Source organism: Xenopus tropicalis, chromosome 2, assembly GCF_000004195.4.
Source record: "Xenopus tropicalis strain Nigerian chromosome 2, UCB_Xtro_10.0, whole genome shotgun sequence".
Classification (NCBI taxonomy): Eukaryota; Metazoa; Chordata; class Amphibia; order Anura; family Pipidae; genus Xenopus; species Xenopus tropicalis.
In genome coordinates this window covers 65090448-65214292 of record NC_030678.2, presented here as the reverse complement: position 1 = coordinate 65214292, position 123845 = coordinate 65090448, and the positions used below count along the sequence as shown (strand labels likewise).

At 40.9% G+C, this 123845-nt stretch overlaps 1 protein-coding gene across 2 annotated transcripts; it reads left to right on the top strand.

The window, feature by feature from the left end:
* Window positions 1-44836: 44836 nt before the first annotated feature.
* On the top strand, window positions 44837-109202 carry tbc1d22b (TBC1 domain family member 22B). Of its 2 annotated transcripts, none has more exons than XM_012963770.3 (13): window positions 44837-45101; window positions 45912-45968; window positions 46084-46388; window positions 73416-73595; window positions 73838-73908; window positions 73985-74113; window positions 81950-82015; window positions 82198-82312; window positions 82885-82991; window positions 84851-84926; window positions 101903-102030; window positions 103016-103107; window positions 106986-109202. In XM_012963770.3, exons 1-12 carry the CDS (start codon window positions 45049-45051, stop codon window positions 103064-103066), a joined length of 1338 nt encoding a protein of 445 aa, XP_012819224.1. In that variant the 5' UTR covers window positions 44837-45048; the 3' UTR covers window positions 103067-103107; window positions 106986-109202. The 2 variants fall into 2 exon arrangements, with proteins under 2 accessions (XP_012819224.1, XP_002936267.1); XM_002936221.5 differs by having other exon boundaries at window positions 103012-103107; window positions 106986-109196.
* The last annotated feature ends 14643 nt before the right edge of the window (window positions 109203-123845 follow it).

The window sequence follows — 123845 nt, the reverse complement described above, 5'->3', positions numbered from 1 at the left end:
CCTTACCAGGGACCTATAAAGAGGCAAAATTATGTTTTCATCACTTGAGTCAATGCCCTTTTTTATACAAGACAGCACTTTATTTGCTTTAGTAGCCACACTGCCTGGAATTAGACAACTTGTTATCTACAAAAACCCCTAGATCCTTCTCCATTAAGGAAACCCCCAACACACTACCATTCAGTAGATAGTTTGCGTTTATACTATTTCTACCAAAGTGCATAACTTTGCACTTATCAACATTGAACCTCATTTTCCAGTTTGCTGCCCAGTTTTCCAATTTTGTCAAATCGCTCTGCAAAGCGGCAGCATCCTTGCATGGAACTTATAGTTTTGCACAATTTTGTGTCATCAGCAAAAATAGAATCAGTACTGTCTATGCCCACCTCCAGGTCATTAATAAACAAGTTAAAAAGCAAAGGACCAAGGACTGACCCCTGCGGTACTCCACTTTCCAATTAGAAAATGTTCCATTTACCACCACTCTTTGTAATCTATTCTTCAGCCAGTTCTCTATCCAATTACAAATATTGTGTTCTAGGCCAATATTCCTCAATTCCTCAAACGCTTTAGCAAAGTCTAAGTAGATGACATCAACTGCCATTCCAGCATCGAGGTTCCTACTCGCCTCCTCATAAAAGGCGACTAAATTAGTCTGGCAAGATCTGTTACGCATAAAACCATGCTGGCACAAACTTATAGTATTGTGAACTGCAATGTATTCAAGTACCCTATCCCTTATTACCCCTTCCAAAAGTTTTCCTACTACTGATGTCAGACTAACAGGCCTATAGTTTTCAGGCTGAGAACGGGATCCCTTTTTAAATAACGGCACCACATTAGCAATCCGCCAGTCTCTCGGCACCATGCCAGACCTCAACGAATCCTGAAAAATTAAGTGAAAAGGCTTGGCAATCACAGCGCTCAGCTCATTTAATACCCTGGGATGAATCCCATCCGGTTCTGGACCTTTGTTTACCTTTACATGTTCAAGTCTCTTTTGAATTTCCTCCCGAGTGACCCATGCGTCAGTAGCTAAATTACTAGAACTGGGCATATTAAAAGGGAAGCCTTCATTAGTTGGCTCCTCAGATGTATAGACAGATGAAAAATAAGAGTTCAAAATTTCTGCTTTTTCCCCATTCTCATCAACCAACTTACCCCCCTGTGATAATAAGGTTCCCACCCCTTCTTGCTTCATTTTTTTACTATTCACATAATTTAAAAATAATTTTGGATTCTTTTTACTCCTAGCTGCAATATTCCATCTCTATTTTAGCTTGCCTGATAGCTTTTTTGCATGCTTTATTTGCTTCCTTGTACCTGATGAAAGTTTCTGCTGTCCCAGCTAACTTGAATGCTTTAAAAGCACGTTTTTTCTTACCAACCTCGACACTAACACTTTTATTCAGCCATAAAGGTTTTGCTTTGCGATGCCTCTCCTTGCTTACAAGGGGAATATACTGTTGTGTATACCTGCAAAGCAATGTTTTAAAGATGTTCCATTTTCCTTCTGTGTCTAACCCCATGAAAAGCCTTTCCCAATTGACACATTGCAGAGATGCCCTTATACTGGCAAAGTCTGCACGTCTAAAATCGAGCGTTTTAGTTACTCCCTTATAGAGCTGTCTCTGCAGCATTATCTCAAAGGAGACCATGTTGTGATCACTGTTCCCCAAATGCTCACCCACACAAATGTTAGAGATGAGTTCAGTATTATTAGATATTACCAGGTCCAAAATAGAGTCATTCCTAGTAGATTCTTGAACCGCCTGAAATAAAAAGTTGTCATTTAGCATATTTACAAACCTACTAGCTTTTTCTGACTTAGCCACCCCATTACTCCACTCAATGTCCGGATAATTAAAGTCCCCCATAATAAAAACTTGACCCAGTTGTTAAGCCTCCTCCATTTGCAACAATAGCTGGTTCTCATCCCCCTCTTCTATATGGGGTGGTTTATAGCATACACCAATGATCATTTCTTTGTGACCTTCAGCCCTACTGAAATTTCTACCCAAAGAGATTCAACATTTTCATTGGTAATGTCTTTATTACATGGCTTTAAATCTGACTTTACATAAAGACAAACCCCTCCACCCTTTTTAATCTCTCTGTCCCTCCTAAAAAGTGTATAACCATTTAAATTCACAGCCCAGTCGCATTTATCATCCCACCAGATCTCAGTGATACCAATTAAATCATAATTTTCAATACATGCAATAGCTTGCAGCTCCCCTAATTTACCCGACAAGCTTCACGCATTAGCCAGCATGCAGCGGTGATTACTACTTCTCCCTCTGATGTTTACATTAGCTAACGGAGAGTTAGAGCTAAGGCAAATATTAGCCTGTTTTCCTTGTAACGGAAGCTCCTTATCTGATAAACTATATGGCCCCCTCACTCCTCCCCCACAACCCTTTGCTAGTCCCCCTGCCCCGTCTACACTAGCTTTCCTATAGAACTCTAGCTCACCCACCCACCCACCCCTTGTCTAGTTTAAACACTCCTCCAACCTCTTAACCATTTTCTCCCCTAGCACAGCAGACCCCCTTCCATTGAGGTGCAATCCGTCATGGCTGTATAGATTGTACCCCAAAGAAAAGTCAGCCCAGTGCTCTAGGAACCCAAACCCTTCCTTCCTACAGCAAGACTTTAGCCACGCATTTATCTCCCTAAGCTCCCGCTGTCTCCCTAAACTTGCACGTGGCACCGGCAAAATTTCAGAAAAAATGACATTGGAGGACCTTTGCTTAATCTTAGAGCCTAGATCCCTGAACTCACTCTTTTTTTAGGTCCCCCACCTATCGTTCATTTTGTCGTTAGTACCGATGTTTGGCAATCACAAGGCTTAGCTCATTTAGTACCCATGGATGAACACCATCCAATCCCAAACCTTTGTTTACCTCTTTTTTAAATTTCCTCTTGAGTGACCCATGCATCAGTAGCTATATTACTAGAACTGGGTCTATTAAGGGTGAAGACACACAGAGCAATTAGTAGCAGCTACTTGTCATGGCTACTAAAATAGACAATGCTGATCATTTACTGATGATTCTCATTATTCTCAGTATTATCTATGGTAAGGTATTTTCTGGAGTTTAGCAGCCATGAAAAAGTTGCTGCTACTAGTAGCTCAGTGTGTCTTTATTCTAAAAAGAAAGCCTTCATTAGCTGGTTCCTCGGTTGTGTAGATGGATAATAAATAACAGTTCAGAATTTCTGCTTTTTCCCTGTTCTCATCAATAAACTGGCCCCCTGTGATATTAAGGCTCCCACTCATTCTTGCTTGATTTGTTTACTGGTTACATATTTAAAAAATAATTTTGGATTTGCACCAGTATTAAATACCATCTCTATTTTAGCTTACCTGATAGCTTTTTTGCATGGCTTCCTTGTTCCTGATAAAAGTTTCTTCTGTCCCAGCTAACTTGAATCCTTTAAAAGTACGTTTTTTCTTAACAACCTCGACACAAACGGTCAGATATTTTTTCCAAATCACATTTTTAAGATTTACTATGCTACAAAATGGCTAAAAATTAGAATCTGATAATTTGCCAGTTAAAACTTGTGGAGATCATGTAGAAATCAAATGGAAAATGTCCCTTCTCTTTCCTGGAAGATCTTTATTTGCTTCAAAACTTTAGACATTTTCCAATTTTTGACACTGGTTTTTGTGTGACACCTCGAAAGTAGCAGTTTTCATGTGACAAGTCAAAAAATTCTTAGTTTTCACAACTTTTCCAATTTTTTTTATTAATGTCAGACATTTGTGATGAGTTTATTCGAATTCTTAAAAAGATGATAAATTAGATAAGTTAGAATTTTAGTAAATCTGCCTCCACCACCCTTTTATCAAACCACAAAGGTTTTGCTTTGCGATGTCTATTCTTGCTTACAAGGAGAATATACTGACATGTATACTTGTTAAGTAACATTTTAAAGATATTCTATTAAACTTATGGGGGGCATTAACTAATATTCGTATATTTTTTTAATGATTTGTGTTTTTTTGTGCAAAAACATGATTGTTTTCGTGGAAAAAATTTGGTTTTTTTGCCATTTATTATGTGTCAAAACTGCAACAAATCCAAAACTAAAAATATGCTATCTAAAAGCTGTAGAGGTCAGGTAGAAGTCAATAGCAGTTGTCTTTTTTTTCTTCATGGTTTTGGAGTTTTTTGGGGGGCTTTGATGCTTTTAATTGTGCAACAAAATATTTTATTCCCACTTTTTGGGAAAGTTTGTTTTAATAAAACACTTGAAATTTGTGATTTTAGAGAAAATTCCTTTTTTTGTGGTTTCAAAAACCTCTAAACCATGAATATGAAATTGTTGATAAATGGGCCTCTATGTGTTTAAAGAAGAGCCTTTCTCTGTTGATATATTTCAGAGATGTCCTGTTACTGCAAAAGTTTGCACATCTAAAATTGTGTTTTATGTAGTCTCAGCAACATAATCTCAAAGGAAACCATTTTATGGTCCCAATTCCCTAAATATTCACCCACACAAATGCTAGAGATGAGTTCAGTATTATTAGTTATTACTAGGTTCAAAAGAGAATCATTCTTAGTAGGTTCTTGAACTACCTGAAATAAAAAGTTAAAATTTAGCCTATTTACAAACCTGCTAGTTTTTTCTAAAATTACCCCAGTCACTGTCTGGATAATTGAAGTTCCTCATTATAACAACTTGACCTAGTTGTGAAGCCTCCTCCATTTGTAATAGTAGTTGGGCTTTATTCTCCTCATCTATACAGGGGCTTTAAATCTGTCTTTACATAAAAAATTCCTCCACCCTTTTTAATCCCTCTGTCCCACCTGAAAAGGTGTAACCATTTAAATTCATTTCCCAGACACGTTTCATCCCACAAGGTTTCAGTGATACCAATTATATCATAATTTTCAGTTCATGCCATAAACACCAGCTCTCCTAATTTACCGGACGTGTTGTGTAGTGTAGATATATATAGATGTAGTATATTATTACAAATATACTGGAGATTCTAATATTTACCATAGCTTGGTAAAAAGAAACAACCACGGTTCTTTTCCAGAGCTTAAGCGATTTTTTTCAGATTGTCCAGCACAGAGACAGAGACAGCAAATAATACAGAATTCTTTCAAATGTGCCCACAGGATCTGTTCTATAGGGATTAGCCTTCAGGACTTCTCCATTAGGACTTCTCCCTAACCTAACATATAATCTTTGTGTGTGTGTCAATGTGTCTATATTTCTATGTGTATAAGACCTATATTTCTATGAGTATAAGACCTTCACAAGTTATACTCTTAGAATCTCACTGACCAAAGTAGGGATGTGTTCTGATTGGCTAACAAGATAATCAGGTATCATAATCTTATTGTGTTAGTCAGGTAGTTCCCATAAAGATGCTGTCTCACCATAAACAACTGTACAAACAGTTCTATTTAGAAATGCAAAAGATGGCTTCCTGTGATATCTTGGTGTTGATTACCCACCTATCACCATATAATACCAAGGTAACCACCACAAAAGCATTCACAACTTAAACAACCTAACATCTGACTGACTCACTGTTTAAAGGTCCCCATACACTGGCAGATGTCGCCAAGCGAGCGGATCTTTTCCCGATATCCCCCACCTATGAGTTGGCGATATCGGGAGAATCCAGGGTAATTCGATCGTTTGGCCCTAGGGCCAAACGTTCGAATTATAATGACTGGCATATGTAAAGTCGGTCCAGGGACCGCATCTACGAGCCAATGCGGTCCCCGATCCGACTAGATTTTCTAACCTGCCCGATCGAGATATGGCCGATTTGAAGCCAGATATCGGTCGGGCAGGCCAGTCGGAAGTGCCCATACACGGGCCTATTAGTTGAAAAATTGGTCCAAGGGACCAATATCGGCAGCTACTATTGGCCCGTGTATGGGAAGCCCGTTTTCTTTGTAACAGAGGGATCTCCTTAGCTGGTAAACTGTATTATCAGCCCCATCAGCCCATACCCCATAATCCCACTGCCAGGTCTACACTAACTTCTCCATAATACTCTAGCTCATTCACCCCTCTTGCCCAGTTTAACCGTTTAACTGCCAACAACGTGCATGGCACGTCATTGCAGAAAAAGGCTTTAACTGCTAACAACGTGTCTCGCACGTAGAGATGTAGCGAACCTCACAAAAAAAGTTCGCGAACCCGTTCGCGAACTTCTGCCAAAAAGTGCGAACTTTTGCGAACTTTGCGAACCCCATAGACTTCAATGGTAAGGCGAACTTTAAAACCTAGAAAAGCCATTTCTGGCCAGAAACCTGATTTTAAAGTTGTTTAAAGGGTGCCACGACCTGGACAGTGGCATGCAGGAGGGGGATCAAGGGCAAAAATTTATCTGAAAAATACGTTGTTGACACAGCGTTGCGTTGTGTGCTGTAAAGGGCAGAAATCACACTACATTTCTAAACTTGTGTAATAAACTGCTTTAAAACGTCCGGCGTCTACATGCCAATCAAGTCGTGTAAAGTTTACAGCCGGTTCAATGTGTGGTTGGTGCTTAGTGCACTACTATGAGCAGCACACCTGTCTCCAACACACACAGATGGAGCTGCAGTACACAATGAAAAGAAGAGTAACAGTAATCAGAAAATAAAAGCAGTCCTTACAAGGACTATTGGGTTACAGTAGATGAGATCAGCAGGACAGCTGCCCACAGCAGCTACATACAGAGCAGTAGAAAGTAGATTACTAGTCAGCAATGCTACCTAAACTGTCCCTCAAACCCCTGCACAGCTTCTCTCCCTATGCTAACTCATCAAGCACACACAGGCAGAATGTAAAATGGCTGCTGGGCTTCGGTTTATATATGGAAGGGAGTGGTACGGGGGTGGTCCAGGAGGGAGAGCTGCCTGATTGGCTGCCATGTATCTGCTGGCTCTGGGGTGAGAGGTCAGAATTTGGCTCCAGCTAAGGCGAACCCAAAATTGTGAACTTCGCTAAAAGTTCGCGAACTTGCGAACACCCGATTTTCGTGCGAATTATTTCTCCGGCGAACAGTTCGCTACATCTCTACTCGCACGTTGTTTGTCAGTTAAAGATTCTCTCTGCAGAAGCGGCATGTACCGCTTCTGCAGAGATTTTTTTAGTGATGACAGCCCCCTGGGCAACAAGCCAGGGGGACTGTCATTGCAGGACCTACCTACAAGCAGTAGACACGATCGCATCACGTCTGCTGCTTGTTCCTGCTTCCTCCCATCGCTGCTGCCCACTGAGTTGACTGCTGTATGAAGGACAGAGCAAAGCGATCCCTGCTTCAGGACAGGTAAGGTGTTTATTTTTTTGCACTCACACTTACACTCACTTACACACACTTACATACACTTATACACACATAGAGCAAAAAATTTAGCAGTTTTAGCTGTTTTTTTCACACTTATTTACACTCATATACACACTGTCACACTACTTTTACACATGTACACACTTGTATACACAAACACTTGTTTATTTTTTTCCATTTTACCACTTTGTTTCTTGTTTCTTTTCCCTAAAAACTGTTCATTTTGACAGCGTGACTATTGGATCTGATATTCTGACCACTAATTACACTGTTGTGTGACTTATTTTGTTGTTTCAACGATTTGCACAATTTTTGTGGTTTTATTGCATTTTTATCCCTGTATTAGTGTTCCTGATCTGTTTTTAGCATAGCTTCTCCATTTGTGTAACTTTGGTGTAGAAAAATAACTTTACCTATTGTGGGGGTTCACTCGCTGGTAGGCTGCAAATCAGGCAACTTCACACACCAAGACCGGTGTAAGGGCTTCCTGCCCGCGTTTATTTTTCAGCGGCTGCAGAAGTTTCCCCTCGCAGGGGGTATAAAACAACAGTTTGAACAGAAATATCAAGCCTCCTGGCTAACACAAAAATAAATGCTTCTCTTTCTCCTGAAGCTGAGCAAATCCAGCAGCGTGTCTCTCTCTTACACACACAGGCTCATCAGCTCCCCTGCACAGCTTCAGGTGTACTACAAATAGGCCTAGGGCCTCCTGAAAAACCTGGCCTATGGATTTGGGAATCCACCCACCCTGCTCTTGCGGATTCCCAGTAAGACCAGCCCCGGATCAACAATTTAAAAAAACTGCAGAGAAACAAAGTGTTTCTATGCCCCAAAACACTGCTGGTCTCACCTCAGTAAAAATGTCTGAGAATCCGTGGCCCAACATACATGTTGTCAATCACTTTTCCCCAGGAAACCGGGGACCTTTTTGTCACCATACCACATATCCCCCCCCTCTGCTCAAGCCCGTGGGGCTGAGCACAGCATGCCATCAACGAATATACCATGGAGAGAGCATCTGCATTACCTTGCAACTTTCCAGGTCTATGTTCCACTGAGAACTTAAAATTCTGAAGCAACAAGAACCACCTGGTGACCCTGGCATTCTTTTCCCTATTTTGGGCCATCCATTTAAGTGGGGCATGGTCGGTGATAAGTTTGAACTGCCTCCCTAAGAGATAATATCTCAGGCTCTCCAATGCCCACTTGATGGCCAGACACTCCCTCTCAACAATGGCATACCTGCATTCAGCGGGGGTTAGTTTCCTACTTAGGTATGCTACCGGGTGTTCTTCCCCATTCACCACTTGTGACAGAACAGCCCCTAACCCAACCTCAGAGGCATCAGTCTGTACAAGGAACTCTTTCTTGAAATTAGGAGCTATCAGCACAGGGTATCTGCACAAGGATGCCTTCAGGTTTAGAAAGGCTTCCTCTGCCTCTGGGGTCCATGTAACTGCTCCAGCTTTACTCCCTTTTGTGAGGTCAGTAAGTGGGGATGCTAGGGAGGCAAAATTGGGGACAAATCTCCTATAATACCCCACTATCCCAAGAAAAGCCCTCACTTGCTTCTTGGAATTGGGCCGGGGCCACTGCTGAATTCCCTCAATTTTGGACACCTGGGGCTTGACTACCCCTCTTCCAATAACATACCCCAAATAGCGGGCCTCTTCTAACCCCATGGCACACTTTTTGGGGTTTGCTGTCAGACCAGCCTTCCAGATAGAGTCAAGGACCGCTTGTACCCGAGGCAAATGACTTTCCCAGTCCGGGCTAAAGATAACCACATCGTCCAGGTAGGCTGAAGCATACCCTCTGTGTGGTTTGAGAATGCGATCCATCATTCTCTGAAACGTGGCTGGGGCCCCATGTAAGCCAAACGGTAAGCGTTTATATTGCCACTGCCCCTCAGGAGTGGAAAAGGCCGTCTTCTCTTTTGCCCCTTCGGTGAGGGGTACCTGCCAATACCCCTTGGTAAGATCTAGAGTGGTGATGTATCGGGCCTGTCCTAGCCTTTCAATCAACTCATCTACCCGGGGCATTGGATATGCATCAAACTTGCTGACCTCATTTAACTTTCTGAAGTAATTGCAAAATCGGATGCTACCATCCAGTTTTGGGACAAGGACAATGGGGCTGGACCAGTCACTATGGGACTCCTCAATTACATCCAGCTCCAACATCTTTTTAATCTCCTCTGCGACTGCCTGGCGTCGGGCCTCGGGTATCCTATAAGGTCTGACATTGACTTTAACCCCAGGTCCAGTTATAATGTCATGTTTTATTATCTCAGTAAGCCCAGGCTGGTCTGAGAATATTTGTCTATTCCTGATCAGGAATTCTCTCATTTCCTGCTTCTGACTGTTAGTGAGGGTCTCAGCCACTTTTACCTCAGGCACATGAGGGATTTCTACCTCTACAGCTATAGAATAGGCTGACAGGGCTTCCCTATCTTTCCAGGACTTAATTAAGTTCACATGATAGAGCTGCTCCTTCTTACGCCTGTCTGGTTGGGACACCTTATAATTAACTTCCCCTATGCGCTCTATAATCTCGTAAGGGCCCTGCCATTTGGCCAGGAACTTACTTTCTACTGTAGGAACCAAGACTAACACCCTGTCCCCAGGCTGGAAAGTTCGGACACGAGCCGATCTATTATATATCCGGCTTTGAGCTTCCTGGGCCTGAAGCATATGCTCTCTCACAAGGGGCATGACCATTGCAAGACGGTCTTGCATGTCTGCAACATGCTCTACCACACTTTTGTATGGGGTGGATTCAGATTCCCATGTCTCCTTTGCCACGTCCAACAGCCCTCGTGGGTGGCGCCCATATAACAACTCGAAGGGGGAAAACCCCGTAGAGGCCTGTGGGACTTCTCTAATGGCAAACATAAGATAGGGAAGTAAACAATCCCAATTCCTCCCATCTTTATCAACCACTTTTTTAACATCCCCTTGAGGGTCTTGTTGAACATTTCTACCAACCCGTCAGTTTGGGGATGATAAACAGATGTGCGTAACTGTTTGATTTGGAGAAACTTGCACAATTCCTTCATTACTCTAGACATGAAGGGAGTCCCCTGATCTGTAAGTATCTCTTTTGGAATTCCCGTACGGGTGAACATGTGGAACAGCTCTCGGGCAATGGTTTTTGAGGAGGTGTTCCTTAAGGGAACAGCCTCTGGATACCGAGTGGCATAGTCCATGACTACCAAAATGTACTGATGCCCCCTAGCAGATTTTATTAGTGGCCCTACCAAGTCCATTGCAATACGCTCAAATGGAATTTCAATTACTGGCAATGGGACTAACGGGCTGCGAAAATGGGGCATTGGAGCAGATTTCTGACACTCTGGGCAGGATTCACAATGGCTCTTTATATCTGCATGTACCCCCGGCCAAAAGAACCGCTGTAACACTCGGTCTTTGGTTTTCTCATATGCTAGGTGGCCACCTAGTGGATGAGAATGGGCCAGATTGAGAACCGTTCTCCTATATGGCTGGGGAACCACTAGCTGTTCCACAATCTCCCCTCGAATCTTATCCACATAGTAAAGCAAGTCATTTTGTACAACAAGGTGAGGAAATACACAATCTACACCAGGATTTTCTGTGTTCTCATTATTAATGGTGACATTTTCCCAAGCTTTAGTAAGGGTTGGGTCCCTTAGCTGGGCGGTTCCAAAGTTATCGCGGGAGACCTCTAGCTCAGGCATGCTAGGTTCCTCAACAGTCTCCGCAGTTGCTTCAGATTCGCCAACTAATACAGCTAAGGGAAACAACTCATTTTCTTCTGACCCCTCATCAGTACCATTTACAATAACATCAATAACAACACGAGTGGTCCCACTTTCTCTCCCCCAGACATTGTACTGTCATTAACAGTCCCTGTAGAAGGATCCAGTTCAATTGGGCGGAGTCTCCCCTCCCCATGCTCAGTCTCCGGAACCTGTTCCTGGCACAGTTCTCGAAATAAGGGGAAGTCTCTGCCCAAAATTACACTGTGCAGGAGTATGGGAGACACTGCCACTTCATGGCACACAGTCCCTGCGGGGGTCACAAAAGTCACTAGGGCCGTAGGGTATTTCTTACAGTCCCCATGTACACACACCACTCCCACTTGACGCTGGGTTAAAGGACAGTCTTTCAGGAGTTGTGTGTTTACCAGTGTGACTAAGCTACCTGTGTCTAACAGTGCATTCACAGTGCGCTTACCAATCTGGACGACACAAGTAGGTACCTCAGGATCCGCAACAAGACCTGGTCGAGCGAACAGAGACAACTTCCTCTCTGTTCCACACTCCATGGGTTCTGGATCAGCTGGGCAGTTGGGGGCAATATGTCCCCACTCTCGGCACCTCCAGCACTGGGGAGCTCTGCGGGTCTGGCGTGGGCTGTCTCCGCGAGATCTTCCTCTTGTTGACTCTGAACCTGGGTTCCCGGGGTCCTCTGTGCTGGGCTTCTCCACTGTAGCCGAATTCTTGGGTAGGACAACTGCAGACAGCCTCTTCGGGGTGGACACCGCCCGGGTAGTGAAGTCCTCAGCAGCGAGGTATCGCTCCACCAGTTCCACCAACTGGTCTGCTGTATTTGGGTCAGACTGGCTCACCCACCGCCGTAATTCTGTGGGAAGGGCTCTCTGGTATCGGTCCATTGTGACCCTTTCCACTACCTGAGGTCCGGAAAGCAAGTCTGGCTGCAGCCAACGTTTCACTAGGTTAACGAGATCATACATCTGGGAACGCGGTGACCCCTTAACCTTAAAGTCCCAACTGTGGACCCGCTGGGCCCTCACAGAGGTGGTTACCCCCAGTCTCCGCAGGATTTCAGCCTTCAGCTTGTCATAGTCCTTGGCGTCCTCGGAGGACAGATCATAAAAAGCTTTCTGGGCATCCCCCACTAGTAGTGGTGCAACAATCATCGCCCACTGCTCCTTCGACCAGGCTTGCTGCTCTGCTGTCCTCTCAAAAGTACAGAGGAAAGCCTCCACATCATCCTGCCCAGTCATTCTCTGCAGGAGGTTGCTGCCTGGGATGGAGCGATGCACTCCAGGGGCCACAGCAGCATCCCCAGAGACCTTGGCTGTCAGCTGTTTTACCAGCTCAATTTGCAACTGCCGGTCTTTCTCTGCAGCCTGTGCCAGTGCTGTAATCTGGGCTTCCAACAAACGATTTGCCTCCTGCTGGTTGACATTAGACTGCTGCTGTAGCACCAGGCTCTCCTGGTGGGCCCTTTGTAAGGTAGCCGTGGATTGCAGCAAAGCCTTGAGGACATCCTCCATATTATAGCTTTTATGTGCAGTGTCCCTTTAAATATCACTTATACGATATACAGTCCACACAATTCCCACAGGAGACTTACTGTGGTCAGGCGACTCCCGCGTGTGGCAATCGTTGCCCGCATCCGAAACACCAATTGTGGGGGTTCACTCGCTGGTAGGCTACAAATGAGGCAACTTCACACACCAAGACCGGTGTAAGGGCTTCCTGCTCGCGTTTATTTTTCAGTGGCTGCAGAAGTTTCCCCTCGCAGGGGGTATAAAACAACAGTTTGAACAGAAATATCAAGCCTCCTGGCTAACACAAAAATAAATGCTTCTCTTTCTCCTGAAGCTGAGCAAATCCAGCAGCGTGTCTCTCTCTCACACACACAGGCTCATCAGCTCCCCTGCACAGCTTCAGGTGTACTACAAATAGGCCTAGGGCCTCCTGAAAAACCTGGCCTATGGATTTGGGAATCCACCCACCCTGCTCTTGCGGATTCCCAGTAAGACCAGCCCCGGATCAACAATTTAAAAAAACTGCAGAGAAACAAAGTGTTTCTATGCCCCAAAACACTGCTGGTCTCACCTCAGTAAAAATGTCTGAGAATCCGTGGCCCAACATACATGTTGTCAATCACTTTTCCCCAGGAAACCGGGGACCTTTTTGTCACCATACCACACTATTTTGAATTCAACAGAATGTGTATTTTACAAAAATATATGGTTTTCTGGGGGTCTCTGTATAGTTAGGGGGTGTTAAGGCACATAATACACTGACAGGGGGTTCTGTACGCAAAAAAGAGTTGGCAGGCGAGAAATCCATATGCACTATTTTCATTTTGGGGTCTGTACATCCCACCGACTTTGGTATATCTATGCATATAGGGCATCAAACTGTTCAGTAGACCTTAGGTGTTCCTACTTGGGGTGATGTGCCTTTGTATGCAAGAAATGTGGCAAATTGTAACATTTTTAGGTGATTTTCTGAAATGTCATAAAAAACAATAAGTTTAGGAAAGCTTTGCAGATAGGTACTTTGGTGTAGAAAGGACTCTTTACCCATGTTGGATTTGTCAGAATGTGTACTTTCCAAAAATATATGGTTTTCTGGGGGTCTCTGTATAGTTAGGGGGTGTTATGGAATATAATACGCTGACAGGGGGCTCTGTATGCAAAAGCTGAGTTGGCAGGCGAGAATATGCGCTATTTACATTTTGGGGTCTGTACATACCACAGACTTTGGTATATCTATGCATATTGGGCATCAAACTGTTCAGTAGACCTTAGGTGTTCCTATTTGGGGTCATTTGCCTTTATCTGATCTTTATCAAGAAATTGTGAGAGATAAATGCGGCAAATTGCAACATTTTTATGCGATTTTCTGAAATGTCATAAAAATCTGCAAATTTAGGAAAGCTTTACAGCTTGGTACTTTGGAGTAAAAATAAATGTGTACCCATTATAGATTCGGGGAAATGTGTACTTTCCAAAAATATATGGCTTTCTGGGGTGAGTGTACTTTTTTGTAGTATTATCCCACATAAAGGATGTAAATGTGTTGATTGTGCAGGAGCTGAAATGATAGATCATATGGGGGTATGTTCCCATTGGGGCCCCTACATGCCACATATTGAGATAAACCTATACATATTTGGTATTAAACTGTTCAGTGGACCCCTGGCGTTCAAATTTAGGGTGTTTTATCTTGGTACCTAATGCTATGTGGGAGATAAGATGCTGCAAAATTGAAGCTTTGAGGGGATTTTTGGAAATGTCATCAAAATTGCTAACTTAAGAAAAGCTTTGCGGCTTGACACTTTATAGTAAAAAGACACGGGTACCCATTTTAGATTCGCGGGAATGTGTCCTTTCCAAAAATATATGACTTTCTGGGGTGAGCATACTTTTTACTAGCTTTATCCCACATACAGGTATAATGATGTAAATGTGTTGATTTTGCAGGAGCTGAAATGACAGAAATGATAGATCATATGGGGGTATGTTCACATTGGGGCCCCTACATGCCACATACTTAGGTAAACTGTTCAGTGGACCCCTGGAATTCATATTTAGGGTGTTTTATTTGGTTACTTTGTGACCTGTAGGAGATAAGATACTATAGACGGATGGATGCTTTGAAGCAATTTTTAAAAGATTTCACAAATTTTGATAAAAACCAATAAATTTTGGAAAGCACTGCGGCTTGATAGTTTGGAGTTGACAGACAGTTTTGCCTATTCTGAATTCCCAACAATCTGTTCTTTCCAAAAATGTACAATTTTCTGGGATAAACCTTCTGTTAGTGGAACTTTTTGGCCTTGAAATCTAAAGTATGCAGCTTTCTGAAGCAGTGTTTTGGAAATTTGGTAGTGTATTGCTGGGAGTTTTTGACCTATACAAGTGAGAAATTTTCATAAAACTATATATATATTTGGTATTGGCACGTTCAGGATACATGGGAATTTCCAAATCAGTTGTATTTTCGTGCATAAAATAATTTATGATTCTGGTATGTGTGTTTATATTATGGAAAATTTGATTTTTTTTTTTAGACATTTAGAAGCCTATATCTTGTTACAGAATTGGAATTACCATATTTTGAAAGCTTAGGTTGTCCTGAAAAAAACAATATATTGTTTTCCTGGGTAAACTAAAAGTCCCCCCGAGGAAAGGCCCCAAAAAGTGAAACAGTAAAAAGGTTTAACACTCCTCTAGCCTCTTAGCCATTCTTTGCCCTAGTTAACACAACAGACCACCTATCCATCACAGCTATATAGGTGCTCCAAGGAAAAGTCAGCCCAGTGCTCTAGGAACCCAAACCCTTCGTTCCTATACCAAGACTTACACTCAAAGAATATTGTCCTCAGGAAGAAATTGCACTACTTATGTACCCAAGGCTGTTGAGTACAACAACAAATTTATACAGTAAATAGTCATTACCATAATATTCCCAAAAATTGTTAATGCCCTGTACTCTCCTTTATGATGGAGGATCATTCTGGTAGCATTGTTTAATACAGAATATAAGGTAAAGGGATGGGAGTTAGTGAGGCCAGTTAGTAGCAAGTTGCAGTAGTTTAGTAGGGGTAGTGCCAAAGCATGCTAAGGCATGTATTCTACTGCTTACACTGGAAAGAAAGGGATGCATTTGGTCAACAATGAGTAGCAAAAAGTGACTACGTTGTCATGGGATTTCTTATTGTAGCCAACACAATAAAAGCATTCATATATTTTGTTTAGGTGTGGAACTGGAGGTGGTCCTTCTAAAAAGGATTTCTTCACATGAACATTGTAAGGTCAAAAATTACAGAATTACATTATTCTCCATTAAGTTGTATGTTTCTTGTCATGATAATTATCATTGAGAAGATTGACCCAGCTGGGGTTTTAACCCCCCTATGGCTGGGCATGGGAGTGTGGCATGAAGCTGGTGTCCTGGGTGTGGAGTCTGGTGGACTGTGTGGCAGTATTAGTGAAGTTATAGGGAACATTAGGCTCCCACACTTGATTGGTCCACACAGCCCACCTGACAGTCAGCAGACACAAGGTTATTTAAGGCGCTTACCCAGGCTAGCTGTGCGCCGGGTGTGGAAATCCTGGGGAGGCACCTCCATTGCCGTTTCAGCTAGTTTCCTGTCATGGAGAGGGGAGGAGTCCTCACTGCCCAGCCTGCTAAGGAAGATATTGAAGATACTGCGCCACCATGTGGCACCTGAGGAATTTACACGCATTTTATGTCTGGTCCCAGAGCAGCATTTGTTGGAAGACCAGTCAGAGGATGCGGCTAGTGCTGACGTAGATAGTGCTTCAAGCAGCATTCCCAGGCCACTTATAAAGCATCACCTTGTCGGGAAAGTGCCTGCAAAGAAGGGAGCTATAAAGCATAAGAAGTCAGGGATGCAGGGCCCTAGTAAATCTCTCAAATGGCCTGCAGTATCCCCACCTCAGCACACTGGGAACCTGGAGCAACCTGGTCCTTCAACTCTGCAAAGTGGTGAGTTACGTGCTGTATCTGCGCCACAACCTCCTATCTCACAGAGACAAAAGGACTTCCAGACTCCAAGCACCAGTGTAACTCAGACTCCCTCTACACTTCAGCAACTTGGTAATGTATCTCATTTAAATGACATTACTGTAATTAAGGAAGTGATGCAGTCACTGTCCACAGTTATTAACAAATTGCAAGATGGGTCTGGGGCTTCAGACAGAGTTATCCCTATTGGGGTTTCAGAAGCCAGTTTGATGGACGTAACTGTCTGTGACCCTACCCCACTAAGTCTCCACCTCTCTTCTTCCATTAAGGACAAGATTATGAGAGAGGAATACACTGACATATTGTCTTTGTTAACGTCTTATATTAATAAAAATGGAGAAAAAGGAAGATAGTGAGGAAACTAGAAGGCGGCCAGTAGCCAGAACATTTTCTAACTGGTTGCAGGCTTTTTGTATTTTTGCAAATGTGCTATGTTCAAAAAAGCCACATCTTTCACCTCAGTTGTTTAAACGACTGGATATTATACTGGAAGCATACTGTGCATATGGCGGTAACTCGTGGTTCATTTATGATAAACGTTTTCGTCAAAAAACTTGCAGTACATCCAGGGTTGACTTGGGGTCAGAAAGACGTGGACTTATGGATGGGAATGTTGGCACCAAAGCCGACATTTCCATCCACAACTCGCCCAACAACAACAAAACCCAATGTGTGTTGGGCTTACAATGAGACGACATGCAAGTGGCAAGCCGCGTGTCGGTACATGCACGAATGTGTGCACTGTGCGGGGAATCACCCAGCATTTTGCTGTGTTCGCAAATTTACAGGTAACAAACCCAACACAAAAGATCATCAAGGAAAAAGCGACGTCACCAGTGAACTTAGCAAAAATGTTGCCTTGGCTAAGCATATATCCCGACAAACTGAAGGGTGAACTGCTTAGATCCGATTTTCAATGTGGTTTTTGGATACCACAGGTAGGGAAAAAATTAGAAAAGAGTTTGAGCTTGGGAAAATTCTCGGTCAATTCACTGAGTTCCCCTTCCTGAATTTTAAAGTCTAACCATTGGGGGTGGTCCCTAAAAAAGACCCTGGGACATATAGACTCATACACCATTTGTCATTTCCCATGGAGGATTCAGTGAACGATGGTATAGATATCGAGTTGTGTACTGTATCCTATTCTTCTTTGGATGAGGCATTATCACTGCTGCGCAAATGTGGTAAGGGAGTTTTGATGTCAAAGTGTGATATACAATCTGCCTTTCGGTTACTTCCTATCAATCCTAAGTGTTTTCACCTACTGGGGTTCCACTTTGATGGACTGTTCTATTTCGACAGGTGCCTTCCCATAGGGTGCTCCCTTTCATGTTTTTATTTCGAAGCTTTCTCAACTTTTGTGGAATGGTCCCTTAAATGGGAAACTGGGTCAGAATATGTCATTCATTATGTGGATCATTTCTTGTTCTTGGGCCCCCATGGAACAGACACCTGTAGAAGTATGCTTAACACATTTGTATGGCTAGCACAGGAATTTGGTATTCCCCTTGCACCAGAAAAGAGTACCCTCTTTTTTATCCGACTACATCTATAGTTTTTCTAGGAATAGAAATAGATTCGATTAGGATGGAGTTTATACTCCCTGAGGATAAAGTTAACAAGCTAAAATTGCTGGTGGCTACCACTTTAACCTGCAGTAAATAAATGCAGTTGTAGAGTCTCATTGGCCACTTAAACTTTGCCACTAGGATCATGTCAATTGGTCGGGTCTTAACCAAGAGATTGTGTGCTTTGACAGCAGGCATTAAGAATCCTAACTGGCATATTCGTATTCCTTTGGAAGTTAAGAGCCATTTGTTAATATGGCAACAATTTCTAGAACACTTTAATGGAAAAACTTGCTGGCAAGAGGAATATGTGGACAATGAGACCCTGCAACTGTTCACGGATGCTGCATCTACAGTAGGATTTGGGGCATTTTTTCAAAACCAATGGTCCGTGGGCACCTGGCCAACAAAATGGACAGAGGCGGGGCTCACTAAAAATATGGTACTACTGGAATTTTTTCCAATTTTGGTTCCTATTAAAATTTGGGGGTTGGAATTATCAAATAAGAAAATTATAGTAAATTGTGATAATTTGGGTGTCGTGCAAGTTATTAATAACATGTCCTCTTCATCACCACCAGTACTAAACTTACTAAGACAATTTGTCCTTAGAGCTCTGTCTCACAACATTATGGTTAAGGCAAGGCATATTCCTAGTATATATAATAAAACTGCTGACGCTTTATCTAGCTTGCAGTTTTAGACTTTTTGGGAGCTACAAAGGAATGCATGCAAAGTGGGAATCACCTGTCCCAATTATCTGTGGGACTTAGTATTCCCAAGATAATGTCAGCATTACACGATTCAGTGGCCGTTAAAACCTGGAACGATTATTTATCATCCTGGACAGACTGGCAAAGCTTTAAAGGCTGCAATGTTTTTTCAGTGACCCTGTGTGACAGTGACTTACTGATACTGTTTGTTTTAGATTGTGCCCAGAAGGGGCAATCTATTAATAGTATTAAAAGGAAAGTGGCTGGGATTTCATTTTGGGCCAGATTGCTAAATATAATTAACTTCACCAAAGAACCACTTGTACAGCAGTTTCTTAAAGGCTTAGCACGCAATAAGGCCAAATCTGATACCGGAAAACCCATTACGGTCACGTTGCTTTGTAAACTGGTTAAAGTCCTGCCCCAAGTCTGTTTTGATGATTATGAAACCTGTTTATTTAGAACTGTAATAAAAAATACCTTACCGGCGCGACGGGCGTCCCCATCGGCGCCATCAGCGGGGACGCCCGCCACGCTGTCCTATCCCTTCGCCGGCTTCTTCTTAAGTGCACGCGCGCGCGCACTTCCGCATAGTAAAGGCGCATGCGCGCTGGCGTTATGACGTCAGCGCGCAATGGCGCGAAATTTAAAGGTATTTAAAGGGACATTGTTCACATTTTGATTGCCCGTGATAGGATTGATTCCTGGTGCCTTTTCTGAGCCTTGTGTGTTAGTTCCTGTATCCTGCTAGTGTTTTCCTGTGGTTTTGACCCGGCCTGTTCCCGACTATTCTGCTATCCGTATCCTGACCCCGGCTTGTACATTGACCTTGATTTCCGCCTGATCCTGCTGTTTGATTATTCGGTTTGACCTTTGCCTGTCTGACGTTCCTTGATTTCTGCCTGCCTCGACCCAGCCTGCCTGACTACGAACTTGCCTAATCCTTTTGTACCGTGATCTTCGGCCTAACTGACTTTAACTACAGTCGTGCCCCTTTGCTTGCCAGAACTCCTCGCCTTGTTCCCCTCGTTAAGTCCAGGTGGCATCTGAGTAGCTAAGGGCTCCTCCCGAAGCCGAGCCAAGACCAGGGAACTTGGCATCAGTTCTGGTTTAGGGTGCCGACCGTGACAAGAACATTATTTGTTATTGTTTATTTTGCAGTAATGCATATAAATTTACACCAGGTGGAATTTTGCGTAATGATATTGCTCTAATGGGGAACAGACTTCGTATCAATATTCATGTATCCAAAACAGATGCGGTGGGTAAAGGATGCATTATTTGGCTTGGCCATTTTGTTGATTCACTTTTGTGTCCTGTCAGGAATTTTCAAACATTTTGTGACATCCGGCCTGAGTCGGATGGGCCTTTATTCATGCACAGAAATGGAGAGTATCTCTCCAAATTTCAATTTAACAAAGTTTTCAGCATGTGTTTGAAAAAATTAGGCATTCCCGATAAAAACTACCGCTCCCATTCATTCAGAATTGGGGCGGCCACTCAGGCTGCTCTCTGGGGAGAAAATGAGAGAATGATTAAGAAAATTGGAAGATGGTCCTCCAACCGATACAAACTTTACATCAGACCATCATTGGTGTAACTTTATTGGGCTAATAGTAACTTGTTTCTTTCAGATCTTTTACAAATTTGGATAGTTGGCCACTCATACGTTAGGTGGGCGATGAGAAGAGCAGAACAGCACACATATGGATTGAATCTTAGCTTGCCTAAAGACAGATAAATTATCAGATGGAAGGGTACTGGAAGCCTTAAATGGTTTGATTTGTTAGCTTCTATATCCTTAATGGTTAAACAGTGGGGATACCCTGGGATGATTGTTATTCATCTAGGGGGTAATGACCTTGGTTTCTATAAGACTATAGATATAATTAGAGCTATTAAATATGACTTGTCACAGTTATGTTTGTTAATGCCGGACGTAGCATTGGTGTGGTCGGAGAATATACCTAGATTGTGCTGGCAAAATGGCCAGCTGAAGCCACTGGAAAAATGCAGACGTAAGCTCAACCACACCATTGATAAGTTCGCCAAACAGCGTCATATACAGGTTTACGGACACCATAAGTTGGAAGATGCAGGACAAGGGCTGTTTCGTGATGATGGGGTGCACTTGTCACCCATTGGCCTGGATATTTTTAATACAGGCTTGCAAAATGCCATTGAGAAAGCTCTTTTGGTGTGGGAAGGGCCAAGCCCAAGTTAAGGAGTTAACTTGGCTTGGCGTGGCGGTAGGTAAATGTTAGTTCTGGCTGTGGTCATGGCAGAACTTTTCAGCATGGCGGGCATTGAAAGTACAGTGCCTGGCTAAGAAGGTTTATTATAAAATATAATTTACATACGAGATGTTGATATCTGATTTTGGTTATTGAAACTTTGATTTATGAATATATAAACAGCTGCATCCTTTCTCCATGCATTTCCATAGTCTGGTGTCAGTTATTCTGTATGATTCATTTATTCTTCAGTAATTGTTTGGTGATAGGGTAGACAAGTAAGTATATGTATAAATCTGGTACTCTATAATACATGCCTACTACTCCCATGACTCAGCTGGGGTTTTAACCCCCCTATGGCTGGGCATGGGAGTGTGGCATGAAGCTGGTGTCCTGGGTGTGGGGTCTGGTGGGCTGTGTGGCAGTATTAGTGAAGTTATAGGGAACATTAAGCTCCCACATGATTGGTCCACACAGCCCACCTGACAGTCAGCAGACACGCTAATTAACACACGTGTGGTACTTGTCGCGTGCGCGCAAATTAACGCACGCTAATTGACGCACACGGTAGCACATAACTAGCGCCAATTTGCGCATTTGTGCTGGGGGGAGCACAGAAGGTGGTACTGCAAAATTGTAAGAGACAGAGAGAAAACGCGTTGGAGAGCAGTGTGGGAGGGAAAAAGGTGGCAAAAAAAAGGGAACACCTTCCAAGTGTTCCAGCTGCCTTGTCACCCGGCTCCGACAGTGACAGAGAGAGGTCTGACTTCCTTGGTACCCCTGATGTGTCTAATGTGGAGGGCACTGACAGGGATTATGGTGAGGAGAGTGAGGAGCTTCCACACCCCTCATCTGCAAAAAGGAGCAGGAGAGCAGGCTCCGTAATTTAAAATTCTCAGAGTTTAAGAATGGGGCATTGGTGGAGAGGCTCGTGCAAGTCTTCCATAAGATCATCGGCAAATATTCTGGGAAGACACAGATGGCTGTCAAAACCAAGGCCTGGAGGGACATTGCAGACCACATTAACAGCATTGGGGACTGTCTGCACAGTGTCCAACACTTCAAAAAGCACTACCAGGACATTAAGAGGGTAGTGAAGAAAAAGCTGGCAGAGGACTCCAGATACAGTAAATATCTTACATTCATCTTTCTATTTAACACTTGCTCATCTGCTTTTCTACTCAATCGGCTTTTCCTTTTGGCTTACTGACTTTCCTTCCTTTTTTGGCTTCTTTCCTACTTACTTTATTTGTATGTAATATATGTATGGCACGCCTATTATTATGTGCGCAACTTATGTCCTCAGAGCTGTGGAGTACAACAACAAATTAGGCCAGTAAATAGGGGGGTCATTTAAGAAATATTTCCCAAAATACTTAATGCCCTATACTCTCCTTTATCAAGGAGGATTATTGTTTAAGCATTGTTTAATACAGAGTATAAGGGAGAGCCCTGGGAGGCCACTTAGCAGCAACTTGCAGCATTTTAGTAGGGTTTGTGTCAGAGCATGCCTTAGTATTGTTACACTTGAAAGTAAAGGGAATTGATTGGGGCAACAATGAGTAACAAAAAGTGACTGCGTTGTTATGGCTTGTTTATTGGAGCCAACACAATAAAACCATTCCTATATTTTATTTAGATCTGGAACTGGAGGTGGCCCTGCTAAAAAATTGTATTTTACCAAATATGAGGAGCTGCTGCTGCCTTATCTACACACAGAGAGTGTGAGCGGTGTGTCCTGCACCTTCGATTCGGACAGGAATGTTGGCCAAGGTAGGTGTAATGACATTAATACAAGTGTATTTACTCTTGCAGAGAAGCTTAATATTAATGTAAAACAATGTTTTCTCCAACAGATTCATCCTTACCACCACCTGGCACGAGCAGACGCAAACAATTGTCATCTGCTCCCATTCCAGGTATTTTTGTTACCAAATTTGGTTGGACCTGTGTTTTGTGTTAGGCTTGTGCAGTGGCATAATAGTGAATTGTGTCCGTGTATGTTGCAGGTGTTTCAATTACAGAAGTGCAGTGTTTTGCTAATAAGATAGGTGTGTTATTGGACAAGTGTGTCTTGCTGGGTTAGGTGCAGTCAGTTCATCTTGTACTTTTGGACAGTCAATCTTTTCAACTTGATTTTACCTTTTTGCCTCATTTGGAATGAATCAATGTCCACAAATAGTTTTTGCAAAATAAACTTGGTCATGTTTTCCAAAAAATGAAAATCATTATTGTCCATGAAGTTTGTCTGGCATCATGAACATAACAACAAAAAATTAAACAAAGTCTTTTTCTTTTTTTCCAAGAGGTGGATGCTCCTCGTCTGTGCTCCACTCCCCACGGTGCAATCCTGAAATTGAAGGGGATACGTTTAGTGGGGAGGCAAGTGAGAGAGGGTCACACGTATGTGGCAGCGATGTGGCCTTGTTCTCAGATGAGGAGCCGGACAACATTCCCCAGCAGCAGCAGGTCCCAACCCAGGCCAGAAAAGATAATGTAGCCCCCCGGGAACCTGAGAAAGATAGGTTTCACAAATCCCCAATAAGGCATCATAAAGCCTTAATGAAAAAACCATTTCTTTTGGTGGATTCCCTGTAAATAAACCTTTTTTTTTGGATAAGTTGTTTGGTATTTCTTGTGTATGGGATTAAAGATCGTAGGTACTTACATGAAAAGTAATTGTTAACGATTTGTCCCCGGACTTCATCCCCTCTGGCATCCGCACCTCGGACAGGATCTTGTGGATGTATGGGGTCCTCAGCCACATCGCCTGGTAAGCCATGCCGGTTCGCCAGATTGTGTAGTACAGCACATGCAGCCACAATGTTGGAAACTTTAGTGGGGCTGTACATAAGTCTGCCACCTGATTTATCCAGGCAGTGGAACCGGCTTTTACAGGCCTGTGAAAGCGGCCTGTGAATGGATGTGATGAGTCACCTAGAGCATGGGTAGACAGCATCTCCTGAAATAAAAAAACATGTAATAAGATGCTGCAAACAAATAAGCTGTTTCCAGTCTCCCTCTGTCAAAACACAGCCCTTTTGCAACAGATGTGACAGTGTGAGACTGATAGGTGACACTACAAGTAGCTGCTTTGACTTTTCAAATTGCAAAACAAGCTTATGGCAGACAGGGCCTGGTTTTACAGTGGGAGACAGAAAGTAAATGTGGGCAAGTTGTGCTAGACGTGACGCAAATACTTACCTAACAGCCACCCGTGAGGCATTTGTCCTGTCTCGAAAGAATGGTAAAGTGTGGACTGCCTTAGGATGTAAGCATCGTGAGAGGAGCCGGGGAACCCAGACACGATGCTCAGGATGTTCATAAGGCCATCGCACACCACTTGCACGTTAAGGGAGTGGTAACCCTTCCTGTTGCAGAAAATGTGCTCCTGTCTTGGGGGGTTTAACGCCACATGGGTGCAATCAATTGCACCCAACACATTGGGGATTCCACTTGCCCCATAAAAATGCCTTTTCACAGCGTTCCACTCATTCTGGTGTTGGGGGAACGAGATGAAATTCCCGGACCTGGCCAAGGCACAGTGAAAAGGTAGGCTGTGACACCCCCTCGTAAACCCCCCCCAACCCTCTGGAAACTTCCAGTGGCCAAAGCATGCAGGGAGCACAGCAGTTTTACCATTCCAGGGATGGCACGGCTTCTGCAAGTCAGTGGCTGCAGGGAAGGCTCAAGCAGCTCATACAGGCTGGATATTGCCACCCTATTGAGCCTATATCGCCTGACCACTTCATCCTCGCTTAAGCCCTCTAAAGTGGCCCTTTTGCGAAAAAAGCGAGGCCGCATCACTCTGGAAGGCTGGGGGACTTGCTGTTCCTCCTCCATATCGAGCAAAAACACCATTGCAAAATCCATTTTTGTTTTTAACACTCAAAAATGAAAAATGTGCTCTGCACGCGATATGCGACTTAACACACGCGGTAATACTTTAGTGAATTGCATGGTTTTTTTGTGTCAATTTTAACGCAAAAAAAGCATGCAATAAAAATTAACGCACTTTAGTGAATCAGCCCTCTTGTTTTTATTCAACCAAAACTTGCCACCAAGTCAGGAATTCGAAAATAACTACCTGCTTTGGGGACACTGCAAGCAACATTCAAGGGGTTGGTGAGCAACATGTTGCTTACAAGCCACTGGTTGGGTATCACTGATCTAAAAGTTGGTGAGTTCGTGAAGAAGTCAATGGATGTTGTATTACCAAAATTGAAGCTATTTATCAATGTAAGTTTTTGAAACTTATGATGGTTAGAATGTGATTTTGCTGTGTTAAAGTTTTTTTCACATTTTTATATATTGCACTTTGTGATTTTTAATCTCAGAGGGGAAAAAATCCTTCCTGACTCCAAGATAGCAATCGGACCGGTCCCTGGATCAACTAAAGGCTGCATTTTCTCACTTGCTAAATAGTCATCAAACCCCTTCTTGAAGCTATTTAATGTATCTTTCAGTGCAACCACTTCAGTAAAAAAATCAGTCTCACAGCTCTCATTGTAAAAAAAAAAAAAAGCCCTTAACACGTTTATTGGCAGCTGTTTTGGTCAAAGCGGAACTTGTACACCAGAAACAAAAATTATTTTATGCATGAAAATACAACTGATTTGGAAATTCCCATGTCTCCTGAACATGCCAATACCAAATATATATAGTTTTATGGAGATTTCTCACTTGTATAGGTCAAAAACTCCCAGCAGTACACTATCAAATTTCTAAAGCAATGCTTCAGAAAGCTGCATACTTTAGATTTCAAGGCCAAAAATTTCACAGAAGGTTTATCCCAGAAAACATTTTTGGAAAGAACAGATTCTGGGGAATCAAGAATAGGTAGAACTATTTGTCTACTCAGTGGCGTAGCGTGGGCTTTCGTCGCCTGGGGCCGACCGGAAATTTGCCGCCCCTCTATTTCTGATGGTGGCAGGGCCGCCATCAGAAATCACGGGGCCCCTCCCATCAGTACAGGACACACAGACATAAAAAGTATTAGGGTCACCCTACCACAGTGCCCCCTAACACTATGCTGGCCAGGCACCCCTAACGCTATTCTGGCCACGGTCCCCCCATACAACTGCCCCATAGACAGTACCCCCATACACAGTGCCCCCAATTGCCCCATACACAGTGCCCCCCACACACATTGCCTCCAATTGCCCATAGAAAGTGCCCCAATTTCCCCATAGACAGTGCCTCCAATTGCCCCATACACAGTGTCCCCATAGACAGCCCCCCCTCCACACAGTGCCCCCAATTGCCCTTAGACAGTGCCCCCAATAGGAAGTGCCCCCATACACAGTGCCCCAATTTCCCCATACACAGTTCCCCCATAGACAGTACCCCCCAAAGACCTTGCCCCCCCACAGAAAGTACCCCCATACACAGTGCCCCAATTGCCCCATACACAGTTCCCCCAATAGAAAGTGCCCCCATAAACAGTGCCCCCAATTGCCCCATACAAAGTGCCCCCAATAGGAAGTGCCCCCATACACAGTGCCCCAATTGCCCCATACACAGTGTCCCCATAGACAATACCCCCCAAAGACCTTGCCCCCCAATAGAAAGTGCCCTCATACACAGAGCCCCAATTGCCCCATACACAGTGCCCCCAATAGGAAGTGCCCCCATACACAATACCCCACAAAGACCTGGCCCCCCCATGGAAAGTGCCCCAATTTCCCCATAGACAGTAGCCCCCACACAGTGCCCCCAATTTCCCCCATAGGACATACCCCCAACAGACCATCGGCGGCGGCTCCTTCTCTCTTACAGGCAACAGGCGCTTCTATAAGGTTGCGCCTCGTCGCTGACGTGTGACGTCATACGCACGGGCGCAACCTTATAAAAGCGCCTGTTGCCTGTAAGAGAGAAGGAGCCGCCGCCGATGGTCTGTTGGGGGTACGTTATATCATGGTGATTGCCGCCGCCCCTTCTGATACGCCGCCCGGGGCCATGGCCCCCTCGGCACCCCCCTCGCTACGCCACTGTGTCTACTCCAAACTACCAAGTTGCAATGCTTTCTTAAAGTTATTCGTTTTTATAAAAATTTTTGGAAAAATCGCTTAAAAGCTTCCAGTCTATAGTATCTTATCTCCTACAGGTCATAAAGTAACCAAATAAAACACCCTAAATTTGTACGCCAGGGGTCCACTAAACAGTTTGAGACCCAATATGTATAGGTTTACCTAAGTATATGGCATGTAGGGGCCCCAATGTGAACAAACCCCCATATGAACTATCATTGCTGTCATTTCAGATCCTGCAAAACACATTTACATAATTTTATGTGGAATAAAGATACAAAAAAGTACACTAACCCCAGAAAGCCATATATTTTTGGAAACATAGCTTTCCTAAATTTGGCGATTTTGATGACATTTCCAAAGATCCCCTCAAAGCTTCACTTTGCAGCATGTTATCTTCCACATAGCATTAGGTACCATGAAAAAACACCCTAAATTTGAACGCCAGGGGTTCACTGAACAGTTTGATACACTAAGGCGTATACATATATATATTTATCATGCTGTGTAAAAAGTGAAGTGAAACATTACCGGTGATGTTGCTCATAGCAGCCAATCAGATGATTTGCGTTGGTTTTCTAACTGTTGAAATCTAATTGCTGATTGTCATTTCAGCTTCTGCAAAATCAACACATTTACATCATTTTGTGTGGGATAAAGCTACAAAAAAGTACGCATTCCCCTGAATCTAAAATGAGTACCCATGTCTTTCTACTCCAAAGTACCAAGCAAAAAGCTTTCCTAAATTTTCCAATTTTGATGACATTTCTAAATATCACCTCAAATCTTCCACTTTGCAGCATCTTATCTCCCACATAGCATCAGGTACCAGGATAAAACACCCTGAATGCCAGGGGTCCACTGAACAGTTTGACACAAAATATATATAGGTTTACCTAAGTATGTCGCGTGTTGGGGGCCTCAATGTGAACATTCCCCCATATGATCTATCTGCAAAATCAACACATTTACATCATTTTATGTGGGATAAAACTACAACAATGTAAACTCACCACAGAAAGTACACATTCCTACAAATCTAACATGGGTAAAGAAGTCTTTCTACACCAAAGTACCAATCTGGAAAGCTTTCCTAAAGTTAGTGTTTTTTATGACTTTTCTGAAAAACGCCTAAAAATGTTGCAATTTGCCATATTTATCTTACAACACTTCTTACATATAATGACAAATCACCCTAAATATGAATGCCAGAGGTCTATTGAACAGTTTGATGTCCAATATGCAAAGATATATGGTGTACAGAGGCACCCCCTAACTATACAGAGACCTCCTGAAATCCAAATTTTTTTGGAAAGTACACATTCTGACAAATCCAATATGGGTAAAGAGTCCTTTCTACACCAAAGTACCAATCTTCAAAGCTTTCCTAAAGTTAGTAGTTTTTATGACATTTCAGAAAATCACCTAAAAATGTTTCAATTTGACGCTTTTATCTCACATAAAAGCATTTCTTGCATACAAAGGCAAATCACCCCAAATAGGAACACCAGAGGTCTGCTGAACAGTTTGATTCCCAATATGCATAGATATACCAAAGTCTGTGGTATGTACTGACCCCAAAATGAAAATAGCGCATAAGGATTTCTTGCCGGCCAACTCAGCTTTTGCACACAGAGCCCCTGACAGTGTATTATGTGCGGTAACACCCCCTAACTATACAGAGACTCCCAGAAAACCATATATTTTTTGTAAAGTACACATTCTGATGAATTCAAAGTAAGTAAAGTTATTTTCTACACCAAAGTACCACAAGGCAATGCTATGCTAAAAAAACAGATCAGGAACACTAATACACAGATAAAAATGCAATAATACCACAAAAATTATGCAAATCAACGAAACAACAAAATAAGTCACGCGACAGCGTAATTAGTGGTCAGAATATCTGATCCAATAGTCAAGCTGTCAAAATAAACACTTTTTAGGGAAAAACTAAAGACAAAGAGGTAAAAAAAAAAAAAAAAAGTCTTTGTGTATACATGTGTGTACACATCTAAAAGTTGTGAGACAGTGTACAAATGTATATATGAGTGTATATAATTGTGCTAAAGTGTGCAAAATTATGTGCTGTATGTGTGTGTAAATGCATGTAAATGTATGTAAGTGTTTGTAGTAGTGCAAATAAAAGGAACTTACCTGTCCTGGAGGTAGTAAAAGTCAATAGATGAATAGATGAGTCTCCTGGAGGGTCCGTGTGCAGATCTCATCAGGCAGCAGGAAGTGAGTGGACATCACTGGAGGGGGGAGGAAGCAGGGGGGAAGGAGCAGGAGAAAGCAGCAGATGCATCTGCTGCTTGGAGGTCAGTCCTGCAATGATCGCATCGCAGGACCGACATGGCTTGTTGCCCAGGGAGCTGTCATCGCTCAGAACTCTCTGCAAAGGCAGCACATGTCGCCTCTGCAGAGAGAAACCTTGATCTGCTAAACAGCGTATGGCAGATGTGGTTGGCAGATAACAAATATTTCTTTAATCGCATATGCCATTCGTCATTGGCAGCAGAAAGGTTAATGGATGCCCATGTGTTTGCTGGAAGAACTCACTGGTAAATAAAGTATTAGAGTTTATTATACAGTCCCCATATATCTTAGTTCTCTAATCACCGCAAGTTTTTCTCCAACATAAACAATCTTAACTTGGCCAGTCTTTCTTCATAACTGAGATTTTCTATATTCTATACTAATTTAGTAGTCCATCTTTGTGCTGTTTGAGCACTGGAGACCAAAACTGCATGGCTTTTTCTAGATGGGCCTTAACAGTGCTTTGTAAAGAGGAAGAATGTATTATATATATATTTGTTATTTATATACTTCTTATGTATGCTGTGTTGTACAGCAGTACAGCAGAACAATAAACTAGAAAGGGAAGTTTTAGAACAAACTTCACGTTGGTTTGAAAAATGTGAAATCACTAAATGAAATCTGATTGGCTGTTGTTGGCTCCATCCAGTTTATCTAACCTTGGACCAAAGTTTAGGGACCCTGGTTTTAATAGTGTCTGAATGGCAGTAATTTAAATTTCCCCACTGAAATTCAATGAGTGGGTGGCTCCACCCACTTTTTCTAACTTGGAACTGCTGTTACCTAGTGACTAACTCTGCAAAGTTTAGGGACCCTAGGATTAATAAAGAATGGCAGCAGCTTAAGTTTAAATCAGTAAATGTCAATAGCTGAATTGTGACTGGTGGTTGGTGGGTGTGCCCATTTTTTCTAACCTTGAGTCGAAGTCACCCAGTGACAAACTGTGGGTACCCTGGCATGAATAGTGTGAGAATGACAGCATTTTAAATTCAAACCAATAAAATTAAATGGATGAAATTGGATTGGCTGTTAGTGGTCCAACCCACTTTTCCTATTTTTGAACTGCAGTCCCCCAGTGACCAACTTTGTAAAGTTTGGAGACTCCTGGCATAAAAATTGTGGGACTGACAATATTTTACACTTCATCATTGAAAGTAAATAGGTGAAATGTGATTGGCTGATGGTGGCTCTGCCCATTTTTTCTAACGTTGAAAAGCAAATACCCAGTGACTAACTTTGGAAAGTTTAACAACCCTGGAATTAATACTTATATAATGGCATCAGTTTAAATATAAACCAATGAAATTTAATGGGTGGAAATGGATTGGCTGTTGGTGGCTCCACCCACTTTTTCTAGCCCTGAATACTTAGTCAGCCAGTGAACGACTGTGCAAAGTTTGGGAATCCAGACATAAAAAGTGTTAGGAAGGCAGCATTTTAAATTTAAAGCAAAAAAAAGTCTGATTGGCTATTGGTGGCTCCGCCCAATGTATTTAAGTTTGAATCGCAAATAACCAGTGACTAACTTTGCAAAGTTTAACAACATTAGAATTAATACTTAAATAATGGCATCAGTTTAAATATAAACCAATGAAATTTAATGGGTGGAAATGGATAGGCTGTTGGTGGCTCCAGCCACTTTTCCTAACCATTAACCTTTGTCCCCCAGTGACCAGCTGTAAAAAGTTTGGGGACACTGGCATTAAACGTGCAAATTAATTAAAGAAATGTGATTGGCTGTTGGTGGCTCCGCCCACTTTTTTCTAACCCTGAATACATAGTCAGCCAGTGACTGACTCTGCAAAGTTTGGGAACCATGTTATAAATAGTGTGAGAAAGGTAGAATTTTCAATTTAAACCAAAAAAAATTCAAAAGGTGAAGTCTGATTGGCTGTTGGTGGCTCCACCCACTTTTTCTAACTCTGAGCCAGTTACCTAGTATTAAAGAAGACATTTTATATAAAGTTCATATTCAGTTATAATATTCATCCTCCCTCAAAATGTGAAATGATGCAGAAAGAAAGAGGTTTGAAAGCATTTTACCTCCTAACAGGGCTGGTCCTAGGCCAATTGCACCTATTGCACCCAATCGGCCCCGCGCTCCATTGAAAAAGAGTAGCTTTAACTCCCCTCCTCTCCCTCCCTTCCACCCGCACGAACTTCTAGTTACATTTACCTCTTATCTTATCAACACGAGAGGAGAACTCCTTCATAGGGGGGCTGTGCTGCAATGCGATTGGACACAGGGCATGAACTTTGAGCCTCTGCGCTCACCGCGCTAAGGCAGACACGCATGCACAGCCCCCTGTGATGTTCTCCTCTCGTGTTGATGAGATAAGAGGTAAAAAAAATTTTTTTAAATAACTCAGCGGGAGATAAATGAGCCCTGGAGCTTAAATGTCTGTGGGTGGAAGGGAGGGGGGAGAAAAAGCTACTGTTTTTCAGTGCAGCGTGGGGCCCTTTATTTGGTATTTTCATCTGATGGATGGATCTATAAGTGGGTAAGGACAATGGCACACGTAGCACCATTTCCACTTTAAGGGCTCTGGCACACGGGGAGATTAGTCACCCGTGACAAATCTCCATGTTCGCGGGCGACTAATCTCCCCGAATTTCCATCCCACCGGCGAAAATGTAAGTCGCTGGTGGGATGGCACACGCTGCGCAGGCGATTTCGGCAAATCGCCGAAGTTGCCTCGCGAGGCATTTTCGATGATTTGCCGAAATCGCGCCGCCACGTCTGCTATCCCACCGGCGGCTTACATTTTCACCGGTGGGATGGCAACTGATGGCAACTCGGGGAGATTAGTCGCCCGCAAACTGGGAGATTTGTCACGGGCGACTAATCTCCCCGTGTGCCAGAGCCCTAACTGCAGGAAATTGGGGGAGTAGGAATTTTCCAGTGATTATGCTATATTGCTGCTTATAGTGCCTTGTATGAGCCATTTCCCATTCTCCTTGATTAAAAGCAGCACAATTCAGCAGGAACAGTCCTCTAAGTTTGCTCATTGCCTGTACAGAGAGATAACATAAAACTATGGCAGCATAGAGATTCCCTTGTACTAAGCACAATTCAGCAAGAACAGCCCCCTAAGTTTGCTCATAGCCTGTACAGAGAGATACCATAAAACTATGGCAGCATAGATATTCCCCTGTACTAAGCACAATTCAGCAGGAACAGCCCCCTAAGTTTGCTCATAGCCTGTACAGAGAGATACCATAAACTATGGCAGCATAGGGATTCCCCTGTACTAAGCACAATTCAGCAGGAACAGCCCCCTAAGTTTGCTCATATCCTGTACAGAGAGATACCATAAAACTATGGCAACATAGAGATTCCCCTGTACTAAGCACAATTCAGCAGGAACAGCCCCCTAAGTTTGCTCCATTTGACAGCCACATGAACGCTGCTTAGTGCTGCTCTGTTCTGCTATTGTTGGGTGAGTATGGGAATGGGAGTACACTGAAGGGCAAATTGCATTCTTTCCATGGGCATGGCAAAAAATAAATTTTTCCCCTATTAACATTTTTAAAATGTTTGGAGTTGTGCCTGTATTAAGCACAATTCAGCAGGAACAGCCTGAAAAACTATAAAACTATGGCAACATAGGGAATCCTCTGCGCTAAGCATAATTCACAATGTACTAAGGGGGCCCCGCAAAAATGGTTCCAATTGGGCCCTGCAGTTGGTAAGACCGGCCCTGCCTCCTAAAACTGCCATTATATGAGAGCTGCAGAGACAACCACTCAAGTCTGAAGCTAGAGCAAAATGAAACATGGGAGTGTCCTTCAGTCTCCCACAGGAACTGGTCATAGCACTGCCTGACAGGCTTTACTCAGCAGCAGCAGGGAAAACCCCTCCCTCCTTCTGTGTCTCTCTGCTTGTGCTGCTGCCAGGGAGGGGAGAGGAGCAAGTAGGGGAGGAATGACTGCCTGTGACATCCTTAAGCCCTGCCCTCCCTATGCATATTCACTTTACTTTAGGTAGGTATGAGAGCCGGCGGCCCTGAGCCATATGCTGAAGAGTCTAAACCGGAAGCTGGCATAAGGTCTGGGTAGAGCACAGTTTGCAAGCTGTTATGGACATATTTGAACCCAAAGGAATTAAAATAAAAGCACTTACTTCAATTTTACAGTTTTTACATGGTTTAGTGCACTGTAAAAATTTATGCTATATATCCCCTTTAATATTTTAAGAACGGCAGCAGTTTAAATTTAAAAGTATGAAATCTATAGATGAAATCTGATTGGCTGTTGTTGGCCAGACCACTTTTCTAAACTTGGAACGTAGTTACCCAGTGACAAACTATTCAAAGTTTGGGGACCCTGAGAATGGCAGCAGTTAAAATTTCCCCACTGAAAACAATGTTATTGGATTTTGGTTAGTTTTTCTAACTTTAAGTACGTGACTGTGCAAAGTTTGGGAACCCTGGCATCAAACCAATAAAATTCAATAGGTGAAATCTGATAGGCTGTTGGTGGCTCTGCCCACTTTTTCAAAACTGTAGTCCAATTGTGAAAAGTTTTGGGACCCTGGTGTTAATACTGTGAGTTGCAGCAGGTTGAATTTCCACATTGAAAGTCAATAGGTAAAATCTGATTGGCTTTTGGTGGCTCCACCCACTATTTTTAAAACTTAAATACGTAGTCAACCAGTAACTGTGCAAAGACCCTTGGCATCAAACCAATAAAATTCAATAGGTGAAATCTGATTGGCTTTTTGTGGCTCTGCCCACTTTTTCTAATCTTGCATACCAGTTACCTGGTTTGGGGACCCTGGCATTATTACTGTGAGAAAGGCAGCAGGTTAAATTTCCCCATTGAAATCTGATTGGCTTTTTACAGCTCCACCCACTTTTGTGATTCAAGTTTTGGTTAGGTTTTTCAACCCAACACAAGTACATTAGAGGCAATTATGGACAGATAGGGGGTGTTCTTTCTTCCCATAAAAACAATCACCACACCAGAGGCCACCCATTTAGATCAAAGGAATGAAACTTTCATTTGAAGCAGCGTAGGTGGTTTTTCAGTGAGGGCATTGAGGTTGTAAAATGCTCTGAGTGATGCTGTAATGTCAGATTCTGTTAATGCCCTTAAGAGTGGTTTGGATGATTTCTTGAACATATTCAAGGCTACTGGGATACTAAAATCTACAATTAGGGGTATATTTATTATGCTGTATAAAAAGTGGAGTGAAACATTACCAGTGATGTTGCTCATAGCAAGCAATCAGATGCTTTGCTTTGGTTTTCTAACTGTTGAAATCGAAATTGTTGATTGGTTGCCCTGGGCAACATCACCAGTATTGCTTCACACCACTTTTTACACAGCATGATAAATATACCCCTTAGTATCAATGTTGGTATACATAGTTTATACAGTGTGTGAATGTATAGGTATGTATGCTGGAGTTCATTTGGAGGGGTTGAACTTGATGGACGTTTTGCTGCATTTGCAAGGAAACATTTTCAATGTAATCTGTTACCTTTTGGAACCATCCTACTTCTAGCATGTGACCTGCTACAATGCATTGTGGGAGTCCAGACTCCATTTTGTAGGCCATGCTGTGGAAGCATGGTAACATTGCTGGTAAGCAAATGGACTTAAACGCCACCACTAAAGCTGCCAGCACCTTAAGTATATGATTTGTGCTAGCATTTTTGTGTTTATGTTGCAGCTGTTTAATCAATGCATTTTTTTCTGTGTGCACTCAGTGCAAACTGCAGGATACAATTCAATTATTCTAGATGGGTACCAGACAGGATTATTAACTAAACCAGAATATAAAGCTTTGAGCAATATACATTCTAGAACACCTACGTTCTATATGCTCCCCAGAAAGGAAACCTCCGGGCAGACCAATTGTATCCGGTAATGGTAACTTATGTGAACAGGCAAGCATATATATTGATAAAAAACTATGACCTTTTGTAATGAAATTACCTTCCTATGTACATGACACTAGCTATCTGTTATCCAAAATACATGAGGTTAATATATTACCAGGGACTATACTGGTATTGTGTGATGTGGAGTCCCTATTTATTTGCATTTCACATAAGTTTGGTCTCATGGCAATTAAATTCTTTTTGGAAACAGAGAGTGATTGGGATCCCCAATACATTGATTTCATGGTATCCCTAACTCAATTCTGTTTAACACAATTTTTTTATATTTAATAATAAGTTTTATTTACAACAAAGGGGGATGGCAATGGGCGCTGCGTTTGCTCCCACATACGCAAACCTATTCTTAGGGTGGTGGGAGGCAAATTGGGTCTTCAACGAAGAACTGGCTATTTATACAAAATAAGTAGTAGATTGGTTCCGTTACATAAGATTGAAACGCAACTGTTCCGATCACACCAACTTTGTGAAACAAGCTAAAGCACTGATGTCAAGGAGAGAGGGTACAGCGGAAGAATAATTAAAAAAGCGTATCATTGGGCATGTGGGCTTACACGTAGTAGCCTTTTAGTGACAGGTAAGAGACAAGAAAAATCGGCAGATAGTTGCGTACGATTTATCAATACCTATAATAATCAGTGGCCTGCTATTAGATCAATTTTGAACAAACACTGGCACATTCTGAACAATATGTGGGTGACTTCCCCAGCACACGCTGCAGAAGATCACCAAATCTAAGGGACAAACTTGTGTCCAGTCACTTCCAATCTTCACTAGAGTTATATAACAAAATTAGTGGGACTTATGCCTGCGGCAGATGCAAGGCTTGCAGATATATAAGGAATTTAAATTCGGTCACTGACAAATTCAATTTCAGACATGTCCTGAAAGATTATTTCAATTGCCGTACTGAGGGCATGATATATCTCATCACATGCCCATGTAATAAACAATATGTGGGCAAAACCACAAGGATGCTTAAAGATCGACTCCGTGAACATATTAGGAACATTAATCAATCTAAAACTGATGCTCTCATGGATAATAAAATGACCCCTATTGCTAAACATTTTTTGGAAGCCCATGAAGCTCAGGTCTAAAAATATCAGGTCTAACGTAAATTAATTTGGGACTACAAGGGGGCAATTTGGACAAAGCCCTAATTCAAAAGGAAAGTGAGTGGATATTTCTGTTAAACTCACTCTCCCCAAGGGGCCTCAATAAAAGTATAACTTTGAACGTATTTTTGGATTAACCACGTTTTATAAACAAACCACTAGATGTCCTTCAACATCCTAACTAATATACTTATTTTTAATAATATACTAATTAAATGTCCTTCAACACTTGAATCAATAAATATATATAATACTATGAGTCAATTTAGTAAAAATTCCTTTAATGGGTCATAAACAATAGTTTCCAGGTGAATTCCCCCAGTTTCCAGGTTTAGAATACTATTGGAATATACTTTATAATGCTGACCTCCTCCGTTCGTTTTGAGGCAGGATTTTTTCCTCAAGTGACGGCTAAAATGGCAGTATCCGAGTCCCTGGGTGACATCATGTGGGCGGAACCAGGGAGGTGAAGACTGGACCAATCAGAGCCGGTTAAGGATTTGAAAAGCCGGCACATAGAGGGGGCGCGCTAGTTCTTGAAAAAGCTCCATTGTGAGGAGTGAAACGCACGTCGGGCACTGTGATTAGGGGGAAGGTTGGGGTGTTGATGCGGGAGCTTTCTGTTTAAGGGGGTGGGATGATGTGGGTGCACGATTGATGTGCAATTTTAGGTGGGGGGGGGGTGGAACGCTCTGAGGATAAGGGAGGCTTGGCAATTACTCCGGGACACAAAATTGCATTGAAGGGTGGGGCGACTGAAACATGCAGGGGGGTTTGTGAATTTCCTCAGCAGCAAGATATGATGTGGTGTCTCTGTGTGAGGCAAGAGCTACTATAGATGTTACTAATTCCCTGAGATATTCTCCATGTTACTGTCTAGCTAGAGCCTGAAGTGGAGAAAACTAGATACATATTTTTTTTCCCAGAAACTTGCAACATTGTATTGTGTCAACCCTTTGACTAATCTGAGATTAGTAACTGTTGCTTCATGGTTATTACTTAGATCGTTTTTCCACCCCTTGCTATTTTTAACTGGGGCTCTTTTTCTTCTTCTTTTTTTCTATGAGCACTAAATTGGGTTTTATCCTAATGAAATAAAGGTTAAATTTTAATTTTCAATCCTCTATCATTCTCCAGTCAATTGACCTAATTAATTTAATTGGGTAAGTGCATGTAATTGAAGTCTACTGAGGAACACCTGTTTGAGTGTTTCCTAACCGTTTTGTTTTGTTGTATATTTACTTCATTTGCATGTTATCTGGAGGTCTCTATCTCCACTCTCATATCTCTTTAGTTAAACAGTGTTAACATCTATTAGTTAAATAGTGTTAACATCTATTTGAGCTTAATATTTAAGGGCTCTGGCACACGGGGAGATAAGTCGCCCGCGACAAATCTCCCTGTTCGCGGGCGACTAATCTCCCCGAGTTGCCATCACCTGCCATCCCACCGGCGAAAATGTAAGTCGCCGGTGGGATGGCACACGCGGCGGCGCGATTTCGGCAAATCGCCGGAAAAGCCTCGCAAAGTGTCTATGTACCATAAAATTCAGAGTCTTAGCAAATTTCGCAGCGGCGAAATTTACTTTCCTATGACACTTCTCAAGAGGCCGAAGGTATCCCTCTTTTAACCATAATAATCTCGGTATAACCTCAGACCAAACTAGGACACTATGCGGAAACATAAAATTAATATGTGCCTAATCCCGCCTCATTACCCTTATTAGATCAATAGTTCGGCACTTACCTATGTCATTACCACCCAGGTGGATAACAATAACCGCTGGGAAACCCCACCTTGTTTCAAGTAATAGGAACCAAATCCACCCACTTCAAACCCCGAATAGCCATCCAAACAATTTTAACATTATTCAAACCCAAGTTAACTGAGTAATTATGAGACTCTGCTCTGTTCGCCCAGTGAACAAATGAATGGCCAATCAACCAAATGAGTGGCGGAGAGACTGGAAAAGAAGATAAAATTATTACTAAAGCTGGCCTGACATAATGTTGAAAACACCTAGAGGTCCACCTGCCCAACTTTTGTTACAAACATCACTAAATCCTAGGATGGATGCTTGGGTAGCAGCACCAATACGAAAGGAAGGAGTTTTAAACTTAGATGACAAGCCTATAAAACAAATGCAATCATGCAGAAAACTGATATTTCGTAAGATAGGTGTCATCGGCATGGATAAACAGTGGACCCCAAACAGATGAACAAACAGCTAAGAAAACCTCAAAAGTATGGACCGGACAAATACTATCAATCTTGCTCTTACCTTACCAAATAATTGTGCCTTTTCCTAACTGGTCCATTTTTGACCTCCTAATCAAAACCTTGAGCTTTTCCTTAACAATCTTGACATCATCTAAGTAAAGGCCACCTGGCACCTTTTGACTGCAACAAACCACCTCACTGACCCTCAATGCTGCAAAAAAGGAAAAAACAAACACAGTTCTAAACAGCACTTGCTCATATAATTAATAACAAATTTGCGGCAACGCAGCAATTACCTACTTATTATCAAGAGAGTTATTGGCTTTCTGCCATCAGCAGGTCTTCTGACCCAGCCAATACCCTTTGCTTTACCAAAAAGGATTTTGTGACATCTTTCCTAATTAACAATTTAAGCCAAAACAAAATTCCTGACAACCATTTTTGTATTGCTCCAGCCAACTGCTGAGCTTGATCTTGTTCCAGCACATACCATATAATGATTTGTCCATCATCCAAGCCAAATTCCTGGTGAATGTAATCCCTGAATGCCATCCAATTGCTCAAACTTTGTATATATGACTGCCAAGTTTTTTCCGCCAACGAACAGCTAAACCATTGCTGAACTCTGGCAGCGCTAGGTTCCATAAATAACCAGGACCCCCTGGCCCCTGACAGTCCAGTTTGTTGTGCAATTCCCAGAGCCTGTGAAACTGGAAACACCAATGATTATTCAGAACTTCACTGAAACCCGCAGATGCTGCTGCATCTGTGTAGAGCTGCAGTGCTGTGCTATCCCTAAAATCACCGGCCATTAAAATCTGAGAGAAATTGGTCCCAAATCCTTAAATCATCTTTAACTTCAGCTGGCACCCTGATGTGCCAGTCAGGGTTAGAGACACCCAAAATGATAGAAACCAAAAGCCTCATGAAAACTCTACCAATTGGTATGACCTTTGTAGTGAAATTGAGGTGACCAATAAGAGATTGCAAATGTTTCATTTTAACCTTTTTGGCAGCAATAGTAGCTGAATTTAAACTCTTCAATTTTTGAGCTTATCTGCTGGCAACCTGAATTCTCTATGCACAGAATCACTTTCTATTCCAAGAAATTGTAAAACAGTAGTTGGCCTAACAGTTTTATTAGCCGGCAAGGGAATACCAAATTTGTGCGCTTACCACATATAATTTTGGAGAAGAAAATGACAACACTTGGAGTGGGCTGGGTCAACAAACAAAAAATCGTCTAAATAATGCACCACTGAAGTGCAACCTGTGTCGAATTCCACTGCCCATTGTAAAAAACTGGCAAATGCCTCAAAGTAAAAACACAAAAGTGAACATCCCATCGGGAGGCAATGGACAAAGTAAAAATGCCCATCAAAATGATACCCCAAAAGTTTGTGACATTCAGAGTCAATGGGCAGTAGCCTAAAGGCAGCCTCTATATCGCTCTTAACCATTAAAGCTCCCTAACCACAGCGTTGTACTATGGCAATGGCACTGTCAAAAGAAGCATAAGTACCCAAAAGCAACTTCTTTTTGAATTTTTTCAGCAACCAATTGTGGGTTCACCCTAATAGATTTCAAATTATCCAGAAAAGGATGAACTCCCGGCTGGTCCGCTGAAGGGATCCAAAAACCAGACTCAAATCCATTCTCTAATAAAATCGCCATCTGTCACTTTGGGTACAACCTTAGGTATGGAAGCATTGCGGTTAACCTCACCGATGTTATCTGCTCTATTACTGGGTTCCACTAGGGCTTTGGCTACTGTAGGAGGACCTTGCCCTGTGACCTAGGGATCAGCATGCCCATCCAAAGATCAATGTCCTTGGTCCCTCAAGGAATGGACCTCTGGATGGCCATCTTTTGACTGAAATGGTCATCATAAATAAACCAGCCAATACCACTATTAACTGTATAAGCTTCTAAAATAATCTCATTATGTTTGAACAACCCTGGGCCTAACTGTGGCTGATTACAATTTAAAATGTTGTAAAGCAAAAAGCCTGCAACCAATTAGAAAAGGTCCTAATGACAGGCCTCTTTCGAACAATTTCACTATCTGCTTTCTTTTCTGCCTTAGCCGAAAATTCCTTAGACGCTGGCAGCAAAGAAAGCAAATCAATATACTCAACCCTAGTAACCTTGTCCTTGATTGCCTAGGGGAGATGCAAACCTAGAGGTGTAGCATTGCATAATATGGAATCCCTAAATGCAAATTCAGATACCCCTGCACCTAATTGCTTTGACGCCGCGTCAGAGGTGACAGCAGAAGCTAAAGCATTTAAAACATCTACATTGTCATATTTACCTATGACTCTTATCTGTTCCGGCTCTGGTCCAGCTGGTTGTGGTTGACCCTTCAGCGGCAGATTCTTCTGAGGAGGAGGTGGTTGCCTGTGTGCAGGAGCCTGCTTACCTGAAGAGATGACGTTGGCAGCAGGGATAGGAGCAGCTACAGACCTGCTGGTACCTGTACTGCTGGTGGAAGCTGTGGCAGGGAGTGGAGTGTTACAGCTCATAGGTACATGAGACCCCACACTGCTACTTGCATCAGCTGCAGATGGGGTCCTATGCATGGGGGGGGACATGGCCAAATCCCTGCTGCCTCCTCTGGATCCGGACGCTAACTTCAAAGCTGGCAGCTTCCACTTCACCGTCTTCTTAGGTTGTGGCAGACACTGGGACCACAACGCCTGGATATCTTCATCGCCGGCCTCTGTCTGGATCCACCAGACGATCTCCTGAAGCTTGCCGCTCTCCATAGTCGCTTGGGCTCGGACACCTCACTGGCTCTTCACGAGGCTGTTCCACGCCGAATGCACGCCCACAGGAATTCCACCTTTTATCCTCCTAGTTTTTCCGGGCTTAGTCTGTTACTACCAGCTGACCCACATAACAACCAATCAATATACTACAAATAGCCCAGGTTCCAGGGGCCCCAGGTCCCCATAATGGTGTTTCAGATCTCAGCTTGTGTTGATTCTGTATTTCTCTCTTGATAACACTGCAGTAGTGATGCAGTCAGTAGTCTGGCTTAGTGTTCAAGTGTGGGCAACCCATGCAGGTTTGATGCAGGTAAAACTGGAAAAGTAAATTTTTTCTCTGCTCCTGAAGTTTATCTGTCTTGGAAACTAAGGTGCATGCAAATGTGTAAAGGCACTCACCGCCGCCACTGAGTCTCCATCCAGGCGCGCGGCGAGTGCAACTGAAACGCAGGTGTCATTTGCGTTCCAGCGTGCGCACGCGCAATGACACCACGGCTGACGTCATGACGCTCGTTACATAGGCGGGAGCTTTAAAAAGACTTTGGAAATAATCCACAGTGCTCTGTTATCGCTTCTAGTGTGCCCAGTGTTACTTCTTGTTGAAACTTCTGTTATTTGACCTTCTGCCTGAACTTCCCGCTTGTGAACCTTGCTGCCAGCCCTGACCCGGACCCGTTTTGACTACGCCTTTGCTTACTCCTCGGTACTTCGCTATTTGGCCTTCCAGCCTCTCTCCACTGCTGTGCTTCCTGTCTCACTCTCAGGTTAAGCCTCCAGCCTAGTGTGAGGTGCTTGTGAGTGGCAATCTCATCGGACTCACCTGGCTTGACACAAATGTATCGTACAAAGCAGAAAGACATGGGTAAAAGTTTGGTGCAAGTCCTATAGTGGAATTATTTTGCAGGTCAGGTAAGGAGAAAGTAGGTTTTATTGAGTATATATCGCTTTCTGTAAAGTATCTCATGTTCTGGCTCTGTCTCCCCCATTGATTGCTAGTTGTGTGTCAGTTCTGCTTCTAAACCTTCCCTATAAGTCTCTAAATATAAACATTTATTAACCATCATAAATATCTATAAAATGAGGCTGGCCAGCTATGTTAACACTCTCATATAACCCACAGAGTGGGTTTTTGGCATTTTAAAGTTAGCTTGGATGATCACATAAGTGACTTTGCATCTACATGTTTTAAAATAGATTTATATCAAGTGCTGACATTTAAAGGACATTTACCCCCTATTAAGTGTTATTTAGGAAAAAAAACTCTACTTGCTAAAAAAAAAGTTGCTGAGTGTTATAAAAAAAACCAATAAATTGGCTAATTTGAGGGCCCTCTGTCTGAAATGTGTAGCTATGTTTTTTTATGGGTACCTAGGTGGGATTGTTGGCCACAAATGTTCTAAACGCAATGTAATTTAATATTATTTATTTTACTTTTAAGAATGTAAAATTCCCACCTGGAATTCACTTCCTTTTGGTATTTACAGTTCAAATAAAAAGGGAAGACACAATACATATATATTTATAAATACTGATTTGGGGGAGCCTAAGGAAATTGTATGGCTAAGGTGCAGACTATGCAATGTGATTAATTCTGCTCTCAGTGAATTGTATTTGCAAATATGTATGTATTACCCCTGGTTATTTACTATGAGGCCACCCAAGTTTGGTGTATTAGATAATTAGGCTAATGACACACCATGTGTATGGTGTATATTTTTGGCAAGCATTGCCGGTGCAGGCACAGGTAGGAGCGTATGGCGCAAAATTTCGGCAAGCGTTTTTTAGCTTGCCAAAAATATACACCATACGCATGGTGTGGCATTAGCCTTAATGTTGGTGATATTGTTATTCTAGCCAAGCCTTACTAAAATATATAGCTCTGTATTTAGGATTAGTTTTTCCACAACTGTGTTTAAAACCCATGATGAAATGTTTTACACTGACACTATTTTATTTATTTCCTTCCCATAAAATATCTGTATTATTTTACCTGCTGCCTAAAATACCATTGGCAAGGGCTAAACCTTTCTAAGTACTTAATATGGGGATTGAACCAGAGGCCCCAAGCTTAACAAGACTGGGGCATAAGGATAGAACTTTTCTTACCAAAATAGGGGAGGACCAGCAATGTTTTAGGGGGCCCTGGGCCGGCTAGCAATGTTTTAGGGCAGGGGTGTCAAACTCAATCACATAAGGGGGCCAAAATCTAAAACAAAGGCTAAGTCTCGGGCCAAATTTTTTATTAATATACTTAGTAAGATAGATAGGAGTATATTTATCACAATGTGTAAAAAGTGGAGTAAGACATTACCGGTGATGTTGCTCCTAGCAGCCAATAGAAGCTTTGCTACTGTTGAAATCTGATTACTGATTGGATGCCTTGGGCAACATTACTGGAAATGCTTCACTACACTTTTTACACAGCATGATAAATATACCCCTTAGTTTTAGTTACTATGTGAGGAAAATGGAAATTGATCAGGCTGGATGGTCAGACACACTCACCAAGGGCCACATAAAACAGCCAGGTGGGCCGGATTTGGCCCCCGGGCCTTGTGTTTGACATATATGTTTTAGGGGGTCCCTGGCTACCAATGTTATAGGGGGCCCTGGCTACCAGTGTCTGTGTGTCCTTTCTACTGATGGGACTGCATACAGCTCTGGTGATTTTCTGAGTTTTGAATTGTTTTGAAATGGGTATTAGAGATGCTGAGGGTCAATATGTAGCATGGGATGCTTGTACTTCACTGAGTCTGTCATGATATACAGGTGGCACAGTGCGTAATTAAATCCTTAGGGCCACAATATGTCATAAAATGATTGGGGTCACAGTGTCTGTCTTCTGATGCACTTTGTGTATGTTATACTTTTCAGGTGTGGTTTTGTAAAATAGGCCTGTTTTGGAGTGTGGCCATAAAGTAAGCATGGGCTGAAAAATATGAAAAACATATTCTTGTCCCTCCTTCTACTTTTCAAATGTTGGGAGGTATGAAATATTGTATAAACACAAACAAATAGGAAAAGCTATTTTTTCCAGAAAATGTGGCAACTGTAACGATGCACCATATATGATTTCTCCAATTTAAAATAAAAAAAACTCAAAAAATCTGATCAACTTTGCACCAAGTTAACAGGTCTAAAATGATCTGCCATACAAAGTCCTCTCACCTCCTCTTTTTCTTACATAAACTACAAAACACAATTCTACTACATTAATACATACCGCCTGAATTAAAGTTACATAATAACCAAATCTAGAGAAAAAAAAAAACACTCTTCCGCTGCAACGGCAAAAAAAATGAATTCTACAACCTAGCGCAGAGAGTACTAAGATGGCGAAACCAAACACTTCCGGTTGATTTCCTATGAGCGCTCCATGCTAAAAACGTCACCTGAGCACCGTAGCCTCGTAGCATCGCTAACGTTCATTGGCTTCAATTGGATGATACTGTAAAATCCGCCAATTAGGAATCTCTACCCGCCCGGTTCCGTTATGGTGGAAGCGGATCCCCGGAGCGGGTGAGCACACCCTACAAAACGAAATACAGTGGACTTGCAGGATGTCAGAGAATAACCGACAGTTCTGGAAAAGGAGTACAAAGCTTCCGGGAAGGTAACAACTTAAGGCGATCATGAAAGGGAGTGTGCTTGAGGAGTTTCATAGAAAAACTTGGACAGCTTTGACTTGTAGGAAGAACGAAGAGACCAGAACATTTGAGTAGTGTGTGTTTGTGTATATGAGTTGATTTATTGAAAGTAGGAGTGGATTCGGAAAGATCAAGGAATGGGAAATTACAGTCTCCTTGTGAAAATGGCATTATGTTTAATTAAAAGATATACGTGCTAAGATGCGGGCTTGTCCAATTATTATTGGGGTTAATATGTACATGTGAGGGTTTGAGTTTATTTAATTTGACAGTAGTGACTAAGTATGCCTTTTAATGAGGCCCAGTTTACTGACAATGGATTGTTGCCGGAAACTTGAGGGAAGAACAAGGATTTCTTGATCAATGCTGGCACCTTAGGGACTGTGCACAATTCCGTTTGGTCTCATACTATTTGTCACAATGCATAATACCTTTTAGTGCATATATACAGTAAAGAGTCAAAATCGCCTTTGCAAACGTTGTATGTTTATATTGTTTAATTACACAATAATATACAACAACAATAGACATTTTTTATGTTTTGTGGGATAATGAAATCTTGACAGCCATTTATTCTATATTAAGATCATCATGTGTAATGTAATTTGCAGGAATTCAAGTAAAAATTGAGATCTTTGTTATGAAAAGGACAGAAAGCTATAAGTTGTAAGGAGCTGATATATAGGGATTTCTGGGGGTCTTTGTTTACTCATTGTTTTTATTCCGGTTTTATATGCAATGATCTTATTTTGTCAATACCTTTATCCTTTTCTCAGTATTCAACCAGTGTATGGGGCCCAGCACCCACCTTTAGACCCTCGTCTCAATAAAAGGTATACAATGTTTTGGCTAAATTTCTGTTCATATTTTTATAATGGATATTAATACCTTATCTATGCCAACAATTTAAACTTTTGTTTGTTACCCTTATTTACAATTTTTTGGCAGTTATATTTCTGATCGTTCAAGGCGACAACCACTTCATTTGAAAAGCAGAAAAGCATCTAGTTTTCATGAGTTTGCAAGAAATACTAGTGATGCCTGGGATATTGAGGATGATGATGATGCTGATGATGATGATGGAGGAGGAGATGTCCTGTATGCTTCACCCTATCAGACTCTTAACTCCAGGGTTGCTGAAGTGACAGCTGCACAAGTTATAGAGAGCCACCTCAAGCTACGGGAGGAGTCCCCTTGCCAACCTTCTGTTACAAAATCTGTCAGTGAAGATCATCTCCACAGGGTCACTGCAGGTGCGCTACTATAGTGTCAGGAGTATATTTTTTGGTTGCAAAGCATTTTTTACAGGTTCAATTTATTACATAGTGCTAAATTTTACCTTAACTCCAATACTTTTTATGATAATATAAAAACATATTGCTGAAGTTGAGATGGAGAGCCCTTACTAAGGGCTCTGGCACACAGGGAGATTAGTCGCTCGCGACAAATCTACCCGTTTGCGGGCGACTAATCTCCCCGCGTTGCCATTCCACGCGAGGCATTTTCGATGATTTGCCGAAATTGCGCTGCAGCGTCTGCCATCCCACCGACGACTTACATTGTCGCCGATGGGATAGCATGGGATGGCAGACGCGGCGGCACGATTTCGGCAAATCATCGAAAATGCCTCGCGAGGCAACTTCGGCGATTTGCCGAAATCGCCTGCGCAGCTTGTGCCATCCCACCGGCGACTTACATTGTCGTCGGTGGGATGGCAATTCGAGGAGATTAGTCACCCGCGAACAGGGAGATTTGTCGTGGGCGACTAATCTCCCCGTGTGCCAGAGCCCTTAACAGTTATTACATATAAGATGCATCAAGGAAGATTCATCTAAATGATTACCTAATCGGTCAGTGTCAAAGCAAACATTTTGTTTCTTTTGTATGTATATAAGCTGTATGTGTAAGGGTGAACTTTAATTTCCAGCAGATAATAAAATAAAATACCAGTGCTCAAAGTTCAAGGGAAAGAGAGAAAAAAGAAATATATACAGTTCAGTAATTATAATTGATATTTATACACCACCCAATAAGTACGCACATTAATTCAGGGGTCCTCAAACTTTTTAAACGGGGCCAGTTCAAGTTCCCTCAGACTGTTGGGGGGCCGGACTATAGTTTGGAAAAAAAATATCAACGAATTCCCATGCACACTGCACATATCTTATTTGTAGAGCAAAAAAGCAGGGAGAAACACTGATACGGCATACAGTGATGTCTGTGTTCTGCTGTGCCCCAGTGCAGGGGTAGAGCAGAACACAACATGGGTAACGGGTAACTATCCTATTTTCATTAAAAATACAAAATCTGTTGCAAATATCCTGTTAATGACTTTATACAGTCAGGGTAGGCAGTTCTTATTGCTTAGATCAGTATCACTTCATCTGCCACTCACAATACTAAAAATACATAATGGATAACTATGTGAAGTCATTTGAAACATCTCAGGGTAATTTTCATTTTGTTTTTCCCAACACTGCAACTTCATGAAAATTAATATTTCAGTACAGATTTACAGCAGATATAATGACATATTCTTAACTGCCAAAGTTATTGTTCTGCCATGAATTTCTCTCTGCAAGGCTGATGGCACACGGGATTACTGTAGCTGCTTGGTATATTAGCCAACGATTGCTTCAGTGAACAAGTCACAGCGTTGGCGTGTAACGCGGTGACTCGCTGGGGAAGAACACCAACACAGGTACTAATTAGGGAGGAAGTAGTGAAGACGGGGGGCCAGGTGAATGGACGGGGGGCCAGGTGAATGGCCGCGGAGGGCTGCATCCGGCCCGGGGGCTGTAGTTTGAGGACTGCTGCATTAATGGATGTGAATATGCTTTTTATGCCAATCTTACAAAATTTCCCAAAATATTCAGAGAGTTCAAGTTCAGTACCTACATGTAACTTGTAAAATATGTGTTAAAATGCATAGTTATAAAAACTGTAAAATAACCATTGAAGAAGCTCATAGTAATGACGTAGTGTTGACTTAGTAATAAAACCGTAACATCAGTTAAGTTGAAAAAAGACACACTTTCATCAACCTTAATGCCTATATATAACCTTCCTAACTGTTAGTTGATGCAGAGGAAGGCAAAAAACCCATATGAAGCCTCTCTAATTTGCCACAAAGGGGAAAAAAATTCTTTTGTGACTCCGCAATGGCAATAGTACCAGTTCCTGGATCAACTTGTAGTAAGAGCTATCGCCCATAACCCTGTATTTCCTCACTTGCTAAAAAGTCATCCAACCCTTTCTTAAAGTGGACCTGTCACCCAGACATAAAAAGATGTATAATAAAAGCCCTTTTCAAATTAAACATAAAACCCAAAGTCATTTTTTATTAACATATCTATACCCATTATATAAGCATTTAAAAGTCCCAGCTGTCATATATCATATATTTCCTAACCTGCCTCTATGCCTTAGGCATAGGGGTTGGGCGGACAATTACTTTCACTTTCAATTCAGAATTTCTTAGATGTCACTGCACTCCTCACATTCCCTCTCCCTCCTCACCATCTAATTGTGTAACCAGTGCATGGACATGGGTATCAGGTCCCCCCATACTGGCACAGAAAAAAGAATTTATCAGGATGCACAGCTTGCCTTAATAACAGTGTCCACAAAATGGAGCCTGCCTGTTTTCTGCAAATGAGAATTCCAGTGCTGAAGGAAATACGTTTAAAATAATTTATACAGTGTAATTGAAGTTTATTTTGCTTGAAAACACAATAGAAAACAATTTGTAATTATTTATTTGGATGACAGGTCCCCTTTAAAGCTATCTAATGTATCAGCCAGTATGACTGATTCAGAGAGGGAATTCTACAACTTCACAGCTCTCACAGTAAAAAATCCTTTCCAAATATTTAGATGTAACCTTCCTTCTTCTAACCAGAATGGGTGCCCTCGTGTCAGTTGGAAGGGCCTACTGGTAAATAAAGCATTAAAGAGATTATTATATGACCCCCTTATTTATTTATACTTAGTTTTCATATCTCCCCTTAAGCAACTCTCCTGTGTAAACTTGGCCAGTCTTTCTTCATAACTGAGACTTTCCATACCCTTTACCAGCTTAGTTGCCCTTCTGTGTACCCTCTCTAACTCAATAATTTCCCGTTTTAGCAGTGGAGACCAAAACTGATGGGACCTCACCAGCGCTCTGTAAAGTGGAAGAATTACCCCCTCCTCCTGTGAATCTATGCCCCTTTTAACCCTTTCACTGCCAGCCGTTTTGGTCAAAGTGGAACATGTATTTTGAACATTTTGCATTTTAGGGGCCTTTCCTTGGGGGGACTTTTAGTTTACCCAGGAAAACAATATATCATTTATTTTCAGGACAAACTAAGCTTTCAAAATAAGGTAGAATTTTTGTGTAATTCCAATTCTGTAACAAGATATAGGCTTCTAAATGTCTAAAAATGAAAAAAAAAAACACATTTTCCATAATATAAACACACATACTAGAAATAAAAATGAGTTTATGCACAAAAATACAACTGATTTGGAAATTCCCATGTCTCCTGAACGTGCCAATACCAAATATACACTGCTCAAAAAAATAAAGGGAATGCAAAAATAAGACATCCTAGATCTGAATGAATGAAATATTTTTATTAAATACTTTGTTCTTTACATAGTTGAATGTGCTGACAACAAAATAACATGAAAATTATCAATGGAAATCAAATTTATTAACCCATGGACATCTGGATCTGGAGTCACACTCAAAATTAAAGTGGAAAAAAACACTACAGGCTGATCCATCTTTCATGTAATGTCCTTAAAGTCAAAATGAGGCTCAGTAGTGTGTGTGGCCTCCACGTGCCTGTATGACCTCCCTACAATGCCTGGGCATGCTCCTGATGAGGTGGTGGATGGTCTCCTGAGGGATCTCCTCCTAGACCTGGACTAAAGCATCCACCAACTGCTGGACAGTCTGTGGTGCAACGTGACGTTAGTGGATGGAACGAGACATGATGTCCCAGATGTGCTCAATTGGATTCAGGTCGGGGGAACAGGCAGGCCAGTCCATAGCATCAATGCCTTTGTCTTGCAGGAACTGCTGTGACACACTCAAGCCACATGAGGTCTAGCATTGTCTTGCATTAGGAGGAACCCAGGGCCAACCGCACCAGCATATGGTCTCACAAGGGGTCTGAGGATCTAATGGCAGTCAGGCTACCCCTGGCGAGCACATGGAGGGCTGTGCGGCCCCCCAATGAAATGCCATGCCACACCATTACTGACCCACTGCCAAACCGGTCATGCTGGAGGATGTTGCAGGCAGCAGAACATTCTCCACAGCGTCTCCAGACTCTGTCATGTCTGTCACGTGCTCAGTGTGAACCTGCTTTTATCTGTGAATGGCAAATTCGCCACTGGCGCCCTGTGCTCATCTTGGAGTTCTCTGACAAATTTCAAACGTCCTGCACGGTGTTGGGCTGTAAGCATAACCCCCAACTGAGGACGTCTGGCCCTCATACCACTCTCATGGAGTCTGTTTCTGATCGTTTGATCAGACACATGCACATTTGTGGCCTGCTTAAGCCATTTTGCAGGGCTCTGGCAGTGCTCCACCTGTTCCTCCTTGCACAAAGGCGGAGGTAGCGGTCCTGCTGCTGGGTTGTTGCTCTCCTACGGCCTCCTCCACGTCTCCTGATGTACCGACCTGTCTCCCTGTAGTGCCTCCATGTTCTGGACACTACGCTGACAGACACAGCCTTCTTGCCACAGCTCGCATTGATGTGCCATCCTGGTTGAGCTGCACTACCTGAGCCATTTGTGTGGGTTGTAGACTCCATCTCATGCTACCAATAGAGTGAAAACATCGCCAGCATTAAAAAGTGACCAAAACAGCCAGAAAGCATAAAAACTGAGAAGTGGTCTGTAGTCACCACCTGCAGAACCACTCCTTTATTGGGGATGTCTTGTTAATTGCCTATAATTTCCATATGTTGTCTATTCCATTTGCAGGGTCGGACTGGGGGGTGCAGGGCCCACCGGCGCGCCCGCCCCAGGGGCCCTGCAGGTGCCCCAGCCAGCCGTGTCCCCTACCCCCCCAAGGGCCCCCCTAACCCCCCGCAGGGCCCCCATCGACGTCCTCCCCGAGCGCTAAATTGAATGCATCAGGGCAGGAACAGTCAGTTGGGGGAGCGCCAGCAAAAATGGTCGGACTGGGCCGCCGGGGCCCACTGGGATTTTTCCCGGTGTCCTGGCGGCCCAGTCCGACCCTGTCCATTTGCACAACAGCATGTGAAATTGATTGTCAATCAGTGTTGCTACCTAAGTGGACAGTTTAATTTCACAGAAGTGTGATTGACTTGCAGTTACATTGTGTTGTTTAAGTGTTATTTTATTTTTTTGAGCAGTGTATATAGTTTTATGGAGATTTCTCACTTGTATATGTCAACTCCCAGCAGTATGCTACTAAATTTCCAAAGCACTGCTTCAGAAAGCTGCATACTTTAGATTTCAAGGCTAAAAATTCCACTAACAGAAGGTTTATCCTAGAAAATTGTACATTTTAGGAAAGGACAGATTCTGGCACAACTGTCTACTCCAAACTATCAAGTTGCAATGCTTTCCTAAACTTATTGGTTTTTATCAAAATTTGTGAAATTTTTAAAAAATCGCTTCAAAGCTTCCAGTCTATAGTATCTTATCTCCTACAGGTCATAAAGTAACCAAATAAAACACCCTAAATATGAATGCCAGGGGTCCACTGAACAGTTTGATGCCCAATATGTATAGGTTTACCTAAGAAGTATGTGGCATGTAGGGGCCCCAGTGTGAACATACCCCCAAATGATCTATCATTTCTGTCATTTCAGCTCCTGCAAAATAAACACATTTACATCCTTTATGTGGGATAATGCTACAAAAAAAGTACACTCACCCCAGAAAGCCATATATTTTTGGAAAGTACACATTCCCCTAAATCTGTAATGGGTACAAATTCTTTTTACCCCAAAGTACCAAGCCGTCAAGCTTTCCGAAGTTTGCAGATTTTTATGACATTTCAGAAAATCGCATAAAAATGTTGCAATTTGCCACATTTATCTTTATCAATTTCTTGATAAAGATCAGATAAAGGCAAATTACCCCAAATAGGAACAACTAATGTCTACTGAACAGTTTAATGCCCAATATGCATAGATATGCCAAAGTCTGTGGTATATACTGACCCCAAAATGAAAATAGCACATATGGATTTCTCGCCTGCCAACTCAGCTTTTGCATACTGAGAAAACCATATAGTTTTGGAAAGTACACAAGTCCTCTACAAGGACTCCAAGGTCCTTCTCCATCATGGATTTGCCAAGTGAAGTCCCATTTAGGGTATAGGTCGTTTGCGTATTTTTACATCTCGGGTGCATGACTTTACACTTATCCACATTAAATCTCATCTGTCACTTAGCCACCCAGATTGCTAGTTTTTCAAGATCCTGCTGCAAGGATGCTACATCCTGGATATAATTTTTTTGGGCTGCAAAATTTTGTGTTATCTGCAAACACTGATACATTACTTATAATATCTGCCCCTAAGTCATAATAAACAAGTTAAACTAAAGTGGACCCAGTACAGAACCCTGAGAGAACCTTATCCCAAGTAGAGAATGTACTATTAACTAATTAACTGACTAGACTGAGCTGAGCCTACATTGCAGTTATTGGGTGGGTCTTGGCACTCTGGCTCCTCTACTGTATACACTGAAGACACATTTGCCTTTTCTGTATCTGTTATAATCATATTGTTAGCATAATTCAATGGGGTCACACTCTCAACCTGCATCTTTTTACAATTAATAAACTTGTTGGGGTTAATTTAAGCCTCTGCCGCAATGCCCTCTTCATTGTCTATCTGCCTTCCAGATTGCTGTTTTACAACACTTGTTATAGTGTTTACTTTTATTAAATGCAGCTTCTGTACCCTCTGACTTGTATTTCTTAAATGTTTTGCTTCCCCCCCCCCTATTAACTTCTTTACCTCTGAATTAAGCCGCATAGGGTGATTCTTTTACATTTACTTCCTAAGGTAAAAAATTGAGAAATGATTTAATATCATTTTAAATGACAACCATTTCTGTTCTGTGGTTTTAGCAGAAAACAATACCCCAATCTATGCTCTGAAGCACTTTCCTCTAAAGCTAAAATTTGCTTTTCTAAAATTAAGGGTCTTTGTTTTCCCAGTGTATGTTTGTATCAAATGAAATGTAACATTATGGCCACTATTACCCAGGGGTTCAACCACTTTCATATTTGCTATATGTTCTGGGTTGTTAGAGATCCGGTATAGCATGGTTTCTGGTTGGCTCCTCAACGACCTGTGACATAAAGTTGTCATGCAACAAGTTTATAAACTTGTTCCCATTTACTGTCCTGGCAGTACTATTAATCCAGTCAATATTAGGGTAATTAAATTCCCCATTATTATCACTTGCCCCAAACTAGCAGCCTTTTCTCTTTGCAACAGGAGCAGGGCCTCTTTCTCTACGCTTACATTAGGGGCTCTATAGCATACCCCTATCATTAATTTGGTGGACTCTTTACTTTAATCTGTGAGAAGTTCAACCCATAAGGCTTCAGCTCCCTGATTTACCATAATCACTTCCTCCTTTATATTTGCTTTTAATTCCTGCTTAATGAACAAATACACCCCTTCTCCTTTTCTGTTGACTCGTTCCTCTGAAACAAAGTATAGCTGTTATTAACTGCCCTCATTCAACCATATTTCAGTAACACCAATCACATCATATTTCCTCTCCAGCGCCAGCACCTCCAGCTCTCCCATTTCACCAGCCAAACATACATTTAATACTGATACCAGCATGAGAATTTTGCATATACAGCTTATTGGTCCTACATAATGATGTTTGTGAGTTTTTAATGCTTTTTATATCTCCGGGCTGATGCATGTTCAGTTGAGTATGCATGTTAACACAAAAAGCTCAACTTTAGCTCTCTCAGCTACTTTTTAGTGTAGCGTAAAGCTCCACCCCCTTTTTGTTTCCTGAGCTCTTCTACTCTCTCTGACTGTGAGACTGGTGAAAGGGGTGTCTGCTTTTTTAGAAAACAAAATGTCTCAATTTTATCATATGATTTGTTGTCTTTGTACAAATTACAATTAAGTATAGGTTTAAATGAATTGCAAATCATTCTATTCTGGTTTTTATTTATATTTTATATAGTGTCCCCCTTATTTTTATACATTGTCCCTTTTTTTTTTTTTTTTTTTTTTTTTTTAACATCCGTTTGTACATGGGTTCTTGGTGTTCCTTGAGAGGTACTTTCTCTATTTAGGTGTGATTATGTGACGTTAGACATTCAAAATCCTTATTGTTTAACAAAGATAATGTGTGGTTGGAAACCTTTTTTCTGTTGCTGACGTGTTGTGTTTAATACTGCATTAATTTATTTTAGGGACTTGTCTCATCCCATTTGTACTGTTAAAGGATAAGGAAAGTTACAATCACTGAAGGGTGCCAAAATGTTATTACAATGTGATTACAATCACTGGGGGGGGGTGATTGTACCTTTCCTTCTCCTTTAGGGCTGTGGCAGATGGGGAGACTAGACACCCGCGACAAATCTCCCTTGTCATGGGCGACTAATCTCCCTGAAATACCATCCCACCGGCGAAAAAATGTAAATCGCCGGTGGGATGGCATATGCGGCGCCGCAATTTCCCAGATATTGCAGAAGTTGCCTTATGAGAACAGTTCCGCGTTTTACCCGAAATCGCGGTGCCACGTATGCCATCCCACCGGCGATTTTCATTTTCCCCAGTGGGATGGCATTTCGACTAGTCTCCCCGTCTGCCACAGCCCTTGAGAATGCTTTTAACAAAAATGTTGTCTAGTGTGTGGCCGTACAGAATTTGGTCATAATATGTTGTTTCCTGTGAGATGTGCCTATAGTACAAACAAAAATGCTCACATTAAGTTTAGTTTGGTGCGAATCTAAAGTAACTACAGTAGAAGCACCACTTTACGTTTTTCATGGGATCAGAGAAATATGGTGTATAGTCCAGAAAAATGTAAATGTGTTAAAGTAAGCACTCATACGAGTCAGTTTTATGTTGAAATGCAATATTTATTGTGTGATTGACACTATGGTTAGCATCAGCAAGATCTCAGCAGTCAGATGCACAGCCTTTCAAAAGTAGGTGATTTGTGCATGGCTGTATGAAGTGCAGCCTAATTGGAATTCACTGTTTACAGAACCAGGGCAAAATATGCATCTGGTTAGTAGTTTAAACCTATTAATTAGACTGGCAAGGTTGGGAATGTTTCCTCTGGAGAAAGGGTGCTTTCTGGGGACATGATAGACTGTAGGGAATCTTGTTTTCCACATTAAAAAAAATAATGCACCAGAGGCCACCACCCCTCCAAGACTTGGGGAACTGAACTTTCATTTGAAGCAGAGTAAGTGGTTCTTAATGGTGAGGGCACTGAGTTTGTAGGATGCCCAACTGGGCGATGTTGTGATGGCACATGCTATTAATGCCTTTTAAAGGAGAAGGAAAGGTGAAAACTAAGTAAGCTTTATCAGAAAGGTATATGTAAATACATCCATAAGCACTCAAAGAAAAGCTACACTGAGTCCTCTATGAAAAGAAACATGGGATTTCTTGTCTCCTATTTTGTAAACATGTTCTTCGGTATCAGACTTCCTATCTCAGAAAAAACCTTTATTCCTGGGGCCCAGCACAGCTCTCTCCTCTCTCCCTTCTCCTGCTCCCCCCTCCCAGAGGAATTCACTCCTTCTCCCATCAAAATGTGTGATCTATGCTACCAGCTGCTAGAGTTGCAGCAGGAAGCTACAGGAGACCAAGCTCCCCAGAGTAACTTTGTAACTATTAATTACACTTAAAATTACATTCACAAAGGACAAACAGCCATTTTTGGGAAAATTAGGACACAATTTTTGAGTAAAATCTGAGGAAAAGCTCTTTGAAATGTATTCTAATTTCACAAAAAATAGTATATAATGCAGGAAAACGGCATCAGTGTATACACTTATGATTTTATTTTGCAGCTGTAAGCATGGCATGTATTGCATATTAAGGCTGTTTGTAGCAATAGCACATGAAGGGTTTTATGTTATGTGTTTGTAATTTGTATTCATAAGCATGGTATCAAGATAATTACTGTGCTTTGTAATCTCTGTATAATATGCTTAGTGTTGGGAACCTCCCCAGAGTGTAGTGCTTTGTCTTCTGTGTGAAATTGTCTCTCCTGTGGGTGAGTTTCTTGAAAAACCTTTTAATACAGAGGAATGGTAATTGCCACATGTAAAAGGCATTTTCCCAAGATTAAGTCTGATCCCTTCTACAGATCTAGTAGATTAATTGAAAGGGTCCTTTACTCATAAACTGGTTTTATGCACAGTGAAAGAAAATGTAAGTTTTAAATGGGAAAAATGCCCCCTTTTGACATAAGCTTATTCATCCATTTCTGTAAGTATTATAAATACCTAAACAATTTTTTACAATATGGAAACAACTATCCTAACTATCATACGATTATATATTTTATTGTAGGTGCAAAAATACAACTGATTTGCTCTCCCCATGTATGCTTTTATGAAGATTCCTCCATTGAAGTTCCAGCCATATACTATCAAATTATCAAAGCATCACTGCAGAAAATGGCAGATTGCAAATCTAAAAATTCCAGAACAGCAGGTTTTGTTCAGGAAACAATATAAACTCTTTCTACTACCAAAATTTACTGCATTTTTTTCTCCCACATATCTTGCATACTAAGATAAAAATATCATAAATATACATATTAGGGGATTTCTAAACAGATTGATGTCCAATGTACATTGGAAATCCAAAGTATGTGAAATTTTCCCCAATCACAGTTTATGGGTTGTTTTTTCCATAATTTCAACAGAATTTTGCCCATGGAGATTCCCAAAATGAGATTGTGTCACTTATGGCGCTCATTGTTTAAATTATGTTTGCATGTGATTCTTTTCAGAGTTTTGGGACCCATTCTAATTGCACAGTCACTAACTTTTCCAATTACAATGTTAAGTTAATGTGGCCACGAATTCTGATGGAATGCACCCTTTGGTACTTTGAGCTTAGTTTACATTGGTTTAGTCTGTTTCTTCTCAGACTCACTTTTGCCTGCCATATTGTCACTGATTTGAAGCTGATGTTATTCCAGTATTTAAAAAGGGTTAAAAGGAGAAGGAAAGTCATTTTGGCATTTTACTGCCAATAGATTCACCACATTAGTGCCACCTAGAATACTTTATTCAGAAGAAAGCTTTACTATACCTGAGTAAAGAGCCCTAGATAGCAGCGGCCTTTTAGCTCGGTCTTGGTAGCTTCCTGCTGCAATTATAGCCATTAGAAGCTCAGATCACACCTTCCTAAGGGTGGGATAAGTGAGTACTTATGCATTCTTATGGAAGGGGCGAGCAGAAGAGGGAGAGAACTGAGCAGACTTGTGCCTCAATCCTGAAGGAACCCTAAAAGAGTAGAACTCTGATACTAAAGAACATGTTCCCAAAAAAGGAGACAAGAAATCATGTGTTTCTTTTGATAGAGGACTCGGTGCAGCTTTTCTGTGAGTGCTTATGGCTGCATTTACACAGACCTTTCTGATAAAGCTTACTTAGTTTTTACCTTTCCTTCTTCTTTAAGATCTCAACCTGACTTGTACATTTGACATCTATAGTGGGAAGGTTATGTTTTTAAGAGATCATGTTCAAGACTATGTTCTGGAGAATGGCATTATAAGTAGGATAAATAAATTCAATCAAGTATACTTGCTTTATATTATGAAGTAAGTAGAAACTTGGACAGAGGTTTTGACGTAGATTAAATGTACTTGGGTATTGCCTCCTGTTTGATACCGTGTCACATAAATGATTGCTTTCTAAACTAAGGTCTTTTAGGTCTTGGTAATGCTGTTTGTAAATGTATAGAAACTGACTAAAGGATCTTGTACAGTGGGTGGCATATGCTTTACTTAGTTTACTTAGTAGGGTGCTGCAAGGTTTGTATAAAGTTTACTTAAGTTTAACAAAGAAGTAGGCTAGATATGCTGATTTACACACTTTACAAGCTCTGTTCTGCTGTCAGTTACCCAAGCTTAGGGGCTGACTCAATATACTGTATATATGGAATGTATATAAATGTCACAATACAAGGCTGATTATTTAGATTCTTATTAGATGACAGTTCAAAAACCAGTGCATTTTGCATATGTATACAGCTACTTATGTATGCAGCACTGTACAGTAGAACAGTAGACTAATACAACAGGGGGTTATTAAAATAATAGATGCAGGAAAAGGTGATGTACTGTGTTAGCCAGTCAAAAATGTTTATAGGGTAACCCTTTTGAAATAAAAAATAATAAAAGTGGTATAAAGGTGATACCTTTATTGGCTAAGATAACCATAGCAAGCTTTCAGAACATTTTAGTTTGAAAAAGGAACTAAAATGATCTGAAAGCTTGCTATGGTTATCTTAGTTAGCCAATAAAGGTATCGCCTTTATTCCACTTTTGTTATTTTTTATTTCAAAAGGGTTACCCTGTAAAATAATAGATAAATACAAAGTACAGGTATGGGATCCCTTATCCGGAAACCCATTATCCAGAAAGCTCTGAATTATGGAAAGGCCATCTCCCATAGACTCCATTATAAGCAATATAATATAATTTTTTTAAATGATTTCCTTTTTCTCTGTAATTATAAAACAGAACCTTGTACTTGGTCCTAACTAATATAAAATTAATCCTTATTGGAGGCAAAACAAGCCTATTGGGTTTATTCAATATTTAAATGATTTTTAGAAGATTTAAGTTATGGACATCAAAATTAAGGAAAGATTCCTTATCCGGAAAACCTCAGGTCCCGAGCATTCTGGATAACAGGTCCCATACCTGTATAACATATAAATACAAGGTACAGTTGCAATAAGTTAAGAATCAAAGAGTCAAGAGGATGGAGTTCCCTGCCCTGTAGAACTTACAATCTAAATGGGAGGGTAACTTACAGACACAAAAAGGAGGATATTAGCGCTCACTGTAGGATACAGTGGGTGACACTGCTATATAAGTGCTGGATCCCAGAACAGGTGCTGCACAAGTGCTCCACAAGGTAGTCTAAGTTTAGTTTTAAAAAGACTGAGGGAAGATTCTCTCCAGAGAAAATCAGGGAGGGCATTCCAAATGTAAGGAGCAGCAAGGGAGAAGGTGAGAGGAGGAGAAATCTGGTAGCAGTATTTAATACAGACTGTAGGGGGAATACATGGGAGTTGGGGAGGCCAGTTAGTAGCAGGTTACAGTAGTCTAGTCAGGATAGAATGGGAGCATGCATGAGCAGCCTAGCTGTTAAAGTCAAAGGGAGGGACAGATTTTGGCAATATTGCATAAGAAAAAGTGACAGGTTTTTTCTGGTGTAAATTATTTTCTGATAATTGTCTCTATGTGAGTTTTAGCAGAGGCAATTCTCAGTACTGTCTATGGCAGAGTATTTTCTGCAGTTTAGTAGTCTTGAAAAAGTAGCTGCTACTAGTAGCCCAATGTGTCTTCACCCTTAGAGATTTGAGTCTCGGTTTTAGCTGTTAATGAATGGGTCAAAAAATAAATTTGGATATCATCAGCATATAGATGCTATTTAAAGCCAAATGAGCAGATGAGCTCCCCCAAAGACCGTGTTTAGAGGGAGAATGGCTTTGTGGTTCCCCAACATTAAGTGGAACTGGAAATGAGGTTCTGTTAGCATAAAAGACATTGAAGGATCTGTTAGAAAGGTAAAAAGAGATCTAGGATGCAGTCTGATTACGGATACCAATCGAATGCAGAATTTGCAGCAGGAGTGACTGGTTGACTGTATCAAATGCAGCTGATAGATAAAGGATTAGTATAGAAAAGTGACCTTTGGCTTTGGCAACCTGAACATCATTTGTAACTCTGCACAACACCATCTCAGTAGAATGCACCGGCCGGAAACCAGATTGCAGTGCGTCCAACAGATTATGGGGGTTAAAGGGGAAGGAATTATGGTATATTTTGGCATTTTACTGCCAATAGATTATTGCCACCTAGAACAATATGTTTATTCTGCAGAAACCATTGCCATACCTGAATAAAGAGCTCTGGAAGCTTTCTCCGTTTGCTTAAGACAGCAGCTGCCATTTTAAATAGCTTTCTGTTTGCAGTCTAGCAGTTTATAACTCGGCTCACACATTCCTAAGGGGGGGGGGGCAGAGTTCTTAGCATTCTTATGGGAGGAGGGAGCAGGAACGAGAAGAGAACTGTGCAGACAGGAATTAAGGATTTTTCTGAGAGAGGAAGTCAGACACTCGAACAACATGTTTACAAAAAAGGAGACAAGAAATCCCATGTTTTTTTTTGATAGAGGACTTTCTGTGAGTGCTTATGGCTGCATTTACATAGACCTTTCTGATAAAGCTTACTTAGTTTTTACCTTTCCTTCTCCTTTAAGAAAGTAAGTGATACAGGAGAAGACAATACATTTTTAGATTTTTTAGGCAAGTGCTAGAAGCGAGACAGGGTGGGTCCAGCGTGGCCTTTTTAAGAATAGGCTTGACACAGGCCTGTTTGAAGAGAGAGCGGAAAATTCCAGAAGCCAGATAAGAATTGAAAATGTGAGTAGAGCTGGAGTAAGTTCAGCAGCACAGTGAGAAGAAGGCATAGGGGTCAAGAGAGCAATTTGTGAGCGGAGATGACGAGAAGCCAGGAGACTTCGGGACAATCACAGGATTGAAAGAGCTAAGACTTGCTGAAGGGGACTGAAGAAGGAGGAGCTGGTTTGTATTAGAGGTGGGAATCTGATTGTGGGTGGACTCCACTGTGTTTTTAAAGAAATTGGCAAGGTCCTGGGGAGAGTGCATAAAGTTAAGAAATTAATTGATGAGGGATGCAGAAGGGTATTGAATATAGAAAACAGCCCTCGTGGGTTGGATTTATTATTGTTTATAAGGGTATTGTAGTATTCCTTTTTAGCCTTTGACAATGAAGAGTTGAGGCATGCCAATAGGAATTTATAATTAATAAGGTCCACTTGTGTACGGGATTTCCTCCACATATACGTTCCACAGACCTTGCACAGGAGTGTAAGAATTTGGTTTGGTTTGCGAATTCAGCCAGGGGGTGTGGGTTTTGAGCCTGAGTACACTTAGGCTGGTGGGGTGCAAATGAGTCAATAGTGGATACTAGTATGTGGATGTACTCGCTAACCAGGGTATCAGGGTCAGACATCTCGTTAAAGGAGGACAGAATGGACCTCTAAGAGGAAGCTTAGGCTGGCAGGTCTACGTCACGTGTATTTCGAATTAGTACAGTGGGGGGAAGAAACAGGTCAGAAAGGAAGGTACCAGAGGAGGAGGCGGCTAATGGAGGCCTGTAAATGACAGCCACCCGTATGCAGAGAGTATGGTAAATTTGAAGGGCATGCACCTCAAAAGAGTTAAATGAAAAAGCTGGAGGAATAGCTGAGAGAACGTAGCCTCAGTGACAATATCACTCTGCAAAAACCAGGTTTCTGTTAGTGCGAGGAGATTAAATGATTTAAAGCTGAATAGATCATGGATGATTGTGGCTTTTTTTAGTTAAAGGAGAAGGAAAGGCTAAGTCACTTGGGGGTGCCAAAATGTTAGGCACCCCCAAGTGACTTAGAACGCCTACCTTGTACCCCGGGCTGGTGCCCCTGTACGGAGGGAACAGCACCAGCCCGGGGCACCTGTAGACACCGCTTCCTCCTTCCTTTGCGTGCTGCCGGCGAAATCCGCCGGCCGGCGCATGCGAGGAGGAAGGAGGAAGCGCCGGCAGCTACCCCGGGCTGGTGCTGTTCCCTCCGTACAGGGGCACCAGCCCGGGGTACAAGGTAGGCGTTCTAAGTCACTTGGGGGTGCCTAACATTTTGGCACCCCCAAGTGACTTAGCCTTTCCTTCTCCTTTAAGGAGCGGACATTAAGAAGGGCACAAGAAAGCGGAAGGCAGGAAGAAGGAAGAGTGGGGATAAGGTTAGAAACAGCAGAGAAACAAAAGGCTTTAAGCATCGGGGCAGAAGAACGAGAATTAATATAAATAGGTATGGAGCAGGCCCAGGGTTTGGAGAGACATCCCCTGCAGCCAGTAACAGTAGGAAAAAAAAATGAGGAGATATGGGAGAGGATTTAAAATGACTGTGCTTCTGTGTATGGGTAGTAACTGGGGGACAAAGGAGTTGCAGGTGGTTATAAAGTGTGAAAGAGCTGGGGTATGTAGATGGGAGCAGGGAGGAAAATATATGAATGGAACATTGACAGACAATAGGGCGGGTTAAAGGAACAGACTACCTTAGGGAGCACCATGCATATAATTGGTAGAAATGTAATTAGCTTTGCCATTACAGTTAGGTTGTAGTCCTATAACTTCAGAGAACGGCAGTAGCAGGTGGATAGGTTCATCAGACAAACATCAGTGAATCTTTAAGCAATTCATGCAGTCGATTCTTTTCAGTAGAAGAAAAATATCCTGTCTGTAGTGGCTTTCCTTTTTGAACTCCTTGTTAAAGATCACTTGTAAACGACTCATTTTGGAACGCATCACTCTTGCAAATGCTCTCCCCTAAGAATAGTTTATTAAATAGGTAGAGGAAAAGATGGGCAGTGCTGCACACAGGTCTGGGGAATCGCAACTAGTTCTAATTGTTCAAGCAACAGACTGATTGCCCACCTGTGACAGAGGAGGGAGACGAGCAAAAGTAAGGATGAACCCTTAGATAAAGTGACTTACTGAGTTTATTTATGGAGGAGTTTATGGGGGGGCGGGGGGTCATAAAATGTACAAAACTACAAGAGAGAGCTGAAATCTATATATATTGTGATTAGTACAAAACATTCTAAAAAACATATTGGAAGTGAATGCAATTGACAATAGCAAATTTACTAATAAAAGTGTAAAATGCAGACAGCAGGGCCCAGCAGTGATGGAAAATTTACCTGTAAAAAACATGATGAGAGATATCAGAAATCATGTTATTGAGAATGGCATTATGAGCAGTAATAAGCATGGCTTTATGAAGGACAGGTCATGTCAGACACATTTTATTGCCTTTTGTGATGTGGTTAGTAAGAAACTGGAAAGTGGGGGTGCAGTAAATGTGATCTATTTGGATTTTTCCAAAGAATTGGATACCATGCCCCACAAATGGCTGCTTTGTAAACTAAGGTCTGTTGGTCTGAAGTCGTTTGCACATTGATAGAAAACTGGCTACAGGATTGGGCACAGAGGGTGGTTGTTAATAGTACATTCTTTACTTAGAATAGTAGTGGGGGTCCCTCAGGGTTCTGTACTGGGTCCACTTTTGTTTAACTTGTTTATAAATGAGGGTATTATAAGTAATGTATCAGTGTTTGCAGATGACACAAAACTCTGCAGGCCAGTCAGTTCTATCCAGGATGTGGCATCCTTGCAGCAGGATCTTGACAAACTGGCAATATGGACGACTAAGTGGCAGATCAGATTTAATGTGGATAAATATAAGGTAATGCACCTGGGATGTAAAAATATGCAAGACACTTATACCCTTAATGGGAGTGCACTAGGCAAATCCATAATAGAAAATGACCTTGAAATCCTTGTAGATAATAGTAAACTTTGCTACAGCAAATAAGGTTTTGAGTTGTATTAAAAGGGGCATAGATTCACGGGAGGGTGTTATTCTTCCCCATTACAGAGCGCTGGTAATTCCCCATCTAGAATATGCTGTTCAGTTTTGGTCTCCAATGCTCAAACAGGACATTATTGAATTAGAGAGGGCCCAGAGAAGGGCAACTAAGCTGGTTAAGGGTATGGAAAGTCTCCGTTATGAAGAAAGACTGGCCAAGTTAGATTTGTTTACACTTGAGAAGAGGCACTTAAGAGGTGATATAACTATGTATAAATATATAAGGGGATCATATAATAACCTCTCTAATGCTTTATTTGCCAGTAGGTCCTTTCAACTGACACAAGGGCACCCACTCCATTTAGAAGAAATGAGGTTCTGTTTAAATATTCTGAAAGGGTTTTTACTGTGAAAGCTTTGAAGTTGTGGAATTCCCTCCCTGAACCAGTTGTACTGGCTAATACATTAGATAGCTTCAAGTAGGGGTTGGATGGCTTTTTAGCAAGTGAGGGCATCCAGGGTTATGGGAGATAGCTCTTAGTTGATCCAGGGATCGGTCCGATTGCCATCTTGGAGGGATTTTTTCCCCTATGCATCACTCTTGCAAATGCTCCCCCCTGGAAATGCTCTCCCCTAAGAATATATTGTTAAAAAGGGAGAGGAAAATCGTGGGCAGTGCTGCACACAGGTCTGGGGAATCCCAACACTAATGGGCTAACTCCCCCCCCCCCCCCCTGCTGTGAGGAAGTTACAGAAAATGACAGGACTTCCCCTTCCCCAAGCACCCATCTCTACTAGTCAGTAGAGTACAGTACCCTACGGTGGGAAGCCCCTGCCCACTGCTACGTTCCAGTCCAGGAAACGAAAATCTTTGTAAGTATGATATGATTTTCTGTTTTATTGTTCCTTCCACATGGCAGTGGGCACTAATGGGACTTAACAAGCTTACTAACACTGGGAGGGATGCAAAAACAATCATGTGTTAAAGTAGCCTTGGACAAGAAGAACGTCCAAAACAAGGCAAATCTGGAGCAAAAGTATCAAACTTGTAATGTTTAGAAAAGGTGCACATAAATGACCAGGTAGCTGCTGTACAGTTTTCTTCTGAAGAAACCTGGGTGCGGAAGACCCAGGACGCTGCCATCCCTTTAGTAGAATGTGCTTTAAACCCTAAACTAGTGGTGTTTGTAATGTAATTTGGATGCACTCATTGATCCACCTAGCAACGGTACTCTTGGAGGCTTTAGTTCTAGGATTGTTACCCTAAGGTAACTAATAGAGCGTCCCTTTTCCTGATGAGGCTCACTTTATTTAGCTAAGTGTTTAGGCACCTGACTAGTCAGGATATAGTGTATGAAGTTTCTCCTCTTGTTGATTCTTTGAATCCGTACAAAAAGATGGCAGAATGAGTTCTTGGGTCTGGTGAAATTTAGTTATATTTCGTTATCCTATCCTGGAAGAAAGAGATTTTGGATGGCTTGATTGAAAGAGAATGGTTTCTCTAACCCTTCTGGGTTTTGAGGCACACCAGTTTGCAGGAAGCTCTGCCCAAAGATTAGGGCATAATTTTTCAAGGCCTTGAAAAAATCGGAAGATTACCAGCCCACAAAACTTGTTGAGAATTAGAAAATAGCCATAACTTGACCCTTGAGGTTAGACAAACTACTGTTACAATCTACTCCCGCTTAAAGGAATTCAATCAGATAAATCAGAGAGGGATTAAAAGGGTCAACATTTTTAAGAGACCCCCAATGAGAAAAGGTTTCCAAGGTTTTGGAGTATTTAAGATGAGTGGGGTGTTTTTTAGAAGCCAAAAGTGTCAGGCATTATCTGATATTCCTTGGCAGCTCAGCCTGTTCCTTTCAACTTCCACAGTGTTAGAGCCAGTATCTGGATGACACGAGAAATCCCTGAGTGAGAAGATCTGCAAAGATCAGGCAGTAAAGTGGTTTGCCTGAAAGAGGAGGGGAAACCAGGGTCTTCTGGGCCACCATGGAACTATTAAGATTACACTTGCTCTGTCTTATCTGATTTTCCTAATGGCCTGGGAGATCATAGTCAGAGAAGGGAAGATTTAAATTTTACGGGAGTAAAACAGCACCAGTCCAGGGTACCTGCAGCGCTTCCTGCGCCGAACTTTAACAGAGAAGTCTGCTTTTCACTCTACTGCGCATGCGCCTGTCCTTAGTCGTTCCAAGAATGAAGCCGGAAGGAGGAAGCGCTACGCTCCAGGTACCCCGGGCTGGTGACTGGGGTACAAGGTAAGCAATTAAAGTCACTTGGGGGTGCCTAACATTTTGGCACCCCCAAGTGACTTTGCCTTTCCTTGCACTTTAAGTTATCCCCATCCCATGGCTGAGAAAGTCCTTCTGGAGCTGTCTTGAATGAATTCTGGACCACCTTACTGAGTCTGTTGTGGAATTAAGTTTCCCCAGAACTTGCTGACACACTTTCGCTGTAGTGATGGGATGGAGATAGAGACATTCCACTTGCTTCTAGATGTCCAGAATTTTTTCGGGGAGGCCATTTTATACCAATCTGTGCAGAGGCACCAGACAAGGATTTTCCCTTTTCCCCCACATTATTTAATTTTCCAGTTGATCCCCTACTAAGGATTTTACAAGGTACTGCTTTTGCACAAACATAAATCAGAATGACTGCATTTGTGGATTATCTACTCCTCAGTATATCAGACCTGTAACATTCCTTACTCCTACCAGCTATATTGATAGGAATAAGGCTCTTTGGAGACATATTGGGATTTGCTATTAATTTCACTGCCCTTCTCCTTAACAGCAACAAAACACCTGCCTTACTTGGGTACACAACCATATAAAGTATCTTGGAATAACTATCCCCTGCAATTATCATAAATTGATAAACTCAATATAAAACATTTAATAAAAAGTGTAATTAAAATGATCACATTTCCAAAACTTAAAGGGGAATTAAAGTTTAACTAAAGAAGTGGGGCAGAAATGCTATACATTATGTTTTGGGCTTCTTTACCAGCCTAAGGCAACTACAGCCCTTTAGCAGGGAAGGTGCCCCCAGTAGCTCCCCATCATCTTTTCTGCTGATTCACTGCACATACTCTGGCCTCTTTGAAATCTTTAAATACCCGCCACTCTGGTTGTTAAAAGGTTAATAGCAAGGCTGCAGCATCCCCTCAATCATTTCGGGTTTCTTCTCCTCCTCTCACCCACTCAGCCCCATAGGAACTGACTTTGGCTCTTGGATTACTGAGCATGCACTGTTTTTCTCAACTCAGGTTACCAAACATACCCTCCAGTCTAGCAGCCAATGAAGTGAGTTCCATAGAAACTCTGCTTAAAGAAAACATGTTTTTTTTTTTCTACTAACCTCCTCTCCTGAACTCAGGACGGTACTCAGTTCAAGCAGAACTTTTTTTCATAGTTAGTAAACCTGTGTGTAAAGCATGCATTCTTCACTGCATGAACTTTACAGCGCACATGTGCTGTGTGCAGATTTAAGATGTGTCAGAGGGAAAACGGCCACTGGGTGAAAGCTGCTATTTGTTTGAGGAAAATGTAATGGTGCTGGTGAACGGAGGGGATATATGCAATACAAATGGTGTGGTTAGGGCAGGGGAGATGTGCCCAACACGTACATGGTTGGAAAATGTAGGGTTTACATGTCCGTTAATGAAGTCAGTAGCTAATTGGGCAGTGGGGTTCCAGTAAATTTGATCTATTTGCATTTTCCCAAAGCCATATAAACAATTGCTTTTTTAACCTAAAGTCTTGGTAATGTCTAGGAAACTAGGCATTGTGTACAGAGGGTGGTTGTCAGTGGTCGTATAGATTCATGTGGAGTGTAGCCAATCCAATAAGATTCTTGTAAGTGCTACTGTGAAATGTAGGCCTCCATGCACCATCACTTACTGCAGCTTTAACATACAGATGCAGGGTTTTTTGCTGTTCCAGATCAAAGCCTAGAGAAGTGCCATGATTTCCTTAAAGGACAAGGAAAGGCTAAGTCACTTGGGTGTGCCAAAATGTTAGGCACCCCCAAGTGACTTAAATCGCTTACCTTGTATCCTGGTACCTGTAGCGCAGCTCTTCCTCTTTCCGCCTTTGCTTTTGGAAGGACTTATGACAGGCGCATGCGAAGACGGAAGGAGGAAGCACTACAGCTACCCCGGGCTGGTGCTGTTTTCTCCGTACAGGGGAATGAGAATTCTACTGACTGAAAACTTAATTAAAGATGCAAGAGAATTGACTAATGAGAATACTGATTTACTTGCACTATCAATTATCTCAGTTATATGTAATATTATCAGCTATATGTAACATATGCACGAATATACAACTGATTTGGAAAGTCCCATGTCTCCTGAACGTGCCAATACCAAATATATATAGTTTTATGGAGATTTCTCACTTGTATAGGTCAAAAACTCCCAGCAGTACACTACCAAATTTCCAAACCACTGCTCCAGAAAGCTGCATACTTTAGATTTCAAGGCCAAAAATTCCACTAACAGAAGGTTTATCCCAGAAAATTGTACATTTTTGGAAAGAACAGATTCTGGGGAATAACAGAATAGGCACAACTGTCTGTCTACTCCAAACTATCAAGTCGCAATGCTTTCCTAAAGTTATTGGTTTTTATCAAAATTTGTGATTTTTTGAAAAAATCGCTTCAAAACTTCCAGTCTATAGTATCTTATCTCCTACAGGTCATAAAGTAACCAAATAAAACACCCTAAATATGAATGCCAGGGGTGCACTGAACAGGTTAATGCCCAATATGTATAGGTTTACTTAAGTATGTGGCATGTAGGGGCTCCAATGTGAATATACCCCATATGTACTGTCATTTCTGTCATTTCAGCTCCTGCAAAATCAACACATTTACATCATTATATGTGGGATAAAGCTAGTAAAAAGTACGCTCACCCCAGAAAGTCATATATTTTTGGAAGGGTACCCATGTCTTTCTACTCCAAAGTACCAAGCCACACAGCTTTTCTAAAGTTAGCAATTTTGATGACATTGCCAAAAATCCCCTCAAAGCTTCCACTTTGCAGCATCTTATCTCCCACATAGCATTAGGTAACAAGATAAAACACCCTAAATATGAACGCCAGGGGTCCACTAAACAGTTTGATGCCCAATATGTATAGGTTTACCTAAGTATGTGGCATGTAGGGGCCCCAATGGGAACATACCCCCATATGATCTATCATTTCAGCTCCTGCGAAATCAACACATTTACATCCTTTATGTGGGATAATGCATAAAAATGTTGCAATTTGCCTCATTTATCTCTCACAATTTCTTGATAAAGATCAGATAAAGACAAATCACCCCAAATAGGAACACCTATGGTCTACTGAACAGTTTGATGCCCAATATGCATAGATATACCAAAGTCTGCGGTATGTACTGAACCCAAAATGAAAATAGCGCATAAGGATTTCTCGCCCGCCAGCTCAGCTTTTGCACACAGAGCCCCCTGTCAGTGTATTATGTGCCGAAACTTCCCCTAACTATACAGTGACAAAACCACAAAACCATATATTTTTGGAAAGTACACATTCTGACAAATCCAACAAGGGTAAAGAGTCCTTTCTACACCAAAGTACCAATCTGCAAAGCTTTCCTAAATTTATTGTTTTTTATGACATTTCAGAAAATCGCCTAAAAATGTTTCAATTTGCCACATTTATCTCACACAATTTCTTGCGTACAAAGGCAAGTCACCCCAAATAGGAACACCAGAGGCCTACTGAACAGTTTGATGCCCAATATGCATAGATATACCAAAGTGTGCGGTATGTACTGAACCCAAAACGAAAATAGCGCATATGGATTTCTCGCCTGCCAACTCAGCTTTTGCACACAGAGACCCCTGACAGCGTATTATGTGCAGTAACCCCCCCTAACTATACAGAGACCCCCAGAAAACCATATATTTTTGGAAAGTACACATTCTGATTAATTCAAAATAGGTGAAGTTATTTTTGTACACCAAAGTTACACCTGGCAAAGATACGCTAAAAACAGATTAGGAACACTTATACAGGGATAAAATGTGATAAAACCACAAAAATTGTGCAAATCAGTGAAACAACAAAATAAGTCACATGACAGTGTAATTAGTGGTCAGAATATCTGAACCAATAGTCACGCTGTCAAAATAAACAGTTTTTAGGCAAAAGAAACTAAAAACAAAGTGGTAAAATGAAAAAACCAAAAAAAAAACCAAAGTGTTTGTGTATAAATGTGTGTACATGTGTAAAAGTTGTGTGATAGTGTGTGTGTATATGAGTGTAAATAAGTGTATAAAAGTGTGAAAAATGAAAAAAAAAAACCTGCTAAAATTTGTGCTGTAAGTGTGTGTAAATGTATGTAAATGTGTGTAAATGTATGTAAGTGTGTGTGTAAGTGTGTAAATGCATAAATAAGAAAAACTCCTTACCTGTCCTGAAGACCCGATCGCCTCCTCCTCAGTGGGCCGGCGCTCCTGGGGGAAAAAGGAAGCAGGAAGCAGCAGACGCGATGCGATCGCGTCTGCTGCTTCCTGGAGGGTCCTGCGAGTGATCGTCTCGCAGGACCCTCATGACAGCTCCCCTGGCACATTGCCCAGGGGGATTGTCATTGTTAGAAGCTCTCTGCAGCGGCGGCACATGCCGCCGCTGCAGAGAGCAGCGGTTAAATGCCAACGACGTATGGGACACGTCGTTGGCATTTAAGCCCTTTTACTGCCACAACATATCCCATACATCGTTGGCAGTAAAAGAGTTAATAGAAACTAATTGTGTGTTGTGATCTGTCATAAAGCCTTCATGACACACAAAGCCATGCTGATTACTACTAATTATTTTTCAGAAATAATTGTGAATGTAATCCCTTAATTTTCAAAAAACTTGCCCACCACAGTTGTCAGACTTATGGACCTTGCCTTGCCATTGCCAGACTGAGATGCAATTCATATTTAAATACTGAAATTACATCCTCTAATCCATAGGTGACATACCAGGTGAAACTTGTAGAAAAAAAAATTGTAGAAAAATCTTAAATGTAACATAGTAACATAGTAAGTTGGGTTGAAAAAAGACATACGTTCATCAAGTTCAACCATAATGCCTATAAATAACCTGCCTAACTACTAGTTGATCCAGAGGAAGGCAAAAAACCCCATCTGAAGCCTCTCTAATTTGCCGCAGAGGGGAAAAAAATTCCTTCCTGACTCCAAGATGGCAATCGGACCAGTCCCTGGATCAACTAGTACTAAGAGCTATCTCCCATAACCCTGTATTCCCTCACTTGCTAAGAATCCATTCAGCCCCTTCTTAAAGTTATATAATGTATCAGCCAGCACGACTGATTCGGGGAGGGAATTCCACAACTTCACAGCTCTCACTGTAAAAAATCCTTTCCGAATATTTAAATGGAACCTCCCTTCTTCTAAACAGAGTGGGTGCCCTCGTGTCCGTTGGAAGGACCTACTGGTAAATAAAGCATTAGAAAGGTTATTATATGATCCCCTTATATATTTATACATAGTTATCATGTCACCTCTTAAGCGCCTCTTCTCCAGTGTAAACAGACCCAACTTGGCCAGTCTTTCCCCATAACTGAGACTTCCCATACCCTTTACCAGCTTAGTTGCCTTTCTCTGTACCCTCTCTAACTCAATAATGTCCCGTTTGAGCACTGGAGACCAAAACTGAACAGCTTATTCTAGATGGGGCCTTACCAGCGCTCTGTAAAGGGGAAGAATAACCCCCTCCTCCCGTGAATCTATACCCCTTTTAATACAGCTCAAAACCTTGTTTGCCCTTGCAGCTGCTGCCTGGCATTGCTTGCTACAGCCAAGTTTATTATCTACAAGGACTCCAAGGTCCTTCTCCATTATGGATTTGCCTAGTGTGGCCTGGCTTAAACTGTACTAAGCTCATTAAGTAATCAACGGTGTATTCCATTAGGAGGAAAAAGAGGACTACAAAAACCCTTGTACACATTAACATTAAATAAACATTTAAAGGGGACCTGTCACCCAGACATAAAAAGCAGTATAATAAGTCTGTTCAAATTAAATATACAGTCATGACCAAAACTGTTGGCACCCCAGAAAATTTTCCAGAAAATCAAGTATTTCTCACAGAAAAGTATTGCATTAACACATGTTTTGCTATACACATGTTTATTCCCTTTGTGTGTACTGGAACAGAACAAAAAAGGGAGGAAAAAAGCAAATTGGACATAATGTCACACAAAACTCCAAAAATGGGCTGGACAAAATTATTGGGACCTTTTCAAAATTGTGGATAAATAAGATTGTTTCAAACATGTGATGCTCCTTTAAACTCACCTGGGACAAGAAACAGGTGTGGGCCATATAAAAATCACACCTGAAAGCAGATAAAAGGAGAGAAGTTCACTTAGTCTTTGCATTGTGTGTCTGTGTGTGCAACACTAAGCATGGACAACAGAAAGCGGAGAAGAGAACTGAGGACTTGAGAACCAAAATTGTGGAAAAATATCAACAATCTCAAGGTTACAGGTCCATCTCCAGAGATCTAGATTTGCCTTTGTCCACAGTGCGCAACATTATCAAGAAGTTTGCAACCCATGGCTCTGTAGCAAATCTTCCTGGGCATGGACGGAAGAGAAAAATTGATGAAAGGTTGCAACACAGGATAGTCCGGATGGTGGATAAGCAGCCCCAAACAAGTTCCAAAGAAATTCAAGCTGTCCTGCAGGCTCAGGGAGCATCAGTGTCAGCGCCAACTATCCGTCGACATTTAAATGAAATGAAATGCTATGGCAGGAGATCTAGGAGGACCCCACTGCTGACACAGAGACATAAAAAAGCAAGACTACAGTTTGCCAAAATGTACTTGAGTAAGCCACAATCCTTCTGGGAAACTGCTTGTGGGCAGATGAGACCAAGATAGAGCTTTTTGGTAAAGCACATCATTCTACTGTTAATGGAAAACGGAATGAGGCCTACAAAGAAAAGAACACAGTACCTACAGTGAAATATGGTGGAGGTTCAATGATGTTTTGGGGTTTTTTTGCTGCCTCTGGCACTGGGCGCCTTTTTTGTTCTGTTCCAATACACACAAAGGGAATAAACATGTGTATAGCAAAACATGTGTTACTGCAATACTTTTCTGTGAGAAATACTTGATTTTCTGGAAAAATTTCTGGGGCGCCAACAATTTTGGCCATGACTGTAAAATTATAAAGGCATTTAAAAACCCAAGCTGTCAATCATATATTGAGGCATGGCCAGACAATTACATTCACTTTCCATTCAGCGCTTTGTAGACATCACTGCTCTCCTTACTTTCTCCCCTCCCTCCTCACTGTCTGATTGTGTAGCAAGTGCATTTGCATGGGCATCAGGTCCACCATTCTGGTACATAAATGAGATTTTGGCATGATGCAAAGCTTTCCTTGCTTCCTAACTAACTGAAGTAAACAAGGTTTAAATAATTTATATAGTGTAAGTCAAGTTTATAATGCTTGACTAATCCAATAGAAGAAAATTTGTACCGTTAAAGAACCATATCCTGTGTTGACAAATGACCTGTTTGAGGTGAACCATCTGTGCCCCCAACCAATAACAACTTTTTTTTCTTTGTTCTTCAGATGATTTACCACAGAAAAAATATTTACATAAGCAACAGTCGCTCCCGCTGCGTCCAATTATACCACTGGTGGCCAGGATCTCTGACCAAAATGCTTCAGGAGCACCACCAATGACCGTAAGGGAGAAGACCCGACTTGAAAAGTTCAGGCAACTCCTTTCTTGTCCCAACACTGATCTTGGTAAGACTGATGGTAAAATGTGGTTGTAAGACAGCATTAGTAGATAACATGACTTTTTGGAACCTCTAGGTGCAATCAGAATGCTACAGTATGCTATAATTAGCTGATTTGCAAAATGAAAGGTCTTTTTACTCAGTAGTGAAAAGTAGTATTATGTCACTGAAACTTAAATAACAAAACATATGCAGCAAAGCTGATAGGATCCTATGCTTCCAATAGTATAAGAAAATGTTACATTACAGATGAACTAAGGAAGTGCAGTTGGCCAGGTGTTCCACGTGAAGTACGTCCCACTACTTGGAGACTTCTCTCGGTAAGATACTGAGATTTGGAAGATATTCAAATTAATATATAAAAGCCGCCAATTCTAATCCCTCCTCTATCTTCAGGGCTACCTTCCAGCTAACAAAGAAAGACGCATGTTAACGCTTCAGCGTAAGCGCGAAGAATATTTTGGATTCATAGAACAGTATTATGACTCGCGTAATGAGGAACATCATCAGGATACATATCGGCAGGTACTTTTTTTTTTTTTTAAATAAACACAACAATAAGCCACTGTTGTTCTTAACCTAGGTTTTTTTTTTTTTTTTTTTTGCAACACTTGCAAGCTGAGTTTGCTTCCTAACAAGGCACCATATGTAAGGAGTTGGTATGTCCCCTGCCTCTTTCTTCTGGGCATTCTAGTTTCCTCCCTAAAACTATACAGGATGATTAATTTGCTCCTGATGAAATTTTATCCTTGTTTGCTTTGTGTGACTGTTATAGGAAGCTTAGATTTTAAGCTCCAGAGTCATTAAAGCCATTTGGCTTTAATGACTCTCTGTAAAGTAATGCCTGAAGTGTGTCACTTTGTAAGTCAAAGATAATAAAATCGTTTTAGGTGGTTATTATCCTTTTGCCATGTGAGATTATCATGAGAGAACAGAAATATCTTTTTAATTCTTGCTAGGAGCATGAATAATTTTGAAGTTTTTGTAGTCACCCGGCTATATTGGCATTGACAGGCCTCTTTGGAGCTCTTTTTTCTTTTAAAAAAATCTGTCATTAAAGGGCACCTGTCATATAAAACTTGTTTCTCCCACTGGAGGAGTGGGCTAATAGAGCCTACTCTTAGATAAGAGGAAAAAAAAATATTTTTTCAAGGAAATGTCCATAGTGAGTGCTATGCCTTTGGTAGGATGCTCATGGTGTGGGCAGACATGTTGGGGCACAACACTTGTGCATAATGAGCAAGTGCCTCTGCTCAATTATTATGCACATACTTGTAATGTAGGATTGTGGGGACTGATCTATGTCTTAAACACGTGCATATAATGGGGCTGGGGAATGTGTGCTCACCAGTAGCCCCCTTGGGGGCAGAGTGGTTACTCTCTTAGCCTGTGCCTTTGGTGGGGGTAAAATTTTTACATAGGTAGACCCTTTAGGTACTGATTGCCTGACCTTTTTATAGCTGCACATAATTCAAATCTGTCTCACCAAGGTATCTGCCTTTATAATTGTGATTTAGTTATGTAGTTTGTCATGCCAGTGCAGTATTGCCATGGCCTTGTAAGAGGTTAACACTAACAACATCTGGTCTCTGGCTCACAGAGACAATTCAAAGCCAGAACCTTTGGGAAATTGGCTTCTTTGATCTGAAGAGGTGGCAGTTATTAAAATAGATTAGGGTTATAGGAAAGGAACCATATCTCCTCTGCTACAGGGTTCGCTTCCCCATAAATCATGTTTGGTTATAAGGAGATCACAGGGTTTATAATGATACCTAACAGGGCCATCCTACACTCACCAGTTAGGAGGAATGATTTCTGGGGGACTGAAACATGAGACACCCCTCATGTTTGGTATCATTCTGATTGCCCATATAGGGCTCACAGTATGCCCATATTTTCATTATAATATTGGGTACTGGAAAGTATCAATATTACATTGCAGAAACTGGTCTTAAACTGACATCCACCTACACGGTTTGTAAAAATATATTTTCCTGGGGCATCCCTTGTCATGCATATGGTAATGAGGGAATGTCCCAGCAGAGGAAAAAAGGTCCAAAGATCCAGCATTCTATGTCATACAAAGAGGCTTCATATTCTTGAATTGTATGCCCAGTTTCAAACCCCTTGCCTCAGAGACATCAGAAAATTCCAGGGACAGTATTTAGGGTTTCTTGATATTTTAATCCTTTTTATTTTGTTTAATGTGTTGCATGTCTGTCTCTTCTTTGTAATATCTTTTTTTTTTTTGTATGTGCACTGTTAATTTTTGTAATACTAAATATAAAATTTGATACGCTGTGTCCTTTTGCTCTAAAATAACTCATTGCCTGTATGAAAGCTTGTGCTTAAGTGTATTAACTCTGTGTGTGTGGAAAGTGAAAGATTAGATTTTTATGTGCTAATTTAGTAGTCAACTGCTAGCGGAAGAGTGTTTGAATGTAATTTAACACTTTGGCTGCTGGAGTACTTGTTGAATTAGTAGAAACTAACCCAGACTAGAGTGAAAGAGAGTGTTTGATACATTGGTGTATGGTGAAATATTACCTGTTATAGGGAACAGGAAAATTATCCTATTTTGTTTCTACTGCCTATTAATGATAGATGGTGGCAGTGAGTGAATTTTCTTGGTATGTTTCGGGGGTATCTTATGTTAGTCAAAAGTGTTTAAGGTGACTGAATGTAACCCCTTGTGGCCACATCCCAGAGTCACTTTATCTCTCGTTACTTTACATTCTTTCTGTGCATTGTTTTTAGGCAACAATGTTAACTGAGAGATAGATGCCAGTGGTATTATTATTTTCTATTGAGAAATGTTATGTATACATTCTAAAGCTATATATATTAGTTTTTTCTTAAATTCTGAGAGGGAGGTTTCTCTGCACACCGCTGACTCTGTCATCATTCCTCACTGTCTATGAAAATAAACACAGAAAAATGTTGTGCTATGATAAAAGTTGCATGTTTTATTGGCTAAAGGGTTTATATTGGAAGCTTTTAAGACCACCTAGATCTCTTCCTAAAGCATTCTTTGAAATATAAAATGACAGTCTTGGCAATATAATAAAACATTAGTTATTGTATTTATTAATGTGACTTTGTCTTGAATGGAAAGTGATATGCTTGGTGAAAGGCAAACACAAGCATTTCAACAAAATAATCTTATCCCATCTCTGAAACAGTGGTGCCAGTATCATGCTTTGGGCCTGCTTCGATGCCTCTGGACCAGGACCACTTACTATCATAGAATTAAGTGTTTAGCAGGCGTTAAAAAGGCGTTTGGGGTTACTGTGCATGCTGGGAGTGCTGGGTGAAAGGAGAAAGTAAGTGCAATTAACTGACTGCTGTGTAATTTCTAAGTGCTACCTGGCTGACTGAGCCTACTAATTAAGGGAGAGGAGTAAATCTGGTAAATTCTCAACAGGGGCTTGGCTGTTTTGTTTGAACCTCTATAAGTTACAGACTGCACAGCGGGTGTTGCATGTGATCCAAGTGTTGCATGTGAATTAAGTGTTTAGCAGGCATTAAAAACAAAAAGGCTTTTAAATCTAAAAAGGCACTATACGAGGGATTGCACTCGGGAGACTGTAAGTACCCAGTGCCAATATGAGTTCCAGTTTGATTGCCAGTGTTACTCAGTGTGGATCTTGTCACATGTATGTGATCCTGGAGCAGCAGTTCCATGCAGCATTTACTTGTGAGAGATGCAGGTGGGTTTTCCTCTTGGAATCTGAGGTACAGAATGTAAGGGGGGAACTGGCAGCACTGAGGGCAGCTGCAAACATGGGGGAGAACAGGAGGCTCACTGAGCAACCACTGGCAGGGGCCGGTGTAGTGGGGGGTGGAGAAGGGACAGTGGAGGTTATTGAGGGAGACGAATTTGTGACAGTTAAGAGGGGCAGTAGGGGACGGAAGAGTAGGGGGGCTGGTTCACAGCTTGTACAAACCAACAGATTTGCCACTTTAGGTGAAGATGCTGGGGAAGACTGCTCTGAGCTAACAAGTATGGAGCAGGCTGACTCTCAGAGCACCCTGGGAGCCGGCACCTCTAATACAGGTGGGGGGAATAGTGCTAGGAAGGGAAGGCAGGCTAAAGTTGTAGGGGATTCAATTATTAGAAAGGTGGATAGGGTAATTTGTCGCAAAGACTCTACATGCCGAACTGTGTGTTGTTGGCTGGTGCTAGGGTTCGGCATGTGGGGGAACGAGTGGACAAATTGTTGGGAGGGGCTGGGGAAGACCCGACGGTCTTGGTACACATAGGTACCAATGACAAAGTTAGAGGGGGGGGGGAAGTCCTCAAGAACAATTTTAAAAAGCTAGGCGAGAAGTTGAGGGCGAGGACTTCCAAGGTAATTTTCTCAGAGATATTACCTGTGGGGGGGGAGGGTGCATCAGGTAATTCTGTGGTAGACAGGATAGATGAGGTAGTGGGCATAGTAAGGGAAAATGGGCGAGGAGACTTGCTTCAGGATACTGATAATGGCAGGGAGGACCATAAGTTGTTTATGCGTCATTCTCACGCTGGTACCAGTATTAAATGTATGTTTACCAATGCAAGGAGTCTGACTAGTAAAATGGGAGAGCTGGAGGTACTGGCGTTGGAGCGGAAATATGACGTGATTGGTGTTGCTGAAACGTGGTTGAACGAGTCGCATGACTGGGCTGTTAATATTGGGGGTTATACATTGTTTCAGAGGGACAGGGGCAATAGAAAAGGAGGAGGTCTGTTCGTTAAGCAGGAATTAAAAGCAAATATTAAAGAGGAAGTGATGGCGGTAACAGAGGGAGCTGAATCCTTATGGGTTGAGCTTCTCACAGATAGTAAAGAATCTACCAAATTAATTGTAGGGTATAGACCCCCTAATGTAAGTGAGGAGGAGGAGGAGGCTCAGCTCCTGTTGCAAATAGAAAAGGCTGCTAGTTTGGGGCAAGTGATAATAATGGGGGATTTTAATTATCCTGATATTGACTGGAGCAATAGTACTGACATCTGTGGTGGGCAAGTTATTTGAAGGCTTGTTAAGGGATCACATACAAAAGTATGTACTGGAGAGTGGCATTATGAGCAGTAATCAGCATGGCTTTATGAAGGACAGGTCATGTCAGACCAATTTAATTGCTTTTTATGATAAGGCAAGTAAGAAGCTGGACAGTGGGGATGCAGTAGATATAATCTATTTGGATTTTGCCAAAGCATTTGATACGGACTGCTTTCTAAACTAAGGTCTATTGGTCTTAGTGAAGTCGTTTGCACATGGATAGAAAACTGGCTACAGGATCGGGTACAGAGGGTGGTTGTTAATGGTACATTCTCTACTTGCAATAAGGTTCTCAGTGGGGTCCCTCAGGGTTCTGTACTGGGTCCACTTTAACTTGTTCATAAATGACTTAGGGGTGGGTATTACAAGCAATGTATCAGTGTTTGCAGATGACACAAGTAGGTCCTTCCAACGGACACAAGGGCACCCACTCCGTTTAGAAGAAGGGAGGTTCCATTTAAGTATTCGGATAGGTTTTCTTTACTGTGAGAGCTGTGAAGTTGTGGAATTCCCTCCCCGAATCGTGCTGGCTGATACATTATATATATTTAGCTTTAAGAAGGGGCTGGATGGATTCTTAACAAGTGAGGGAATACAGGGTTATGGGAGATAGCTCTTAGTACAAGTTGATCCAGGGACTGGTCTGATTGCCATCTTGGAGTCAGGAAGGAATTTTTTTTTTCCCTCTGCAGCAAATTAGAGAGGCTTCAGATGTGGTTTTTTGCCTTCCTCTGGATCAACTAGAAGTTAGACAGGTAAATATAGGCATTATGGTTGAACGTAATGGACATATGTCTTTTTTCAACCCAACTTACTATGTTGCTATGAAGTATAAATTCTGAATGGTACCAGCAAATACTGCAGGAAAATATCAGGAAATGGAGCCATTGTATTGCATTTTAAGTTTTATTTAGCAATATTGCTTTAAGAATTCAAACATGATGTTGTAGGACTTAAGCTCCCAGCAACCTTTGCTTGATAATATAATAATATAAGTACCAAATGTTCACGTAATCCCTTACCTGGTACCCTGAGCCAGTGCTCCTGTTTGCAGAAAACTGCACCTGCCTACCGGTTTCTTTCTTTGTGATCCTGGGGCTGACATATGTGCAGTACAGCAAAAAAGCCGACTTTTTTGTTAAAGTGTGGCTTTTCACTCTAGTTCTCATGCACAAGGCAGCGCGAAAGAGGAAGAGGTCCGCTCGCTTGCAGGGGTACCAAACATTTTGGGAGTCGCCGGCTGTCTTATATTAATAAACCCTCTACCAAAAGCGTTAATTTCCATTCTCTACATATTACTTCTACAAGAAAGTAGAGCAAAACCACTAGAAAACCTCGTAAATAAATGGGTACTGGTGACTGAGATGATGAATGGCAAGATGATGATGATGAATGGCAAGAAGCTCAAGAGTCGCATCAAACAGTTTCTGTATGCTATAGACTCCGTATGATTTAACTCTATGTTTTACATAGAGCATATTATACCCCAATCAGGCTACATTCTATTAACCCAGCCATACAGATACTTTCACTAGATGTAATATAGAGAAGGGCTCGTTGGTACACATGCTTTAGGGATGTGTCCACATTAAACCATACTGGTCTGCCATATTAAATGAGCTCGACTCCATTCTGCAGACTACCCTCCCTAGAACCCCAAAGGTCTAAATATTCTTGGTAAAACAGTCACCAACCAATATCATCGTATATTTACCAATGAAGCACTTTTCCTAGCCAAAAAACACACATCACTGGAAAAGTACAGTTCCCCCAGAAGAACATAACTGGGAAAATCTAATGGCTAAGACTTACAAGTTGGAACAACTAATATACCTCAAAATTTCATAAAATTTGGGACCAATGGTTGGATAAACATCCTCTCCCTTCTATACTAAATGACCGATAAAGTACACATATCTATATGGTCTCACTCACACATAAGCGAATACAACCAGAATTTGTAATACTGCAATCCAGGACTCTTCACTTTATTTCTCGGAAAGCTCCCATTGACAGTGTAAACTTGCTATATATTTCAAGTCTGATAATGCATATCTCAACTATTCTAAAGTTTACTGTATACTCAATAAAAACTACCTGAGTTAAAAAAAAAAAAAAAAAAAAATATATATATATATATATATATATATATAAATAAGACATTAGAGAATATAGCTAAAGTTTTTACAAGGTGCAAACTACCACAAAAACAGTTATTAAACTGGCTATTTTAAATCTATTTTCAACTATAATTCCCAGCTATAGGTTTTAGAAATATTTGCTCTGTTTTCTTTTATAGAAAAAACTGGGAATAAAAGCATCATACTGAGCTAGAAGTGGAAAGCAGTTTATTGGTAGAGGATATAATGCAAAAAGAAAAAATCGGTTGTGCTATCCAAAATAGAGTCTATAGTAAAGTTAACTTGGAGTGCGTCTTCCTAATAGCCGTGGCTTCCGGCTATAGACATATTAAGTGCAAAATACAAAAAAAAGAAGTCACTTACGATTCAGTAGGTGCAAAAAACTGCCTCCATTCAGGTTTATGGGAGTAAGCAGTGAGAAGGATACAGAAGTTTTGGGAACCTCTTGTTCCCTTTTTCAATTTAGCATTCCCTAACACTGACTCCAGGTGAACAGAATTTAAATTACAAGGTGCATGTCCACAATCATATGAAATCTCGCAAGATCTCGGGCTGTTGGTGATATCAGTCATAGGTTGTGTGACTGATATGAGTAAGGATATACAATTGTTACTGCTCCCACATAGCGCCTAGCATATGTTAGGCGCTATGTGGGCGCAGTAACAATTGTATATGATGTATATATTGTTTGGTTTATCTTTATTTGTTTTTTCACCTTACAAATCTGCCTTGTGTATAACATTTTAATTATTGTGCACTGTATAACACTTAGATGTTGCCTTGGTAACTAGGCTGTGGCTCTGTCTACGATCTTTATGACATGACCTATGACTGATATCACTAACAACCCAAGATCTCGCAAGATTTCGTATGATCATGGACATGCACCTTGTAGTTTAAATTCTGTTCACCTGGGGTGGGTGTTAGGGAATGCTACATTGAAAAAGGGAACAAGATTACTGATTACTCCAATAAACCTGCATGGAGGCAGTTTTTTGCGCCTACTGAATCGTGAGTGACTTCCTTTTTTGTATTTTGCACTTAATATGGTAGAGGATAGTTGATTTTTTGGACTGGAATTTTATATATGTGTAAATTAAGAGTGTTGTGATTTGCATCAAATGATATTAGAATGGTTAACAGTATACTGAAAGGCAAACTATTTTTTTTTCTTTCAGATTCATATTGACATTCCAAGGACCAACCCATTAATTCCACTTTTTCAGCAGGCGATAGTTCAGGAGGTGAGAAATAGTAGCTATGGGATTTTCATACAGATTTTTAATGTATTGACAATGGCCTATTTTCAGTCTATTTCAACATTTTTGTTGTGGTGCCTCAGCCCTGTGGTCAGCAGTTTAAATTTAGAGAGATTTCAAATTTGCTTTTTTAAAGTTGTGATACTAGAATGAATCTTTCATTGCAGATCTTTGAGAGGATCCTGTTTATTTGGGCAATTAGACATCCAGCAAGTGGATATGTGCAGGGGATCAATGATCTAGTGACTCCATTCTTTGTGGTTTTCTTAACTGAGCATGTGGGTAAGTAATCAGAGATTAGTGCATATAATTAATTTATGTGTTACATTTTATTAAGAACGTTATGCTGCTGATGTATTATCTCTAGAAAAAAACTGTTCTTTTGCTACAAAAATGGGTTCCTTGCCACCAGATCTTTTCCAGAGAAACTTGGAAAGGACAATGAGTATAACGATCTTCTGTGAAGTCTTAATGATAGTACTGCCCTCTGTGTATGTTGTGAAAGTAGAATCCTGAAAGAATCTCAGTGAGCTTGACCTCTTACTTTGTCCAGAAGAAACCTAAGATGGCACCCTTTCTCTAAGTTCTGCTATTAGGGCAGCACAGCCGGTCTACTGATGTTTTAAGGGAGCTGTCATAAACACCACCTATTGTGAACAGGTGACCATAAACCAGTTTTAGTCAAGATAAAAGTGCACACACCGTGAACCATATGCTTTTTTAACACATTCTACACTGTGTCTGTATTGTCTTTATTACAGAAATATATATTGTTAGTTTTGAAATTTACTGTAGCAAATGAATTTTGCAATTAAAGCTCTATCTATAAGATCTATATATGACTTTTTCCTCAGAGGAAGATGTGGAAAATTTTGATGTTGCCAGCTTATGCCAAGAAACCCTCCGCAACATAGAGGCTGACAGCTTTTGGTCAATGAGCAAATTGCTTGATGGCATCCAGGTAACAAGTTTGTTGTGCTTAAAATGGTGGACTCAACTGTGTTGCAGATCTACAGAGATATAATTAGTTACTCATACACTCACTACAGACATAAAATGTGCTTTGCATTAGTACAGTAAATACACTTGCATGCATTAATAAGTCTAAGTATAAGATCCATTCTTTTAGAAACCCTTCATCCAGAAAGCTCTGAATTACGGGAAGACCATATACCATGAAATCCATTTCAGTCATATAATTTATATTTTTAAAAAGGATTTCCTGTAATAATAAAAAAATACCTTATACTTGACCCCAAATAAGATATAATTAATCAGAAGGCAGAACAATCTTAAGTTCATCTTAAGTACTGTTTGTAGGGTTTAGTTGTCCTTTAATTTGGGTTGACAAAAGACCAAAGTCTGTAAAGTTTAATCTCTCTAAATAAACTCTAGTACATATATATACACATAACACATACCTTTATAGTCCTATCTTTACATACTTTATACAGACCTAACTATATACACTGATACCAGTCGTAAACTGAATGTAGATTTTAATATCACAATAACCTTGTTCAAAAAACTTTTAAGCCACGCTTATAGTAGGCAGTATAGAGTATGTGCTTACAATGCATACCTCAAGGTCCTAAATAAACAAGTGAAAAAGGGGGATGAATAGCATCCAGTCCTGGACCCTTGTATATCTTCACATGTTCTAGTTTCAGATAAAAAAAAAAAAAAATAACAGTTTAGGATTTCTGCTTTTTCTCTTTCAACTGACCCCAATCAACTGACCCCCCTTTCATACTAAGGGTCCCATCCCTTCTTGTTTACTTTTATTTCAGCTGTACCAGCTAACTTGAATTCCTTAAATGCATGTTTTTATAACAAACCTCAACACTAACGATTTTATCAAATCATACAGGTTTTACTTTGCAACATCTTTCCTTGCTTACAAATGGGGATACAATGATATGTATATGTTAAGCAGCATTTTAAAGATTTTCCATTTTCATTCAGTGTTTTACTCTGTGAAAAGTCTTTCCCAGTTAATATATTGCAGAGATGCCCTTGAGACCTTGGGTTTTCTGAATAAGGGGTCTTTCTATAATTTAGATTACCATACTTTGTCTTCTAAAAATCATTTAAACACTAAAGGGGTGGTTCACTTTTAAGTTAACTATTAGTAGGTTATAGACTGGCCAATTCTAAGCAACTTTTCAATTGGTTTTCATTATTTATTTGTTATTTTTGTTGTTTTTTAATTATTTGCCGTCTTCTTCCAACTCTTTGCAGCTGTCAAATGGTGGTCACTGACCCCGGCAGCCAACCTGCTCTGCGAGGCTACAATTTTACTGTTTGTTACTTTTTGCAACTTTCTTTACTATTCAGGCCCTTTCCTATTCCTATACCAGTCTCTCATCCAAACCAATCCCTGGTTACTAAGGTAACTTGGACCCTAGCAGCCAGATAGCTGCTGAAACGCCAAACTGTAAAGCTGCTGAACTGAAAATGAAATAACTAAAAAACTACAAATAAAAAATGAAGACCAATTGCAAATTGTCTCAGAATATTACTCTCTACATCATACTGAAAGTTAACTCAAAGGTGAACAACCCCTTTAGGATTGTTTTGTCTCCTATAAGGTTTAATTGAGTCTATGGGAAATTGCCTACCTGTAATATGTAACTTTCTACATAAAGTGTTTCAGGGTAAGTGATCCCATACCTGTACTGCCAAATTTTGTATCTTAGTGAGTTGTCTCTATAACATAACCTCAAAGGAAACCATGTTATGATCACTGTTCACATGCAAATGATAGAGACAAATTTTGTATTATTAGTTATATATGTGTTATTCTTTACCCCATTCCAGGATAACTATACATTTGCTCAACCTGGTATACAGAAGAAGGTGAAGGCACTGGAAGAGCTTGTTAGCCGGATTGATGGTCAGTTAATACTGTTATCATATTTAGTTTTCCAGCGTGTATGTAGTCTGAATTTTTTAAATAAATTATTTTCCAGGCATGTCAGGGTTTTTTGGTCTTAGGGAGATACTTAAATCTTTTGCTGCCAAGTGCATATACGATGCATGCTTTACAGAAAAGGCTTTATCTGCCAAGCTCGCATCGAGAGTCCAGTGTGCCCCCAGCCCCCTAGGCAATGAGCCAAGGAGGCTGGCAAGTCGGTCCTGCAACGCGATTGTCGAAGGGCCTGACTTATAACAACAGACACGATTGCACTTGTGTCTGCTGTTAGGGCTTTCTCCTCCAGCCCCCCTGCGATCCTGGGACCCTCTGTGCAGCCAACGACCCTCCTGTTCACAAAAAAGGTAAGTGGCCTTTTTTTTTTTTACCTATTTACACACACACATACATTAATTTACACACAACACACCTTTTACTAAACGTAGCTTTTGTTTCTGCGTTTCTGACTGTTTTTTGCTTTTGTACATATTTACACACTCATTTTCAGAAATCTCATCAAAATTGCTAAAATTAGGAAAGCTTTGCGGTTTGGTACTTGGTTTGGAGTAGAAAGACATGGATACCCATTTTAGATTCAGGGGAATGTGTAATTTCCAAAAATATATGGTTTTCTGGCGTGAATATACATTTTTATAGCTTTACCCCACATAAAATGCAGTAAATTTGTTTATTTTGCAATAGCTGAAATGACAGAAATGATAGATCGTATGGGGTATCTTTACCTTGGGGTCCCCTACATGCCTCATATTTAGGTAAACCTATGCACATTGGGCATCAAACTGTTCAATGGACCCCTGGGGTACATGATTAGGATGTTTTATCTTGGTACCTAATAGTATGTGGGAGAAAAGATGCTGGAAATCTCCTCAAAATCACAAATTTTAGAAAAACTTTGCAGCTTGGTACTTTGGAGTAGAAAGACACAGGTACCTATTTTAGATTCAGAGAAATGTGTACTTTCCAAAAATATATGGTTTTCTGGGGTAAACTTAGTTTTTTGTGGCTTTACCTCCAATAAAATGAAGTAAATGTGTTGAGTTTGTAGTAACTGAAATGACAGAAATTATACACCATATGGTGGGGGTATTTTCATTTTGGGGTCCCTACATGCCACATGTTTAGATAAACCTATGCACATTGGGTATCAAACTGTTTAGTGGACCCCTGGCATTCAAATTTGTGTGTTTTATCTTGGTACCTAATGATATGTGGGAGATAAGAAGCTGTACAGTAGAGTAGAAGCTTAGAAACAATTTTTCAAATATTTTACAATTTTTTTTTTTTATAAAAACTGGTACATTTAGGAAAGCATGTAAAGCGTTGCAACTTGGTAATTTGGAGTAGAAAGACAATTAAACTTATTATAGATTCTTCAGAATCTGTTCTTTCTAAAAATATATCTTTTTCTAAGGTGGAATATATTGGTATTGGCGCATTCAAGAGACATTGAACTTTCCAAATCAGTTATATTTTTGTGCATTAAATAATTAATGTTCCTGATATGTGTTTATATTATTGAAAATATAATTTTTCTTAGTTTTTTAGACATTTAGAAGCCTATATCTTTTTACAGAAGTGGAATTACACAAAAATAGCATATTCTGAAAGCTTAGGTTGTCCCAAAAAAAACAAACAATATATTGTTTTCTCGGGTTAACTAAAAGTACCCTCTAGGAAAGGCCCCTAAAGTGAAAGAGCAAAATGTTAAAAAAAAAAAAAAAAAATGGTCTGGCACTACAAGTTCCACTTTGACCAAATTGGCTGGCAGTTGGTGGGGTGTTTCACCTTTAAAGCTGACTTTTAGTATTTTTGCTTTTATGGAATGACCTGTTCTAACCAACTTTTCATTTGGTCTTATTATGTATCTGTTAAAATTTTTGAATTACTTGCCTTCTTCTTTCAACTCTTTGCAGATTTTATATGGGGGTCACTGACCCCAGCAGCCAAAAAACTATTGCTCTGTGAGGCTACAGTTTTATTGTTGTTTATTGTAACTTTCTTTTCTCTCATCCAAACCACTCCCTGGTTACTAAGGTAACTTAGACCCTAGCAACCTCCTGAACTGAAAATAAAATAACTAAAAAAACTACAAATAATAAAAAATGAAGACCAATTGCAAATTGTCTCAGAATATCACTCTCTACATCATACTAAAAGTTAGCTCAAAGGTGAACAACCCATTTAATGGTTACTGCTTTCTGTGTTAAAGGTATAATACATATCTTAAATATATAGTTCTTACATATTTAAGAAAAATCAAATTGAAAAACTATTACCAGACACTGACCCCGTATACCTGGAGATGGACAGGATACACAGAACCCTGAGAAATAAGCCCAAAGAAGGGGAACCACCCAGGGATGTGGTCTTGCAACCACATTATTACAAAACTTAAGGAGCTCATCCTACGCAAATCATATAACTGTACAGTTAAACTGGAAGATGGCACGAAGATCCACATTTTCACAGACCTGTCCCCAATAACACTCAAATGCAGAATGGAACTTAAACCACTGACAACTCCTGAATCAACATAAGTTTCGCTACAGATGGGGATATCCCTTTAAATTGATTGTTATGCAGGGGATACATCTCACCTGAACAAGCCAAGTTCCTGTCAACACTGGGTATTGCAACACCGGAGGATGACTCCAGGATACATCCAGCCATTAAAGATTATCACCACCTACCTCCTAATGGTTAATTCCTAAGCCACAACGCATATTTAAGCAACAAGGGAAATCAACAACGCTGCAATGAGAGCTTCCCCAGCCGCACACCCCCAACATCTACCATCACTATTTCGCAAACGGAGTCCAGAACATATATTTTCAGTACTTAGATGACGGATCTGAAATGGTAAATCGAAGTCCAACTATGTACGGCCACGATCAAAGTCTACAATATGGGGACAACCTTCTCAAAATTCCCTATTCTCAATGGCACCCGCCGGGGATGCCCATTATCACCTCTGCTCTTCAGCCCCTAGCTATATTAGTTAGATCTAACACATTGATTCATGGAATCACAACTGGTCAAGAAACATACAAAATAGCACTGTTTGCTGATGACACCATCTTCACACTTTACAAAGGGAAGACAGACACCAATTTGTTGGCCATGCCTTTCAACACATTTATTGCAGAAAATAAGTGGCATAGTATAGTTGCTTTTTAATGTGTTATTTTGTATTCATTGTTACATTTTTTATAGATTATGAATTGTTCAGACTGCTATGAATTGGGACTGTAGTTTTTCACATAGTTGATTGATATTATGTGGCTGCAATGGGTTTAATGGGTCACATGGTAAGTATCACATGATCCACTAAGGTATTTACTGAGTAATGTGTTTACTTGTGTGTATTGCACCTGAAGAAGGGGGTAACACCCGAAAGCTTTTGTCACTTATTTTCTGCAATAAATGTGTTGAAAGGCATGGCCGAGAAATTGGTGTGCTTTTCCCTTTGTAAGGTACATGGAGTTGCTTGGGAGCTGCCGAAGAATTTAAGCTCCCTGTGGAGATATACGAGTGGTGTGCAGAAGATTTTTTCTATTGTTGAACCATCTTCACACTCTCTCAACCAAAGACATACCTGACGAATTTATTTCAAGCCATCGTGCACTTCTGCACTGTATCGGGGTTCCGCATAAATCACTCTAAGGCACTAGCTACTTCATATGGGATACCTGATTCTACACTAAAGCTATTAAGACTTAATTTTAACTTTTGTTGGTTGAAAATGGACATGAAATATCTAGGAGTCAAACTAGCAGAGTCTCCAGAACAACTCAATAAAATAATTTTCCCACCAATGTACCCCCATCTTAAATTTCTAGTGTGGACATGGACACCATATCCAATATCACTACTAGGCAGTATTAACGCAGTGAAAATGGTATTTCTCCCGAAGATATTATGCCTATTCAGAGGTTCCTAACAAAGATCTTAAAAATATATAAGCCCAAATCACTTCTTTCATTTGGCAAAACAAAAAACCCAGAATTTACAGAAACATACTCGCAAGATCTAAACTCAGAGTCGCTTGGGGTCTACCTATTATCAAAAGCTATTATTTAGTCCTGTGGGGTTACTTTAAAAGGATTATAGAAAGGTAATCCTTTCAAAGTAACTGCACAGCATTCACACCTCTGGGAGTCTCAGGTGCTACCTCTCTGAAGAGTTACAATGTGCCATTGTGATTGGATTAGTGGAAGAGTTCATATTGATGAGGACTTCCCATACCAGTCAGTTGAACTGAAGAAGCTGCTCGGATGAGTAGTGAAACGTTTTCAATGATTTCTTAACTAATCCAGTTGCTCTGAAATGTACTAACTGTTATGGCATGATCAAACCCTGCTAGAACATGTTACCAACATGAATGGGAAACGCACATAGGGGAGAATCTCACTGATGAACAATGGTCTGAACTATTTGAGGTTGTGACTCACATATCACAAAATGTAATTATCAAGGAAAAACCCTAAAAAATCCTCTACAAATGGTATGTCTCCCCAGTTCAAATACAAAAACAGAACCCAGAATACCAAGTAACTTGCTTTCAGGGTTGTGTGAAATAGCTGATAACTGGCACAATTGGTGGACATGCCCAGCGGTCTAACAGACCTGTATTAACACCTTTACTGTTTTATCACCACTGGTACAAAAACAAATAAATCCCAACCCATGGACAGCACTACCAGGCAGACGCCATCCAAACAACAGAATAAACTAATTTCTCAAATCTGCTTAGCCACAAGGTGTGCTTTAACCTCCACCTGGAAAGGACCTGGTCCCCAACCACAGATGGTGGAACGGAAAATCTGGTGGATTGCAGCTGACGAGAAAATAACATGTATGGTGGAGGATTAAATGGACAAATATGGAACCCATGGATACAAAACCAAAACTAGCCCATACTAGAATAAGCCCAGTAAAACCAAACATCTGTTTATAGGGAATGACATGGTGACAACACATTGTTATTATTATCATTATTAAAGTCAAGGTTAGGGTTTATATATCTATCTCTTTCACTTCTAACTACTCACCCCCCCCCCACTTTTTTTTCTTCCTCTCTCAACTCTATCTCTTTCCCCTTATTCCTCTCCCCCTGCTTTTTTTTTATTATTATTTCTTTATCTCTTTTCTCTCTACTTACCTTATATACTCGATTATAAGCAGAGTTCTTCAGCACGAAAACACCCTGCTGGGTACACACCCGCCGAATAGTTGTGTGTGTGCCAGTCTTTCTCGTATTCATCAGTGATTTGCTGGCACAGCTCACCCACTGAAAGCCAGATTGATCTTTGTTTAGTTAGAAGGTTCAGGGGGCAGCCATTTATATTATGAACTAATAAGGGAAATGTTTGTATTATTCCAAGAGCAGAACTGGGAATCTATAACCCTGTCAAGGAGTCAAAAGGCAATTGCAAGCTCTCTGACCCAGATTGCATAATATTGTTAGGGGCATTTCTTATCAGGGACATATATTTTCTTTTAATGGAAAAAAAAGTGGCAAATGGAGTTGTATAGCTATTAGTGTAGCAGTATTGGGTCAACTTTAAAGAGACAGCAGTCAGTGTTTCCCTGCACTGCCTGTTTTATACTGATAATGTATAGGAATGTCTGCCCTAATTTACAAGAATCGGCATGTTGCCCATCTGTGAGCTATGAGCCTACCTAGCCTTAGCCATTATAGCTGGTACAAATTGTATACAATTAAATTATCTTGCCCTGAGGGAAACAGCTCCATTACAGGGAAGCAGTAGCCAATGTCGTTAATATTGTTATTTGCTGAAATGCAGATAATGGCAGAGTTAATTTGCACGTGCGTGCCGAATGCCAGCGCAATTCCATGTATAACAATCCAAGAACTCATAGCCACAGTAGCTGCTGCATTTCCCACCCTAGGCTTATACTCGAGTCAATACGTTTTTACAGTTTTTTCTTAGGTAAAATTAGGTACCTCGGCTTATATTCGGATCGGCTTATTCTACAGTATATATGGTAGTTTCGTATCACCATTTTCTTAAGCTGGGAACAAACAGAACTGCCTGTGCGTACTTTGTTATGAACATCAAGTGACAAATTATGTATTTTATGCATGTATTCAGAAACAAGCTGTGGTGAAATTTTTGGAAAGTAAAGGGTAAAGAAATATTTTTCAAGATTTTGATTGATACATTCCATTTGAACATTTGGAACAAACAGGATTACCTGTTTGCACTTTGTTATGAACATCAACTGACATAAGTGAACTTTCAGAGGTAAATCTTAAAGAAACCCAGGAGTGGAGTTTTACGAGAGATGGCCTTCCCGTAATTCAGAGCTTTCTGGGTAACTGGATTTCCGATTTTTAGAAGGTCTTGAAACAGCTTGCTGAATTTTAGGCCAAAGATTAGTAGATAATTGTTGGAAAAGAATATAATAAACATACATTATATATATATATATATATATATATATATATATATCTATACACAGTGTGTATATGTGTATGTGTATATACAGTGGCTTGCAAAAGTATTCAGCCCCCTTGAACTTTTCCACATTTTGTCACATTACAGCCACAAACATGAATCAGTTTTATTGGAATTTCACGTGAAAGACCAATACAAAGTGGTGTACACGTGAGAAGTGGAACGAAAATCATACATGATTCCAAACATTTTTTACAAATACATAACTGCAAAGTGGGGTGTGCGTAATTATTCAGCCCCCTGAGTCAATAGTTTGTAGAACCACCTTTTGCTGCAATTACAGCTGCCAGTCTTTTAGGGTATGTCTCTACCAGCTTTGCACATCTAGAGACTGAAATCCTTGCCCATTCTTCTTTGCAAAACAGCTCCAGCTCAGTCAGATTAGATGGACAGCGTTTGTGAACAGCAGTTTTCAGATCTTGACACAGATTCTCGATTGGATTTAGATCTGGACTTTGACTGGGCCATTCTAACACATGGATATGTTTTGTTTTAAACCATTCCATTGTTGCCCTGGCTTTATGTTTAGGGTTGTTGTCCTGCTGGAAGGTGAACCTCCGCCCCAGTCTCAAGTCTTTTGCAGACTCCAAGAGGTTTTCTTTCAAGATTGCCCTGTATTCGGCTCCATCCATCTTCCCATCAACTCTGACCAGCTTCCCTGTCCCTGCTGAAGAGAAGCACCCCCAGAGCATGATGCTGCCACCACCATATTTGACAGTGGGGATGGTGTGTTCAGAGTAATGTGCAGTGTTAGTTTTCCGCCACACATAGCGTTTTGCATTTTGGCCAAAAAGTTCCATTTTGGTCTCATCTGACCAGAGCACCTTCCACATGTTTGCTGTGTCCCCCACATGGCTTGTGGCAAACTGCAAACGGGACTTCTTATGGTTTTCTGTTAACAATGGCTTTCTTCTTGCCACTCTTCCATAAAGGCCAACTTTGTGCAGTGCACGACTAATAGTTGTCCTATGGACAGATTCCTCCACCTGAGCTGTAGATCTCTGCAGCTCGTCCAGAGTCACCATGGGCCTCTTGGCTGCATTTCTGATCAGCGCTCTCCTTGTTTGGCCTGTGAGTTTAGGTGGACGGCCTTGTCTTGGTAGGTTTACAGTTGTGCCATACTCCTTCCATTTCTGAATGATCGCTTGAACAGTGCTCCGTGGGATGGTCAAGGCTTTGGAAATCTTTTTGTAGCCTAAGCCTGCTTTAAATTTCTCAATAACTTTATCCCTGACCTGTCTGGTGTGTTCTTTGGACTTCATGGTGTTGTTGCTCCCAATATTCTCTTAGACAACCTCTGAGGCCGTCACAGAGCAGCTGTATTTGTACTGACATTAGATTACACACAGGTGCACTCTATTTAGTCATTAGCACTCATCAGGCAATGTCTATGGGCAACTGACTGCACCCAGACCAAAGAGGGCTAAATAATTACGCACACCCCACTTTGCAGTTATTTATTTGTAAAAAATGTTTGGAATCATGTATGATTTTCGTTCCACTTCTCACGTGTACAACACTTTGTATTGGTCTTTCACGTGGAATTCCAATAAAATTCAATCAAAATGGTCATATCTAGTTCTAAAAAGCAAACAATCGCATTACAAAGAAATCTCAAAGAGAGTTGAAGGTTATCTATTTTTAATGGTAATACAATTAATTTGTAAAATGTAAAAATAAAAAATCTTTTTTTTTTCTTGACAAAAAAGAGCTCTTGCATGGTTAGAGGTGAAATGAAAGAAACAGATTTAGGGATAATGGAGCACTAAGTCACCTATATCACTTGGTAATGTATGATTTTTTTGTTTATATTAATTTTTATGCACCCAGTACGTGAGTTTAGAACTTAAAGTGGACCTGTCACCCAGGCATAAAAAGCTGTATAATAAAAGTCCTTTTCAAATTAAACATGTAACCCAAATTCATTTTTTTATTAACACATCCATACCCATTATAAAAGCATTAAAAAAATCTCAGCTGTCAATCATATATTGCCTGACACGCCTCTATGCCCAAGGCGGGGCAGACACTTTCACTTTGAATTCAGAACTTCTTAAATGTTGCTGCACTCCTCACATTTTCCCTCCCTCCTCACCATCTAATTTTGTTACCAGTGCATAGGCATATGAGCATCAGGTCCCTCCATACTGGCACAGAAACAAGATTTTGGCAAGATACAAAGCTTGCCTTAATAACAGTGTCCACAAAATGGCGACAATCTTCTTGCTGCACTTGTGAAATTCAGACCTAAAAGTTGCGAAATCTCTACTTTTTCAAATGTTGCACCAAAACCTTACTTTTTCCAACTGTCACACAAATAAAAAAGTGTAAAGAATTTGAAAACCTCTGAAGTTTCAAAGCAAAGTAGTATCCTCCAGAGAAGGGAAGCAACATCTGCCATTGACTTGGCAAATTGTTGGATTCGGATTTTAGTCTTTTTTGTCATACAGTAAATCTTGAAAAAGTTACAGCTTTTTTTTGGTAACTGCTAGTGCTAAAGAATCCAAATCGGGCAAAAAAAAGAAAAAAAATCTGAGTATTAGTAAATGCCCCATTAGTGTTAATATTTAGGATATGGGGTACATATGAAAACATTCTGCCTAATACTACAGAATAAGATATAAGATATATATATATATATATATATATATATAATAAGATATCATGAGATATAACCCGAAAAAATACTTAACCAACAGATTAAAGAATCTTGATAATCTCGGTAAAATATGTAAAAAAGCAATATTTAATATTTACTTTCAGTCACCATTTTTTGTGATGGTCTGTGTGCTCCCTCAGAGATCTCCTGACCAGAAAAAATGCAGCAAAAAAATGCAAAAATTGTGGTAGTTAAAAACAGAACCCTTTCCATTTAAAGGGATGTTCACCTTTGAATTAACTTTTAGTATGATGTAGAGAGTAATATTCCGAGACAATTTGCAACTGATCTTAATTTTTATTATTTGTAGTTTTTTTTAATTATTTCAATAATTGTTGAGCAACTCTCCAGTTTATCTGGTTGCTAGGGTCCAAATTACCTTAGCAACCAAGGAGTGGTTTGAATGAGAAACTGATATATGAATAGGAGAGGGTCTGAATAGAAAAAAAAGTAATAAAAAGTAAAAATAACAATAAAACTGTAGCCTCACAGAGAAATAGTTTTTGGCTTCCGGGTCAGTGACCCCTATTTGAAAGCTACAAAGAGTTTAAAGAAGAAGGCAAATAATGCAAAATCTATAAGAAATAAATAATAAAGATCAATTGAAAAGTTGTTCAGAATTGTTCTTTCTATAACATACTAAAAGTTAAATTAAAGGTGATCCCCTGTTTAATAGGTTGATATGACCTAACATGTTTGTGTCCCCCTGATCCTAGGGGACAACCCTCTATTTAGGGTTACCCAGTGCCACATACTACTTAATACATATATTTTTATGAAAATGTGCCTCACTCTGCCTTGCCCTGATTCCCCATTGGCCAGCCTACTCACGTCTCTGTTCACTACTCACGCTCTGCTCTGCATTCTCCTGTGGTCTCTCTGGGCTCTCCGGAGTATATGCGTTCCACCAATGTGTCCCAGGCTCCTTCGCGCCCTTTCTTTTTTTGTGCTCCTTCCCTGCTGGCCATCTCAGCGTCACCCTCACCAGGATTGCAACGTTCTACCACTTTCCATCCTGAAACCTCTGCTTCCTTCTCTAACCTGCTCATCCTAACTGAGGCTCAGCAACCAGAACGGGCACAGGGACCGGTAACTCCTATCAGGAGTTAGGTGCTGGTCAGAGGGGGAACAGGCATAGTAGGTGGGGGGGAGGGTGGGCAGCCACACAGCTTGCGGGCCCTACTCTACCTACTTAGTACTTATTGCAGACTCTGCTTATAACCAGTGCCTTAACTTTATAAGGCACTGGACTGGCAGTGTTTGCACTGTTTTCTATTACCTTACTGGCATTGCATTGACTGTACTAACACCGTACTGGCAACCTACGGGCACTGCACTAGCAATTACTGGCACTGTACTGACACCGACACAACCAACTTCCATTTTGCTTCTGTATATTGCCTCTGTATATTTTCACTGTACTGTACTCGCACTACAATCGTGGCAGAGGGCAATTTGGAGGGTCCTTATTCCAGGGGGGCCTCCGGCTCCTCCAAAATAAAATACCTAGCTTGAGCCAGGTGTTGCAAATGTCTCCTTTCAGGCAGGAGGGACCCATTGTGTTCCTCCTGCTCCAAAATTCCAGCTGGCATCACAGGACCCTACTCCTCTGGTACAGCCCAAGGAGCCAGGGATGGGGTCTAAACCCACAGAGACACAGGAAGCTCCCCTTTTTGGGCCATTTCCCTGTCCACAGGCATTGCCAAATTAGCAGCATGCCTAGACAAGCTTTTGGATAGGCTGGATCGAGAAGAATCAGAGCATCGGCCTAAATCACTGAAATGTCACGTGGCACATCCTTTCAAGGACCACAGTGACTCTGAATCTCAAGCCTCAGCTACTAGGGAAGGACAATCCCTAAGTGAGCCATCCAAAGCTCCTTCGGAAGCAGTAGACACCCTTATTGCAGCAGTAATCGTCTGGCTCGACCTCAAGACTCCAGAGTCTCAGAACTCAACGCAATCCTTATTTAAAAGCGAAAAGAAGACCGACATTTCCAACGATCCTATCCATTCGCTCAGGAGGCTCTTCACAAGTGGTCCATTCTACCCTCTGTGGATGCCATGTCTCTCGCCTCTCTAAGAACACGGCACTTCAAGTCCCAGACTCCTCTTCCTTCAAGGATTCCATGGAAAAGAGGATGGATGGTTTCCTCAGAGCTGTGTACACAGCGGCCAGAGAAAGTCTAAGACCCGTCCTTGCCTCTGAATGGGTTTCCTGGGCCATTCAGACTTGGTCGGAATTCCCTCATTGAAGGCATTAATTCTGGCACTCCCAGACAGGAACTAGCAACCTTGGCATCTCAGATCAGATACGCCAACGACTACCTCTGAAAAGCCTCGCTTGATGCGACCCACCATCCCCTTTAAAGGCAAACTCCTTTTTGGTCCAGAATTGGACAAAATCATTAGCCAGGCGATGGGTGGTAAGAGCAGTCTCCTCCTGCAACCAAAGAATCAGGGCTTCCTTTCGTCGAGGACAATTCTTTCGTTCAAGACCTTCCAAGGCATCCTCCTCCAGAGATAATCCATTCCAGAACTCTAACAAGCCCAGATTCCAGGGTCGTCCCATATATTCCTGGCAGAACAAAGGTTTTTAGGCCAAGACCTCTGATAAGCCCTCAACGACATGACATGACAACGACCCTCTGGTCGGAGGCAGACTTCTCTTTTTTCTAAACTCACTACAGACCCATGGGTACACAAAATAGTCTCTTCAGGCTATCGTCTCAAATTCTCCTTCAGACCGCCAAATTGGTTCTTCATGTCCCAACTTCCTCTAGACCTAAACAAATACGAAACGCACTCCTTTTGATCGTCCAGGATCTCTTAGATGAAAGAGTTCCAGTACCTCCAAGCGACAAATTTCAAGGTTTTTACTACAACCTCTTCATTGTCCCAAAGAAGGACGGATCCTTTTGGCCCGTCCTGGACCTGAAGCATCTCAACGTGTTCATTCGCTTCTCATCCTTCAAAATGGAGTCTCTGCGATCAGTCATCATAGATGCCTACCTACATGTGCCCATTTCCCCATTGGAAGTTCTTATGCTTTGCATTCAAGAGCCAACACTTCCAGTTCACGGTGCTACCCTTCGGCTTCACTTCGGCTCCCTGAATCATTACCAAGATCATGGCCGTGGCGGCAGCTTCACTTAGGTCTCAAGGGGAATCCATCACCCATACCTTGACAACTTGCTGCTCAAAGCCTTCTCACTTCCAGCAGCAACATCCCAGCTCTCCCTGGTCATGAACACCCTGACCACCCTGGGATGGAAGATCAACACGGCAAATTCTCGGCTGGCCCCGGCTCAGCCCATGTCGTTCCTAGGCATGGTCTTCGACAGTGCAACAAAAGGTATTCCTTCCACCAGAGAAAATAGCCAGAATCTAAAACCTGGTCCGCCAACTTCTTCACACCCCACAACCCTCCATCCGATTTGCCATGCAGGTGTTGGGGTCTCTGGTGTCCTCCATATAAGCACTTATGTTTGCCCAGTTCCACCTGAGGGCCCTGCAGTGGAACATCTTGGATCAGTGGAACCGCAACACTTTTCCCCAGATGATCCAAATCTCCCCCAGGACAAAAGTGGTGATGACCTGGTGGCTTGCCTCAGATCACCTGACAAAAGGATGTCCTCTCCAGGAACCTCAGAGGCTCATCCTGACCACAGACGCCAGCCTCCACGGCTGAGGTGCTGAACCAACTGACTGGGCTTACCATCAAAGTCCAGTCTGACAACGCTACTACTTTAGCCTACCTGAATCACCAGGGAGGTACAAAAAGTCAACAGGCCCTCAAGAAGGTCAGCCAAATCCTGAAGTGGGCCGAGGTGAGGATGTGAAGTACGTCTATCAGCAAATCTACATTCCCGGCCTCGAGAACTGGCAGGCCGACTACCTGAGCCGGCAACGCATCAATCCAGAATAGGCTCTAAGTACCCAAGTCTTCCAAGACATTGTGGGGAGATAGGGTCTTCTCATGGCTTCCCGCCAGAATCGCAAGGTTTCAAGATTCATGTCCAGATAGATTGCGGGATCCATTAGCACTAGCAATGGACGCTCTGACGGCCACGGCCCAGGGTCATCAGGAAGATCAAGGTGGAAAGATGCGTGGTCATCTTGATAGCCCCACATTGGCCCAGAAGAGCCTGGTTCACCCACCTGGTGGCTCTCAGCAAAGCAAAACCATGGCTTCTGCCGCAAATGCCCGACCTTCTCACTCAAGGACCAATTCTCCACCTCTGTTTGTTCTCCATTCAGGACAATGGAAGGGATATCAGGCTTCCAAATCTCACTGGATTTGTGAGACCATACGCAGAGCTTACATTGCCCATGGGAAAACACCTCCCCTTCGCATCACGGTTCATTCAACCAGGGGCATAGGCACCTCATGGGCCTTCAGGAACAGAGCCTCAGCCAAACAGGTTTGCAGGGCCACTACATGGTCCTCCATTCACTCCTTCACCAAATTCTACAAATTTGAGGTCTTTGCAGCATCTGATGCCCTTTTCGGTAGAAAGGTACTACAAGCTGCAGTCAATTTGATGTCAACCTACTAACAGATAATTCTGCTTCCCACCCTGGAGTTACTGGGACAGCTTTGGTATGTCCCCATGGTCCCTGTGTCCCACAGACATCTATAAGAGAAAAGGAGATTTTGTGATACTGTTAAATCCTTTTCTCTCAGGGCATCTGTGGGACACAGGGCTTCCCCCCCTGGATTTTCTGTATTCTCTCTGCCTACATGTATATAGTTAATAATTGATTGTAATAATTGCCCGTAGGTTGCCAGTACAGTGTCAGTACAGTCAATGCAATGCCAGTAAGGTAATAGAAAACCTAACTTCTAGGAGATGCTGAGCCTCGGTTAGGATGAGGAGGTTAGAGAAGGAAGCAGAGGTTTCAGGATAGAGAGTGGTAGAACGATGCAATCCTGGTGAGGGTGATGCTGAGATGGCCAGCAGGGAAGGGACGCAAAAAAAGAAAGGGTGCGAAGGAGCCTGGGACGTCCTCCTGGGACGCATTGGTGGAACGCATAGACTCCGGAGAGCCCAGAGAGACCACAGGAGAATGCAGAGCAGAAAACTAGAGAGAGAGGTGAGTAGGCTGGCCAAGGGGAATCAGGGCAAGGCAGAGTGAGGCACCACAGGCATGGCAAGGCAGGAGATGGCACCCATGGTCCCTGTGTCCCATAGACACCCTTAGAGAAAAGGATTTAACGGCGAGTATCACAAAATATCCTTATTTCGATGAGGCAGGGTTTTACATATGAGCTGTTTTATGCAATATATTTTTGTAGAGACCTACATTGTTTGGTGGTATACTTTCCCTTTAACAGTATAAACTGTTTAAAAAAAACTCTTAACTCAGTGATGGGGGGGGGTTAGGTTTCAGCACACTTGTAGATTTTTAACAATTCATAGTTTTTAGTCCTTTCAAGGGAGATTATCATTAAATGGAAATATTTGTGCTTTAATCCTTGGACATACACAAAGATTTCCCCAATTAACATTTCTTTGAAAATTTGGAGTGTTGAAAGATATTCACAAACATTTCTTGTATTTTTCTTTTCCTCACTCTGCATATCTTTACTTTATCTCCCTGCGATGGAGTTAGGCTTAATTAATTAAGAACTCTGACTGATTTGTCAAGATTGAATTCCTGACCCCCAGCCACTACACAAAATGGATAATATTTAGAATCTGAAGGCGCTGCTTTATGCTGTAAAACAGTGCTGTCCAACTGGCGTCCCATGGCCCCCCCACCTGTTTGGCTGCTTTGATGGCTTACCTTTGTGTAAGCTTTAAATGGTATCAGTACTGAGATTTACTGGCCCCCTGCATGTTTCTCACCTCAGATTCAGGCTGTAATCTCCCTGTATTGTTTAAAAATGTAATTCCCTGTGTTGTTCACACCTTTTAATCCCTACATTGTTCACACCTCAGGCTCAGTCTGTAATCACCCACATTGTTCACCTGTTCACACCTCAGATGTTGTACTGTATGTACTGCCTGGCCTATGCTGCCTGTGTGTATGGCACACACACACAGCATAGTGTAGGCAGAGTATGGCACACACAGACCGCTTAGGGTAGGCAGAGTATGGCACATAGGCAGCATAGGGCAGGGAGGGTATGGCACACACAGGTAGGGCAGGCAGAGTATGGCACACACAGGCAGCATAGGGTAGGCAGAGTATGGCACATAGGGAGCATAGGGCAGAAATGGTATGGCACACACAGGCAGGGTAGGCAGGGGCGCTTCTGCCATTAGGCGAGTTGAGAAACTCACCTCAGGCGGCAGAAGCGCCCCAGTTACCAGGGGCGGCAAAAAGCCGCTCGTGGTAACTTTAAGAGCCGAATTTCCATTTTTTAAACCGGAAATTCGGCTCTACTAGTGCAGAGAGCCCAATTGCGCTCTCTGCACTAGCGATCTTACCGCCCCCGGATCCGCTCCTGCGCTCAGAAGGTAAGCGGGGGGGGGGGGCATCCAGGAGCCGCCTCAGGCGGCGATATGTCCAGAATCGCCCCTGAGGGTAGGGCGGCAGAATATGGCACACACAGGCAGCATAGGGCAGGTAGAGTATGGCACACACAGGCAGGGTAGGGCAGGAAGAGTATGGCAGCATAGGACAGGCATAGGACAGAGTGCTGCCTGTGTGTGCCATACTCTGCCTGTGGGAGGTGAACCTGACGGGTTTGTTCTGGGAGTTTGTTAGTAGTTAGAAATAGCCATTAAATGGTTCCTAAGGTGTGTAATTATGTGCTGGGGGTTGCTGCGCTATCCACAGGTGAGGAGGAAGCATTTGGATTTAAGGATTCATATCCATGCAGTGAGGACCAAGCATTTGGGTTTTTGCTGCACTACCACCATTGTGATAAAATGGGTGTGGTTTGAAGTGGATGTGGTTTAAAAAAGGGGGAGTGGTCAAAACTGCCTTCCATTAGCGGCCCTCCATCATGTATGCTAGAGAAATTCCGGCCCTCGGCACCATAGAAGTTGGACAGCACTGCTGTAAAAGAAGGTAGCTGGCTCTGTGGCGCACTTCTAAATGCATTACAAAAAGCAGTGGGGAGTCCAGTTACAACGCATAAATGATAGAGAGTAACGTCTTCAGTGCACTCTCCTTTATGTGGTACCAGCAAGCAGCCCTGCCATCATTTTAACTGGCCCAGGAATATACATTATACATATATAATTGTTTCATGTATAAAAAAAAGTGTGCAAAACTGCTTTGCGCTATTCTCATATATACAGACTGTGCCTTGGGAATCCATCCAAATGAATCCTCCCAAATCAACCTTGGGAGGATTCATCCACTGCTGCTGGCCACAGCGCTTTCTGATTTCTTTAGAACAAAAAGTGTGTGCTTATTCAGAATAAAGTGCCTTTTAGGTAAATTCTTGTGAGAAGGTCCTCCAATACCATTGTTATTCTGTATTCCTTGCTTGTTAAGTTTGTAAGACCCCCTGTTTGTCTTTAATTAATGTAAAGAGTATAACATGTATACTGGCATTTCAGAATAGTGCTTTTGCAGCAGAGGAGAGATTGCTATAAGAAATGAAAAGTGATTTTTCACTAAAATCAGCAAATTACTCTGATTTGAGGTTTTGTGAATGATTTTGCTTTATGGATAAATGTGGACTAAACTTTGGTGGAAATCTTAAATTCTGAATTTTACAGCATAATCTATTTAAATGTATATATGTTATATAATTACTTCCCCCCTTGTTTACATGTACCTGTGACTTTTCAGTTCTTTTCTTCATGTTTCTGTTAAATCTCACCACTGTTCCAGAACAGGTACACAATCATTTTCGGAAATATGAAGTAGAGTATTTACAATTTGCATTTCGTTGGATGAATAACCTTTTAATGAGAGAACTTCCTTTACGCTGCACCATTCGACTCTGGGACACATACCAGGTAAAACAAACCGATAGCCTCTTTTCATTGTGTGGTTTTCTATATATTTATGTTGCGGTTTTAATGGGAATTGTCAGTTGCTTACTATTTTTTTACTTTTATATCCAGCAGTATAAGATATATACAGTTAGGTATGTAATGCAGACACAGTATTTAATGGTAGAAAAAAAAAACGCTCTTGTGGCAGCATCCCAGAAGTGAAGTAAAACCTTTAGGCTACTGCCAGACAGGGCTGATTCTTGGTGTAAGTTTATACACAGCCAATCCACTGCCCTCTGCAGGCTCTTTTGTTTGATTTAAAAATGCACACTCATGCATTTCTGTGCCAAATTCTGCTCCATGTGCCTGCACCTAGCCTGATGCAGTGCCTCTTGGTGTAGACACAGTCCAACCTTTAACATAAGCTTTTAGCAGGGCAACTATTTATCTGATGTCCTCTAGATTTCAGTTAGGCTGAGCTCACACTGGTAAATAAGTTTCACCACATTTTACTCAAAATCTATTTGTACTGTAGCTGATGTGCAAGACTTCAGGCTACTTTGCAAAGCTGAAGTAACTTGTATGTTTTTCCACCATTTTCAGAAGATTAGGCATTCATAGTATAGGCGATATATCACAACTAATCTCCATCTCTGCCATCAACCTTAGGGCTCTGGCACACGGGCAGATTAGTCGCCCGCGACAAAACTCCCTGTTCGCGGGCGACTAATCTCCCCGGATTGCCATCCCACCGGCGAAAATGTAAATCACCGGTGGGATGGCATACGCGGCGGCGCGATTTCAGTGAAATCGCGCAAGTTGCCTAGAGCGGAAACTAAACTAAACTTTAACTAACTTTAACTAAAAAAACTGAATTTACACTTATTGGAATATTAATCTACACAGAAAGCATTTATTTGGAAACTCCTTATGCCAAATCGTAGTGGGATAGTGGATTAGCTGCTTATTTAGGTTTTACTATCTTATTTTTCTTTTCCCCAGGCAGAACCTGAAGGGTTTTCTCATTTCCACCTCTATGTTTGTGCTGCTTTCTTAATCAAATGGAGGAAGGAGATTTTGGAAGAGACGGACTTTCAGGTAACAAATCTCCACTGTGAAAATGACATGTGAATGTAACATCTGCTCTGTTTTTTTTCTTTCTACATACTGTATCCTGCTACAGAAAGGACGGTTTTGCATAATTTGATTTAATGTGCTATTACCCTGCAGTAGTGATAAAAAGTGTATTCCAGAATTACCTCTACAGTTAATAAGCTACAATTTAGCCATGGGGCAGCCATTCAAGCAGAAATTGGGGCATTTATGGCTCTCTTGAAAAATATGAAAGAAAAACCATTTATATATTACAGGTAATTTGTTGCCAAGAAACAGTTTTACTATTATTCCATGACTGGATACTACAATACATAGGGACCTGCTACAGGGATCTCTTAGTATAATTAGACCATAGACACTATTCACATTAAATCTTAATCCTAACTCCAGCACTAATACCAGACAATGAAAAAAAATTATAAACACAATAAAAATACAAGAATGATACACTTCCAACCATTCTTCTTTGAGCTATTTTAGTTAATTATTCAGCAATTACTCTGTGAAGCCTGAGTTCAAATAACATGTTCACATCAATGAATGAACTTCAGCCAAAAGAAATGGCTTGAAAGGGTCCCTGAGTTTTTGCTAGCATGGTTTCATGCGTTATAGATCTTTTCAGAATAATCTAATTGTAGCCCCCCACCAGCCCACTAAATAGTGACTGTCTATGGCATCTTATAGCAGCCCCTCTCTGACATTTGCCAGAATACATAGATTACCAGTCCAGGCCTGGCTCGAGACATTCTTAATTTTGGATTTTTGTGGTTAACTAGCTACGTAACTCTAGGCAGTGTCACCCAGTGACTAGTAACACAGATAAAGTGTTCTTTTAAAACTGACACAAGGGTAAAAAACATGATTTTGCCTTTTTATAAGTCCCTGGTAAGTTTTGGGCTCCAGTCCTTAAGAAAGATATTAATGAGCTGGAGAGTGCAGAGATGTGCAACTAGATTTATAAAGGGGATGGAAGAATTAAAATATGAGGAAAGACTGTCAAGGTTGTAGTTGCTTTCTCTGGAAAAAGCACTTGTGAGGAGATGTTAGAGGACATTATAAACAAATGGCAGGAGATATTTTCTCCTATAGAAAGATAAAAGTCTGAGATGACACAGCTTTAGATTTGAGGAATTGAACGTTCAAGCAGAATAGGTGGTTCTTTATAGTGAGGGCAGTTAGGTTGTGGAGTGCCCTGCAAAGTGATGTCATTATAGCAGATCTAGGGAATTTTGTCTTTCTTAACCCAAACTTCTACAGAAAATCCCTGATTTTACATTTCAGGGGGCAGTGCCCATTCCAGGAAAATGTAAAATATTGGTTTTACTGTATGTTTCATGATTTACATCAAGATGTTGTAAAAAAACAAAACAAAACTGGCACAGCAGGTATTCATGCAGCGGCATTAACCATGCATGTTTAATTCAAAAACATTTTTACATAACCATGCAGGGTCAATCCCAGTGCATGAAGACCTGCTGTGCTGGCTCTTTTCTTAAATATATTGAATCATCATCCTACTAAAACTTTACTCACAGTACAGAGATTACCTCAAATGTCATTATCCAACCCACTGAATAGTAAAGGGCAGAAAACAAAGAATGCCCAAGTAAAACTTCTAGTCAGCATAATTAAAACAACTCAGTAACCAGAAGAAAAAGGATAAAACAATAATGTTCATTGAGGGGACAAAAATTGCTTTTGGTAAGTATTATACCCAAGTCATTAGATGTACAGGTGTACAGGCAACCATTTGACAAGCTATACTTTAATCCAGAGAGGTGGCTGTCTATTCTTAGCTAATGATTATAAACAGAATGCCAAAAAATTACCAAGTTAAAATGGTCTCCCTCAAATGTTGGACAAGTAATCTAACTGGTGTTAGCATAATTTAAAATTTTAGACACTGTGACTAAGTACCTAAGTAATCAAATTCTCTTACCAGGGTGTTTGTCCCCAGAGGTGTGCTCATTAAGCTTAATCAATGATTTGGTGCCTCTGAATAAAACTAGAACCCTTCTGAGGTCAGTGTACTTTTATGCCAAAAAGGTGGTGGCAATGAAATGGATACACTTCCTATCCAACAATGAGTGCAATTAGTTAATACCAGACTCCCACTCATCAAATTAACATACCTTGCTAGGGGTTGCCCCAATAAATTTAATAGCGTATCGGAACCCTGGATAGAGGCTGTGCCTAAGGGCAAACCCTTTGGTATAATCACAATGCCCATGGACTACTTGGTTTCTTAATAGCTGTTGTTTATGTTGTTATGAAATTAAAATAATACCTTTAAAAAAAAATGTTAAATTTAGATAGGTGAGAATATTTGGAAATATGAGTATCTTTAAATTGAAAAAAAAATATACGTATAAGAAAACTAATTTACAAAACTGGATATCCACACACCCTGCAAAAAATGTAACCGAAATTTGCTTATCATATGGATTGGTTAGAAGCTACACTTTAGAGAGAGTTAGAGCGAGTCTCAAGCCGTAAGGTTTTTCACAACATGGGTTAAGTAAGTGTAAACACACTCTCCCCAATGAGAACTATAAATCTCATACACATTTTGATTTATAATTTGGTATATGTCTGAGATACTGACAGGCAGAAACCCATAAACCTCTTGAATATTTTTAAGGAAAGTGCAATTCACTGGGAGTGGCAGTTTACTCAGAGTGGCAAGTTTCTAGACACCCCCAGTGAATGAAATCTCTAACCTTGTCCTCCCGAGTCAGTGCTCTTCTTCACTAAAAACCACACCCGACCAGGGTATATCCCTGTAAGTACCACTATCATCATTCATTTTCCAGCAGTCCCTTACAGCTGTCAATTCACATAAGCACGATAATGAAATTGTACATTTTAATATACTTTTTATACTGTAAGTGGTCTGCTAGCCAAATAGTGGCATTAATTTCTTAACATCATGAGCAGTTAAAAAAAGTACACGTTTTTGTGCAATTACACATATTAAGGGGAAGATTTATCAGAATTCGGATTTGTGTTATTTTAGAGGTTACATTTCAACCTCTATTTAACTCAGATTTTTAAAAAGCAAAAATATTTCCTTATTTATTAAAGAAAAAGTGTCAAAATACAGACGCCAAAATGTGTTAAAAAAAAAAAAAAAGTAATTACCTCAAATTATAAACTTTACCTCACTTTAATAGCTCAAATTGTTCCCCCCAATTTTTTTTTTTAAAAAACTGAATACCTCAAAGTGAAAGGGCCATAATAAAAAATGCCTGGGACAGCTTACAATGACTTCTTTATAACCTCACAAGATTTTAGATGGCATATTTTTACATTCAGATTTGATCAATCAAAGTGTTTTACCTGCAGCGATGGAAAGGATTTTCGAGTGTTTTGATACTTTGACAAAATGTTATTACACTTCGTAAAAGCATTTTGTAGCTTTGTACCTTGCCATGAGATTAGACTGTTTGAAACACAGCTATTTCTGTAGTCTACAATTCCAAGGTATTTTCTGTTGTTCAGAAAAAAAAAACATTACCAGCGCTCAGTTTACCTTTAAAGGACAAGGAAAGGCTAAGTCACTTGGGGGTGCCAAAATGTTAGGCACCCCCAAGTGACTTAAATCACTTACCTTGTACCCCGGGCTGGTGCCCCTGTTAGGAGAAAACAGCACCAGCCTGGGGTACCTGTCGAGAGTGCTTCCCCTTCCTACTCGCACTGCAGCCAATTGTCCCGGACAAACGCATGCGCAGTAGAGTGAAAAGCCGACTTCTCTGTTCAAAGTTCGGCATATCACTCTGACATTTCCAACATTTTTTTATTTTGTGTGTTAATTTGATTGCTTTGCAAACAGTTTATCCAATATTATTATTTATTTTCAGGGTCTGCTTATGTTGCTGCAGAATTTGCCAACTATCCACTGGGGAAATGAAGAAATTGGACTCCTCCTTGCAGAAGCATACAGATTAAAATACATGTTTGCTGATGCTCCCAACCATTACCGTCGGTAGATGCCAAATCACTGTGCCCTTATACTCCAAAAAAAAAAAGCACTCTTTTTCTTTAAATTTTGATAGATCCACGTGCCAGTCACTCCTAGATGCTAATCAGCACATACGTACTTAGCAATCCAGTCACCATCATACTGCATAAACACACTATAAACCACATCTGTAAAAAATTCAGGGTTAATAGTATGTAACACTGCATAAACTCATCATTGTTCGGCAAATTCGCATATCTGCTGTGCAGTGCGCAGATGGTACTGTTCTACATGCAGATTTTGCCATGTATTTAAAAAGACATCACTTTGCATTATCCTTGGCACGGTATAAGTCCTAGAGTAAGTATGTGTATATAAATCGGTCTTTATATGTATATGGACAAAGGTGTACAATATTGGGATTTATTGTGTGTAAAATGTGGTTCAGTTTATCCTCTTAAGCATGTGCTTACCTGTTCAACAACAGGTTGCAGTCTAGTTCATATTTTTAAATAATCAAAGGCTTTGTTCATCTTTAATAAAAGAATTTCAGCTTATCATTTGTTGAAATGTTTCTTTTTCTACCCTTTCCATCCAGGCTACTTGCCTGCTTATACCACGTGAAATATCAAAAATGTTCCTGTTATAAGGTTATCTGTAAAAAGAAAAAGTGACAGAAAAGTACTCCAAATATAAACACTTCATTGCTTTATTAATAATTTAAATGTGGCATTTAATTGATTAATGAACACACTACTATACCAAAAGGAGGCTTCCAACCTATATATATATATATATATATATATATATATATAATTAATTTGAGGGTTCGGGTTTACTCCGTTCAATTAGCCACACAACTCAGAAAACCTTTAAAAAAAATCTTCAAAAGAGTCAGGTCACTCACTGCTCCTTATCGGTGGTCTGGGTGCAGTGCCCCAGACCCGCAGCACACCAGGGCAGCGGTGAAGGCTATACAGCTTTATTCATAAATACATCCTAGGATGTATTTATGAATAAAGCTGTTTAACCTTCACCGCTGCCCTGGTGTCTGATTAAGTGCGTGCCACATGGTGGTTTGATTCGGCATTTTATTGATTAGCCTATATTTCCATTTACTATACAATTTAAGGCATTTTAAGGTTATGCCTTAGAGCCCTTACACTATGGGTTTTTTTCTGCCTGGTTGTACCCACAGGCCTTCATATATATGTTTTTTTAGTACAGGTGTCTTCATCTGTGTTTTTAAAACAACATTCTGCAATTTTATGCATTTGTAGCGAGTTTAAAATACATTAAAATAGAAGCATGCATGATGAACTCCAAGAAAAAACACTTGCATTAAATATTTCTAAATTACCTTGTTAAGTTACTGCTATTGCTGGTGTTTATTCCAGCATGCAAAGATATCGTGAAAGCAGCAATGTACAGTATAATCATCCCGAACAATGAAAAAAAACAACAAAGCAAAACTTGAGGAGTGCTAACTTTTATCTATATCAAACATTTCATACAGTATTGACTTGGGGGGTAGTGGATAGCAAAAGGTTAACAGAAAAGAAAGGTAACCATGTTGAAGACGGTACTAAAATAGGGTTTAACATTCATCTAGATGTTTTAAATTTTGTTAATTTGTAGGTCTTTTGATATATTTGAAGATTGTCTAATTTAGCTTTCACCATTTGTATAACTTGGGTACCTGATTTCCAAGCTTTTGCTATGAATTGTTTAGCAACAGAAAAGATGTGTGCTATACTTTTTATGTTAGGCTTTTCCTCAGTGATAAGCCTGCAACATTTGTTATACGAGCTGCTAAATTTAGGGAAGTCCCACGAAATATGCATAAAGCACCCATTTTTACTACACTTCCTAAAACATAGTGGGGAGAAAGTGTATAATATTTTCTCTTGCATCGCTTAGTATGCATTTCATTTGACATACCTTCAAATGCCAGTGTGTAATGGCTCTTACTGGGAAAATTAGACTTAAGTATCTTTATTGCATGAAATAAATTAAAGGTGGAAAAGCCGTGATTATTTAAATACAATTTCTTTTTGTAATGAACCTGCTATTGATTTTGACATTAAAGAATGAATCCATGATATATTTTTTTAAATGAGTCCTGTAAAAGATTTTGTATTTTGTTCTGTTGTAAATCCATTATATGGCAAATTATTTTGTTTTTTTCTTAATCCAACACTTTAATTTTCAAAATCTTGTGTGTGTTTTTTTTTTTTTTTTTTATGATAGAGAATCTGTGTGAATACCTTTTAGTAACTTCAAAAGTAAGTTAAAGGATTGCATGGTTCAAGGCACTGGCATTACTATAGAGAAACCCCTTGGCTGCAAAAGGGGACAGGGGGCCCTGGACTGTGAGGTCTGCCGTATAGAAATTCCCCTTCTCTAGGTGCCCCTATCTCAAAAGTTGTGCACCCCCAAGAGAGGAAAGGGAACAGGTAGGAGTTGCTGTGCGCACTGGGCCCTTCCGAAGATTTTTTGTGTGTGCGTGGTGCCATCTAGTTCAGCCAGTGGTTCAGGTCACTATGATAAACACTTAAATGGTTTTTTAATACAGAAAAAGGAAGAGTTCACACAAACAGAAAACGAGGGATACACTTTCTTTTTTAATTAAAAATACAGACTATGTCAAAGATTATATGGGACTGATACAGAAGTACCAGTGCAGTAAATTATTAAAATTTCATTAAATATAGCCAAGTCAAATGTTCATCTCAGATAATCCAACCTCAGCACAAAACGGTTAAACATATTAAAGTGGCAATATACCCCCAATAATAGGGGTGTGAGGCCCAAAATTGGGTTAAATTGTGCATCCTGTGGACAGAAATCTAATAAGCTTTTATTACACCGGTGGGGAAGAAATGTGCATACAGTGTTGTACATTAGACTTCCAAATTGTTAACATTCTGTCATGTCTATTTATACCCCTCAGTTGGATATTTCCAATAGCCCCCACTGCTTCCAAATCTTGTTCAATCAAAGTCCAGTGTTCCCATTATCAGTTCATCTTTTGTGATGCTTCTTCTGATGCTTGACGATAACAGGAGTCTGGACTTTCCAAAACATCATGTGTCATCTGGGGTGTTCCAATAACGTGGGGTGATGAGAAATGATTCAGCATGTTCTTAAAGTATTTGCAAGTTAAAGGCAAATGAGCATTACTTATCTGTAAACAACTTATGACAAATGATCTAAATAGTTTCTTCAAACTTTAGTCAGTTCAGGCCTAGAATATATCAGAAGGCCTTAACTTATTCATGCTTATGTATAAACCTGTCCTCAGAGGGGTTGTGCAGTTTTTGGTTTTTCTTGGACAAGGTCAAACAAAGTTAAAGCTACTTATGTTTGGTAGATAATTAGATTAGTAATTATATATCAGAAGAAAAACAGCTCTTGAAGCACCACGGCCAGCCAGAGAATTGATAAAAAAATCCAATCTTTATTTACATCTTTAAAAAAACCCAGACCGCCTAAACATAGAGTAGTTTAAATTTTCCTGTTTAGTTTATAAAATAAAAAAAATAAATAAATTTGTGATTAAACCAATAGACGTAATTTAGGTTCAGCAGTAGCTGTATTCATTGAACACATGTTGAAGCACTATACTACGCCTTTATAAAGAGTATGGGCAATGAATGGAAGCTCAATTGGTGGGAAATAAATAACAAATATGGTGGGTAAATAAGAGTAAATAGGAGCCCATAGGCAATTTCTATAGCTTTTGGGTATTGGTCACCAAATCTTACAGCCTGAGTTTCCCTATACATGACTTTTTATAAGAAACATTATTTTAAATACAGGAGAGTGATACTTTCTAAAATTGCTTGGTTGTTACTATTCAGTTATTATTGTTGAAAATAATTGCCAATCGGATGTAGATACGTAACAGAAATTACAGCACTCAGGACTTCTAAAGGTATAAATGAAAAAATTAGGTTTATGTATCCAATGTTTTTGATTACTAGGTTTGGTCACTTTATTAACACAACAAAACGTGCTGTCATTAGACTTTCTTATATAATTGTAAAAATCCTGTCTGTGCTGTCATTTCTGCTATGTATCCACATATTTATATAGATACATAGGGTCTACTCCAGGGCACCTACATGGCCACTTATGTATATACACAGTAATATGCAAAAGTTTTAGGCAAATTGTGAAAAAATGCTGTAAATCAGGAAAGCTTGAACAAATGGCATCAATAATTTGTGTGTATCTCAATATGATATATATCTTTTAATAGTGAACGTTGTGAACTTTTGGGTCAATTATCTGACTCTCTTATTATTATTATTAACATTTATTTATAAAATGCCAACATATCCCGCACACTGTTCTATAAGTGGGTTTCATACATTGGACATACTGATTAACATATAAAGCAATCAGTAACCGATACAAGTGGTAGCATCCTGCATCAAATTTATAGTTAATTTATAGCATAATTTAGTATTGTCAGAAAAAAATAGATAGTAACATAGTAAGTTAGGTTGAAAAAAGACATACCTCCATCACATTCAACCATAATGCCTATATATTATCTGCCTAACTGCTAGTTGATCCAAAGGAAGGTAAAAAACCCATCTGAAGTACTTTCTATGTCCACCTCCAGGTCATTAATAAACAAGTTAAAAAGCAAAGGACCAAGAACTGACCCCTGCAGTGCTCCACTAACAACACTGACCAAATTAAAAAATGTTCCATTTACCACCACTCTTTGTAATCTGTCTTAATTTACACTTTTACACTGGTTTCCATGGTTACTGTGGCTCACTTTAGGCACCATTTCTCCTTGTTAGGGGTATATATTGTGTATATGGGTTTTCAGTCTGTTGTTTTGTCTCTGAGGAAGAGCAGTGCCCGAAAGGTTGGATCTTTTCATTAACATGCATTTTTTACCTGCACCTGGGCAATTGACTATTACATTGATGGGTTGTATTCTTCTCTGCCTTCTGTTTAAATGTATGTATATATAAATAAATATATATTTGTATAGCAACATGATACATATTGCCATATAGATTTGTGCTAGCTTAACTATGGTCAAATATTAAGTACTGTTGTATTGTATAATTTTATAAAAGTAGAATGATTTGCTTAAAGTAGACTTCAACATTTCAGTACATTATGAAGTATCATTGCAACATTCTTCGAAATACAAGATAAAATGTTACAAAGAAGATACCAGACAAAAAGGTTACATCCGCTAAGTCATTGCTCCCATGCTGGGCACTGGTAGATAAACACCACATGACAAAAGTATGCTACAAAAACAATGCAAATCTCCCATAAAGTGAAACAAGAGCACCATCCAGCATTCCCTGTTCATGACTGCATATACGCACTCACTATGCAGACATATGATCAAACAATTGTTTTTTTTTACATAAAATAAAAGGAGAACTATATGGCTACTGTCCTGTGGTTGCCATGGTGACACAAGACGAATGTTTGAAAAAAAGTTCCTTAGGAAATTACATATCACATGTTCCCATGCAACTCATGGTGTGAAGCAATTACAGAAAGGTGAAGATTAAACCACTACAGTTATGGTTCTTATAGATTGATGGAATGCTGATGTAATTCTAATATTTAAAAATGGATTATGAGCTCAGCCCAGCAATTATAAATGTGACATTTGTTAAGGGATTACAATTAAGATGGTGTTATGGAGAAAGTCATAAGTAATAATTAGCAAAGATCATGTAAGACAAATTGATGACATTATGGGGCAGATTTATCAAAACACGAGTTCGAATCCCGAATGGGAAAAATTCAGATTGGAAACCAAAATTTCTGAAGATCGCAAATATCACGAAAATGCTTCTGAAAAAATCGTATTAGTCACAATAATATCGTATTGGCGATTCGAAATTTTCGTACTTAACGAGTGTAAACAGCGGAAAACAAATACGAAAAAGTCGTGAAAAATACGATTGGACCGATCGAACAAACGCACGGAGTGTTCGTGGATAAGTAAATGTGCCCCTATGAGTTTAGTAAGGCTAGGGTTACACCCCATGCTATGATCATCCTATCCCTGTGCCTGCACCTGGAGCCACTGCATAAACCTGGGTGCAGGAATATGGACAGAATTTCAGAGCCAAAATTTAGTCTGTGTGCCTGCTCCGTTATTTTTGAATACATTTTTTTTTTTAGTTGTAATATTGGTATGTAGGCAGAAGTAGCCAGCACTACACATTAGAATTGCATTCCGGGATGACACTTTCTGGATGGTATTAATTGGTCTGCATAGTTTGTGTCATCTGCAAGAACCAACTACAAGTACTAGCACACTTTAGATGGATTTTTTGCCTTCCTTTGGATCAACTAGCAGTTAGGCAGATTTGATACATAAAAGATTGAACTTGATACATGTGTTTTTTTATCTTATGTTACTTAGATTCTAATAAAGCAGATATGGTACCACACAGGTTACTAAATAAGAAATATTGGCCTGGGTCATAATATTTACACTAGGATAATGAACTGGCTGAAGTATAGACTACAAAGAAGAAACATTTTCTAACTGGACCCAGTGTTGTTAGTGGAGTAGTCCAAGGATCTGTCCTTGGTTGCTTATTGATAACCTTGAGGTTGGCATTGTATGCCCTGTGTCTGTTTTGCTGATTATATGAAATTGTACAAAACTATGTTCCATGTAGGATGCTGCCACTTTGCAGACAGATTTGTCTAAATTGCAGTTAATTCTCCCTGCAGACCCATGGGTTGGTGGGGAATAGTGGAGTATGAGTTAAAGATGCAGTAGTCAGTACTTTGTAGTCTGGTTGGAAGTAAAGTGTGGGTAAATTCATTTTAGTGGTGGTGCAGCGTATGATGCAATAGCTAAAAGTTTAAAAGCCAGGGTATTCATTATCCCTTTAAGTGAACCCTTATGTTCTGTGGATAAAAGTACCCAAGTGCATATTGTAGATTCTATGTTCTGCAGCACTTCTGGGTCCCCTAGGCTAGATTTGTCATACAAAGACATATTTTACCACACATGAATCAGGAGGTGTGTTTTTTGGTAGCCATATATGCCATGAAATATGTATGCACTAACTTCATTTTGGGGTCTCTAAATGACAGATACTTTGGTAATATGCAAAATGATCATCAAATTGTTTAGTGGACCCTTGGCATTCATACTTAGGATGTTTTTTCTTGGTAGCTAATGCTATGTTGGGAATAAGATGAATAAAAGTGGAAGCTTTGAGGCAATTTTTAGGTAATTAATCAAAGCTGCAACTTTTTGGAATGCATTGCAACTCCATATTTTGGAGTAGAATTTAAATTTATCCAAATGTGTACTTTCCAAAAATATATGGTTTTGGGGGGTCAATGCAGTTTTTTGTGTTTTTACCCCACAAAAATATCTCTAAATGCCAGATATTTTGGTGATCCTATGCACAATGGGCAGTAAATACACCTAAAATGAGAGAGCACAAAATGTTCAAAAAATTTATTAAGGAAAAAATCTGAAAACTTGAATGTAAAACTTCAGCATCCATAAGCTTGTGAGTTTATGTTGAAGTAAATGGCCCAGCGGGGGGTTTAACCCCCTATGGCTGGGCATGGGAGTGTGGCATGAAGTTGGTGTCCTGGGTGTGGCGTCTGGTGGGCTATTGTGGATAGTATTAGTGGAGTTATAGGGAACATTGGACCCCTCCTGATTGGTCCGCACAGCCCACCAGACGGTCAGCAGACACAAGGTTATTTAAGGCACCTACCCAGGCTAGCTGGTCACCTCCGTTGCCATTTCAGCTAGGTTTCCTGCGTCATGGATAGGGGAGGAGTCCTCACTGCCCAGTCTGGTAGAGAAGATATCAAGCATGTTGTGGAGTGGCTGCCCCACCATGTGGCGCCTGAAGAAATTACATGCATTTTATGTCCAGTCTCAGGCCAGCATTTGCTGGAAGACCTGTCAGAAGATGTGGCTAGTGTTGAAGTATATAGCGCTTCAAGCAGCTTTCCCAAGCCAGTTATAAAGCATCGCCTTGTGGGCCAAAGTGCCTGCAAAGAAGGGCGTTATGAAGTGTAAAAAGCCAGGGATACAGGGCCTAATAAGTTTACCTAAGGGCACATGGCCTGCAATATCCCCACCTCAGCACACTGGGAACCCGGAGCAACTTGGTCTTTAAACTCTGAGAAGTGGTGAGTTATCTGCTGTATCTACACCACAATCTTCTATTTCACAGAGACAAGAGGACTTCCAGATTTCAAGCACTAGTGCAACTCAGACTCCCTCCATGCTTCAGCAACTTGGTAATGTATCTCATTTAAATTACATTACTGTAATTAAGGAAATGATGCAGTCACTGTCCATAGTTATTAACAAATTTCAGGATGGGTCTGGGGCTTCAGACAGAGTTATCCCTATTGGGGTTTCAGAAGCCAGGAATACATTGATATCTTGTCTTTGTTACCATCTTATAAAGAATTTATAAAAATGGAAAAAAAAGGGAGATAGTGAGGAAACTACAATAGAAGGCGGTCAGTAACCAGAAAATTTTCTAATTGGTTACAGGCTTTTTGTATTTTTGCAAATGTACTATGTTCAAAAATCCACATCTTTTGCACATATGGCGGTATCTCTTGGTTCAATTATGATGAACGTTTTCGTCAAAAACTTGCAGTTACATCCAGCGTTGACATGGGGTCACAAAGACGTGGACTTATGGATGGGAATGTTGGCACTGAAGCTGACATTTCCATCCACAACTTGCCCAGCAACAACAAAACCCAATGTGCGTTGGGCTTACAATGAGATGACATGTAAGTGGCAAGCCACATGTCGGTACAAGCATGAATGTGTGCACTGTGCAGGGAATCATCCTGCATTTTGCTGCATTCGCAAATTTACATGTAACAAACCCAACACAAAGGATCAGCAAGTAAATAGCGACGTGACCAATGAACTTAGCAAACATTTTGCCTTGGCTAAGCATAAAGTAACGATACCTGGTGGTCTAGTGGGGCGTCAGTGCGCGCATGACATTATTTTGGTGCCAAATTTTAATATTTAAAGCGCTTTATTGCCCTGTATTCCTTACCCAACGTAGGTCTACTTCCTGTTAGTTCCTGGGTGCGTTCTAAGTGTTGTTTTGCCATGTTCTGACTCCTGCCTGTCCTTGACTATCCCTGTATTGCTGCCTGAACCAACCTGCCTGTTTTGACTATTCTGCTGGATTTTGACATTGTACTGCGCTGCCTGATCGTTGCTGACTCTGACCTGTCCCTGAGTTCTCTAAATTGTTCCTCTTCCTGCAACACCTTCAGTTCCCTTGCCTTCTCAGAACTCTCTCCTTGGGTCTCTCACAATAAGTTCTGGCGGCATCTGAGTAGCGAAGGGCTCCTCCCGACGTGAAAGGCGGCTGTTATAGGCGGAAGCGGAGGAGAGACCAGACCCTTGGCATCTGTTCTGAGTTTTGGCATACCGATCATGACATTACATTGGGCCAGATATGGATGCTGAAGGGGCTGCTGCGCCCCCTACTTCCTCTGAGGCTATCAAGGCAAATCTCCTACAGCGTCTTGGGGAACAAGAAGCTCAGCAGGATCAAATTATCCAATGGCTCCAGAGATTATCTGTAAGGTTGGATGTGCTCCAGCAACAGCCAGTCGCTCCAGGAAGCAGATCCCTACACACAGCTCCGGGAATACTAGTAGAGGAGCCTAAGGTGCTATTCCCCGAAAAGTTTTCCGGGGAGCAAGGTAAATTTTTTGCCTTCCAGGAGCCATGTAAATTGTATTTTGGGTTCCTCCCTCGCTCTTTTCTCACTGAGGAGCTCAAAGTTAATTTCGTTATGGCCCTTCTGCTTGGAGATCCACAGCTATGGGCATTTACTTTACCTCCCTCTGATCCAGCCCGTATATCCCTTGATTCCTTTTTTTAAGGCCATGGCAATCATCTATGACAATCCTGATCGTTCTGCCTCTGTTGATTCTGCTATTCGTAATCTCAGGCAAGGTAAACGAAAGGTCGAGGATTAGAGTTCCGTTGGGCGGTAGAAAGGGGCTGGAATGATACTGCCTTACGAAGTCAGTTTAGAGTGGGGCTATCTGATGCTGTAAAAGATTGCCTGATTAATTTTCCCGCTCCATCCTCCCTAGACTCCCTGATGCAGCTTGCCATTCAGATTGATAGAAGGCATAGGGAGAGACGCCAGGAGAGAATTCCTGCAGCTGCTCCTCAAACCTTTCCTACAGAGTTCGTACCCAAACCCAAGGTGGGTTCCTCTAGGCCCTTATAAGAACCTATGCAGTTGGGTTCTACTCGCTTATCATCTAAAGAAAAGGGTCGTAGGCGGGCTAACGGGTTGTGTTTGTACTGTGGGGATAGGGGTCACATCCGTAACACCTGTCCCAAAAGGCCGGAAAATGACAGAGCCTAAGCAGGTCTGGGGAGTTCTGCTTGGGCAATGTAATTTCTACTCCTCAACAATATTCTCATAAGCTCATGAGATATGGGTTGTGTGGAAAGCTCGGCTTTCATTGATTCTGGGGCAGAAGGGAACTTTTTAGCTACTAACTTTGCCCGCAGACATGGTATACCCACACTTCCTTTATTCCCCTCAGTCAAATTATTAGCTATTGACAGTACTTCTCTTGGTTGTGGGGTTATATCTTTCAAGTCCGTAAGTTGTTCCATGTCTATGAGCTCTTTCCATGTGGAACAAATTTTCTTTTTCTTCATAGATTGCCCACATACCCGGTGATCTTAGGTGTCCCCTGGTTGCGTAAGCACAATCCCCAAATTGACTGGCTGACTAATAAGATACTTCAATGGGGAACCGATTGTCAGAGGTTATGCATGAAGCCCGCCCAAGTTCTTGCTGTAACATCTTTACAGGAGTTACCTTCCCCTTACTCCCCTTTTGCGGACGTCTTCTCTAAAAAGGCTGCCAAAACTCTTCCTCCGCACAGACCTTATGATTGTTCCATAGATTTAATTCCTGGTTCCTCCCCTATTAGAGGTAAAACTTACCCTCTATCTCTTCCTGAGACCCAGGCTATGGAGGAGTATATTAAAGAAAACCTAGAAAGAGGTTTTATAAGGCCCTCCTCCTCTCCTGCAGGTGCTGGTTTCTTCTTTGTAGAGAAGAAAGATGGGGGTCTTAGACCATATATTGACTAGGGGTCTAAACAAAATCACGGTCAAGAATCGTTATCCCCTTTCCTTGGTTTCTAAACTCTTTGATAGAGTAAAGGGAGCCACTATTTTCTCTAAGCTTAATCTAAGAGGCGCATATAATCTAATACGAATCCGGGAAGGGGACGAGTGGAAAATGGCTTTTAACACCCGAGATGGGCATTATGAATATTTAGTAATTCCCTTTGTGTTATGTAATGCCCCTGCCATCTTCCAAGAATTGGTAAATTACATTTTCTGTGATCTCCTAGGTCGATGAGTAGTAGTATACTTAGATGATATTTTGTTTATTCAAATACCCTGTCTGATCATCGTGCCCATGTTCAGGAGGTTTTACTTAGATAAAGGCTTGTATGCCAAAATAGAGAAATGCATTTTCTCTATTCAGTCTCTTCAGTCCATTTTCTTGGGTATATTATTTTCCATAAAGGTTTAGAGAAGGACCCAGCCAAGGTTCAGGCTATCCTAAACTGGGTACAACCTTTGTCTCTGCAAGCCATACAAAGGTTTTTCAGTTTTGCCAATTATTACAGACAATTTATTAAGAACTATTCAACGCTAATGGCTCCAATAACTGCTCTCACTAAGAAAGGTGCTGACCCAAGTATCTGGTCAGAAGAGGCCTTAACAGCCCTCAAGCTACTAAAGGAAGATTTTATTTCTGCTCCTATATTCCTGCATCCTGATTCAGCTCTCCCTTTTCTGGTAGAGGTGGATGCTTCTGAAGTTGGGGCAGGAGCGATCCTATCACAGCGTCACCCTGTTACCAATAAAGTTCACCCATGCGGCTTCTTTTCTAAAAAATTCTCTCCTACGGAGATGAATTATGATATAGGTAATAGGGAATTACTGGCCATAAAATTGGCATTAAAAGAATGGAGACACCTCTTGGAGGGGGCTAAATATGTGGTTACAGTATTCACAGACCATAAAAACCTCTTGTATATTTAATCAGCTAAACACTTAAATCCTAAACAGGCCAGGTGGGCATTATTCTTTTCTCATTTTAATTTCATTATAACCTCGGTAGGTTAGACGAAAAGACCTGGCGAAAAGACCTGGCGAAAAGAACGTCAAAGCAGATGCCGTCTAGAAGTTTTGTCTCCTACCCTCTAGGGAGATGTCAACCTGACCCTATTATTCCTCCCAAAGTACCCCCGGGAAAGTTATTTGCTCCAGAAAACCTTGGTGAGGCGGTTTTCTTAGAAGCCCACGATTCTAGGGTAGCTGGGCACCCAGGCTGCAACATGACCTGTTCCCTTCTGTTCTCACACTCTCTGGTGGCCAACTTTAAGACAAGATACTGGAAATTATATTGATTCTTGTTCTGTTTGCCAACACTCTTAACCTTCTAGATCCTTGCCTCAGGGGCTGCTACAGCCACTCCCTATCTCTGAAAGACCGTGGACTCATATTTCCATGTATTGTGGATTTACCCCTTCCAAAGGGAATACTGTCATATGGGTGGTAGTGGACCGCTTTAGTAAAATGTCTCATTTTATTCCACTTCCCGCCCTCCCATCTGCAAAGTCCTTGCTGAACGTTCCTTGTCTGATATTTTTAGGCTCCATGGTGCTCCGCTGAATATAGTCTCTGATAGGGGGGTTCAGTTTGCTTCTAGGTTTTGGCGGGCTTTCTGTTTACTGATGGGTACGGATTTGTCCTTCTCAGCTTATCATCCACAGACCAATGGGCAAACAGAGAGGAAAAATCAGTTTCTGGAGCAGTACCTCAGGTGTTAAGTCTCCAGTAATCAATCCCTTTGGGCTGATTTCCTTCCATGGGCTGAGTTTGCATTCACTCATCCACTGGGGAATCTCCCTTTTTTGTTGTTTTTGGTTAACATCCCAGAGTTTTCTCTTTTTCTAATTTGTCTTCTGATGTTGCTGCTGTTAATTCTTTAGTCAATCGTTTTTCTAACATTTGGCAAAAGGTTCAAAATGCATTATCTGCCGCAGTAGCTGTTCAAAAGGAAGCGTTGATAAGTGTCATAAAGTGTCACCAGGATATCAGGTTGGTGAAAGAGTCTGGCTTTCTTCTAAAAATGTTCCTTTGAAGGTTTCCTCTTCCAAATTTGCACCCAAATGTATTGGTCCTTTTTCTGTATCTGAAGTTATAAACCCCAACACGATCCGATTAGAGCTTCCTCCCAAACTCAAAATTTCTAATTCTTTTCATGTTAAAACCTGCTAGAGTGGTTCAGCAGAGGTCTCCTCCTCCTCCTCCTCCCATTTCTGTTGAAGGACAGCCTGAGTATATGATAAAATCTCATCTGCCACTTAGCCGCCCAGATTGCCAGTTGGTCAAGATCCTGCTGCAAGGATGCCACATCCTGGATAGAATTGACTGGTCTGCAGAGTTTTGTGTCATCTGCAAACACTGATACATTGCTTGTAATACCCTCCCCTAAGTCATTTATGAACAAGTTAAACAAAAGTGGACCCAGTACAGAACCCTGAGGGACCCCACTGAGAACCTTATTCCAAGTAGAGAATGTACCATTAACAACCACCCTTTGTACCCAATCCTGTAGCCAGTTTTCTATCCATGTGCAAACGACTTCACTAAGACCAATAGACATTAGTTTAGAAACGTTTGTGGTGAACGGTATCAAATGCTTTGGCTAAATCCAAATTGATTATATCTACTGCATCCCCACTGTCCAGCTTCTTACTAACCTCATCATAAAAAGCAATTAAATTGGTCTGACATGACCTGTCCTTCATAAAGCCATGCTGATTACTGCTCATAATGCCACTCTCCAGTACATAATTTTGTATGTGATCCCTTAACAAGCCTTCAAATAACTTGCCCACCATGGATGTCAAACTTACAGGCCTATAATTGCCAAGCTGAGATCTCACTCCCTTTTTAAATATAGGAATGACATTCGCCTTCTTTCAATCCCTAGGTACCATACCTGATGAAAGCGAGTCTGAGAATATCAGAAACAAAGAATCTTACCAAACACTTTCCTGCACTTAGCCATCTCACATTTGTGTGCAGGAGCAAATCACCATAAGCAGCATCCAGCTCTTCAAGGAAATTTTTAAATCTCCTGTGTGTCAAGGAACGATTTCCCCCTCTTATCAAACTGGAGACTTTGGTTACCACATCCATTACGTCAGCCATTTTTTAGAGAAGTGCCACATAACACCTTCTGATGTACAATGCAGTGAAACATGTGGCAGTCAATACCTTCCTTCCGTAGGGGACCTGCAATTCCCTGAGTTCTGCCAACCATGGCTCTGGCTCCATCAGTAACAATACATGTACACCTACTAAAGCCACCATATTTAGTAACTGTGGCTTAAAAATGTGGCATGTATATTTATACAGTGTGACTATTGGATCAGATATTCTGACCACTAATTACACTGTCGTGTGACTTATTCTGTTGTTTCACTGATTTGCACAATTTTTGTGGTTTTATTGCATTTTTATCCTGGTATAAGTGTTCCTAATCTGTTTTTAGCATAGCAATGCCATGTGTAACGTTGACAGGGGGCTCTGTATGCGAAAGCTGAGTTGGCAGGTGAGAAATCCATAAGCGCTACTTTCATTTTGGGGTCAGTACACACCACAGACTTTGGTATATCTATGCATATTGGGCATCAAACTGTTCAGTAGACCTTAGGTTTTCCTATTTGAGGCGATTTGCCTTTATCTGATCTTTATCAAGAAATAGTGAGAGATAAATGCGGCAAATTGCAACATTTTTATGTGATTTTCTGAAATATCATAAAAATCTGCAAACTTAGGAAAGCTTTACAGCTTGGTACTTTGGAGTAAAAAGAAATGTGTACCCATTATAGATTCGGGGGAATGTGTACTTTCCAAAAATATATGGCTTTCTTATAGCATTATCCCACATAAAGGATGTAAATGTGTTGATTTTGCAGGAGCTGAAATGATAGATCATATGGGGGTATGTTCCCATTGGGGCCCCTACATGCCACATTTTTTAGGTAATCCTATATATATTTGGTATCAAACTGTTCAGTGGACCCCTGGCGTTCAAATTTAGGGTGTTTTATCTTGGTACCTAACGCTATGTGGGAGATAAGATACTGCAAAGTGGAAATGTTTTTTGGAAATTTTTGGAAATGTTATCAATATTGCTAAGTTTGGAAAAGCTCTGCCCCTGGAGTTCAAATTCAGGGTGTTTTATCTTGGTGCTTAATTATATGTGGGAGATAAGATGCTGCAATATGGAAGCTTTGAGGGGATTTTTGGAAATGTTATCAATATTGCTAACTTTAGGAATGCTTTACAGCTTGTTACTTTGGAGTAGAAAGACACGGGTACCCATTTTAGATTCGGGGGAACATGTACTTTCCAAAAATATATGACTTTCTGGGTTGAGCGTACTAGCTTTATCTCACATATAATGATGTAAATGTGTTGATTTTGCAGGAGCTGAAATGACAGAACTGATAGATCATATGGGGGTATGTTCACATTGGGGCCCCTACATGCCACATACTCAGGTAAACCTATACATATTGTGTATCAAACTGTCCAGTGGACTCCTGGTGTTCATATTTAGGGTGTTTTATTTGGTTACTTATGACCTGTAGGATAAGATACTTATAGACTGGAAGCTTAGAAGCGATTTTTTAAAAATTTGTCAAATTTTGATAAAAACCAATAACTATAGGAAAGCATTGCGACTTGATAGTTTGCAGCAGACAGTTGTGCCTATTCTGGATTCCCCAGAATCTGTTTTTTCCAAAAATGTACAATTTTCTAAGATAAACCTTCTGTTAGTGGTATTTTTGGCCTTGAAATCTAAAGTATGCAGCTTTTTGAAGCAGTGCTTTGGAAATTTGGTAGTGTACTGCTGGGAATTTTTGACCTATACAAGTGAGAAATCTCCATAAAATTATATATGTTTGGTATTGGCACGTTCAGGAGACATGGGAATTTCCAAATCAGTTGTATTTTGCGTGCATAAAATATTTTTTCGAAAATCTTCCTGAGATTTTTTTTTGACAAATTGACATTTGATCTTGCGTCCAAGTTTACGTTTTAGAAACAAAAATGCAAAAAAAAAAAGCTCCAAATTTCACAATGCACTGACAAAAAGTATTTGGCTTTTGAGTGAAAACTAGATTGCACCTAGAAACCTGAAGGTCTGCAGTTTCTAAAAATACCAAACATGAGGGGATATTTTAGATTTACATATAAGTTATGCTGCATCAACTGTTACAAGCACTTTCCACTTTGTTCTGGTGTGATATTGTACAAAGTACTGCTTTAGTTTGGGGGTTACTTCTGGACAGGAACAGTGGGTTACCACCACATATTTGGTATCGTTGGACTTGGGAGTATCAGGGCTTTTACAAACAACAAAAAAATGTGTGTAAAATCAACTTTTCTATGGAAAAAAAACTCAAAATATACAGAAATTTTTCATAATTTTTTTTTTTTTACATATTTCACCCAAAATACACACCATAACTCCAGAAAAGTCATAAAATTCAGTGTGTATGACGAAGCCCAATTAGTGACGAAAAAAACGATATATAATTTACCTAGTTTCAAGGAGGTTTTCCTATGAAAAAACATTGTTAAAATGAATGA

Coding starts and splice junctions, on each gene's coding strand:
- tbc1d22b (XM_002936221.5), top strand. CDS start 45,049: ATGTCAGAGAATAACCGACAGTTCTGGAAAAGGAGTACAAAGCTTCCG. Junction 82,992..84,850: donor AATTGCTTGATGGCATCCAG/GTAACAAGTTTG, acceptor ACCCCATTCCAG/GATAACTATACATTTGCTCA. Junction 84,927..101,902: donor GCTTGTTAGCCGGATTGATG/GTCAGTTAATAC, acceptor CCACTGTTCCAG/AACAGGTACACAATCATTTT.